The 116,160-nt window shown below is 42.8% G+C and overlaps 2 protein-coding genes across 6 annotated transcripts; one reads left to right on the top strand and one right to left on the bottom strand.

The window, feature by feature from the left end:
• Positions 1–13,157: 13,157 nt before the first annotated feature.
• PSMF1 (proteasome inhibitor subunit 1) lies at positions 13,158–65,420 on the bottom strand. Of its 2 annotated transcripts, none has more exons than XM_004272666.3 (7): positions 65,127–65,420; positions 58,726–58,878; positions 57,129–57,211; positions 45,204–45,386; positions 15,421–15,474; positions 14,124–14,282; positions 13,158–13,582 (listed from the first exon to the last, which is right to left on the bottom strand). In XM_004272666.3, the coding sequence occupies exons 1-7, from the start codon at positions 65,253–65,255 to the stop codon at positions 13,531–13,533; spliced, it is 813 nt and encodes a 270-aa protein (XP_004272714.1). In that variant the 5' UTR covers positions 65,256–65,420; the 3' UTR covers positions 13,158–13,530. The 2 variants fall into 2 exon arrangements, 1 of the variants encoding a protein (XP_004272714.1); XR_004484777.2 differs by lacking the exon at positions 13,158–13,582 and adding an exon at positions 19,093–20,486 and having other exon boundaries at positions 14,146–14,282; positions 65,127–65,392.
• LOC117202440 (uncharacterized) lies at positions 63,426–98,440 on the top strand. 4 transcript variants are annotated; one of them, XR_007472340.1, is made up of 5 exons: positions 63,426–63,620; positions 65,356–65,685; positions 66,038–66,128; positions 89,798–89,870; positions 92,787–93,595. XR_007472340.1 is itself a non-coding variant. In XM_033433417.2 (5 exons), the coding sequence occupies exons 1-5, from the start codon at positions 64,741–64,743 to the stop codon at positions 92,826–92,828; spliced, it is 606 nt and encodes a 201-aa protein (XP_033289308.1). In that variant the 5' UTR covers positions 64,705–64,740; the 3' UTR covers positions 92,829–93,595. The 4 variants fall into 4 exon arrangements, 3 of the variants coding, with proteins under 3 accessions (XP_033289308.1, XP_049555856.1, XP_049555855.1); XM_033433417.2 differs by lacking the exon at positions 63,426–63,620 and adding an exon at positions 64,705–64,810; XM_049699899.1 differs by lacking the exons at positions 63,426–63,620; positions 89,798–89,870; positions 92,787–93,595 and adding exons at positions 64,705–64,810; positions 97,563–98,440.
• Positions 98,441–116,160: the final 17,720 nt, after the last annotated feature.

The raw sequence follows: 116,160 nt of genomic DNA, 5'->3' as shown, positions 1-116,160 counted from the left end.
TGCTCTGCAACGGGAGAGGCCACAACAGTGAGAGGCCCGTGTACCGTAAAAAAAAAAACAACTACTGACAAAGAAAGGAAGTGGGCCCTAGCGGGCAAGGAGATAAAGGTGTTTGAGGACTGGGGGAGGGCATCGTCCATTCTGAAAGGCCCTAGAGGGCTTTGAGAGTACGTGCCTTCTAGGCCACTGGTGTGAAGACTCTAAAGGGGTCATTTCTGTGAGCCTCCGACCCATGCAGGTCCTACATACTCCATCTCAGTTGGCCATGTGGGACATTGATCCTAACTGACTCTTCAGGGTGGGAGGATAGGGTGGGCATGGGGTCTGTAGGCTAGAGCAGCCCTGATTATCCGTAACCTGAGCCTTCAGTCCGGTGAGTTGAACATCTGGGCAGTGTAACATCATAGCTTCTATGACGGATCAAATATCTGCTCCTGCTGGCAGGTTTTGCCTGGAGTAGGGGGCTGGGGGAAGGCTGGAGGGGACAAAGCCTATTCAGCTTGGCCTGTCAGTTTCTGTTCCTGGTGTTTAAGAGGTGTGGTTTGAAAAGGACAAAGCCTCAAGACGGTGAAAGACTCACAAGTCAAGGCTCCAAGCGAGGAGTGGAGGCAGAAAGTGGCATGAGCCATTCTAGGTAGTAGAATTGAACATCCCAAATGATGGGCCTTTCATATCCATAATGATAATAATAAAAATATCAATCCAAGCCATTGGATTATTGTGAGATATTGTCAGTTTAAATGCCATGGATTGTTTTCAGGGGCTAAATCTGTTAGAAGATTAAATCTAGATTAAACCAGGAATCCCAGGTTTTCTCTAAGTCAGAGAAGCCAGCTTTGCATCCTAATACAGAAACTCCTTTAGGAAATGTATAAAATGGAGGGAGGCAGTCATTACTTGGTCAATGTGTTAAGAAAACTTGAGCGATGCCGAAAACACTTCCCCAAGATTGCAGCTGAGACCTCCCAGCCAGTGGATCAGAAACAGGGTCAGGAGGGAGCACGGCGTAGGGTGCCGAGAGCTTTCTTTGCAGGTTTTTTGGGGGTAGGTGTGAAGTGGTCCGAGGGACCCTGTGGTAGCTGAATTGTGCCTCATCTGCAGGAACTCCCTCTCCCACCCGACAGTCTACTAGGGTCGCCGAACCTTGCTTTTCCTGGTGTATGAGAACAGATAACTGATTTTGGAGCTGGTAGAACCTGGGTTTGAGTCCAGGGTCTGCCATTTATTGGCTGTGTGGCCTTGGGCAAGGTGCTCTGTCTCTCTGAGTATCCTGAGTATTGTTTTCTTTGTGAAGTGGGAGGAATGAAACTTCGGCCTCAGCCTCCTTGCGGGGAGAGGGGGGTTGGTGAAAATCATAGAGAAGTTAGAGGCCTGAGTGTATGAGGTCCAGTTACCATGATGACGCTTCTTCCCCGCCCCAGTTGGAGATAACTGGATTAGGCCTAAAACCTCAGGGTCAACCCTTCTGACTTCTCTCGAGCCTCCCATTCTACCCATCAGAAGATCTTGTTGGTTCCGCCTTTGGAATCTAACCCCTGCCCGCCCCTCAGCCATAACCACCTGGTTCAGGTTGCTCATTAGTGTCCTAATTCCTCTACTCTGCCCCAGTTCATGTTCCACTTGGCAGCCAGGCAGATCCTATTCAAAGGTTAATTCGGTCAGGCAGCTCCTCTGCTCGAAACTGTCCTATGGCTCCCTCTCATTCCAGGCAAAAGCCACCTTTCTCACCAGTCAAGGGTAGATTTACCATCCAGGCCCCTCACTTGCCCAGGCTCCTTCCAAGGCCCTGAGTCAAACTTTTATTTGTAATTTTGATATTTTAAAAAAGGACAGCACCTTAAATTGCATAAGCTTCAGGTCCGTCCCTCACAGTGGCCTATAAAAGGCCTACACAATCTGGGCCCTGTGCCTCTCTGAACTTATCCCCCACCCTAGCCTCTGCTCACTCCATGGCAGCCATGCTTGCCTCCTTGCAGGCACACTCAACGTGCCAGGCACACTCCCACCTCAGGGCCTTTGCACTTGCTGCTCCTGGAAGGCACCCCTTCCCTGTGGGCCTTTGGGCAAACTATTCTACCTCTCTGGTCTTCCAGAGTGAGACTAGAAACCTTCCCACTCTGCCTTCTCTAGGGACTGAGGGGATCAGGAAACACAAGAAGAGGGCTTTCCAAAGTTAAGACCATGGTACCATGTCTGGAGAGCTTTGGAAGGGCAAGAGGAGGGGGAGGAAATGAGGCATTATGAAGAAGCCACAGGAGGCAGAGTTCTAAGGGTTCTGTCTGGGAGGAGAGGGGAGGGTCAGTGGCACTGACAAGAGTCAGGGAGATGCCCTCCAGTTGGGTCCGTTGGTTTCTCCCAAGAGAGTGGGCTCCTCTTGATGTCCCCAAGGAGGTGAGTTTCAGCTAAGGGAAGGAGAAGCTTGCTGAGGTCTTGCCTGGGTTGGGGTGATAGGGAGGTCCTTGTCAGTGGAGGTACGTTAGCATTTACTGGTCAGATGGTGGGTGTCTTCAGGGAGAAGGCATAGTGGAGTTGGGTAGGATTTAGTCACGAGGTTCCCCAGGGCCCCAACCTCCCCCCTTAGAGGAGAGCCTGTGCCCCAATGGCCAGAGCCTGGCTAAAGACAGTAGCAACCCTGGCCCTCGGTATCTTCTTTTCTTTGGCCCCAACACCCTCTTCCCAAGATCAAGCCTCTTCCTGGGTCGGGTTGTCCTTGAGCAAATGGGCAGGCCCAGGGGATCTGAATGGTGCAGAGGGCGGCAGGATTACTGCCTTCCTCCTCCAAGGGGACCAAGCGCTTCTGAGCTTTCTCCCTACTCCAGTCTCAGAGGGGTTGGGGGCAGAGCCCCTTACGGAGAGAGTCCAGTGAGGAGCGCCCACACGTAATAGTATAAGGGTACTGGCTCTGGGGTCAGATTGCCTGGATGCTTGGTGGATGTCCAATTCCTCTGAGCTGCTGTTTCTTCATCTGGTGAATGATAGCACCTTCCCCATAAGGCATAGTGAGCAGTAAATGAAATACCTGTAAAGCACTTAGCGTAGTGCCTGGCACTTCATAATTCACTCAATAATGTTAACTATTCATTTGTTCGTTCATTCACACCTATCTGTATTCTTCCCTGGGTGGGGCACTACAGGGACACATGGGCCCTGCCCCTGGGGAAACAGGACAGTGCCCAGAGGACTGTGTATGTGTGGCCAGGTGGGGGGGTGTTGGCACAGAGGGGTATCTGATTAAATTGGGGTCCGAAAAGGCTTTCCTAGAAGGGGTGATGTCTAATAGGATTCTTAAACAATGAGGCAGTATCCAGTGTGGGGTGAGAATGGGGAGCAGGAAAGGTATTCTGGGCAGAGAGGAAGAGCATGAGCAGAGGCTCAGAGGCATAAAACAGCCTGGTGTGTACTGGGGAGGGGCAGGGGTGGGCGGGAGGTCTGCAGGTTCTGGGCTGGAGTGTTGGGATGAGGCCTGCTAAAGAGCAGGGGCATCATAGTGGGGGCTTGCATTTCATCATCTACAGGCTGGGGGCAACCACAGCCCTTAACTCACAGGGTTGTTATGAGAACTCGGAGTTCACACTGGTATAGCGCATACCTAGGGGCCTGGTACATGGGAAGAACTCACTGTCAGCCATATGATTGCTTACAGATGTGTGTGGCAGGAAGACTCTTCTTTTTTTTAAAATTTATTTATTTTATTTATTTTTGGCTGCGTTGGGTCTTCGTTGCTGCGTGCGGGCTTCCTCTAGTTGCGGTGAGCAGGGGCTACTCTTTGTTGCGGTGAGAGGGCTTCTCATTGCGGTGGCTTCTCTTGTTGCGGAGCACGGGCTCTAGGCGCCTGGGCTTCAGTAGTTGTGGCACATGGGCTCAGTAGTTGTGGCTCGCGGGCTCTAGAGTGCAGGCTCAGTAGTTGCAGTGCGTGGGCTTAGTTACTCCACGGCATGTGGGATCTTCCTGGACCAGGGCTTGAATCTGTGTCCCCTGCATTGGCAGGCGGATTCTTAACTACTGCACCACCAGGGAAGCCCCAGGAAGACTCTTCTGAGGGCAGGTGCATTGTAGGGGTGATGCTGGCATTGGGGAGGCCAGTCCATGGGACTGTCCAACTGCAGCCGGAGGACATAACCTTGAACTCCAGGCCTCCATCTCTGCAGCCTGTCCCTTCTCAGCCTCTGAGCTGCCAAGGTCGAGGTGGAGGCTGCTGTTCTCCTGGGCCTGGGGGAAGGTTAGTGAGTGGAAGGATCTTCTGGCAGGAAAGCTGGCCCCAGGAGAGCAAGGAGGACAGCGGAACAAGGCGGCTGCCATGCCAACCTTTTCCCGGGTGGCAGGGCATCGGAGCCAACAATGACTTAGGGTAAAGGGCATTCAGAAAAGGCCATCTCTCTCCCTCTCCTAATTCTTCCCTTCAACCAGTCTCTCCCTAACCTCCTCTTTTTTATTTCTCTGTGTCTGCATCTCCTTTCACTAAAGCCACTCCTGGGGGTTAGGCACCCACAGGTGAGTTGCTACTATTGCTGACTCACCTGCCAGCCATCTGGTTCTCCTCCTGGGAGTCTCCACCCTCCCCCGCCAAAGGTGAAAGAAAGGGCCCAAATGCAAATGCCTGTACAGCTTGGCAGGTGACATTCCCGAGTGAAGCAGGTGGCGGTGAACAGCAGTGGCAGGATTAAAGGGGTGCTGCTTCAGCTGGCTGGCTGTTGCCCTGGTGGACGGGCTCAGGGTTGCCAGAGCTCCTGATTTTTCAAGAGCAGCTGGACATCTGGACCTTTGTGTGGGTAAAAGGATGCTGAAAGGGATTGTCCCACTGCCTGAGAGTTGCGACAGGCCAGAACTGAGGACAAGGGAGTGTCCAATGAGATGCCACCTGCTGGGGCCAGACATCCACCCCCTCCCTGGCCCAGGGCTTACTGAGTCACTCATAGAGATGGGGGCATCCTCAAGAAGTGGACTAGACTGCCTCCCAGCTGGAGGCTCACTGAGCTACAAGTGTCACTTGAGTGTTTCCCATCCAAGATCCTTCATTCTTTCAACGAAGACTTAAGCACCATTGTGTGCTAGGTTTTGAGGTATAGCACCAAACAGATGAAAAAGGTTAGGGAAGTATTCTTTTTTGTTTGTTTGGTTTCTTTTTTTTTTTTTGATCAGCAGCTAAATTTGCCATCAGTTTTATTTTCTTTTCCCCATCTTTGGCTTGATTGTGTCTTTTGGCTGGATACCCACCAAGAGGCAAACCCAGTTTACAGGTGACAAAATTAATTTCATATATATTTTTTTTACTGTTATAATGTGGCTACTAGAAAAAATTTAATTATATATGTGGTTGTCATTGTATGCCTATTGGACAGCACTGCTGTATATGTTTCAGCCAAGTATTATATGTATATACATGTATGTGCACATAATATATCTATAATATGGCTTATAATATATCATCGTTCCATAGCATCTATCACCCTCTTATTACCAAACACTTAGAGAGAACTGTTCAATGTCAAAATGAGTGCCAGCCTTTCAGCGTCAGCTGAAAGGGCTGCCTCCATCATCTGAAGTATCCACTTCCAAAGCAGAGAGTACCTGTTGACTCAGTCTGACTCATCTGCCTGACTGACCTTAGTCTGATGTTGCAGAGCCTTGGCAGAGACGACAAACCTCTTGGGAATGTTTTTATTTTTTTCTCTTAATCTTATTAGTTCAGAAAGGATTATAACCATCCTGCCGACGGGTATGCACTCCCAATGGCCACACATCCTGGATTAGGCGGGAAATGACTAGGAAAGTATTCTTGAGAGGCCTTGACAGGTATCTTCTGGAGCTCGTGAATCAGCGTGAACATGGAGATGAGGTCTATTTCTGACCTGGAGAATTTCTGACGTGGGAGGCCCGTGCAAACAGCCCACACTGGCTTGAAGGGATGACGGTGCTGGGAATCAGGGAGGAATAAGGGCAGTCCTGCATCCCCTCCCAGTGTTCTGAGGCCCTTGAAGGTAGGTGGAGGACCCCGGTGTTCCAGGGCTCCGAGTGTTGATGTAGGCAGGTGAGGGGAGGCTGGAGCTGTGGGGTGGCACAGGTGGCTATGCAGCCCAGCATACTACTTCAAGAAGCAGAGGGGCTAAGAACCTCTTATGGACTGACACAGACCCTCACTACTCTCTGAGAGTCCAGGATAAAGCTCTCAACACCCCCCCCCCCCAATTTGGCATGTTGTCTACTGAAGACTCCAGCATCAAAAGCAAAGAAAACCCCAGCATGAGTTAGAGTAAGAGTACCTCCCCCGGCCCATCATCACGGCTAGTGAAGAGACACTTCATTTTTCTCCCTTCTTCCTCCCCATCCCACCACAGTGGAGGAGCAAGGGTTCAAAAGGGGTCAGAGGAGACCTCTTGGAACTGGATATAAGTTGGAAAGTTTTAAACTGGACTGGACTGAATTTGAAAATCAAAGTGACCAGTTAGTTATTGGTTGGGCCCTAGATGCTGAGATGAGAAAGGGGGATTTGATAGAGGTTAGTTGGATAAAAGAAAACACTTCATGTTTCTACATTTCAATGAACCCGTTATGCATTATACACATTAGACCAAATATAGTGCTCTTTCTGTGCCAGGCAATCTTCTAAGTCTTTACATCTACTAGCTCAGTTAAACCTCACAACCATCTCGGAGAGTGGGTGCTCTCATTACTTCCATTTTACAGATGAGGAAGCTGAGGCACAGTCAGGCTACGTGACTTTCCCAAGGTCACACAGCTGGTAAATAGCAGAGTCAAGACTCAAATTTCATAGCATGCAGGCCAGTCAGAGCATGTTTGTGGATCTGGGCTGTGGGCTGCCACTTTGAGGCTCGTGGTTTAGACATGAATTGGGAAGCTCTGTAGGGGGGAGGAGAGGACAGTTGGGGGAGCACTGAACTCGAGCAGGCCCATGGCCTACTTAAATCATGGAAGCAGGAGCAGGATCTTGGAGGCAGTCAAGCCCACCTTTATCCCCATTTTACTACTGGGGAAAACCAAAAAGGGGGGTGGAACTTGCCCAGGGGCCCCATGGCTCAGGCCACCTCTCTTCTTCCTAGGCTTCTCATGTGAATTTATATCCTAGGAATCAAGAAGCCTACAGGATGAAACTGTGCTCCTGTGGCTCTAATTTGAAGGAGAGAGGGAAGGCGGGGCTCTGTCTTGGAGGCAGAATACCTAGGTTCAGGTCTCCTTCTCTTAGGGATGCCTGCCTGTCCCCAGGGGAGGGCCATCCTGGATTGGGGAGCAGCAGACACAAGCTTATCCTGGCCCAAAGGCCACCTCTTGCAGCTGTGCATAGTTGGGTGCTGACCAGGGTGCTGAACCTGTATGGCCCCTTCCTCTTACAGCCTCGCTGAGGGGAGAAAAGGGAGAGAGAGGGAAGGGGATTCTCACATTTTTGTCCCTCAGAGACCAACATGACTGTTTTGGGTAGTGTTTAGTAGGAAAGCCTTGGGCTAGGATTTCTGTGGTCTTTGTGGCATAGGGAAGGTCACTCAACTGCTCTGGACCTGCTTTTTAATATGTTCAATGGGGAGAGTAGCTCCCATCCTACCAAACTCAGAAGGCTGGGGCGAGCATCACTTGCGGTCAGAGCACAGAGTCCGAGGCCATTTCTGGGGCCCAGTGAAGCCTCTCAGGAGGTCACCCTTCCAGAGAGGCTTTGTGGGCCTGTTTCTTCCTCTGTGGGATAGGGGTTGGGCTGGGTGTTTTCAGATGCCCCTAACCTGGGTGCTTGGATGCTGTGGCTGTAGGTGGAAGTGCTCAGAAACATGAGATACACTTTGCAAACAGGACTGACTTAGGACTCTTAGACCATCTTGGGAATTATGCAGCATCGTTCCTTTTTCATATAAGACCTGACTTGTTTTCCAGCTTCAGGAGTGGGTTTTGCCCATACTCCTCGTCTGGACAAGATGTGAGGTCTAGGTACAGCAGTTTTACTAAAAAGAGCACTGGTTTTAGAACCAGCTGACTCAGGTCCCCATCATGGTTCTGCCACCCCTAAAAGAGCAAACCCAGCACCACTTCAACTAATGCTGCTAACAGTGTTTACTTTGGGAGTAGCCAGGTGTACTACATGAGACAAGGAAAAGCCTAGCACACTGGGGGCACCAGATACAAGCTTGTTGGATAGCAGCCTAAGACAGTCTTATCTACCCATGTGGCTTCAGTAATGAGAGCTGCTGGCCACTGAGCTCCTGCTATCTATTTATAAGACACATTATTTGGCTGGACCCTGCAACAATCCTGAAGGTAGACGTGACGCTCATTTTGCAGATAAAGCCACGTATCAGCAAAGGGAGGGCTGGAAGTCGCACCCACTCCTGCTTGATTCTGAGAGCCCTGCTTGGCTTTGAGCAAATTACTAGACCTTTCCAAACCCTCTTTTTCTGGCCTAGAAAATGGGCATAGTATTTCATTACAGTTGTTATGATTTGAAGATATAATGTATGCTATTTTACAAGGGTACATGCATATTTTAAAACATATATGAAACACATTTGAGTGATATGGGAGAAAAGAATAGAGAGGTTACAGGGGGTAAAACGGAAAAGACTTAAAATGAGGAGGTTCTTGCAAGCGTCAGTCATAGTATGCCATGAATCGAGAAGACTGACTTGATTCTTTTCACCTGATATCCAGGTAAAGGAAAAAGATATAAGGTTTGTACACTAGAGAGTTTCAAACTTTAAAGTGCACACGAATCATCTGGGCAACTTGTTAAAATGCAGATTCTCATTTAATAAGCCTGGGTGGGGCCTGAGATTCCACATTTCTAGCAAGTTTGTAGGTGATACTGTTGGTGCTGCTGGTTTGAGTAGCAAGGATGTAGCCTTCCCTTCTCAGGAATTCTCAAACTGGTCTCCTCACATGAATCACCTGAAGAACTTGTAAAAAATGGACTTAAAGGCCCTTGCCTAGTGATTTGGATCCAGGTCTGGGTTGGGGTCCAGGATGTACTGTGTCCTTCAAGCAAGCATCTTAGGAGACTGGTAGGCCTGGGCAAGCTGGAGAAGCATGGCTGTGGTGCTCATCTCTATCAAGGCCCATGTTGTAGACAGAAATGAGAGACTGGCTCATCAGACCTCTGTTCCAAATGTGCCTTCCTGAAGGGACAGGGAGGAAAAGGAAACAAGAACATTTTCCCAGGCTCCCTTGCAGCTATGGTTTGAGAGGTGATTTCGGTTCCAACTATCAGATGCATGCAGTTGAGCCTTGCACTTGGAACTGAGCTGAGAGTGAGGGCGGTCAAGGTGGCAGTATGAGGGGATTTACTTTCGGGCACAGATCTAGGCAGCTGCTGTGAGGCTCTGGAGTTTCCTGATCCCCAGATCAAGGCAATGATGATGTGATCTTGCTGATGTCTGCATCTGAATCTTCTTGTTTAAAAAAGCTAAAGTAGTTTGTCTCCTGCAGCCCTCCCACTGTCTCCTCTCTCAGAACCCGTCATACTCACAACACTCACCTTATGTGGCTAATAGGGAACACGGCCTATCCAATCTCCTCTATTAGACTGCACTATCAGCCTAAGCAGAGACAGGCCCTGCCACGAGTGAGGTGTTCCAACCTCGTGTCATTGCCGCTCTCTGCACTCTAGGCTCTATCTTTAGTCACCTGGGTCTTGCCACTCCTCTCTGGCCACTACACTCACCGCCTGCCACTTCTACTTGTGACACACCCTCTGGGTCAGGTTCAGGGTCCAGCACAGCTGGAGTGACTTAGTGTGTGCCTTGTGGTATCCCAAGGACAAACAAGAGTTGGGGGCTTGGATGCCTGCCTTTGCATCTCTCTTTTGGTGCAAAACGTCAATAGTGGTCCATAAGCATGTTAAGTTTTATAAAAGACAAAGCTGAGGATATGCATGTGAGGGGTCTTTCCTCTCCTTGGTGGTGGGACCTGTCTCATTGAAACTGCCCAAATTAGACAAGATTAGAAGGTGACAGATATTCACTGCTCCACAGATTCTAATTTTTCTTCTGTGAAGAGGCATGGATCAGTAACAGAATGTCATTAATGAGAGTAGAGGGAGGCCATGAAGGAAGCTGGATTCCAAAGAATGAGGTTGTTACGGGGCTTGCTACCCACTTTCTAACTACATGTCAACAGGTACTGACCATCCAGCACAGGAATATAAAATCTGTTTTGAACATAACGCATTCTTAGTCAGGGTCTTGAGACCAATGATTTCACCATGGAGGCTGGCAGAAGCTCATGACTAAGTAGATAGATGCAACGCAATGAAAAACACAGCCAGCTCTAACAATCAGGAAAGAGACAAGGCAAGGAAGAGAAGGTGGGAGGGTAGGGGCTGCCAGAGATGGTACACGTGGTCTATGGCACTTCACTGAAAGACAAAGATTTAGAACCAGACCTTTATTTTACTTGTAAGCCACTGGATCAACAAAGAAATTTCAAACCAAGCAAAAGTGATGCCATGAATCACGCTAGACCCAGAAAGGTCATGGCAACTTCCCTACAGACAGGACCTTTTCTATATCACATCCAGCCCTGAAAGTTCCCCAAAAGTCAAACCCAAACTCCTCTGTGGCTCACCAGCCGTGGTCATCCCAAGGCTATTACCAAAGCCATAGTCTGCTCCCCAGGGGTGACTGTCTCTGGTCTCTGTTTTGCGTGATCTAGGTCAAAATTCTTTGTTTAAAAAAGCTGAAGTAGTTTCTGTGGAGAAACCAGAACCCTCACACTCTGCTGGTGGGAATGTAAAATGGTACAGTCACTTTGGGAAACAGTCTGGCAGTTCCTCAAAACAATTAGTTATCATATGATCCGGCAACTCCACTCCTAGGTGATATACCCAAGAGAACCAAAAACATATGACCACACAAAAACTTGTACATAAATGTTCATAGAAGCCTTATTCATAATAGCCAAAAAGCGGGAACCACCTTAACTGTCCATCAGCTGACAAATGGATAAAGAAAATGTGGAATATTATTTAGCCATGAAAAGGAATGAATTACTGATACATGCTGCAACATGGATGAACCCTGAAAACATTAAGTGAAAGAAGCCAGACATGAACGACCACATATTGTGTGATTTCCACGTGTAAGAACTGTCCAAAATAGGCACATGTTTAGAGACAGAATGTAGACTAGTGGTTACCGGGGGCTGGGAGGAGGGAATGGGGGGTGACTGTTAATGGGTGGGTTTTCTCTTTGGGGTGATGAAAATGTTCAGGAATCAGATATGGTGATGGATGCACAACACTGTGAATATACTAAAAACACTGAATTGCACACTTTAAAAAACGTGAACTTTATGGGTATGTGAATTATATCTCAATAAAGCTGTATTTTTAAAAAAGAGGAACAGGTTATTAAGTGCTGATATTTATTGCTAAGGCTCCAACCTTTTGGGTTCCACAAAACATATACCTGAACCATTCCCTTTGGCTGCTTGGCTGGAAGGAGGGAAGTGGCCCAGACATACAACACATACCGACAGCCTGACTTGGAAGTTCCTGAAGGCGCCATTCACCTTCCCCCACATAACTAAGACATAGTCTGTGTTCCTCACTGTCCCTGATGCAAGGAGACCCACTCAAAAAACCTGCTGATTCTGCAGGTGGATCACTAAAGTTTCTACTTTCAGAAAACAGAATTATATTTATGGCTATCCTTTCCACTTTTGCTATTAGAAAATCTAAGTGGCAAATTTATTGTTTCAATCTTGTCCTTTCCTTGAATCAGGGTTCTAAAAGTTATCTACCTCTCCCACTTGTCTGATGTTCCTTTAAATGCTTCGTTTTATAATAAAAGATGCTTTTATGAGCATATTGCCCCAAGTCCTTCTGGTTGAAGGTATGATCCAGTTTCAAAACAAAAACGTTCCACCCATTAGCTGGCTCTTGAGGAAGACGACTATTAATGACTGCATTTGTAGCTCTGCCTGACCTCTGGGTCTTTCTCCAGAGCAGAGCTGTTCTAAAAGCTTCAAGGTGGTCTTTTACTAAATCAGTGCTTGAAATGGGGTCTGCCAGAAATGCCCAGGAAGCCAGCTCATGCGAGCCTCCCCTAGTCCCAGCCTCCATCTTGGATTGCCCCTGGGCACATATGCCTGTTTAGTTTACTCCTAACCCACTCTCAGACACAACAGACAGGCAATTCAGGCTACAGCATATTAGCAGATGCCTCAGGAAGGCTCTGGTGGCCCTCTGCCCACAGATAAATAATACATCCTAATTTAGGGGAAGGAATCCAAGGAGCTGAAAAGTTTAAGGACCCACCCGTGGCTGAAATGCTAGTTAGGGAGTGAAAGTGACTAGTGCCTTGATCTCTTGCCTCTGAGTCTGATGCTCTAGAGTGCTCTTTCCACTCCAGCACAGGGGTTCATCCCTGACCACATCTGTCAGGCCTCAGGCTGAAAAGACTTCCTGGGTTGTTTCTTGCATCACTAGCTCCTTCATTCACCCCTATCACACACTCCTCCCAACCCACCCCCTGCCACTGGCTTTCAGAGACCAGGCTCCCTGCTTGTCCTGAAGTTCAGCACCACGCTGCTATGCTTGTGTCTGAGCCGCAAGAGGGGTGAGAGGCACACAGTTGCGGACTCTGTAGGTAAGTACCATACAAAGCCTTGAACCTTTATTCTTTCCCTTTTGCCCCAGTTCCCAGGGGTCATCAGACATAGAAGCAGACACCAGAATGTTTTAGAGCAAGAAAGGCACACCTCAGATTTCGTAGGTAGACACGATGGCCCTGGGAGGAAGGGACCTGCTTAGGGTCACTCAGTAAGTTAGTGGCAAAAAGAGATTAGCCTTCAGGTCTGTTCTGTTTATTCCTCTGTTCATAGGCTGCCATTGCCCAGGCACAGAGGGACCCAGAGGACTGGCTCAGACAAGCAGAACTGGAAGATTTTGCCCTTTTCAGAATGATGCAATCTTTCCACAATCTGCCTGTCCTTGAGAAAGGCATCCTTGTGGCCTATGGGGTTTCCAGTCACTCATTTTCATCCATGAAGCCAGACTGGGACCCATTCTTAGTGGTGTCAGGAGCAAGAGCAATTTATGAAAGGAAGGTGCCTGAGAAGCAAGAACAGGCCCTGGGTAGGAAAAAAGAGTTATTTAGCCCCTCAAACATTCAAACTCTCAAGTCTCATAAATGGAAGGAACTGAGCAGCAAAGAAGAGTGGGATACTGGCAACATGATTTTTGTATTGACATTTGGTTCTTAATAATAACATCCAAAATGTGTTCTGTTCTTACAGTGCTGCAACTGGGACTGCATCGGGTCGAGGGTATATGTTGCCGGAGTCTTCCCTGGGAAGTGGGGAGGAGCTGGTGGTGAGAGATACTGATTTCTCTTTGGGACCTATATGCAGCCAGGTGGACAGCTACAGCAGGTACCTTGGCCCTGGCAGGGGGTGGGGAGGCAATCCCAGCTGGCCTGCAAACACATGGGCAGAGTCCCTTGCCCCCAGCCCACAAGAAAACGGTTGCTGATGGGGCTAGCAGTGGCAGCTCCAGGAGAGTAGAGTGAAGGATGGTATGTTACATTCTTGAGGCCTTCACAGGTACATGTCATCGTAGCCCGGCGGGCGGAGATGGTCTGGGTTAGGTCTGGAATGGAAAGAGGGGCTGGTGAGTTGGGGCGATGGAGAGCCAGCGGCGCACGGGCACACAGGGTCCTGAATGGAGAGAGCCTGCCTCAGAATGATGTGGTGGTTTGTGCAGTTCAAGAGCATGCACTCTAGAGTTGGGTCTGAATTCTTATTCTCCCACCTTGGATAAGTTACTCCACCTTTCAAGGCCTTGATTTCTGCATCTGTGAAATGTGGACAGTAATATCTACCCACAAGTGTTGACATAAGGATCCAGTGAGTTCCTGACACATACAAAAAGTCCATTAAGTGTGAGTAGCAACCCCTCCTCTGAGTCCTCCGTGACGGGAGCTGGGGAAGGGAGGCACTGAGGAATGGGAAGCTCCTGGAAGGCTCCAGGGAGGCATCAGGCAGGTGCCTGGAGGAGGCTCCACTCTCTTGGCAGCAGGGGACAGAGGTAGTGGTGACTCTGCGCCTGGCGTCAGACGCCTTCATCCCTGCAATGCTGAGCTAAGCTGCCATCACGTCCTACTTCTCAGCATACCTGAGTGAATACCTACCCAGGTGGGCTGGTCCCAATGGGTCCAAAGGGGTCAAAGCGTGCTCCTGGGGGCACAGCGCCTGGAGGAAGCCGGTTTGGGAGGCCCGATGATGGGTCAATAAGTGCTCTTGGGAAGCCGGATCTCAGGGGATCCACGATCATGCCACCTCTCCGACACCTGAGGCAAGAAGGAACGATGGGTAAGCAAATGTGGCAAGCAGCTGTTGGAGAAGGAGTGAAGGTGGTGAGAATGGACTAAAAATGACTGGGACATCAACGCTGGATGGTTCAAGCAGACACACACGGATGGCTGCCTGAGTGCCAACAGGAAGTGGGCAAGAGCAACAACACACAGAGCACACCTTCTCTGGCCATCATGGCCTGTACTTTCAGCTCTACAGGCTCCCTGAACCCACAAAACTGAGGTCCCTGCCATCTCCTGCACCCAAGGGGGAACAATTCGATAAAGAACGTGTGCCAGAACTTGTCAAGGTCAATGCAGAACCATCACAAGGCTCTGCAGGCTACTACTTTAGGTCTAAGGACTAATGAATTGAGATAATTCATGATGCTAGCTTTTTTGCTGTTTCCTTAAAGGTCTCAGGGCAGTCCATAATTTGGTTGTCCAAGTCTGGCTCTTGACAGCATCTGTCCCTCATTGAATTCCATGGATCCGACCTCATGGCTCAAACTAGGATGAATAAGCTGATGTTCCCCAAACTTTGAAGTCACTGTTCAAGCTTAACTGCAGACTTATATGATTTCCCCATGGTCTAAAGGTGAGACACTCAAGCTGGGGACACTTTGCAGCAGAGGTTAAAATCTAAAAGCATTCAGAGAAGACAGTGCCTAGCTGAGGCTGAAATAACTTTGTTGGGGACTTGACAAGAACCACACCAGAGTCTAATGGGGATCAGAGACTCCCCTTACCAAGTGAGGTGACCTCTGAATAGCCCTGAACTGCCCTCAGGTCTGTAGCCCACTGTGTGCTCTTCAGTCTGCACCTGATAGATCCCCATGGTATCCTTCCATCCAAGGGACAGCTGCTGTCTTCCACCAAAACAAGCAGGGCCAGAAAACAACAGAGGAGCTGCCCACCGGGCTTGCTCAGCCACTCCCCAACACTCAGAGCCCTCCTGCACTGCTCCAGGTACGGCAGAGCAGAGCAGCGGCAATGCTTTCTCAGCCACTCAGCAACAACTGCTTCCTTCACCCCAAAGGAAGACTGATGAAAAGCTCTAAAATTAGAAGATGAGCTTGGGCTGAAAGGCCATAAGAGCAAGTCGTGTTGCTGTCACCTCCCCAGCAGTACTCACCCAAAGGGGTCTAGGTCCTCTCCCCCGACAGCAAATGGGCCCAGGGGATCACACCTGAAACAAACAAGGGCCAATTACTGAAAGTCCCAGAGCAGCCTGGGCTCCCAGAGGTCCAAACCTGATGCCTCTGGGGACACAAATGTACTCCCAGGCATGGGGGACAGGGGAAGCCCCTGCGTGAGACCAGAACACAACGGATATTTCAAAGTGATCCTCGGCACAGACTAACACTGAAATTATTACAATGGCAATTACGTGAAAAGAGCTGAACATAAAACTAGAAACATGGAGGATCCCAATAATGTAGAAAGATAAAAATATGAACAGTGGCAACCAGATAAATTTTATTTTATTCATACCTTTCCCAGGCTCCTAAAGTTTGTACAAAGAACCAAGAACATTTAGATCAGAAAAATACTATTCTAAAACCCCAAACCAAAAGCTCAGATTTAAAAGCTTCGAAGGGTGGAGTGAGATGGGTGCTCATATACAACTAGAACTGTGCTTCTCAACCTTTTTCTCATTATGGCCCCTGCATGAAATGCTAATATCACAGATACTGCACTGGATAGCCACAAACCATTGTAATTTCTAAGATTTTTTTCACCCCCCAATCAAGAACCAATTTTTGCCCACACTGAGACTGCAGGAGCCAGGAGAATAAATCAGTGTGTGCTTTGTGGAGACCAAGTCTATACTAATATATATATACACGCAAAATATATCTCTCTCAAAAGCCTTCTGTATCTTTACATTCTGTGATCTGATACTTTTATGCCTAGGTATCCATCTTAAAAAAATAATACATAATTCAAATGAAAATATCATCATAAAGACTTTAACCAAAGGAACAGGATTGGCTGTAAATGGGGACCAGTTAGGCAGATCATGGTAATGCAGCCATGGAAACAATGTTCTTAGAATGTTTTAAAATGATGTGGAAAATGTTTATGCTCCATTGTTAACTGTGGGAGAAAAGGGGATTATCAATAGCCTAGGAAATCAACTATGAAAAATGTGTGTGTGTGTGTGTATATAAATAAAACTAGAAAGAAGCATAACTGAAAATATAAACAGTGACAGTTAAACCTGGGAGAAGTTTCTTCTTTATACTTTCCTATTTTTTCTATATAGGATATGGCTATGGATATAATAAAACAAAGAAGATTTGGTATTTGAAAAAGTGTGCTTTGGAATCTGCTTAGAGCCCCAGTGAGCAATACAAACCTGACAGTTCTGGGGCATGGGAGACCTCAGAAAAGCCTGGTAAATAGCAGCTAATCAAAGCTTACAGGTAAGAAGCCATTAATTAAGCAACTAGGAAAATAATCCAAAAGTAGGTGCTTCTCCAGGTAGTTCTACCTTATGAGCTGGAAAGGACACCATGATTTAGATGGACATGGCTTCCAAGGGAAGCAATTTTTCCCGACCTAGGTTATTGTTTCCAAGCCATGGTTCACGGAGCTGGCAGTTCAAACTTTCTGGTGGCCTCCCAACAACTGCCTCACTGGACAGACCAAGTGGTGCAGAGGGCAGCAAGCATTTTACACTTGTCTCCACAAACTGCCCCCTACAGAGCAGCAAGCAGGAGGAGCTTCTAGTGGCTATAAAAATGACTTGGAAAACAGAGCCCTGATGGCTCCTGAAACATGGAGCCATCTCTGTTTTTCTCTCCTAGGCCACAGAGCGTGGGGAGGAAAGAAGAGATAAAGAACAATGGAGGCTAGAAAGGCAGCTGCCAGGCCCACCCCAACAATCTGCTTTCTTGCAATTGTCACGGCATATCCTTTAGGCTCACACTCAACACAGTCTAACTGCAACACATGCACGCTTCTGTGAGCTCATTATATACACGCCCAGATCCAATTATAAAAGAGTCTCAGTACTGGATATGCTGAATGAGGCTCTCGGGATTAAAAAAAAAAAAGAAGCTAATTTTTGTAAATGGTCTCTAGAATCAAGCCCCTAAAACTTCATCTAGTAATCAGCTGAAAGAGAGTGCTGTACACTAAATGCTGTAGGCGCAACTGCCTAGCTGGGCCCACTGGACAGTAAGGCCTAGCTTTAAAACGGGCCCTTTGGGATTGGGGCCCTTTGAAGGCCCTTTGGGATTTGGGGGTGATCCTGACCGCACACAATTCCTCCTTATGTGCTCTCCTCTCCTCTTAGATAAAAACAACACGCCTCTCTTGGGCACACAAATCCTGTTGACGCCATTCTTATGGCTGAGGTGGTCTGGTGAACAGGAAAAACCTCAGGACTCTGGGTGGGGGACTGTCTGGCTGGTTGGCAGGGGTCTGGCTGGTTTGCACCTCAGTCTTCTACGATGGAAAATCTAAGTAGTAACACTCAGAGTCTGCTGTCATGGTGAAACATAGTATTGGACATGAACAGATTTGTTGACAGGAAAGGCCTGGAAGAATGGAATAATAGCAGCTGCCGATACTTACTGACAGCTTGCTTTGTGTCAGGCACCATGCTAAATTTAGTTTTTAAAATTTAATTTTCTGAATAGGTAATGCCTTCACCAGTTTCAAAATTCAAAACAATACACAGATTGAATTCAAAATTCAAAGGATACACAGATCCATAATCTTAGGCTGGATGTGTTTTGGAATTCACTATTTTTCATGTTTCAGAAAGGTCAGATGAATATACCTAACATATTATTGTGTAGTACCCTATAACCAATACCTTAATATTTCTGCAAAATGAATGAGAATTGACACAAAATGAACATATAAGGAGCTTAATGCCACTTCAGTTCAGGTTCTGCTACCAAACAAGGTGTGGCATCAATCTTATGAAAAAAACAAAACAAAACAAAAAAATCAACAACACCGGGTTTTCAGAGCTCTTCTGATTTCAGAGTTGTAAGATAAGAGATTGTGGACCCCTACAAGTAAAAAAAATCTCCCTCTTAGCCCTGTCCTCCAGGCTACCCACAGACAACTAATGACATCAGTTTCATGTATGTTCTTCCAAAGATACTCTGCATATATGAGCAAATATGCATTTCCCCTACTTTTTAAACAGACGGATATGCTGAGCTCCTTATAAATATTACCTTATTTTATATTTGCAATAGCCCTCTAAGGAAGTACAATTTTTTTCCTATTTTACAAGTGAGGAAACTGAGGCTCAGAAAAGCAAGTGTTCTTACACAAGGCCAGATGGGTAGTAAGTGGCCAAGAATGAATTCACACTAGGTTTACCCAACTTCAAAAGCCATGACCTTTTAATTGGTGTGTTGAGACCATTTACATTTAATGTGATATGTTTAGATTTAGATCTGCCATTTTACTATTGCTTTTCCAATTGTTCTTTTTCTTTCCTCTATTTTCTCTCTTTTTAATTCAACTTCAGAGTTTTTGACTAGATCTCTTTGTAGTTTTTTCAGTGGTTGCTTGAGGGATTACAATAAACAGATGTAACTTTTCACAGTCTACTGAGAAATAGTATATTACCCTTTCAAGTAGAAGGTAAAAACCTTATCAGCATAAGTAAGTCCTTTCATTCACCTTCCTTGTCTTATATAACATACAATATTGTCATATTATATGACATATATATTATAACTACAATGAATTTGTTCTAATTTTTGCTTTCAATTATAAAACATGTTTTAGAGAATTCAAGAGAACAGTCTATTATGTTTATCTAGGTATTTACCATTCTTATTGCTCTTCCTTTATTCCTGATGTTCCAAGTGTCTATCTGGTATCCCTTCCCTTCTGTCTGAGAACTTTCGTTAGCAATTCCTTCTGAGAAGATCTGTTGACTATGAATTCTCTTCGTATCCTTTTACTAAGAATATCTTAAAATCCTTCAGAAATAAAGATGATGTATTTGCTGGACATAGAATTCTGGGTCTGACAATCCTTTTTTCTCCATACTTTAAGAATGGTGGTCTACTTATTTCTGGTTTCCATGTATTCTGATGAGAAATCCATAATCATTCAAATTCTTATTCCTCTATAAGCAATGTGTTTTTTTCTCTAGTTGCTTTCATGACTTTCATTTTTAGCAATTTGATTATGTTTGAGCATGGACTTCTTTGGGTTTATCCTACTTAGGATTTGCTGAGCTTTTTAAATCTGTAGGTTTATGTCTTTTGCCAAATCTGAGAAGTTTTCAGCCATTATCTTCTTCAAATAATTTTTCTGTACTTCACTCTTTCTCCTCTCCTCCTAAGACTTTCATGACCGCAATGTCAGCTCTTTTATAATTGTCCCACAGGTTCCTGAAACTTTATTTTAAAATATTTTTTCTCTCTATTGTTCAGATGATTTCTACTGATTTATTTCAAGCATTTAATCTCTCCTCTGTTATCTCTATTCTGCTACTGATTCATCCAGTGAAATTATTTTGATTACTGCATTATTACTTTTCAGTTCTAAAATTTCCATTGGGTTCTTTTTTGTACCTTGTTTCTTTGCTGAGATTTTCTATCATTCCATTTGTTTCTAGACTGCCCTCACTTCTCTAAGCATTTTTATAATAGCTGCTTTATATCTCTGTCACATAATTATTCCAACATTTGCATCACATTGGCATATTGGCATCTGTTGATTGTCTTTTTGTGAGCTGAAATTTTCTTGATTCTTTGTATGCCCAATAATTTTGAACATTTTGTCATGAGGTTTGGGGAGAATCCTGGTATTTTTGTCTTAGCAGGCAATCGACCCAGCTGGGTTTGGGATCCAAGTTCAGGTTTCAATGTCAGTTCTGTTTGGAAAGCCTTTGCAGTGCTATCCAGTTGTGTACCACGTATGTGCTAACCAGTGGTCAGTCTGAGACCTGGCAGTGGGGTATCCTGTAGTTCTGTTCTCAAAGTCTTTGGTGTGCTATTTACAATCAGATCCACTTATGTACAGTTTGCAGGTAAGGCCTGGAGTCCATAAGTTTATGGAGTTGCTTTCTGAACTCTTCCGTTTCTGTGATCTATCTCCTTGATACCTTCCAGTTCCCTGGGGCTCCTCTTTTGGTCCTCTGGCCAGAAAGCTGGGACATTGCTTACCTTGCTCTGCCATGTACTTCCCCTGACAGTGCCTGTGTCCACATGCCTGTATCAAATGGAGGGAGAACAAAGAAAGAAAAAAAAGCAACAGTGGTTCACTCCATACTCTTGACACAAGTCTTATTGGAAAGGAAGGGTCTTCTCCCTCAGTTTTAAGTTTGTGGACTGTCACATGCTGGGGTATAAAACAATGGAGAAAAGGAAGAAGAAACACGGGAGATTTTCCTCATTCTCTCTTGAGCACTAGACCCCATTCCCACTCCTTTAGCCAGAATGGAGGTCTGTCCTGGAGTGCTCTCTTTCCATGCCAATATCTAATTCCTTGTTTTGGGCTTCCTTGAGTTCATACTGGAGGCCAGTATGGTGGTATTTCAACCTCTGGTCTTCTTTCCCAATCTATCTGCTACTACTTTTCAGCATCCTCAAATAATTGCTCTGTGCATTCTATATAGCTGCAGTCAATGGGAAAGTCAGGAAGGAGTGTGCTTATTCCAGAACCAGAGTCTTCCAAACCTAGGCTCTTAGCTGGTACAGAACATCAATATGGCTGCTTTCAACACAGCTGCTGGTCTGCACCCACTGGTGATCACCAGGCATGAACGCAAAGCTCTCCATATGCACATCAGAATTCTTTAGGAGTGCCGGCTGTGCTTTCACAGTGCATCCAGCAGCAATTACCTGAAGATTTCTAGACCCTGATCCCTGAGTCAGTTTTCATGGCATTGTTTGAACCACCTAGGCCAGTTCTGTTCAAGTTGTAATGTGCACATGAATCAGTGGGAGACTCTTGCTAAAATGTAGGTTTTAATTCAGAAGATCAGGGATGGGACCTGAGATCCTTCATTTTCTGAAAGCTCCCACATGATCTGGCATTGCTGGTCTGGAGACCACCAATGGCTAGGCTGCATCCCAGCGAGGGTACAAGCTGGGGAATTTTTGTGGTCTGGGTTTATTTGCTTTGTCCTGCCAAGTGTGGAAACTTAGGACTGGGAAAATGGAAATGCTGATAGCTATAGACAACAGTGTATGCACATAAACAAGGAGAGCACCAGTTATGTGCTCTGAGCAAGCAGGGCACTACACCTTTCCTTTTCCCCACCCCTCGATGAACTCATAGGATAGGATATCCTATGAGTTCAAAGGTGAACTGGGGACTGAGAATGGTTGGAAAATACTACATTTAGGCTAACTGAACAAAGATTTTCAAAAGAGAAAGAAAATATATGCATATACTAAAAAATTATAAGAAAAATGTCACCCATCATCTGACTCTAACACCATGACTATTTTTGCTATTCTTTCCTAGTCTTTTTAGAAGCATATTTTTAGACAATTATAATAAATATAATTTTAGATCTCACTGTTTTCCTCCACTTGTGTCCTATATTTCTCATGTTATTAACATTTTTTATGGCCAAATAATAGTCACTCAAGTGAAGCAAATTTTTTAAATTTACTTAATTTTCTACTGTAGGTATTGGGGTATTGCTTCTGGTGTGTGTTAACTATAAATAATGCTGTAATGAATAACTTTCATGCTCATATTTTTTTCCAGGTTAGAAATCGATAACTGTTATTCTTTGCCCATCCGACCACTGTATGATGGGAACAGACAACCTATTTCTCTGGTCAAGAGACAGAAAGCAGTTGTACTCAGGAGCTTCAACTGTACCTGATTTAGATGATTTACAAGGTTAGATTTAGGTCCTTTAAGCTGATGAGATTTAGATAAGATTTTAGGCTGAGCTGATACAGTAACGGCAAAAGCCTCCTCAGAACGCTGGGGGAGGGGAAATGTATTTTGCCTTTGGTAGAAATGTCCCCCTCTCAAGATTCCACACCCTTTAATCCCCAGAATCTGTGAGTGTGATGAGAAATCACTCCTGCATTTATGTTTTATGGCACAGTTGACCTCAAAAAGGGGGGATTGGGCTTCCCTGGTGGCGCAGTGGTTGAGAGTCCGCCTGCCGATGCAGGGGACATGGGTTCGTGCCCCGGTCTGGGAAGATCCCACATGCCGCGGAGCGGCTAGGCCCGTGAGCCATGGCCGCTGAGCCTGCTCGTCCAGAGCCTGTGCTCCACAACGGGAGAGGCCACAACAGTGACAGGCCTACGTACCGGGGAAAAAAAAAAAAAAAAGGGGGGGGGGTTATCTGGGTGAGCTAATCTAATCATATGGACCTTTAAAAGCAGAGAACTTTCTCTAGCTGATGGCAGAAGTAAAGGTGGAAGGGAAGATTTGAAGCATGAGAAGAACCTGACACACTGCTGTTGGCTTTAAATATGGAGGCAGCCACGTGAGAAGAAATGCAAGAGGTTTAAGGAGGTGAGAGAGAGGCCTCCAGCCAATAGCCAGTGAGGAATGGGGTAACAAGAAACTGAATTTGGGTTCAGTTAGCTTACAAATGTTATGTGGATGATGCCTTTCTAAATAATTTGAAAGAAAAAGACTAACTCCAGCAGTGAAAAGGATGTGGAAATGACACCAAAATATAGGGGGAATGCGAATTAATACTACTGTTTAGGGAGGCAACTGGGCAATACGTATCAAAATCTTTAAAAAGAGGCTTAGTCCTTAATATATTAATTCTACTGTCAGGAATGCATGCTAAGGAAATATTCAGATGTGTTCTAAGTTGCACGAAAAGTATGTTCCCTGAAGCATTACCTATGGTAGCCCCAAATTAGAAATGACTTGGGCTAAAAAAAAAAAAAAAAACTCCTTGCATCATCCTTGCTTTTTCTTCCCATCATCAGGCCAACCCATAAGCAAGTCCTGTATAGTGTACTTCCAAATATATCCCAGATCATCTACATATCTGCCACCACCTACCACCTACCACCTACCATCATTATTTCTTGCCTGGATGCCTGTGTCAGCCCCTTATCTGGTCTTTCTGTTTCTACTCTTGTCCCTCTCTAATCCATTCTCTACAAAGGAGCCAGAAGAATTTAAAAAAAAAAAAAGGTAAATAATATCAAGTCCCTCTCTTGCTAAATACACCTAGTGGCTTCCCTGCTCCTGACAATGACCCAGGCTCTACACAAACTGTCCTTTGCTTACCCCTACAGTGTCATCTCCCATCACTCTTCTGCACCATGCTCCAACCATACTAGCCTTCTCTTTGTTCTTGGAATAATCCAAGCCAAGACAGTTTCTTTTGAAGCAACTGCTGATATAGGTGCCAAAAGGAGAAAATATCCCTTTGAATCCCACACCAATGTTTGAGCTGTGTTTCTCTGGGCAAGTTGATTAACCTCTCTGTATCTCAGTTTTCTTTTCTATAAAATGGGGATAACACTAGCACCTATCTCTCATTCTCTTGTTAATGAAGGTTAAAAGAGATTATACTTTATACTTAACGTAATAGCTCAGCACACAGTAAAGGCTCAATAAATATTACCTATGTTAGTTGCCAGAATCTAAGTGGGATCCCTTAAAAAAAAAAAAAAAGTCAATGGTTAAAGGGGTCCCAAATGGATCACTTGCTAACCAAAACATTTTGATGGCTTCCATTACCCCAGGATCAAACCCAGCTCCTTAGCACATAAGGCCCCTTGTGATGTGGCCCCCATGTTTACCTATTCTCCCTTCACATGCCAGCACAAGTAATATATAACCCCCTGATCCCTCCCCTGCCTACAAACACACACACACACACACACACACACACACACACACACACACACACACACGATAAGATGATTTCATAGCCCCATTTGTCCCCACTGTTCCCTTGGCCACAAATGCCAATTACTCCCAATACTACAGATTTTTATTAGTCCTTTAAAATTTAGTTCATCATGCATTATCTCAGTGAAGCCCTTCCTTCTATATCCTATCTCAACTCAGTCCTTCATAATAATCAACCTCTTCTGAGCAGAAGACCTCAGACATACTTCTTTCACGATTTTAAAAAGAGTTAACGGTCTGGAATAAAAGGGGCAATCAGCCCTAATCGACTGTGAACTCCTTGAAAGTTAGGTCCATACCTCATCATGTATTCCCAGTGCCTAGCACAGTATCTGACACATAATTGACACTTAGACCCACTTGGGGCTAAGAAATTGTGTAAAGGATAAAAGCAAAGGTTTCAGAGTTTGACCCAAGTTCAAATTCTGGCTTCACCATTTAACAGCTGTCTGACCTAGGGCAAATCATGAAATCTCTAAGCCTTAGTTTTCTCCCCTGTAAAATACAGACAATAGTATCTATTTCTCAGTGTTGTTATAAGGATTAAATGAGAATGTTTATAAAAGCTTAGCACCTGGTATACAATAAAGAGTTTAATAAGCAGTATCCAATATTCTATTATTATAACACAACTTCTGCTCCTTAATGGTTGTGGTCAAGTTACTTACACATGAACCTCAGTTTCATGTAAACTGTAAAAGGGGGATAGCCCTTACTGATCTCATGGGGTTGAGAGGATTAAATAAAAGCATGAGGATGAAATGACTAGTATGTTGTCTGCAATAATTGGCATTCAATAAAAAGTAGCCATATTAAATATTACTGAACTAGCTTTGCCATCCATGGGAAAAAGATCAAAGGGATAAAGATTTCGTCCATTCTAAGGAAAAGAATGAGGGCAACTACTATTGTTTCACAAGTAATGAAAAATGAAAATTATTAAGGTGGCATAGGTAGAGGATAATTCTTTTCAAAATTTGGTGCTAGATCAAAGCTAAAATATGAATCTATCTCACAACACATAAAAATTAATTTCAAACGGATTATCTTAATATAAAAGGTGAAACAACAAAGCTTCTAGAAAATATGAGAAATTCTACATGACCTTGGGGTAGGGCAAAAATTTCTCAAACAGATCAAAAAAGCATCACATATAAAGGGAAAGTATTGATAAGCCAAACTACATAAAATATTAAGAATGTTTTAATTTAAAAAACACCATTAACAGAGTGAAAAGACAAACTACAAGAGGGAAAAAAAAAAAGATTCAAAATGTGGTCCATGGACCCCTGGGGGGTTCCTGAGACTCTCATTTCAGGGGGGGTCCATGAGGTCAAAACTATTTCATCTTAGAAGCTATCTGCTTTTTCACCGTGTTGATATTTGCACTGATGGTGCAAAAGCAATGGTGGGTAAAACAGCTGATGACTTAGCATGAATCAAAGCAGAAGCATTCAACTAGCAGTCACTGTAACCTCCCTCACCAGCCACTCCCACTCCCACCCCCATCCAGTTTTCCTTCAGAATGTCCTTAAAGAATCGTTGAAAATTACCAAGTATTCTAAACTCTCAATCTTTGAGTACACCTCTTTTTAATAGTCTGTGTGATGAAATGGGAAATATGCATAAAGTACTTCTGTGCATGTAGAAATACAACGGTTGTCTCAAAGAGAAGTACTCGTGCAGTTAAGTTGCTAGCTGAAGTAGCCGTTTTTTCCATGGAAAACCATTTTTATACAAAACAATGACAGACAAACAAAACATGGTTATTCAGACTGGGCTACACAGTTGATACTTTCTTGAAAACCATGTGAACCTGTTACTGCAAGGAAAATAACTGACAGTATATGTTGCCAATGATAAAATTCAAGCTTTCAAGTGAAAATTAGCAATTTGGAAATTTGTATTCACCACTAGCTTGACGGCTCTCCCATACTGATGCTGATCAGATCAGTAATATTGATGAATCTGATTTTTAAAATATTGTGTAATAAATGTGTCAACATTTAGCGAATCTGCACATCTCAGTGGACCAACAGTTTCCAAATAACCAATTCATGATCTCCCAATAGCATGCACTGGTAAAAGATCCATTAAAAGGGCATGATAGAGCAATGGATTTTAATGTAATAATGTACAAAAAGTTCACTGATATAGATTCAGATTCTACATTGCAACTAACCCTTTGTGAAAATTAATAAAGGGAAACTAACTAAAATGGAATCAAGAGGCCAGAAGGGAGAGCAGAGCCTTCATGCACGAATCACTTGACATCAACACAGACCCCAGAAGGAAAAGAGTACCTTACATCTCCCACAGGAAGTACTACTACTTTACTACTGCCAGGAAGAGGAAGAAAGATTTTCTCCTTGTCCGGCAACAGCTCAGCCAATGAAAGAATCTCACAACTCAGCCAATGAAAAGCCATTATACTGCAAACTCCCAGTTTTCTCCAATGGACTTTAGGTTTATAACAGCCCCTCCCAACTTCCCCTTATTCTCTATAAAAGAACTTCTCCTTTGCTTTACCAGACTTGCATGTGGTGAACCACAGCTGCATGCCCCAAACTGCAATTCTTTGCTGCTCCTGGATAAACCTGTTTTGTTGGTAATAACTGGCTATTTTATTGTTTTACCTTAACACCTTAAAGAAACTATCACTTATAAAGTTTTGGTGTAATGCAAAGAATATCCACAATTACTACTACTCTCTTTTCCAACAACCTATGTTAAGGCTTAAACAAAAACATTATCACCTACAGACTAAATGCAGAAGCAGAAATGAGAATCTAGCTGTCTTCTATGCCAGTATTAAAGATATCTGCAACAATGAAAACAATGTCACTCTTCTCATTAAGTTTTTGATTTGGAAAATAGTTATTTTCATAAAATTTGTTATTTAGGTTAACACACAACAGGTTTATTATTATGTTTAAATGAATGAATAAATGTATATTTAAATTTAAAATTTAATTTTTTAATTAAAAATTTCAGCTATAATTTATAATATGGTAAATATTGATAGATGCAACTCAAACAAACAAGAGCTCTTTTGGGGTCCTAAATAATTTGGGGGAATGCAAAAGAGTTCCTGAGACAAAAAAGCCTGAGATCTGCCAGCACAGAAAATATAACTCCAGGAAACAAAAGAAAAAATTTAAATACAGATGTTCACAGTGTACTGTTTAAAATGAAAAATTGGACATTCTTGAAATTCCATGTGGAGGTTAGGCAAACTACAGCATATATTAGTAGAATAAAATATCAGATACTAAAAAATATATGTTAAAGGAACATGTATATGTACAACTGATTCACTTTGTTATAAAGCAGAAACTAACACACCATTGTAAAGCAATTATACTCCAATAAAGATGTAAAAAAAAAATTATCTGGCGGACAAAGAAGCAGACAATATGACATGATTATAATAATAATAAATATATATATATATATATATATGTTTTCCACCTTAGTAAACAAAATACAAAATTTTAAAAAGAAAATGTGGAGGACTTCTGGGAAGATGGCGGAAGAGTAAGACGCGGAGATCACCTTCCTCCCCACACATACACCAGAAATACATCTACACGTGGAACAACTCCTACAGAACACCTACTGAACTCTGGCAGAAGACCTCAGACCTCCCAAAAGGCAAGAAACCCCCCACGTACCTGGTTAGGGCAAAAGAAAAAAAAAAACAGAGACAAAAGGATAGGGACGGGTCCTGCACCAGCGGGAGGGAGCTGTGAAGGAGGAAAAGTATCCACACACTAGGAAGCCCCTTCGCGGGCGGAGACTGCGGGTGGCGTAGTGGGGGAGCTTCGGAGCCGCGGAGGAGAGCACAGCAACAGGGGTGCGGGGGGCAAAGCAGAGAGATTCCTGCACAGAGGATCAGGACCGAATGGCACTCCCGCCGGGGCGGGCGGGGCTGGGAGATGAGGCTCCGGCCTCAGTCGGAGCGCTGGGAGAGGACTGGGGTTGGCGGTGTGAACACAGCCTGCAGGGCGTTAGTGCACCGCGGCTAGCCGGGAGGGAGTCCAGGGAAAAGTCTGGACCTGCCGAAGAGGCAAGAGACTTTTTCTTCCCTCTTTATTTCCTGGTGCGCGAGGAGAGGGGATTAAGAATGCTGCTTAAAGGAGCTCCAGAGACGGGCGCGAGCCACGGCTAAAAGTGCGGACCCCAGAGACAGACATGAGACACTAAGGCCGCTGCTGCCGCCACCAAGAAGCCTGTGTGCGAACACAGGTCACTATCCACACCCCCCTTCCGGGGAGCCTGTGCAGCCAGCCACTGCCAGGGTCCCGGGATCCAGGGACAACTCCCCCGGGAGAACGCACGGCGCACCTCAGGCTGGCAACGTCACGCCGGCCTCTGCCGCCGCAGGCCCACCCCGCACGCAGTGCCCCTCCCTACCCCCCCCGGCCTGAGTGAGCCAGAGCCTCCAAATCAGCGGCTCCTTTAACCCCGTCCTGTCTGAGCAAAGAACAGACGCCCTCCGGGGACCTACACGCACAGGCGGGGCCAAATCCAAAGCTGAGCCCCTGGGAGCTGTGAGAACAAAGAAGAGAAAGGGAAATCTCTCCCAGCAGCCTCAGAAACAGCAGATTAAAGCTCCACAATCAACTTGATGTACCCTGCATCTGTGGAATACCTGAATAGACAACAATCATCCCAAATTAAGGAGCCGTGTGGATGAAAGGCTCTTGGTTCTCCAGCCAGGAGTTAGTGCTGTGCCTCTGAGGTGGGAGAGCCAACTTCAGGACACTGGTCCACAAGAGGCCTCCCAGCTGCACATAATATCAAATGGCGAAAATCTCCCAGAGATCTCCATCTCAACGCCAGCACCTAGCTTCACTCAACGACCAGCAAGCTACAGTGCTGGACACCCTACGCCAAACAACTAGCAAGACAGGAACACAACCCCACCCATTAGCAGAGAGGCTGCCCCAAATCATAATAAGTCTACAGACACCCCAAAACACACCACCAGACGTGGACCTGCCCACCAGAAAGACAAGATCCAGCCTCATCCACCAGAACACAGGCACTAGTACCCTCCACCAGGAGGCCTACACAACCCACTGAACCAACCTTAGCCACTGGGGACAGACACTAAAAACAACAGGAACTACGAACCTTCAGCCTGCAAAAAGGAGACCCCAAACACGGTAAGATAAGTAAAATGAAAAGACAGAAAAACACACAGCAGATGAAGGAGCAAGATAAAAACCCACCAGACCTAACAAATGAAGAGGAAATAGGCAGTCTACCTGAAAAATAATTCAGAATAATGATAGTAAAGATGATTCAAAATCTTGGAAATAGAATAGACAAAATGCAAGAAACATTTAACAAGGACCTAGAAGAACTAAAGATGAAACAAACAATGATGAACAACACAACAAATGAAATGAAAAATACTCTAGATGGGATCAATAGCAGAATAACTGAGGCAGAAGAACGGATAAGTGACCTGGAAGATAAAATAGTGGAAATAACTACTGCAGAGCAGAATAAAGAAAAAAGAATGAAAAGAACTGAGGACAGTCTCAGAGACCTCTGGGACAACATTAAACGCACCAACATTCGAATTATAGGGGTTCCAGAAGAAGAAGAGAAAAAGAAAGGGACTGAGAAAATATTTGAAGAGATTATAGTTGAAAACTTCCCTAATATGGGAAAGGAAATAGTTAATCAAGTCCAGGAAGCACAGAGAGTCCCATACAGGATAAATCCAAGGAGAAATACGCCAAGACACATATTAATCAAACTGTCAAAAATTAAATACAAATAAAGCATATTAAAAGCAGCAAGGGAAAAACAACAAATAACACACAAGGGAATCCCCATAAGGTTAACAGCCGATCTTTCAGCAGAAACTCTGCAAGCCAGAAGGGAGTGGCAGGACATATTGAAAGTGATGAAGGAGAAAAACCTGCAACCAAGATTACTCTACCCAGCAAGGATCTCATTCAGATTTGATGGAGAAATTAAAACCTTTACAGACAAGCAAAAGCTGAGAAAGTTCAGCACCACCAAACCAGCTCTACAACAACTGCTAAAGGAACTTCTCTAGGGAAGAAACACAAAAGAAGGAAAAGACCTACAATAACGAACCCAAAACAATTAAGAAAATGGGAATGGGAACATACATATCAATAATTACCTTAAATGTAAATGGACTAAATACTCCCACCAAAAGACACAGATTGGCTGAATGGATACAAAAACAAGACGCATATAATTTGCTGTCTACAAGAGACCCACTTCAGACCTAGAGACACATACAGACTGAAAGTAAGGGGATGGAAAAAGGTATTTCATGCAAATGGAAACCAAAAGAAAGCTGGAGTAGCAATTCTCATTTCAGACAAAATAGACTTTAAAATAAAGACTATTAGAAGAGACAAAGAAGGCCACTACATAATGATCAAGGGATCGATCCAAGAAGAAGATATAACAATTGTAAATATTTATGCACCCAACATAGGAGCACCTCAATACATAAGGCAAATACTAACAGCCATAAAAGGGGAAATCAACAGTAACACATTCATAGTAGGGGACTTTAACATCCCACTTTCACCAATGGACAGATCATCCAAAATGAAAATAAATAAGGAAACACAAGCTTTAAATGATACATTAAACAAGATGGACTTAATTGATATTTATAGGACATTCCATCCAAAAACAACAGAATACACATTTTTCTCAAGTGCTCATGGAACATTCTCCAGGATAGATCATATCTTGGGTCACAAATCAAGCCTTGGTAAATTTAAGAAAATTTAAATTGTATCAAGTATCTTTTCCGACCACAACGCTATGAGACTAGATATCAATTACAGGAAAAGATCTGTAAAAAATACAAACACATGGAGGCTAAACAATACACTACTTAATAACGAAGTGATCACTGAAGAAATCAAAGAGGAAATCAAAAACTACCTAGAAACAAATGACAATGAAGACACGACGACTCAAAATCTATGGGATGCAGCAAAAGCAGTTCTAAGAGGGAAGTTTATAGCAATACAATCCTACCTTAAGAAACAGGAAACATCTCGAATAAACAACCTAACCTTGCACCTAAAGCAATTAGAGAAAGAAGAACAAAAAAACCCCAAAGTTAGCAGAAGGAAAGAAATCATAAAAATCAGATCAGAAATAAATGAAAAAGAAATGAAGGAAACAATAGCAAAGATCAATAAAACTAAAAGCTGGTTCTTTGAAAGGATAAACACAATTTATAAACCATTAGCCAGACTCATCAAGAAAAAAAGGGAGAAGACTGAAATCAATAGAATTAGAAATGAAAAAGGAGAAGTAACAACTGACACTGCAGAAATACAAAAGATCATGAGAGATTACTACAAGCAACTCTATGCCAATAAAATGGACAGCCTGTATGAAATGGACAAATTCTTAGAAAGGTATAACCTCCCAAGACTGAGCCAGGAAGAAATAGAAAATATGAACAGACCAATCACAAGCACTGAAATTGAAACTGTGATTAAAAATCTTCCAACAAGCAAAAGCCCAGGACCAGATGGCTTCACAGGTGAATTCTATCAAACATTTAGAGAAGAGGTAACACCTATCCTTCTCAAACTCTTCCAAAATATAGCAGAGGGAGGAACACTCCCCAACTCATTCTACGAAGCCACCATCACCCTGATACCAAAACCAGACAAGGATGTCACAAAGAAAGAAAACTACAGGCCAATATCACTGATGAACATAGATGCAAAAATCCTCAACAAAATACTAGCAAACAGAATCCAACAGCACATTAAACGGATCATACACCATGATCAAGTGGGGTTTATTCCAGGAATGCAAGGATTCTTCAATATACGCAAATCAATCAACGTGATACACCATATTAACAAATTGAAGGAGAAAAACCATATGATCATCTCAATAGATGCAGAGAAAGCTTTTGACAAAATTCAACACCCATTTATGATTAAAAAACCCTGCAGAAAGTAGGCATAGAGGGAACTTTCCTCAACATAATAAAGGCCATATATGACAAACCCACAGCCAATATCTTCCTCAATGGTGAAAAACTGAAAGCATTTCCACTAAGATCAGGAACAAGACAAGGTTGCCCACTCTCACCACTCTTATTCAACATAGCTTTGGAAGTTTTAGCCACAGCAATCAGAGAAGAAAAGGAAATAAAAGGAATCCAAATCGGAAAAGAAGAAGTAAAGCTGTCACTCTTTGCAGATGACATGATACTATACATAGAGAATCCTAAAGATGCTACCAGAAAACTACTAGAGCTAATCAATGAATTTGATAAAGTAGCAGGATACAAAATTAATGCACAGAAATCTCTGGCATTCCTATACACTAAGGATGAAAAATCTGAAAGTGAAATCAAGAAAACACTCCCATTTACCACTGCAACAAAAAGAATAAAATATCTAGGAAGAAACCTACCTAAGGAGACAAAAGACCTGTATGCAGAAAATTATAAGACACTGATGAAAGAAATTAAAGATGATACAAATAGATGGAGAGATATACCATGTTCTTGGATTGGAAGAATCAACATTGTGAAAATGATTTTACTACCCAAAGCAATCTACAGATTCAATGCAATCCCTATCAAACTACCACTGGCATTTTTCACAGAACTAGAACAAAAAATTTCACAATTTGTATGGAAACACAAAAGACCCCGAATAGCCAAAGCAATCTTGAGAATAAAAAACGGAGCTGGAGGAATCAGGCTTCCTGACTTCAGACTATACTACAAAGCTACAGTAATAAAGACAGTATGGTACTGGCACAAAAACAGAAAGATAGATCAATGGAACAGGATAGAAAGCCCAGAGATAAACCCACGCACGTATGGTCACCTTATCTTTGATAAAGGAGGCAAGAATGTACAGTGGAGAAAGGACAGCCTCTTCAATAAGTGGTGCTGGGAAAACTGGACAGCTATATGTAAAAGTATGAGATTAGATCACTCCCTAACACCATACACAAAAATAAGCTCAAAATGGATTAAAGACCTAAATGTAAGGCCAGACACTATAATACTCTTAGAGGAAATATAGGCAGAACACTCTATGACATAAATCACAGCAAGGTCCTTTTTGACCCACCTCCTAGAGAAATGGAAATAAAAACAAAAATAAACAAATGGGATCTAATGAAACTTAAAGGCTTTTGCGCAGCAAGGGAAACCATAAAGAAGACCAAAAGACAACCCTCAGAATGGGAGAAAATATTTGCAAATGAAGCAACTGACAAAGGATTAATCTCCAAAATTTATAAGCAGCTCATGCAGCTTAATAACAGAAAAACAAACAACCCAATCCAAAAATGGGCAGAAGACCTAAATAGACATTTCTCCAAAGAAGATATACAGACTGCCAACAAACACATGAAAGAATGCTCAACATCACTAATCATTAGAGAAATGCAAATCAAAACTACAATGAGATATCATCTCACACCAGTCAGAATGGCCATCATCAAAAAATCTAGAAACAATAAATGCTGGAGAGGGTGTGGAGAAAAGGGAACCCTCTTACACTGTTGGTGGCAATGTAAATTGATACAGCCACTGTGGAGAACAGTATGGAGGTTCCTTAAAAAACTACAAATAGAACTACCATATGACCCAGCAATCCCACTACTGGGCATATACCCTGAGAAAACCATAATTCAAAAAGAGTCATGTACCAAAATGTTCATTGCAGCTCTATTTACAATAGCCCAGAGATGGAAACAACCTAAGTGTCCATCATCGGATGAATGGATAAAGAAGATGTGGCACATATATACAATGGAATATTACTCAGCCATAAAAAGAAACGAAATTGAGCTATTTGTAATGAGGTGGATGGACCTAGAGTCTGTCATACAGAGTGAAGTAAGTCAGAAAGAGAGAGACAAATACCGTATGCTACCACATATATATGGAATTTAAGAAAAAAAAATGTCATGAAAAACCTAGGGGTGAAACAGGAATAAAGACACAGACTTACTAGAGAATGGACTTGAGGCTATGGGGAGGGGGAAGGGTAAACGGTGACAAAGCGAGAGAGAGGCATGGACATGTATACACTACCAAACGTAAGGTAGATAGCTAGTGGGAAGCAGCCGCATAGCACGGGGAGATCAGCTCGGTGCTTTGTGACCGCCTGGAGGGGTGGGATAGGGAGGGTGGGAGGAAGGGAGACGCAAGCGGGAAGAGATATGGGAACATATGTATATACATAACTGATTCATTTTGTTGTGAAGCTGAAACTAACATACCATTGTAAAGCAATTATACTCCAATAAAGATGTTAAAATGAAAAAAAAACAAAAACAAAAAAAAAAGAAAAAGAAAATGTGGAACACAAATATTGGGAACATTTAGAAAATATGTAAAGATAAAGAGTGAATGGGATTAAAAATAAATTCTGAATGACATAAATAAGAGCTTTATATTTAAGGATTAGTTTTAGCAAAGCTGGTTAAGCATAGGAAATTTTGATTTTTCAAAACAAAGAACAAGATTTGGGGCATACAGTCTCCTGACTGAGGACAGATGGAGCAAAGGGAAATGGGTTAGAATTGTAATGACAACAACAACAAAAAGTTAGGCTTAGATGAAAAAAACTTCCCTTAGAGATGGCTTGTTTTCAGTATTTCTTCCCTAGAGATCTCAGGAGTAGAACAGACCTAATTTTCACCCTCAATTCTCTATCACAATGGAATATCCTCTCCATCTATACCAGCATCACACCAGTAGCCTCTGACAAGGTCTGGACACACATCACCACACACTTAGTGAAGCAAGACATCCCAACTTCAGTTAGCATCTGGAGGTTTCCAGGTGTGGGATAGGCAATATGGTGTGGAAAGTGAGGGGTGAGACACAGAACTGTATCCTATGGGAAGGGGCAGAGGCTGTTGTTTCCTACTCAGAATATAAACTAAGGCTGTTCAGTGATAGGGTAATTAACAACCTGCAGCAGCCAGATGGGCCCTCTGCTCTCCTTTCCCTTCTTCCTGCCCTAAGGCCCCACCCTTAAATCTGGCATTTGTGGGAAAAACAAAAAGGTGAAAGTATGAGTGGCTGGTTGCCCAGCAACATGGTAGTGATGGGGCTCTCACAAAGAAGTCGTCATTATAGGCATCTGTGCTGACAGAGGAAGGAGGCTGGCAATGGGTGGGGGTGGAGAGTGAAGGGGACTACAGAGGCAAGACCTGTCAATTCGCTAGTGGCTGACAAAAAGCCTCCTAAACATTCCGCCTCATCTTCTAGTTCAGTGTTCCAGTCCCGGGAGATAAGCTTGCCTAAGACAGATCAAACTGAGGGGGGTTAGGGGATGGATTTTTCTCCATCATCAGTGTGCACTCACTACACTGAACTTGTACACAAATTGATTACATGAACTAACACTGAAGGGTGCAATGGGGAAAGCATAAGCTTCTGAGTCCCATGTAGGGGCAAACCCCAGTCTTCACCCCCTCAGTTAGATAATTCTGGGAAGTTATGCTACCTCCCTTATCCACTGTATACCCCTCTGTAAAAGTAGGGATGCTGCTGATTTCCGTGTAGGACCGCCTGGAAGATGAGCAACCATAAATGGAAACACTTGGTATGGTGGTCAACACATAGTGGACAGCCAAGAAATGGCAGTTTCTCCTATCCTCGATAAGTGGTGGCCAACGTGATGACAGAGGAAACAATGTCCATAAAGGTCCTGGGCCTAAATGTAGTTGCCCAGCACACCCTCTGGGTCGATACTCTCACATCTAAGTGGTTCCACAGCATCAAATCCTTTTCTAGGAGGAACAGACTATGTATTTTAAAAAATAAAAGAGGTTCTCTCTTTCGGGAAACCCTCTAGTCATTATACCTTCAGTCTTGTTCTCATCTCTGCTTGCTACCTGAATAGGATCCATGGAGTATTTCTTAAGCATCTACTATATTTTGAGCCATGAGCTCAATACGTGACATCATCATATTCCATGCGAAGAAACCTGAGACAGGTAGAATAATTCCCAAGGTGCAGATGAGAAAACCAAGGCTAACTGTGCTCACTGAGAGACAGGCAAAGCTACAAGGCCAGGGTTTGAACCCAGCTGATCAACCTCCAAAGCCTGTGCTGCTAACTGCCATATAATACTCTCTTCTTGACATGGGAGGTGGGTGAGGTAGCAGAAAGAAGGGAACAAGTCCCATCTGCTAAGAGTGGTATACAGGAGTGATGAGGCTTGGCCCTCTGCCTCACTCCCTCCAATCCACCAGGATCCTGAGCCAAAGACACTAACACCCTCTCTCATCAGCATCCTTCAATGGTTTCCAACTGCCCATGGGGGAAGATTCATGTACCTTCACAGCTGTTATATCCTAGGATTCTGACATGAATTCTTTCTCTAGACAAAATTCAGGGACAGTCCCACGCTTTCAGACCTTGATGCCTCTGGCCTGCTGGTCTCAACCTGGAACAACCTCCCCACGAAAGGAATCTTAGGAAATAATTCAGACACATGAAAAGGAAAAAAGAAAAGGAGCTTAAGGAATAGTTCTCCTCTTCCCCGTGAAGACACAGCTCAGGCAGCACCTCCCCCAAGAAGCCTTTCCTAGGTTACCTATGAAGGATCTCTGTGCTAACCTCTGCAATGGCACTCTTATTTACTCACCTGTCTCCCACGTCAGAGGGAGAGCACATGCCTCAAGAGTAGGAGCCCAGGCCCAGGGATCGCTGAACCCAGAGGCGAACAGTTGCTGAACACAGAATTCACCAAAAATGTGCAAGGCATAGGTCCGGGTGATGCAGATACAAAGAGGTGAAAAAGTAGAGCAAAGGGGATATGCACTTGGAAAAAGCCAATAATCTTGCAATTAGACAAAAAATAACTGAGTGGTAGTATTGTCAAAGATGGGATGAATGCCAGGGCTAGGGGGCCAGGAGTTTTAGCCAACCAAAGGAACACCACCACTGTACCCCTGCCCGGCTCTAACCACACCACCTGTCCTTCCAGGGCTCTGCACAGGACAGGCTTTCAGGCTGGAGCACCCATTCTACCCTACTCTTTGCCTGGCTAACATCTCCTCCTGCTTGGAGGTGAGTCCCTTCTTAGGGAAGCCTTCCCTGAACACCAAGTGTGGTTCAGGTTCCTCTTCCTACGCGCTCCCAAGTATCCTGTTCATCCCCATGAGATGAGGTAAGAGCAGGAGCATGAATGGCATCATTGGCCTTTGTGAAGCACCCAGCGGGAGATCTAGTGCCCGCATATAGTGAGCTCAGTAAATACGGTGGACTTAAGAACCTACGTGACTCCTCAGCATCTAAACTTTAAAATAAACTTTTTTACCTTGAAATAGAAGTTGGAAAAGTAGTACAGAGAAATCCTGTGTACCCTCACCCAGTTTTCCCCAATAGTTACACCACCACAAAGATCTCCCTCATGCTATCCCCTCTTATTAATACACCCACAGCCCTGTCCCATCCATAACCTCTGGTAACACTAGTCTGTTTAGTACCTCTATAATTTTGTTATTGCAAAAAATATTATATAAATGGAATCATACAGTGCGTGACCTTTTGGAATTGGCTTTTTTCACTCAGCCTGATGACCTTGAGATCCATGTAACTGTTTTGTGTATCAACAATTCATCCCTTTATATTGTTGAGTAGTATTCCATGGAATGGATGTGTGTTTAATCATTCACCAATTGAAGGACATCCAGGTTGTTTCCAGTTTTTGGCTATTACAAATAAAGCTATTTATGAACATTTGTGGATAGGTTTTTGTGTGGCATAATTTTCATATCTGATAAATGCCCAGGAGTGTGATTCCTGGGTCTTACCATTAAGTGTATGTTTAGTTTAAAAAACTGCCAAACAATTTTCCAGGGTAGCTGTACCATTTTATGTTCCACCAGCAATGTGTGAGAGATCCCAGTTCTCTGCACCCTCTCCAGCATTTGGTATCATTACTTTCATTTCAGCTTTTCTAATAGGTGTGAAGTATCTCACTGTGGTTTAATTTGCATTTCCCCAATGGCCAGTAATGCTGAACACATTTTCCTGTGCTTATTTGCCATCTGTATATCCTTTTCAGTGTAACATCTCTTCATATCCTTTGCTCATTTTCTAATTGGATTGTTCATTTTTTTAACCTGTTGAGTTTTAAGATTATCTTTCTAGATACAATTCCTTTGCCAGATATGTGGTTTGCAAACATTCTTTCCCAATCTGTAGGTTATGTTTTTATTCTAACAGGGTCTTTCACAGAACAAAAGTTTTTAATTTTGATGAAGTCCAATTTATTGATTTTTTTTCTGTTATAGTTTGTGCTTTTATAGTCATATCTAAGAACTCTTCACCAAGCCTTGGATCCTTAAGATTTTCTCCTTTGAGTTCTTCTAAAAGTGTTGTAATATTAAGTTTTACATTTAAATCTATGATCCAATTTGAGTTAAACTGGATTTAAGGTGTGAGGTTTAGGTCAAGGCTCTTATTTTTGCTTGTGACTATCCAATTGCTCCATTGATTTGCTTGTGCACCCCAGTCAAAAGTCAACTGGCTATATGTCTGTGGGCCTATTTCTGGGTTCTCTATTCTGTTCTATTGATCTATGAGTCCATCCATCTAATGTAGCTATATAATAAGCCTGAACATTGGGTAGAGTGATTTCTCCCTCTTTATTCATTTTCAAAATTGTTTTAGCTACTCCAAATCCCTTTGCCTTTCCAGATAACTTCTGGAATAATCTTGCTCTATCTACAGAAATTTTTGTTGGGTTTTTTATAGGAATTCAATTAAACTAGTAAGCTAATTTGTGGAGTATTTGACATCTTTACTATGTTGAGTCTTCCGTCCTTGAACATGTTATGTCTCTCCACTTATTTAGGTCTTCTTTGATTACAGTTTTCAGCATAAAAGTCTTAAACATGTTTTGTTAGATTTATACCCAAGTATTTTTTTCAGTGATTGTAAACGGTATTGTATCTTAAATGTCTGTTTCCACGTGTTTATTGAAATATAGTGAAATATAATTGACTTCTGAATGTTGAACTGGCATCCTGCAACTTTGCTATTATTTTTTGGGGTAGATTCCTTGAGATTTTCCATATAGAGCATTATGTCATCTGTGAATATAAACTTTTACTTTTTCCTTTCTTACCTATATGCCTTTTCATTTTCTTGCCTTAAGAAAGACAAATGCAAAACTTTCAGTACTATGCTTAATAAGACTGGTGAGAGTGGATATCCTTGCCTTGTTTCTTAGGGGGCAAGAATCCTTTTGCTAGTATAATGTTGGTCCCATAAAATATTTTTTAGGTATTACCAAACCACCCCCTAGTTGAAGGAAAAATACAAAAGTCTCAATCATGGGCGATTATTATCAGTTCTCTTATAGTTTGATCCTGAGAGCCTCATTTCTATTGTTATATATTCACATTTCCAATTAAGCCAAGGTTAGGACCTTTCAATTTTTTTTTTACATCTTTATTGGGATATTTCATGTATCATAAAATTCAGCCACTTAACAATGGTTTTTAGATGTTCACAGTGTTCTAATGTTCTAACTTTAGAACATTTTCTGCACCCTAAAAAAACACCTTGTACCCATTAGTCATTCCCCATTCATGCTCGCTAATCCTTCCACCTCAGCTCCTGGCAACCACTAATCTACTTTCTGTTTCTATGGATCTGCCTATTCTGGACATTTCACATAAATGGCTTTTTTCACTTAGCATAATGTTTCCAAGGTTCACACATGTTGTGACGTGTATCAGTATCGGTACTTCATCCTTTTTTATTGCTGAAATATTCCATCGTATGCATATATCACATTTCTTTATCCATTCATCAGTTGATGGACATTTAGGTTGTTTCCACTTTTCGGCTATTATGAATAATGCTGCTATGAACATTCATGTACAAAAGTTGTACATGAATATGTGCACAAACAAGTAGTATATCATTGTAGTTTGGATTTCCACTTCCTTAATGATTAATGATGAACATCTTTTCACATGTTTATGGGCCACCTGTACATATTAGTTGGAGAAATGTCTATTCAAATCCTTTAACCTTTTTAAAATTGGGTTGTCTTTTCATTACTGAGATGCAAGAGTTCTCTATGTATTCTGGATACAAGTCTCTTGTCAGATACATGATTTGTAAATGCTTGCTCCTATTCTGTGGGCCGTCTTTTCACTTTCTTGATACTGTTCTTTGATGCAACAAAAGGTTTTATTTTTGTTGAAGTCCAATTCATCTATATTTTCTTTTGTAGCTTGTGCTTTTGGTGTTGTATCTAAGAAACCACCTCTAATACAAGGTCATGAAGATTTATTCTTAAGTTTTCTTCTAGGAGTTTTATAGTCCTATCTAGCTCTTACACTTAGGTCTATGATCCATTTTGAGTCAATTTTTGTGTATAGTTTGAAGAATGGGTCCAACTTCATTCTTTTTCATGTGGATATCCAGTGTCCCAGCACCATTTGAAAAGACTACTGTTTCCCCTATGAACTGTCTTGGCACCCTTGTTGAAATCAATTGCCCATGAATGTACGGGTTATTTCTGGACTCTCAATTCTACTCCCTTGCTTTACATATCCTTAGGCCAATAGCACACTGTCTTAATTACTGTAGCTTTGTAATAAGTTTTGAAGTTGGGAACTGTGAGTCCTCCAACTTTGCTTTTTTAAGATTGTTTTAGTTATTTTGGTTCCCTTGCATTTCCATATGAATTTTGGGATCAGCCTGCCAATTTCTACCAGAAAAACCCACACGCACAAGCCTCCTCCAACCCCCCTACCCCATACCAAACAAAAAAACTCTGGGATTTTGATTGGGATTGCACTGAGTATGCAGATCAATTTGGGGAGTATTGCCAAATACTGTTTCCCTATCTATGAAACACTGGATATCTTTTTCTTTAAATCTTCCTACTTCTTTCAGCAACATTTTGTAGTTTTCAGTATATAAGTCTTGTACTTCTTTTGTTAAGTTTATTCTTAAGTGTTTTATACCTTTGGGGGTTATTACAAATGAGATTATTTCCTTAATTTCATTTTCAGATTGTTCACTACTGGTGTATAGAAAATGCAATTGATTTTTGTTTACTGATCTTACATCATGTCACGCTGCTGAACTCATTCATTAGCTCTAGAAGGTTTTTAAAAAGGATTCCTTAGGATTTTCTATATACAGGATCCCATGTCATTGGCAAATAAAGATTGCTTTCCTTCTAACTTTCTAATCAGGATACCTTTAATTTCTTTTTCTTGAGTGATTATGCTGGCTAGAATTTCAAGTACCATGTTGTAGAAAAGTAGCAATAGCAGATATCCTTATCCTGTTCCTGACCTTACGGGGAAAGAATTCCATCTTTCTCCATTAAGTAGGATGTTAGCTGTGTGCTTTGGGAGTTGAGAAAGTCTCCTTCTATTGTTGAATGCTTTTATTATGAAAGGGTGTTGGATTTTGTCAAATGCTTTTTCTCTATTGAGATGAACATGTGTTTTTTGTCTACTGTTATATTAATACGGTATATTACACTGATGTATTTTAAGATGTTAAACCAAACATTCCTGGAATAAGTTTCATTTGGTCATGGTGTATAACCCTTTTTATATGTTGCTGGATTTCTTTTGCTAGTATTTTGTTGAGGATTTTTACATTTATATTCATAAGGGCTACTTGTTTGTACTTTTCTTGTGATGTCTTTGGTTTTGGTATCAGGGTAATACTGGCCTCACAGAATGAGTTGGGAAGTGTTCCTCCCTCTTCTTTTTTTTTTTTTTTTTTTTTTCGGTATGCGGGCCTCTCACTGTTGGGGCCTCTCCCGTTGTGGAGCATAGGCTCCGGACACGCAGGCTCAGCGGCCATGGCTCACGGGCCTAGCCGCTCCACAGCATGTGGGATCTTCCCGGACCGGGGCATGAACCCGTGTCCCCTGCATCAGCAGGCGGACTCTCAACCACCGCGCCACCAGAGAAGCCCCCTCTTCTATTTTTTGGAAGAATTTTTGAAGGATTGGTATCAATAAAAGACTCATTATTAAGGAAATTTTCAAAGGGACCAAAAAATAGTACAAAGTCTAATTTATGAACACCAATGTACCTTTCCAATCAGTTTCAATAATTATCAGTATTCTACCATTCTGGGCTTCCCTGGTGGCACAGTGGTTAAGAATCCACCTGCCAATGCAGGGGACACAGGTTCGAGCCCTGGCCCAGGAAGATCCCACGTGCTGTGAAGCAACTAAGTCCATGCGCCACAACTACTGAGCCTGTGCTCCAGAGCCCGCGAGCCACAACTACTGAGCCCACGAGCCACAATTACTGAGCCTGTGTGCCAGAACTACTGAAGCCCACGTGCCTAGAGACTGTACTCCGCAACAACAGAAGCCACCATGATGAGAAGCCCATGCACCGCACCAAAGAGTAGCCCCCGCTCGCTGCAACTAGAGAAAGCTACGCACAGCAAAGAAGAACCAAAGCAGCCAAAAATAAATAAATAAAATAAATAAATTAAAAAACAAAATATTCTACCATTCTTATTTCCCCTACACTCATTTCCCAATGTCTCACTCTTTTAGGGGGTGAAATTATTTTAAAGCAAATCCCAGACACATCATTTCACCCTTAAATATTTCAGTTAATAAAATTATATATATACAATAGACAAAGACTTCTTTTTTTTTTTAACATAACCAGAATTTAATTATGTCACCTAAGAAAATTAGCAGTAACATTATCAAATACCTGGTCCCTGTTCAAATTTCCCCAAATATCTCAAAAATAATTTTAGAATTAGTTTATTTGAATCAAGATCAATACAAAGTCCAACACTGGATTTAGTTGATAAGACTCTAATTAACAAGCCCCCTCTCCCTTTTCTCCCCATGCCATTATTTGATGAAAAAAAACAAGATCAATTAATCCTGTAAAAATTTTTCATGTTCCATACATTGGCTGGAACCCATGTATCCTCATGTGTCTTTTTAACTCATTCTTCTACCTCTCATGCTTCTTTTAAACTGGGAGTTCAATCTAGATTCATGTTGTTGTGAACCTACTATTGCATTATATTAGAATTCACAAAGTCTGGCTGTCCCACTTTTAGTGTTAAGATTGACCTATGGGTTCAGGTGCTATCAGTCTGACTCATCCATTATAAAGTTGCTCATCAACCTTTTACCTAATGGTTTTAGCAACCATTGACAATTTGTGCCTAGTAACTACATTATTTCAGTAGAAGCTGCAATATGGTGATTTTCTCATTCTTTCTGTTCTTCCAAGGCTAGGATTTCTTACCTTCATAATTCCAGATTCAGGTCTATGATTCCCAATTAGGATGGCAGAGTCTCCAGGTGCCCTGGAGGTGTTTTTGTGTAAGCCCCGGGGGTGTTTTTGTTTGTCACAGTGATTGGAGAGTGCTTATAGCATTTATAGGCAAAGACCAAAGATGCTTCATGCTCTATAATCCACAGTAAAGCTCCACATAATGAATAATCTACATCCTACACAACTTGCCAAAGTCTTGTTAGACATTCATAGAGATGTAAAGCCTACATAAAATTACCTACCATAAGTTAGTCTAAGGCCATTTTATATGTGAACACAAAGTATTTTTATACTGTTTCAATAAAAATTTTTCCAGAAATGTAACTATAACATAGCATGTGCCTGCTTTTGTTACTGTCGAATTCAAAATAATTCCATATACAAGTGCAAATGCCTATCTTTTCCAGTGTAATCATGCTCAGGCATCTACACAATGAAACACACATTATCTTATTAATTACTCACTTTTTATTTCTCATTTATATTATAGTCAGGACTTTCTACTGATCCTTTTTGAAACTGTCCATTTGGTACAGTTTCATAGATCATCTATGAATTCCATTTTGAGACAGTGAAGGAGACTTCAGAGAATATTTGTTTTGAAATAGGAAGTGAATCTGAGAGACCTGAGAATTACTATCTACTTAAGGTCTAAAAGTCTCCCCCAATTTGATTGCTGTCCAGGGCTTACCCTTAAATCTTCCCACCATATTCTGGTTGCATCACAACAGAGCACTGTGCTGGAGTGAGGACACCTGGACCCCCAGCCCTGGCTCTGTCTCTTTATTAGTGGCTAGTGACCTTAGGCAGGTCATCTTAAATAAAGAGGTTAAATCAGACAAGCTGTTCCCAACCTTTCAACCACTTTTTATTATCCTCCACTCTCCCCACAGAACCCAATATTTCCAAAGGTTGCCAGAGACTTGCCAATTATTACTTATTATAGTAATTAAACAAATTTCCTATTTATTTAATTAACCAAAGGTATATAATTGCAAAACAGAGTCATTTTTAACAATGGCAGCTAACCCTTATTGAGTGCTTACTATGGCCGCACAGTGAGCCCTCCCCCACAACCCCACCATTACTACCACACTGTGGACTCCAAACTGGAACATGCCATCTCAACCAGAGACTAAGGTGTCCCTGGTCCTTGTCTTCTCCCTCAGAGCAGAAGTCTCCAGTCCTAAGTGCTGCCATCCTAATCTGCAAAGACCTTGTATATGACCTGCTCATACCTCATGCTGTTTTGGCAAAGTTTTCAAGTTGTAAAAGAGATCAGGGGACTATAATGAAGTGAAAGGCAAAGAAAGGGAACATTGGGAACATATTCTCTCCAGGAACTTCCAGTATTTCCACATTTTCCCCAAAAGCCTGGTCCAGGGTCCTGCACATACGAAGAGCTCTGGAATAAAAAACTGAACTACCTGGGCAGCAACTCTGGAGGACTGCACACACGCCTCAGAGGCGCTGACCCTTGGGCAGACTCAGAGGCTGTGTGTGGCCTCTAGAAAGGAGGCAGGCAGCCTTAGGATGCTGGGTTATTGGGGTGACTAGTAGCAGTACAAGAACTCACTGCTCCACTTACATCTCCACTTTCTATCTCCATATACCAAGACTCTGACAATTCTGTTGAAGACACATGGGGGCCAGAAGGGGGTCAAGTGGCAAGATGGTCATGGCTGGACTCCTTCTTCAGAGGCATGGGCTGCCACTGTGGGCTCTGTACTCACCAGGGAGGCTGCCGGCTGGTATGTGGGTGGTGTGGGTGAATCCGGAGTGGGTCAATCTCTCTGGCAGTGGCAGGGGGAAACTCCTGTTGGGGACTTTCGCTAGCCTTGACCCAATGTTCATGGATAGGTGTGATGATCCCAGACACAAGACGAGACCGAAGTTCCTCACTCTTCTTGTAGACCCTGCAGGAAGGACACGAGGTGTCAACTGCTTGCAGCTGGTTGGCAACCCTGCGTATAGTATTTCGGCGGCGGCGGCGGCGGCGCTGATAGCTCTTGGCGTAACGCTTGGACTGTTTGCAAGGGTGGGAACGGGCTGCCCGGCGGACCTGGGTGACGGGAGTAACAGCCTGGCGTTGTCTCCGAGATTTGGGCCTAAGCTTCTTAGGCATCTGAGTTGCCCCTTCTCGTTTACCACCCCATTAGAAAGCGGTGAGGGTGTAGGGGCACAGGGCCTAGACTGGCTACTCCTCTGTACCCTGCCCACCCCACCCCACCCCACCCTCAGCCTCATTGTGTGTTCATCACATGTCATGGGAGGGGTCATGGAAGGCAAGTCTCCATGGGGATGATGAACCAGGTTCCTAGTCCAAGTAGGCAGGGCTCTCAGGGCTTAATGTCCAATTCTGTCACTAACTCAGGGGCCCTTGGAAGGCTGCTCTAGGCCTTTTTTCTCTGCTGGTGAGAGACAAGCAATGTGAGCTATAGCTGAAGTGTTGAGGCAGACTGAGGTAACAGGGAGTGGGCAGGACTCCACAGAGTTCCTAAAAATCTGGTGTTTTAAAATGAGCCATATCCGGGGTCAAAAAGCAAACCGTATAAATCAGGGACATAGATTGGTGGTTGCCAAGGGGGAGGGGGGGTGGGAGAGGGTTGGATTGGGAGTTTGGATTAACAGATGCAAACTAGTATATATAAAATGAATAAACAAGGTCCTACTGTATAGCACAGGGAACTACGTTCAATATCCTGTGATAAACCATAATGGAAAAGAATATGACAAAGAATGTATATACATGTATAACTGAATCACTTTACTGTACAGCAGTAATTAACACAACATTGTAATTCAACTATATTTCAATAAAAAATAAGTTAAAAAAAGCAAACCTCATAAATGTCAAAAAAAAACTGAAATCATACAGAGTATGTTCCTCGACCACATGGAATCATACTAAGCATCAAAACTGGAAGGAAGTCTCTAAATACATGGTGTTAAGCAATACAATTCTAGATAATCCATGGATCAAAGAGGAAGTCTTGAAAAAAATACAAAGTACTGAATAATAATAAAAGTACAACATATTAAATTATGTGAGATTATAGCTAAATGAGATTATAGCTAAACAGTGTTGAGAGGAAACTTTATAGCACTAAATGTTTACATTGGAAAAGAGGAAAGAAATCAACAATTTAAATTCTAACCTCAAGAACCTAGAAAAAGAAGAGCAAATTAAACCAAAAGCAAGCAGAAATAAGGAAATAATAAAGAATAAAAATAAATAAATGAGAAAACAGAAAAACAAGAGAAAATTAAAAAGACAAAAAACTGGTTCTTCCAAAAAATGAACAAAACTGATAAACTTCCAGCAAGAGCAGCAAACATAAAAAGAGAGAAGACACAAATCACCAATATCAAGAATGCAATGGGATATTATAACAAATTTGTTGCCACTGATAGGATAAGAGAATACTAATAACAACATAATTGAACAACTTAGAATAGACTAATTCTTCAAAAACCACGAACTGTAACAACTTAGGCAAAATGAAATAGATAATCTGAATAGTTCTATTAAAGTAACACAATTCCTACTTAAGCACCCCCCAAAAGAAATATCCAGGTCCACATGATTTCAGTGGAGAAGCCTACCAAACATTTAAAGAATTAACACCAATTTACAGTCACTTCCAGAAAATACAAGAGAAGGGAACATTTCCCAATTCATTTTTATGAGGCCAGTATTGTGCTGATATCAAATCCAGACAAAGACAGTACAAAAAAAAGAAAACTACAGGGCTTCCCTGGTAGCGCAGTGGTTGAGAATCTGCCTGCCAATGCAGGGGACACGGGTTCGAGCCCTGGTCTGGGAAGATTCCACATGCCACGGAGCAACTAGGCCCGTGAGCCACAACTACTGAGCCTGCGCGCCTGGAGCTTGTGCTCCGCAACAAGAGAGGCCACGACAGCGAGAGGCCAGTGCACCGCAAAGAAGAGTGGCCCCCGCTTGCCCCAACTAGAGAAAGCCCTCGCACAGAAATGAAGACCCAACACAGCCAAAAATAAATAAATAAATAAAATTTAAAAAAAAACAAAAAACTACAGACCACTATTTCTCATGAACTTGGATGCAAAAATGCTCAACAAAATATTAACAAATTAAATTCAAAAATATATAAAACACTTAATACCATAGGATTTATTGTATGTACGCAAGGCTGGTTCAATAGTTACAAATCCCTACATATCAATAAGCTAAGAAAAATGATATGGTTATATCAATTGATACAGAAAAGGTATTTGACAAAATCCAACACGATAAATCCATTCATGATAAAAACTCTCAACAAACCAGGAATAGAAGAGAACTTCCTCAACATGATACAGAGCATCTACAAAAAAACTACAGCTAACAATATACTTAGTAATGAAAGACTGAGTACTTTGTCTTTAAGACTGGGAACAAGGTAAGGATGTTCTCTCTAACCACTCTTATTTAACATAATACTGGAAGTTCCAGCCACTTCAGTAAGGCAAGACAAAGAAAATGCACACAGATTAGAAAACAAGGAATGAAACTGCTCCTATTTGCAGATGACATGCCAGTCTACCTTGAAATTCCCAAGGAATTTACCAAAAAAACCCCTCCAAGAACACTACGAATTCAGCAAGGTGACAGGATAAAAGATCAACACACAAAAATAAACTGCATTTCTATATACTAACAGTGGACATTTGAAAATCAAAACCAAGGACAGAGCACCATTTATAATCACCTCTCACACCCGAAAAGAACAAAACACATGTCCAGGACCTATATGCTAAAAATTATAAAATGATGATGAAAGAAACAGAGCAAGACCTAAATAAATGGAGAGACATACCACATTCATAGTAAAAATGTCAACTTTTTCCATTTTAGGTTTAATGATCTGTAAGTTTAATGCAAATCCTATCAAAATCCCAGCAAGGCTTTTTATGGACAAATAGAAGTTTACTCTAAAGTTTATACAGAAAGGCACAGACTCAAGAATAGTGAAAACTATCTTGACAAAGAAGAATTGGGCGATCTTGAATGGCTCTACTCAATATTCAGGTATACTACTGATACACAGTTACAATAATAGATACTGTGTGACACTGGCAGAAGAACAGACACAAAGATCAATGGAAAAAAAAAGAGAACCCAGAAATAAACCAACACAAGTACAGACAACTGATTTTTGACACAGTTGCAAAAGCAATTCAATGACAAATGGTGTTGGAGCAACTGGATATCCACAGGCAAGAAAATGAACCTCTCCCTAAAGCACACAACTTATACAAAAATTACTTTAAAATAGACCACAGGCTTAAATGTAAAACATAAAACTATAAAATGTTTAGAAAAAGAAAACAGGAGAATAGCTTTGAGATCTAGAACAAGGCAAAGAGTTCTTACACTTGACGCCAAAAGCTTGATCCATAAAAGCAAAAATTTATCAAATAGCTATTATCAATTAAAAACTTATGCTTTGCAAAAGACCTTGTTAAGTGAATGAAAAAACAAACTACAGGCTGGGAGAAAACATTTATAAACCAACATCCAACAAAGGAATTGCATCTGAAATATACAAGGAACTGTCATTAGCTATCAGGGAAATGCAAATTTGAAACCACAATGCAATACTACTATACATCAGAATAACTAAAATGAAAAATAGCGATAACACCAGAAACTGGTGAAGATACAGAGAAACTAGCACTCATACAGACACTATGGAAAACTGTTTGGCAGTTTCTTAAAAAACTAAACATGCAATTACCTTTGAACTCTTGGCATTTATTGTAGAGAAATAAATATGTCCACACAAAAGCCTGTACATGTATGTTCATAGCACTTTTATTCGTAATAGCAAAAAATGAAACAACTCAGATGTCCTTCAACTAGTGAATGGTTAAACAAACTGTGAAATGCCATGCCTACCATACCATGAAATACTACTCAGCAAGACAAAGGGACAAACTATTGATGCATGCAACAACTCAGATGGATCACAAGGGTATTATGCTGAGTGAGAAAGGCCAATCCCGAAAGTTACATACTGTATGATTCCATTTATATAACATTTTTGAACACTCCCTAACACCATACATGAAAACAAACTCAAAATGGAATAAAGACCTAAATGTAAGGCCGGATACTATAAAACGCTTAGAGGAAAACACAGGCAGAACACATTCTGACATAAATTGCAGCAAGATCTTTTTTGATCCGTCTCCTAGTGTAATAAAAATAAAAACAAAAATAAACAAGTAGGACCTAATTAAACTTAAAAGCTTTTCCACAGCAAAGGAATCATAAACAAAACAAAAAGACAACCCTCAGAATGGGAGAAAATATTTGCAAATGACTAGACGACCAAGGGTTTAATCTCCAAAGTATACAAACAGCTCATGCAGTTCAATATCAAAAAAAAAACCTCAATCAAAAAACGGGTGGAAGATCTAAACAGACATTTCTTCAAAGAAGACATACAGATGGCTAAAAAGCACATGAAGAGATGCTCAACATCACTAATCATTACAGAAACAAAAATCAAAAGTACAATGAGGTTATCACCTCACACGGGTCAGAATGGCCATTATCAAAAAATCTACAAACAATAAATGCTGGAAAGGGTGTGGAGAAAAGGGAACCCTCCTACGCTGTTGGTGGGAATGTAAATTGGTTTAGCCACTATGGAGAACAGTATGGAACTTCCTTAAAAAACTAAAAATAGAGCTATATGATCCAGCAATCCCTCTGTGGGTATCTATCCAGAGAAAACCATAACTCAAAAAGATACATGCTCCCCTATGTTCACTGCAGCCCTATTTACAATAGCCAGGACATGGCAGCAACCTAAATGTCCATCGACAGAGGAATGGATAAAGAAGATGTGGCACACATATACAATAGAATATTACTCAGCTGTAAAAAAGAACGAAATAATGCCATTTGCAGCAACATGGATGGACCTAGAGATTGTCATACTGAGTGAAGTAAGTCAGACAAAGACAAATATCATATGATATCACTTAGATGTGGAATCTAAAAAAATGGTACAAATGAACTTATCTACAAAACAGAAGTAGAGTCACACATGTAGAAAACAAACATGGTTATCGGCGGGGTGAGGGATAAATTGGGAGACTGGGATTGACATACACACACTACTACATATAAAATAGATAACTAATAAGGACCTAATATATATAGCACAGGGACCTCTACTCAATACTCTGTAATGACCTATATGGAAAAGAATCTAAAAAAGAGTGGTATATATATATATATATGTATAACTGATTCACTTTGCTGTACACTTAAAACTAAAACAACACTGTAAATCAACTATACTCCAATAAAAATTAAAAAAAAAAAAGACAAAATTTTAGAAATGGAGAATAAATGATGGTTGCCAGGGGGTGAAGGGTGGGGAGGGGGAGTGGGTGTGGCTATAAAAAAGCATCAGGAAGGATACTTGTGGTGATGGAAATACTTACTGTCAGTGTATCAATGTCAATATCCTTACTATTAATATTTAAGGTAGTTTTATACAATGTTATAATTGAGGTGAAATGTATAAAGGTAAAATGTATAAAGGATACAAGTCTCTCTGTATTATACCTTACAACTTACAACTGCATGTAAGTCTACAGTTATCTCAAAATAAAAAGTTTAATTAAAAAATCACTTATTACATAACCATAAAATCACTGAGATTAGACTAGATCAGTGGTTTCAGGGCTTCTCTGGCATGGAAGGGGGCCCAGGAAGGGCAATGGAGAAAGCCAAGTGGATAGGGCACAAGGACCTCCATTTGCTGTCCCTACTCTTTCCTCCAGAATCCTAAAGAACATGAAGAGATAATTGTACACCCATGTTCAAAGAAGCATTATTCAAAGTAGCCAAAAGGTGGAAGCAATGTAAGTGGCCATGAATACCTAGGACAGATGAACGGATAAACAAAATATGGTCAATACAGACAATGGAATATTATGCGTGCTTGAATAAAGAGTTCCATGACTAAAAAGTGTAATACCTGCAATGGTTTAGAAGTTCTAAGGGCCTGTGGTCCATACATCCCTACAAAGATCAGGTTCCTACTTAGAACACAGAACTTTGTACACCATGCTGCTTCCCTGACCAAGTTGGGTAGCGGGGATATATCTAAGTCCTCTTTCCTTTCAGTCAGATGAACTGTGTGTGATACAGGTGGAAGCCCTCTGATCTCCCTATGCAAAAGGTTTACCTGTAGAACTCAGGTCTGATTAAAAAACTGCTAAGTCCTGAAGGAGAAGTTCTCGCATGATTTCTAAGCCTTAGGAGAACTGCCATTTTGGTAGTAGCAAAAGACAGCCTGTCATCCTAACATAGTAGAGGCATGACAGAAAGGAACAGGTTTATACTCCTTAGCAAATCAGTTTGCTCAACTAGGGGCACAGATTTCTACCTAGAACAGACATGACATGCCATGACGACCTAACAAGGAGGGCCAGATGGTGGAAGGGGGCCAGAAGCAGGCAGCTCAGTGCTGCTGCCAGAAAGGCAGAGGAGAGGGAGGGCCTTATGATCAGGAGAGAGATCTATACCCCAGCTCTCTGAGCCTCAGTTTCCACGGAGATGATTCCTTGTGATCAGATTTCTTTCCGTTTGCATATTCATGAAGGGCTGGGCCCAGCACTAAGCACTCTGTGCTGACATCTCATCTCATTCTCATAGTCCTACTATGTCATTTTACAGCAATCAAAACACACCCCCCCAAGCACACACAAAACAACAAATGTTAATTAAAAAAAAAAAAACGGAGATATTATCACCGTTTCTCTCTCAGTATTGCTGAGGGGACTAAATGCTCTCAGGAGCATGACCAGCCTGGTGTACAGGCCTGGGTTTTTCCAGAGGTTTTGTCAATTGCTCTCCCAATGGAATTCCAGAATGAAAAAGTCAAGAGAGAGACCACACTCTCAGTGTCCTTCCCTTTACCCTCTGAAGGGGTGAGGTAGGGTCATGGTGTGGACAGCACCCAGAAAAGCAGCTCTGCCAAGGCCAGGCCTGGCCTCACTTCACTCCTTCATTCCTTTGTCTACTGTGTGAAAAAGACCCAGATCCTGCCCTCAAGGAGATCACAGGCTAGTAGGCAGTTAATCATAAAATACCCACTTATTAAATGCTTAAAAGGTTCAAACATGGGGGGAGCAGGGGAGGCTTCTCTGAGGAGCTGATGTTTAAATGGAAACTGAAGGAAGAAGAGTAGTTGGCTGTGGGAAGAGGCTGGGGAGAGCACTCTCGGCCAAGGGGAGAGCGCTGAAGAGGGAGGAGGCACACAGCACCACAGCTGAGACACCGGAACTAAGTGGGAAGTGGCAAACGATGAGGTTAGAGGGGCTGGGCCCTAGGCTTTAGGCCTCATCAAGGATTTTGTTCTTCATCCCTGGAGAAATGAACACTCACTGAAGGGTTTGGGGTTTCCTTTTTAGATTTAATTTGTAAGAAATTTACCAACTCTGTAACCAGTTTAAGTGTACGGTTCAGTAGTATTAAGTATATTCACGTTGTTGTGCTATCACCACCACCACCTATCTTCAAAACACTTCCTCTTACAAAACTGAAACTCTGTACCCATTCAACAATAATTCCCTGTTCTCCCCTCTTCCAGTCCCTGGCAACCACTATTTCACTTTCTGTCTCTATGAGTCTGACTATTCTAGGTACTTCATATACATATTACCATATAGAATTTGTCTTATGATTGGCTTATTTTGTTTAGCACAATGTTCTCAAGGTTTATCCATGCTGAAGCATTTGTTAGCATTTCCTTCCTTTTTAAAGCTGAGTAATATTCCATTGTCTGTATATACCACATTTTGTTTATCCGTTCATCTGTCCTAGGTATTCATGGGCACTTACACTGCTTCCACCTTTTGGCTACTATGAAAAACGCTTCTATGAACGTGGGTGCACAATTATCTCTTTGAGACCCTGCTTTCAGTTCTATTGGGTTTATGTCTAGAAGCGGAATTGCTGGATCATATGGTAATTAATTTTCTGAGAAACCACCACACCATTTTTCATAGTTGCTGTACCATTTTACATTTTCACCAACAGTGTACAAGGGTTCCAATTTCTCCACATCCTTACTAATTGTTATTTTGTTTTTTTGATAGTAGCCTTCCTAACATGTGTGAGGTGGTATCACTGAGGGATTTCAAGCAAGACTTTTGTTTTGTTTTGTTTTGTTTTTTTGCGGTACGCGGGCCTCTCACTGTTGTGGCCTCTCCCGTTGCGGAGCACAGGCTCCGGACGCGCAGGCTCAGTGGCCATGGCTCACAGGCCCAGCCGCTCCGCAGCATGTGGGATCCTCCCGGACCGGGGCACAAACCCGCATCCCCTGCATCGGCAGGCAGACTCTCAACCACTGCGCCACCAGGGAAGCCCCCAAGCAAGACTTTTAATCATAACCTGATCTGTGTTTTAAAAACGCTGGTCCAACTGCTGTGTGGGAAACTGACTGGAGGGTGATGACCAGGAGTGGAAGTTGGGATCTCCTCACACAGAGGATGCATGAAAGAAGGATGGAGACAAAGAGGGGTGGCCAGAATGATGCGGGCAGGTTGTCCGAAGTCTGAGAGAAGTGGAGTGGGTTAAAGATGGTTATCGCTGATTAGATGCAATTAAATCCAACAGGGTTTCCAGGCAGTTCTCACGACTGAATTTATAGTGATGCCAGGCTTCCTCCAAAACCCTGAAGAGGTCAATGAGGATGGGGATAAAGTCCCCAAAATGGAATAAAGTGGAAACAAATGGGCCCAACTAGCTATCAAACAGATAATTTCATTACACTGATGGACCAACAAGCATTAAATCTAAATACATTTTGAACACAATACTCTGACAATATATATGCTCAGTGGGACACAGTCAAAGGACAAAAAGAACTGGAAAGAAATTGTATTTGTGACTTCACTTAGTAGATCTGTTCTTGGTCGGCACTGATGTAGCAGTTCAAAAACTATCTGTGTGTATTTTAGAATCAAACAAATGAGTTAAGTATTTTGAGGCTGTTGGGCATCAGGGTTCTCAACACAGAAGGGAGTTACAAGTACAGAATAAGAGAATACAAATTCTGCAGTGTTAGATTAAAAATAAAAGTATCAGTTTGAAATGTTAAGGAAAAAAAAAAAAAACTCCAGGAAAGTTTCCTAGCTCTGTTCTCTGAAAAAGCCTGAAAGCAATGACATCCTTCATATTAATGAGCACACTCAGGGCCCAGATTTTGGAAACTATTACCCACCAACAGAAATCATGTTTCCTTAGAAAAATCCCTGGTTTCAAGGCAGGGGCAAGTAAAGTACAAGGTGAGGGCAGAACACCTGATTGTGCCAGGAAGTGTGAAAACGCTCTGACATGGTGACATGTCAAAAAGACAGGTGAGGTAGCTTGAGGGAATTCCTACTGGTCAACTCTGGAACAAGCTGAGCATTCAAAGAATGACAGAAATGGAATGTAACTTTGAATAAAAAATAACCCAGGAGTCTATTTTGATATTTTAAAAATTAAAAATAGGGACTTCCCCAGTGGCGCAGTGGTTAAGAATCCACCTGCCAATGCAAGTGACGTGGGTTCGAGCTTGGTCCGGGAAGATCCCACGTGCCGCGGAGCAGCTAAGCCCGTGCGCCACAACTACAGAAGCCCGCGTGCCTAGAGCCTGTGCTCTGCAACAAGAGAAGCCACCACAATGAGAAGCCTGCACACCGCAACGAAGAGTAGCCCCTGCTCGCCTCAACTAGAGAAAGCTCACGTGCAGCAATGAAGACCCAACGCAGCCAAAAATCAATTTAAAAATTTAAAAAATTAAAAATAAGGGGGACAGAGAATAGAAAGCTTTTAATTAAAAAATCTAACTAATAAATGTAGAAAGAATTATAAACATAGAAAATTACTGTTTTATAATCATCACAGTAATAGCTGATTCATGCAAGAATCATCAACAGATGCTAAAACCACTGGGTAAAAGACTGTTGGGAGGCAGAAAATTCAGTCTGCTAATATAATACCACAGATCACTTATTAAACACAAAGGAAAACAGATGCCTTTACTGGAGAGAAAGGTGGCAGATACTGTCATAACCAAATGATCAAACTGAACAAAATCAACAATAAGACAGATGTCACGTGCCTGATGTAAAACACTTAGGAGAACACAGCTTCCCTTACATAGTGTTCTTGTTGAAAATGTTCAACCTGAATCAAATGATGAGGAAACAATCTGAATGTTCTACACAACAACTGACCTCAAGTCTTCAAAAATACCAATGCTAAGAACAACAAAAGTCTAGGAAACTGTTCTAGATGAAAGGTAATTGAAAAGACGTGAAAATAAATGCAATGTGTGGTATTTGGTTGGATAAGAAAAAAAATACCTCAAACCTAAAACCAAAAGCCTAGCTAAAAAGGACACTGCTGGGATGACTACAGAAATCTGAACATGGACTGTGTATTAAACGACATTAATGCATCAATCCTACATTTCCTAATTGTGGTAACAGGAGGATGTCTGTGTAAGAACAAGGAGATACATGATGAAATATTTAGGGGTTAAGGTTTATAAAGTCTGGAAATAATTCTCAGATGGTTCAAGAACAAAAAAGCATACAGAAAAACTAAGCAAAAGTGGCAAAATGTTAAAAATTGGTGAACCTAGGTGATGGGTATATGGCTGTTCATTGTAATATTTTTGCCAACCCTCTTTTCTGTGGGGTTGCAAATTTCAAAATAAAAAGTCAAGACAAGTCAGACTCGAAGAAAATACTTGCAAAACACATATATGATTAATGACTGTTACCCAAAATATACAAAGAACTCCTGAAACTCAACCATAAGAAAACTCGATTAAAAAATGGGCCAAACACCTGGATACCTCACCAAAGAAGATACATAGATGGCAAATAAGCATATGAAAAGATGCTCAACATCATATGTCATCAGGGAACTGCAAATTAAAACAAAAATGAGATACCACTACACACCTATTAGAATGGCCAAAATCTGAAACACTGACAAGGATGTGGAGCAACAGGGAATTCTCATTCACTGCCGGTGGGAAGGCAAAATGGTACAGCCACTTTGGAAGACAGTTTGGCAGTTTCTTACAAAAGTAAACACATTCCAACACCACCAAGAATGGAATCTGGGTGATAATGTGTGCCAGCGTAAGTTCATCAACTATAACAAATGCACTATTCTGGGCAGGACTGTGAGAGTGCGGGGCAGGGGGGAGGTTCAAGGAAACTCTCTGCACTTACCACTCAATTTTGCTGTGAACCTAAAACTGCTGTAAAAAATGAAGTCTATTTTAAAAATTGGGGGATGGAGTGTACCAGATTAGGTACACTTTTTCCTCCTAGGAACTCACTCTGACTGACTCCACTGGCTAGGCCCCATCTCTACCCTGTAGACTTGTGGACTCTTGACTGCATCATTTTATTTCAAGTGGCATTTCCCACGTGAATCTTCTCTTCAAATAAACAGAAAAGAGAAATGAGAAGTGACTGTGCCCAAGAGAGAAAGATCCTTCTGTTAACCCTCCTCCATTCTCTGACACCTCAAGTCCATTCCTTATATCTGACCACTGGTTCTCTCTTCTTTTTCCCAGGGAAAGGCCAACCCTTAGAAATACCTGTGGAAGTCAACCAGGTGATCTGAATCGATATAATCATTCAAGTTCAGGGTCAAGTCTGACACTTGCTGTGAGCCATGTTCCTAGAAAAATGAAAATAGAAAATGAGAGACTGGGGTATTTCTGGTCTAATGAGTAAGTGGCGGGGCGGTGGGGGGAGAGGAACAATTTAATACTCAACCTAAAGAAATACAAAGAGACATATATAAGGACTGTTCGTAATAGATGAAGTGCATGTCTCATGCTTGGGGACTTCTCTGATCTAGGAATAATGCCTTTCTGAGGCAGAGCCCAGAAAAACCTACTTCCCAGGCTCTTTTGCAGCTTGGACACAGGCATGTAACTGAGGTGCCAAATGGATGCACAACTTCAACTTGGAGGTGAGCACCATGGATAAACAGGCTGAGTAAGGGGCAGACGTCTTGCTATCAAGAGTAGCAGCAGAGGCAGCAGGGGTCACAACATCAGTGGCTCCTGAGAAGGGGCACCTGGGTTGGCAGTCAGCCAGTACCTAATGCCCTGGGGTGGTGGCAGCAGCAGTGGTTTCCATGGCATGGTTTGGAGCAATGCCCTGGAAGCCCAGCCTTGAAACTGTTTCTCCAGCCCTCCCAACAATTCAGTGAGTTATCCCAGTTCTTTTAATAAACCTGACTGTTTAAACAAACCTGAGGGGATTCTGTCGTTTATAACTAAGAACGCTGTGTGATACAAAATCTAAACGTTCATCAAAAGGGAGACGGATAAACAAATTATGGTATTATGGAATACTACATAGTGGCTAAAATGAATAAGATATAGCTATATGCATTCCCATGTAAAGACCTCCAAAACAGACTGAGGGGAAAAAAAGCAAAGTGCAGCACAATACAGACTGCATGATACTTTTGTACAAATACAGACAACCAGGCCAAACTTAAAAAAAGGGTCACTGCCCTCAGGGTGCTTATAGTCTATATTACATAGACTACAGAATATTCTGCTATAGTGGTAGAATACAAATATTACACCAAAGCATAAATAAGCACACTAATTACAAACTGTGTTAAGTACCAGGCAGGAAAATAAAATGATGAAGCAGAGGCATAATTTAGATTTTTCTGGCAGATGAGAGTAAGTAGTCAGGACTGAACTTCTTGAGTAAGTGAAAAACAAGAGGGAGTCAGTCAGGCTAAAGGAAGGGTGGAGGGTGTGTATCTGTGTGAGGCGGCAATGGTACAGAGGAAGAGCTTTCCAGCATAGGAAACATGAAGTATACAGGCTCCAAGGCGGCAGAAAGCTAAGCTTATCTAAAGAACTAAAAGTAGCCCCCGAGGCTACAATAAGCTTTTTTCTCCCAAGCTGTCCCTGAATGGATTTACCTTAATTTACTTAACTATTCCTCTGTGAAGGAAAGTCCCTCCTCTTACAGTAATAGGCAGGGAACATCTCTGAACACAAAGCATTTCTACATTTAGGGTCCTGGCCTCAGAATAAAGTTCTGGAAGTAGGATCACTGAGTAAAGTCTTCACGAACATTGAGGGTTCTTAAATGGGTTTCAAAAAGGCGATCCCAAGATCTACTCCCATCAGCAGAGCCCTCTGTGTCCTAGGGACTCACCAGCACATTGATGATCATGCTGTTCTCCACAGTGACAGCCTTCACAAGGAGCTTTCTGGACCCATCCTTTGACTCATACCGGAGGACATACAGGTCTTTATTGTTGTTCCATTCCGCTGGCAGCAGTTCTGATTTCTTATCATTGGGACCCGGCTGAGAAGACACCAGAGATGAGAGGTGAAAGATCATGACCTCAGATCTAAAAAGGACCTTACAGATAATCTAATCCCACTCCCTCACTTCACTGATGAAGACACGGAGGTCAGGAGAAGTAAAATGTCCAAGGTCCTACAGCAAGTCAGAGGTCTGGGGTCTCTGGACTCCTGCTCTAGTGATCCTCCCTCATATCTGACTGCCTTTGTGACAGAGCACTGGAACCTGTCAAGAATGTGTAGCCTTGGTTTAACAATCTCTTCTCTATCCCCCTGTCAAGAATAAGGCCAGTCACCTAAAGGGATACTGTGAAATTCTAAGACAGTGTTTCTCGAAGTTTGGAATTCAGGCCATCTGCAAAGGGATCACAAAAGTGTTGAGTAAAACTACAGATTCTAATGTACACCTCACCAGACTACTGTAGTGCCTTAATAAAAATTATGAACAACTTTCATACAAAATATAGCACACGTACAAGACAAAAAAAGAATTATAAAATGGACACCTATGTACGTACCTACAGCCAGCTTAAGAAACAGAACCTGGCCAATCCTGTTCAAGCCTTGAGTAGCCTATTCCCAATGAATCTCCCTCCTCCTTCCTCATGGGTAATCACTAAGCTGTTTTAAAAATTTCTTTACTTTTCCTTATAGTTGTGTTACTATACACAAACCCTAAAAATATACTGTTTCAAATGTTTTTGAATTTTATATAAACAGCATCACTTTTGTCTGCCGTTTTCAATCAATATTGTTTTGAGATTCATCCATGTGAATGCACTTAACTATAGCTGACTCACTGTACAGTTTTTGCTATATAGTTCACAGCCATATAGCCCATCATTGCATGAATATGCTGCAAGTTACAAACTCACTTGTTGATGGATATCTGGAGTGCTTCCAGTTTATTTGTTTTGCTATTATAAAAATGCTGCTATGAACATTCTTGTACACATCTTCTAGTACACATATGGATGAACTCCTACAGAGTATCTCTAGGGGAAGAACTTTTAATTTATAAGATAAAGTCAAATTGTTTTCAAAAGAAGTACAGATTTACACTCCCATGAGCAATGTATGTATGAGAATTCTTGTTCCACGAGGTCAGCAACATTGCTATTGTCCAATTTAAAAATTTTTGCCAACCTAATGGGAGTAAAAATGCATCACTGTGAGTTGTGATGGCCTCATCTCTTTAAAAAAAAAATCCTAGGACTTTCTTTTTACATACTAACGTTTGAGAAATAGTTCTGAAACTACCTTGATAGTAAAAACTAATACAGTGTTTCCAGGTGGGGAAAGATTTCTTAAATGAGTCCACAAAAAAAAAAGTGCTGTCTTTGACACTGCTCGTAATTTAAAGCTCCAGATAAACAACAGATACTACAGACAAAGTTAACAGGCAGTCACGGGCTAGGATGAGCTATGTCCTAGCCTAGCTGGCACAACACAAATTAATAACTAGTACAAAAAGGGAATGCCTGGAAAACGAACAATAAAAATTGGGAACCCACTTGAAAAAGGTATGAACAAGCAAAAGATAAGAGCAGCTAACAGTGTATAAAGGATCATTCAACTTTACTAGCACTCAGACACACATACGCTAAAATATGAGATACCAGGATCCACCCATCAGACTGCTGTTATCTATTTTTCTATTTTTTTGCCAGCGTTTGTGTGGGTGTGGGGAGAATGGTAACCTCCAGGCACTGCTGGTGGCCGTTCACACTCTTACAACCCTTTTGGAGAGCAATCTGGTAATATTCAGTGCAATTAGGTAAGCTGACACCCCGTGACCCAAAACCTTCACTCCTGGAAGAAATTCTGTGCACAGAGGCACAGGGAATATGACAAGGGATCTTCATCACAACCCTGTTGGAGGAACCAAATGGGAGTTAAAATGCAAAATATGTTCACAGTGGAATACTGTATAGCAGTTAGAAGGAACAAACTAGATCTAACTGCAGTATTATAGATAAAAGTAAACAATGTGACAAAGAAAAATTTTTTAAAAATGAGATTTATAGCCAGGTACCATTTATGTAAAAAATTTTAAAACACACAAAAAATCTATATATTGTTTTCATAGAAGCATAGTTCTACAGCTAAACACGCAGCAAGTGGACTGGGAAGATCTGTATTCGTGAGACTACAGCGGGAGGGAGTGCGACCAAAGATGAAAAACAACAACAAAAGACAAAGATCCAGCAACACAGACCTCACACCTCACCAAGGACAACAGAAGGCCAAGAACAGAGATCGTGGGCCGCTTTGGTCACCTCTGGGGCTCAGGAATCAAACTGGGAAAGTGGTCCCAAATAAAATTCAAGACATTGCAACTGGCATGGTTTCAAACCTGGCTAAATGACAAGGAAACTCAGGCCTGAAGCAGAGAAATGAGAGTGACAGAAAACAAAAGTGAAACTAATCAGCCCACTCTGCTAAAAGAAAGAGAAACTATCCCCTCTCCCTCAACTGGGTAAATTTCCTATAACCATGTTTAGTGTCCTGGATTTAAGGTTTACTTTGGAAGCCAAGAATTTGATGACATGCCTTGTCTTTGTTCTATCAAAGGCCTTTGAATTTATATTTATACCCTCCATTACAGCATTCAACCCACCAGAATTTCTTCTTGGAGTATAAATAATTCAGCCTGCTCGCTCTCCCATAACCTCAGGCTTCCAGAGCAAGAGAGAATCCTAGGGCCTAGTGAGACTGATACCTCTCACTGCAGTGGAACCAATGTTCCCCAGCTCAAGGGCTGCCCTGATATGGGGAAACAGGTGGGATTGAAAGAGACTGGCCTTGGTGATATCAAGCCAAACATGGCATTCAACTGCCCTCTAGAGCGGGACATCAAATATCAGACCTCCCAAAGAGCTACGATTGGAAAGCAGCCAAAGTACATGGTTGTGCTGTTTAACTCGTTCGGATGAAAAAAAATCTAAGGGGGGCTGAAAACTGCCTAAGGTCATGGTAAGTCAAGTGCAGAGCTCAGTTTGGCATTCAGAGCTCCTGATTGCCCACGCTATGGCTGGAGATCTTCCCAGCCAAGTCCCCCAGATGGGCCCCCCAAAAGTAAAGATAGTTGTCCCCTTAGGCAAAATCCTGGGGCTGGAAGCATTCTTTAATGGCCATGAGTTCATTCCAGTGTCCCTGGGCTAACATGCACCCAAAGAAGATCATTTGGGGCATCTTCTCTCTTTTGTCATAATCTTTAGATTCCTACAACAGAAAACAATATTCTCAAAATTAAGTCTACGGCCATCTCTATTCCCTTGCTACTTAAACCACCTGACACAGCTGTAAAGCTCTTATGAGGAGTGGTGCTGACTTCAAGAAAGAAATCGAAATTCAAATATTGAATTTTTTATTGAAGCTGTATTGCTCTTCTAATCAAGTTTTATGTACACAATTCCGCTGTACCAGAGGACACAAAACCAAAGAGAAAAGCAGACAATTTAGCTTTCTATTTAACTGTCAACATATTAAATGATCAAGTACACAATTTCAGGACCTTCCTCTCTCTCTTATCACCCCCAGAAGGGTGGGAAGCAGGAGGTGGCTGGAGAGGCAACATAAACATCCTCTGAACTTGGCAAATACTACTGGTCTCAGCTGAGACTGCTGGCCCCACACTGGAAAACTAAAACCTCTCTTAAATAAACTAATAGGAAAGATGCACCTCCAAAAGGTTTCTACTCTGAGTGAAAGTAAACTCAGCAGAAGTGAGAGGAGGACAAGTGCAACCTGAAGTCCAGTGGCACTTAAGGGGCAGAGAGAAGCAAAAACACACCATGCTCTAGTGTGCAGAACAAATGCCCATCCCCCACCATGGGGGAACATGCTTGATTCAGCACTGGGGTGGACAGATGGACAGTGTGCAATGCCTTCTAAACCACCATCCGCACTCCCCCGGGCCTCCCCTAGGATGTCTGGAGCCAGAATCTTTTTCTGGCTTGCATGAACTCGACATGTGGCATCATAAACAGAGTGGAATTAGATGGACCTTTGGGATTCAGTTAAGGATCTCTTATTCATTTTTTTAGACCAGTATTGAAATGAGATTGTGTTCTTTCTGAAAATTTGGAAGCCTGGAGTACATGGCAAGGGGATGGTGCCAGTTAGGAGGAGGCAATGACCTACATGAACTGATGTCCCTAAGCTGTCAAAGTGACTCAGACAGAGTTGCTGACAGGATTTGTGAGGGGACGAGTGGTGGGAGCAGATCTGCAGTGCTGAAGGGGAAGAAGAGAAGGGAGTCACACAGGCTCTCTGTAACAAGTTCCTGTTCCTGGGGGGAGAGATTCTAACAGTGTGTCAGGGCAGCAGTAGCTAGCTGAGAGTAAAATACAGAGAGTGAGGTATATGAGGAGGGGAGAAAGCAGGGCAAACCTGTTAGATCTGAAGGACAGGGCAAGGGGCAGGGAGGGGTGGGGGGGCAGCGCTGAGAGTCGAAAGGGGAGCCCGAAGGTCAGGAACAAGTCTTACCCCCTCTCCAATTCCACTGTCCCCTGCACCATCCTACACATCAGCTTTCTGGGAGAATGTCCCAGGAAAAGGTGAAATGAAATGCCTGGGGCAAGTGAAAGAGCTGATAAAGATTAGAAAGCTGGAATGAGGCAAGCGAGGAGACATAAGGTTTCTTTTGGGGTGATTACATACTGAAAGTGGAAACCTGACACTCAGGATTCTGGGCCCTGCCTCTACCTGATCCCAAGGTCTGAAATGTTGAAAGGCAAGGTAAGTGGAAGGAAGTAAAAGGTGAACAGAAAGGCCAGGAACAAAGGCATCTGGGAGGGAGAATGGTTCCTGCTTCCAGGGTGTGTGGGTGGGTGAGTGTGTGTGTCTGTGTGTCAGGCTGGTCCTTCTTTTCCCGTAAGCCTGGAGGTGGTGGTGGAGAAGTTTACTGTGTGTATCTGGGGTCCCACTGAGACACTCGAGGTCGGAGGGGGGGAAAAAAAGCGCCAGAAATCCATGACAGTTCTTGTGTTTCTTATTCCTGTTGGTGAGGGTAAAGCATGAGGGGGTGTGATAGTCTTGGTCACGAGTTTTAAGGGACAGAGAAATGGAGCAGTGGGGGTGGAGGGGCGAACCTGGCTCTAGGAGCCCAGGATGTGTAAACTCTGTCTGAGGAGGGATCCCTAAAGCTCTGTGTCAGAAGAGGAAAGATTAAGACGCTGGATGTATATCTGAGAAACTAAAAAAGGATTAGGGTATCTGAGAACTAAAGCAGTTAGAAATGAGAGTGAGGTTAAAATCTCACTGTAAGACGAAAGGAGTGAAGCGCCCTGCTCCCCAGAGCTGGTCTCGGTTCTGAGAGTGAGAAGAGAGTGACAGCGAGGGGCAGGCAGTGAGTCCTGAGCGTGTGTATGGGAGGATATTTCCTCGGATGGAGCAGAAGGGAAATGAAGGGGCAGTAAGGGGCCCAGGTCCCGTTCTCACAGGAAGCTGGTGTGTACAATGACGTACAGGGGGACAGTCACAGGGAAGCGGCAGGGAAGATGGGAGCATGCTACGGCAAAGAATCAGTGAGGTCGGCCGGGCCCGCCAGTCCTGGGGCTCTGTGGGGATGACCACAGGGCCCCCTGCTCTAAGAGGCAGAGCCTGAGGATGGGACAGCTGTTGGGGAGGAAACTTACTTGGCCCTACACGCAGGGTGCATGTCTGTACGTGTGTGGGAGGTGGCTGTTCCCCCGGAGCCTGAGTGAAGCCCGTAACGGTGAGTGGGCTGCACCAGGCCCTTCAGTAAAGCGTGAAGGGCTGTCTGAGCTCTAAGGGCCCTTGACTGGCGCTGAGTCGGCCCAACCTCCCCTCATACCTGTGCCTGGATCCAGATGTCTGGTGGGCGCTCGGCTACAGTATGAGGAGGGTAGTACTGGGCACAGCCCCACCCCACCCAGCAGCGTGGGAAGGAGCTTGGCGGAGTTCGGGTAGGTGAGGAGTACTCAGGAGAGGAACCCCTGTCTCGCTGCCAGACCCGCACAGTCCCGGCCTCGGAGGCTGCCAGCCTGTGCTGCAGCGAGTTTCGTCCTTGGCTTTTCAAATCGTGTTGTGCCAGCTAGGCTAGGACAACAGAGCGCCTCCCCGACCCGTAGACTACAGGTACCCACGGTGTCATGACTCCTAGGACCCAGACCTGGGAGGAGGGAAGGTCAGGCACTTTGGACCGAGCCTCCGGTCCTCTGGGTTTGGGCAGAAGACACCTTACCCCCTCCACACTGGCCCCGGGGCGGCTCCGTGGCGTACCTGGTCGCCGGCACCCAAGCCGTAGTAGCCATGCGTGACCACCTCCCAGTGCAGGAAGCAGACGAGCGCGTCCTGCGCGCAGGTGATGGCCGGCGCCGCCGACGCGAACAGTACCTCCAAGCCCGCCATGAGAGCCCCCGGCTTCTGCGGGCGGAGGAAGAAAGGGAGAAAGTGCGGTGAGCCGATTCGGCCCTCACAGTTCTGCTGACTCCACTCCCCTACTCCGCAGGTTCTCGTCGAGTCTCCCCCTGCGCGGCCAAAATGGAGACGCTCTGCGTTGGGGTGTGGCCGCCGGAAGTAGCTTCCCGCTCCGGCGCTGCTGCGCCAGCGCGCCCGGCTGGAAACAGAAGGGAGACGCTAAAGGGTTCCAACAGGCAGCGCGCGGGCGGGACAGGACCCTTGGGGACAAGGTCCCTCAAAGCTGGATTCTCCGTCTTCCCCGCAGCGGGCAGATCCGCTACACGTAGGTTGTGGCATCGTTTGAAGAGAGGTTACCTTGTTCTGAGCCACAGACCTCCCATCTGCACAATGGGGTGGACGTATGCTGGTGGGAGAAGAGGTCATGAAATAGGGCTATAATATATTCAGAATAATAATTGACACATGCGGTGCTTGCTCCATGGAACATTATTCTAAATGCTTTACTTGTATTCATTTATTTAATCCTCACCACCCAACCCCATAAAGTTGGTATTTGATAGCTCCATTTTACTGATGGGTAAACAGACACACAGAGGGGTAAATGTCACAAAGATGAGTGAGTGGCAGAGATGGTACTGCAATCTAGCAGTCTGGCTCCTTGGACAACATTTATTAAATGTTTCCTGTGTGCTAGATCCTGTGTCAAAACATTCACATCACCCTATCAAAAACTCTATGAGGTATGTTCCATTATCATTCCCATTTTGCAGATTTGTCACCAGCTTGGAGAATGGAAGCCGCTTCCCCCAAGAAGACGCAGCTGCTGACTGGAGAGCTGGCGCTCCTGATCCACTACCAAATGTCAGTCATTTATTTGTCTGTCTCCTTCATGATTTTTACCACTTACTGTTTTTACTCAAATAAATTTAGTTTTCCCATCCCAGTCAGCACCCTGCAAGCCATCATCATCTCTCACTTGGATGTCTGCACCAGCCTCTAAACTGCCATACTCCATCTCTGTCTCCCTAAAGTCTGTTCTACACTCTGCAACTAGAGATACTGTTAGAACACATGCCAGATCACATCGCTTCTCTACTCAAAACGCTCCCAGGGCTTCCATCACACTCAAAAGAAAAGTAAGTCCTTCCCATGGTCTGCAGGAACCTTCCTGTGGTCTGTGCTCCCCACCCCAATGTCTCTCTCTAACATTACTCCCTCCAATTTCCCTGCACTCTTGACTGCAATAACCTTGACTCCCCTCTTCTTTCACACCCACATCTGATCCAACAGCAAAGCTAGTCAACTTAACCCTCAAAATATATTCTGAATCGGACCACTTCCACCCACCTCCACTGCCTCCACCCTGGTCTGAGCCTCTGGCATCTCATACTTGGACTATTGCAGAAGCTTCCTAACCAGTCTCCCTCTTCCGCATGTTCTATTCTCTAGGCCTTTGCATATACTCCCTCTGCCTGGATTGCTCTTTCCCCAAACATCTGCATGGTTTGCTCTTTCATTTTAAATGACTCCTTCCCTCACCTCCTATCAGTCTCAGCAGAGGGCTTCCCTGACATCCCATCTAAAATAACCTTCTATTCTTAACCCCTTACCTTGCTTTCTTTCTTGCAAAGCATTACTCATAAGCTGACACTATATTAGATATTTATTTGCTTAATTATTTAATGACTGTCTTCCCACTAAACTGTGACAAGGGAGAAGGGACCATGTCTGTCTTGTGCACAGGTATATACCTGAATGCCTTCCTGGCTCAATATATACTTATTGAATGAATGAATGCTGAATGAATGAATTATTGGCCTGGGCTCAGGCCAACTGGGCCAGTCTCACCGCTTTGCAGTCCACCACTCACTTTGTTAGCTGGCCCTGTACTTTTCCAAATTTTGTGTTCTTGGGGTTCCCCTGGGGTGCCCAAATTCTTGAACCCCATCTGCAGAGATTCTGGCTGAGCATTTCTGAGGTGGAGTGCAGGTATGTTGACGACACTCTGGGTGATGCTAGAGCTGGTGGCTATTGAACTCCTGAGATGTACTGCCTGTGACATAAAGCTATTTGCCCTTTCCACTAAGAAGCTTTGCACTTACAAGCTTCCTACTTTTGCTTGCTCTGTCTCTTCCGCTTGCAGTATCTTTCCCCACTTATTGGAAGTTCTCACCAATTCATTCATTCATTCATTCATTCACTAATTCACTAAACCTCCATAGGCCGGGTTGCCATGGATAGTGATGCAGGCTGTGCACTGCACAAAAGTACCCCCCCAGTAGCAGCCCCATTCCTAAGTGTCTACTATGAGCAAGTCCCAGATGACCAAGCCGTAGTTCCTGCCTCTATGGAGCTCACTGTCTAGTGGTTAAAAAAATTACAGATAGAGGTAACCTAGTGAAAACTGCCATGGCAGAGGGGCACTTGGAGGACTGTACCAAGCAGCTGGTACTGGGTGATTAGAAGGTCACTGCTACAAACTGAGGCCTTCCCCCTTCTCCTCTGCCCACAGTGACTCTCTCCTCAGTGCAGCTGGCCTCAGTGGAGTGCCAAGGAGCAGGCATGGGACAGTGAGATCTATCAGCTTCAGTGGGGAGGGGAATTTTATCACTGAAGTTGGTTAGAATGACTGGTTCATGGTGATAATAAAAAGTAGACTGGCTGTTGGTCCATGTTATTACTGCTTTTAAGTTTTTAAAGACAATGTCCCCCCTACCACTATTGCCTGCCCTGGGCAGACAGTTCCCTTTGGTTCAGCCACTGCTTTGCGTGCAATCGGTTAGAGCTCGCATCTCACAGAACTTTGGTTCCTTGTTATACACCATCCCTGTTAGCTTGGGTTCCCTTAGAAGCTAATTTGAGATAAGGATTTGAGTGGTTTATTGGGGAGCTGATTCCAGGAGATAGCAATAAGGGAGTAGAGAAGTGACACGGGATGAAAGGCAGCCAATGTATGTTATGTGCTCAAGCCAGGAGCTCTGGGCACCTGGAGCTCAGTCCTGCCAGGCAACTCTGGCAAATGTCTCAGAGTTGTTTCAATTGAAGGCAAGGGAACTGGTGTGTTTTGTTCACTGACTCCCATCTGCCACAGGTCAAGGGCTGCTTCTGGGGGCATGAAAAGCCCTCAGGCAGAGAATTGCGAAGTTTAAAGAAAGAAGCCTGTGGTTCTTAGAGGTGCCTGCTGAGGAGTGAGTGGGGCACCATGGAGTCTGCTTTGTGCCTCATCCCCCGCACCCTAGTCTGTGGGTCAGCAGCCAGCATGGAGTAGGCACTAGCATCTGGGTACTGAAAGAATGAAGTGAGCTCTGTCTCTTGCACTAGGCTGTGAGTCCCTTGAGATCAGGACTGTGTTCCATTCACACTGGACCCCAGGGTCCTCCATGGATGGAAGCAAATGGGAGAATCCTGTGGGGCTGGAGGTTGTCTGTGTCCTGACCCCAGTCCATCTAGCATTTTCTGTGGACTCACCTCCATCAACAAGAGTCTCAGTTGTCCCTGTGAGGCCTGTGAGTGGCTGAGAGGAAAGCAGGTGGAAGGTGCCTCCCTAGCTGGGCCCCCAGTGCCTGGGCTGTACAGAGCCCATGCCGGAGATGAGGGCCCAGGATGATGGAAAGAACGTGGCAGGTTGCTGCAGCTACCAGTTCTTGGTTGCCAAGTGACAGCAACATGGGTATTCCAAGTTCTCTGGAAACTGTCTCCATGGAAACTGTGAAGCAGTGAGCTGAGAAGCAGGATCCAGGTGAACACTGAGGTGGAATCATTCACCACTGGAATCCTGCCCCTTTGGCCTAGCATCAGCCCAACCACTACACCTCCTCCGAGAAGCCCTCCGTGATTAATACTGTTCAATAGTATCTGAACTTCCCATTCCCCTTGTCGATGGGGTGCCCAGCATATTTGACACCTGGAGGAGATAACTCTTTAAAAAAATTATATATGTATATATATAATTTTAATATAACTTAGTTTTTTGAAAGTCTTTTATTGTGGTAAAATACACATGACAAAACTTAACTATCTTAATTATTTAGAAGTGTACAGTTCAGTGATATTAAGTACATACATATTGTTGTGCAGTCTCCAACATTCATCTTCAGAACTCATTTTATCTTGCAAAACTGAAACTTTGTATCCATTAAACCTTAACTCCCCATTCCCGTCTCTTCCCAATCCCTGACGATCATCATTCTGCTTTCTGTAGGATCGTGTCTCTAAAGATCTGACTACTCTAGATCCCTCATTTAAGTGGAATCATACAGTATTGTCTTTTTGTAACTGGCTTATTTCACAGCTTAATGTCTTCAAGTTTCATCCATGTTGTAGCGTGTCTCAGAATTTCTTTCCTTTTTAAGGCTGAATAATATTCCATGTATATATCTGTATCATAGATATATATCTATATATATATTTATCTATCTATCTATCTAATGGAATATCTATACCTATCACATTTTGCTTATCCACTCATCGGTTGGTGGACACTTAGGTTGCTTCCATCTTTTGGCTATTATGAATAATGCTTCTGTGAACATGTGTGTACAAATATTTCTTTAAGACTTTGATTTCAGGCGTTTTGAATGTATACCTAGGAGTAGAATTGCTGAACCAATGGTAATTCTATTTTTAATTTTATGAGGAATTGCCATACTGTTTTCCACTGAGGCTATAACATTTTGCATTCCCAACAGTGCACAACGGTTCACATTTCTCTACATCATTGCCAGCGCTTGTTGTTTTTGGTTTTATTTTTTGATAGTGGCCATCCTAATGGGTATGAGGCTGTATCTCATTGTGGTTTTGATTTGCGTTTCCCTAATGATTAGTGACGTTGAGCATCTATCCACGTGCTTATGGGCCATTTGTATATCTTCTTTGAAGAACTGTCTGTGCAAGTCCTTTGCCCATTTTTGAATTAGGTTGTTTTCAAATAGGCATTATTTTTAGAGCAGTTTCATATTCACAGCAAAAACTGGGAGGAAGGACAGAGATTTCCCACATACCCTCTCCCCCAACACATGCGCAGCCTCTCCCTTTATCAATATCCCCCACAGAGTACTACATTTTTTATAATTGGTGAACTTACATTGACACATCATTATTACCACAGTTCATAGTTTACATTAGGGTTCACTCTAGGTGTTGTACATTCTATGGGTTTGGACGAATGTATAATGACATGTTTCCACCATTATAGTTTCATACAGAGAAATTTAATTTCACTGCCCTAAAAATCCTCTGCTCTCCACCTATTCATCTCTTCCTTCCTCTTAATGCTTGGTAAGCACCGTTCTTTTTAATCTTCATAGTTTTGCCTTTTCCAAAGTATCATAGAGCTGGAATCATACAGTGTGTAGTCTTTTCAGACTGGCTTCTTTCACTTAGTAATACGCATTTACGATTCTTCCATATGTTTCATGGCTTGATAGCTTTTTTTTTTTGGTCTGTTTTTTTGTTTTTAAGCATTGCATAACATTCCACTATCTGGATGTACCACAGTTTACCCATTCACCTACTGAAGGACATTTTGGTTGTTTCCAAGTTTTAGCAATTATAAGTAAAGCTGTTATAAACATACATGGGCAGGCGTTCGTGTGAATATAAGTTTTTAGTTCCTTTGGATAAATACCAAGGAACATAATTCCTGAATAGTATGGTAAGAGTATGTTTAGTTTTGTAAGAAACTGCTTCCAAAGTTGCTGTACCATTTTGCATTCCCACAAGCAATGAGGTCCTCTTGCTTCATATTCTCACCAGCATTTCATGTTGTCAGTGTTCAGAATTTTGGCCATTCTAATAGGTGTATAGTGGTATCTCATTGCTTTCATTTGCATTTCCCTGATGCTATATGATGTGGGGCATCTTTTCGTATGCTTATTTGCCATCTGTGTATCTTCTTTGATGAGGTGTTTGTTCAGGTCTTTGGCCCAATTTTTAATCAGGTTATTTTCTTATTGTTGAACAACTCTTATTGTTGTAAGAATTCTTTGTACATTTTGGATTAAAGTCCTTTGTCAGATATGACTTTTGCAAATATTTTCTCCGAGTCTGTGGCTTGTCTTTTATACTCTTGACAGTGTCTTTAGCAGAGGAGACTTTTTAAATTTTAATGGAATCCAGCTTATTGATTCTTTCTTTCATGAATTGTGCCTTTGGTATTGTATCTAAAAAGTTATTGCCAGACTGTAGGTCATCTAGATCAGGGGTTCCCAACCCCCAGGCCACAAACCGGTACCTGTCCGTGGCCTGCTAGGAACAGGCCCACACAGAAGGAGGTGAGCGGCGGGTGAGCCAGCAAAGCTTCATCTGTATTTACAGCCGCTCCCCATTGCTCGCATTACTTCCCGAGCTCTGCCTCCTGTCAGATCAGCAGCAGCATTAGATTCTCATAGGAGCGCGAACTCTACTGTGAACTGCGCATGCGAGGGATCTAGGTTGCGTGTTCCTTGTGAGAATCTAATGCCTGATGATCTGAGGTGGAGCTGAGGCGGTGATGCTAGTGCTGGGGAGTGGCTGCAAATACAGATTATCATTAGCAGAGAGGTGTGACTGCACAGAGACCATAATAAATCAGTTGCTTGCAGACTCATATCAAAACCCTATCAGTAAGTGACAAGCTGCATCTGGTGGCAGGCTTTAAAGTGGCAAGTGAGTTGATGTACTTCAATCATACAGCTGCATCTGGTGGCAGGTTTTAAGACAGAATCCGACACTTATTTTAGTCTGCGTGTGACCCCCCGCCCATTATTTTATTTACCACTTCTGTCCGTGCCTCTTTCCCGCACTGCGCACTTGTCTCAGTCACAGTTTTGGTAAGCCCACAAGCTAACTCTAGCCAAAATGAGTAAAACACAAGCATCGCGGGAGAGCTTCTTTGAAAAGGAGGAAAGACCCAATGATGAGACAGCAGAAGACTCTAAGACTGCCAACAAAAAGAAAGCTGCGTTTAAAAGAAAATACCAAGAGTCCTACTTAAATTATGGGTTCATTGCAACAGGTGATTCACATTCTCCAAGCCCACTTTGTATAACATGTGGAGACCAGCTATCCAACGAAGCCATGAAACCTTCAGAACTGCTTCGCCACATGGAGACCAAGCACCCTGCGTTAAGTGACAAGCCTTTGGAGTTTTTCAAAAGAAAAAATGTGGACACGAGGAACAGAAGCAATTATTGAAGGCCACTCCTTCATCAAATGCGTCTGCACTGAGAGCATCATTCTTAGTGGCTAACTGCATTGCTAAAGCTAAGAAGCCCTTTACTATCGGTGAAGAGTTGATCCTGCCTGCTGCTAAGGACATTTGTCGTGACCTATTAGGAGAGGCTGCAGTTCAATAGTGGCACGTGTTCCTCTTTCGGCTACCACCATAACTAGACGAATTGTTGTAATAGCAGAGGATATTGAGGACAATTGTTAGAGAGGATTAATGAGTCACTGTGGTATGCAATCCAGGTTGATGAGTCTACCGATGTTGACAACAAGGCAACAATGCTTGTTTTTGTGAGATACATTTTTCAGGAGGATATGCATGAGGCTATGTTATGTGCACTTTTGTTGCCAGGGAACACCACAGCTGCATAATTATTCGAGTATTTGAATAATTACATATCAGGAAAACGGAATTGGTCATTTTGTGCTGGTATATGTGTGACGGAGCGGCTGCCACGACTGCACGGTTTTCTGGTTTCACTTCTCGGGTCAAAGAGGTCGCTTCTGAAGGTGAGTCTACGCACTGTGTCATCCAAAGAGAAATGCTGGCTAGCTGGAAAATGTCTCCTGAACTTAACGTTTTGCAGGATGTGATTAAAATTATCACCCACGTTAAAGTACATGCCCTTAACTCACGTCTGTTCGCACAGCTCTGTGAGGAGATGGACCCAGAGCACACGTCTTCTCTTATACACAGAAGTGAAATGGCTTTCTAAAGGTAGATCACTGACCAGAGTTTTTGAGTTAACGAGAGCCGCTCCAGAAATTTCTTTTAGAAAAACAGTCACCACTGGCAGCACATTTCAGTGACACAGAATAGGTCGCAAAACTTGCTTACTTGTGTGACATATTCAACCTGCTCAACGAACTCAGTCTGTCACTTCAGGGGGTAACGACAGCTGTGTTCAAGTCGGCAGATAAAGTGGCTGCATTCAAAGCCAAACTGGAATTATGGGAGCGATGAGTGAGCATTGGGACTTTGGACATGTTTCAAACATTAGCAGAGATTTGAAAGAGACTGAGCCAGGGCCTTCTTTCTCCCAGCTGGTGCATGATCACCTATCTCAGCTTTCAAAAGAGTTTGAGCATTACTTCCCAGCCACAAAGACCCCCGAAGTGGGAAGGAATGGATCCGCGACCCATTTGTGAATAAGCCAGGTGAATCAGTTGAAAGTTTTGTCTGTGCTAGAAGAGGATCAACTGCTTGAGATCTCAAATGACGGTGGCCTTAAAAGTATGCTTGAGACAACTTCAAATCTCCATATGTTCTGGATTAAAGGCAAGGCAGAATATCCTGAGATTGCCACAAAAGCGCTGAAAAGCCTGCTTCCATTTCCAGCATCCTATCTTTGTGAAGCAGGGTTTTCTGCAGCGACAGCAACCAAAATGAGAATACAGAGTAGACTGGACATAAGCAACACACTTCGGGTGTCACTGTCTCCCATCACCCCGAGATGGGACCGCCTAGTTGCAGGAAAACAAGCTCAGGGCTCCCACTGATTCTGCATTATGGTGAGTTGTATAATTATTTCATTATATATTACAATGTAATAATAATAGAAATAAAGTGCACAATAAATTTGATGCATTTGAATCATCCCCAAACCATCCCCCCCACCCCCAGTCCGTGGAAAGATTTTCTTCCACGAAACCGGTCCCTGGTGGTAAAAATAGGTTGGGGACCGCTGATCTAGATAACATCTCCTATGTTATCTTCTAGGAGTTTTATAGTTTTGCATTTTAGATTTAGGTCTGTGATTCATTTTGAGTTAATTTTTGTGAAGGATGTAAGGTCAGTGTCCAGATTCTTTTGTTTGTTTGCATGTAGATGTCCAGCTGTTCCAGGACCATTTGTTGAAAAGGCTATCATTTTTCCATTATATTGCCTTTACTCCTTTGTGAAAGATCGGTTGACTATATCTATTTGGGTCTATTTCTAAGCTCTCTGTTATGTTCCACTGATCTATTTATTTGTCTATTCTTTCACCAATACCACACTGTCTTGATTACTGTAGCTTTATAGTAAGTCTTGAAGTCAGGTAATTGTTCTCCTTCAATATAGTGTTTGCTATGCTGGGATTTTTGCCTCTCTACATAAACTTTAGAATAAGTTGATATCCACAAAGTAGCTTGTTGGGGTTTTGATTGGGACTGCATTGAATCTATAGATAAAGTTTGAAAGACCTGACGTCTTAATAATATTGAGTCTTCCTATCTGTGAACATGGAATATCTCTCTTTTAGTTCTTCTTTGATTTGTTTCATCAGAGTTGTTTGTAGTTTCCCTGATATAAATCTTGAATTGGGATTTTGTGTGTGTGGGGGGGTAGAATTTTAAAAACTCTTTATATATTCTGGATATTATCCCTTATCAGATATATAATTTGCAAATATCTTTCATTCTGTGGGTTGCTTTTTACTCTGTTGAGAGTGTCTTTGAATATACAAAAGTTTGAAATTTTCATGAAGTCCAGTTTGCTTATTTTTGTTGTTGTTGCCTGTGTTTTTGGTATCAGATCCAGGAAATCATTGCCAAATCCAATATCATGAAGCTTTTACCCTGTTCTCTTCTAAGAGTTTTATAGTCTTAGGTCTTACATTTAGGACTTTGATCCATTTTGATTTAATTTTTGTGTATAGTGTGAGGTAGGGATTCATCTTCATTCTTTTGCATATGGATATCCAGTTTTCCTAGCACCATTTGTTAGAAAGACTGTTCTTCCCCTGTGAATGGTCTTGGCACCCTTGCCAAAAATCATTTGACCATATATGCAAGGGTTTATTTCTGGGCTCTCTATTCTGTTCCATTGGGCTATATGTCTGTCTTTATGCCTGTACTAGACTCTTGATTACTGTAGATTTGTAGTAATTTTTGAAATCAGGAAGTGTGATTCCTCCAATGGAGCATCCCCCGCCCCATACATATCATCACTTGAGATAATCAGTAAAAATTATTTTCCTGATTCATTCTTTTTTCATGAAAGTATAACTCATACATAATACAAATCCTCCTTTTTAGTGTACAAGTCTCTGTTTTGACACGTGTGCACAGTCCTATAACTACCACGCACACTCTAGATATTTCTCGAAAGCAGAGATTTAAAAAAAAATCCTTATTGAAGTATAATTTGTATACAGTAAAATCACTGATTTAATTGTACACTTCAATGAGTTTTGACAAATGTATACACCAGTGTATCCACCATGATAATCAAGATATACAACATTTACATTACTCCAAAAAGTTTCCTCATGCCCCTCTGCAGTCCGTCTCTCCAACCTCTGGCTCAGGCAACTACCGATCTGCTTTCTGTCTCTACAGATTAATTTGGTCCCTCTTAAAATTTCATAAAAAAGAATGTCAGTTTGGGGTCCTGGGAAGCAGATGTCAGAATGGAGTCAGCGGTTCTAGAGATTTACTGCAGATAGCGCTTGTGAAAGAAAAAGGAGAACAGGGGCTTCCCTGGTGGCGCAGTGGTTGGGAGTCCGCCTGCCGATGCAGGGGACACGGGTTCGTGCCCCGGTCTGGGAAGATCCCACATGCCGCGGAGCGGCTGGGCCCGTGAGCCATGGCCGCTGAGCCTGCGCGTCCGGAGCCTGTGCTCCGCAACGGAAGAGGCCACAGCAGTTAGAGGCCCGCGTACCGCAGAAAAAAAAAAGAAAAAAGAAAAAGGAGAACAGGAAGGATTTTCATACTACGATGCAGGTCTAACACCTGTGAAAGAAGAGGGGGAAGAAATGAAAACTGGAGAGGAGGAGCCTCAGGCTTCAGTGCAGTTCTTAGAAAATCTCAACCAGCCCAGAACGAAGATTCCCATAGAGTCCCATGTTGGGCTGAAACAGCCGGGCATCCCTCTGTACTCCCTCTGTGACCTGTCACTGGGTGAGCTGCCATGAAGAGCGTGGCCTCAGCATTATCAAAGTTGCTACAGCCGTGGGCTATTGGAGACCTTCACTCACAGCTGATTGGCAGTTTCTTTCTTGAAGAGAGACTGGCACACGTCCATGGCTGACACATAAAATATACACTCTTTTGTGCCTGGCTTTTCTTCACTCGTCATGTCTGAGGTTCATCCATGTTGTTCTATGTATCAGTTCCTTCCTTTTTATTTCTGAATAATATTCTGCTCTATGGCTGTACCACAGTTTATCTTATTGATGGATGTTTTGATTATTTCCATGTTGGAGTAATTATGAATAATGCTACTATTAACATTCACGCACAGGTCTTGGTGTGGACATATGTTTTCGTTAGTCTGGGGTATATTCCTAGAGCGGGATTGCTGGGTCATGTGGTAGTAGTGTATGTTATAAGAAACCGTCAAATGGATTTCCACGGTGGGTGTGCCATGCTGTACTTCCAGAACAATGAGTGAGAGCCCTAGTTGCTCTGCATCCAGCAGGAATGGATTTAATATGAAAAACTGGGAGCTTACAAAACCATTAGATGGCTTAAAATATAAAGATTAGGCTGGAGACAGCTTTCAAAGAGTCTGGAAGTTGTAGGAACTGCAGGAAACCACTGGCAATGATCACAGCTGCCTCCTATCCTGAGGCCGTGTTCAGGGAAAAGCCTGCGGAGGTGTCTGTAAAACTGAATCCCGAAACTAGAGATTCTCCTACTGCTGTTGGAGAAGCAATAATGTGCCTTTGCTGCCTCCCATTGGCTGAATCTAACCTGGAACTCTGATGGCAAGTCAGGCTTCAGGCCCCTGCAATATAGGGGAGAGGCACAGCAGTTGTGTGTGTGTGTGTGTGTGTGTGTGTGTGTGTGTGTGTGTGTGTGTGTGTGTAGAACAGGAATGGTACTGTGGCTTTAACAGATAAATTGGCCAATGAGTATTATCGCATTTAATTCTCATAGCTCTTTAAGGTAGAAACTATTATGATCTTCATTTTTAAAATGAGAAAAGTAAGGCCCAGCAAGGCCTTACAATTGCTCCTAAGTGATGGATACAGTCAGGATTTGAACCAAATGGTGTGCCTATGTGCTACACCACCTCATGGCTGTGCCTGCTGATAGCATCAAAGGGCTCGCAGGCGCCCAATTTTGTGTTCCAAGGTCTACGCAGTAAAAGATGACAAAACTGAGTACGTTTTTCAGGCCTCAGCTGGAGGCAGGAAAAGCTGGGAATAGGGGAAAGGGTCCAGGCTGGAAACAGAGAAATGGTCTAGGCACAGGCAGCCCCTCCAACCACACGGACACATGAAGGGTCCATGCATAGACAAGGGAAGCCACAAGAGGGCGCCTGGGCCCACCCAAATATCCACCGAAGGCAGCCGTGCCGATTCTTTCTACCTGGAGGTTCGGGGAGCCCTAGATTGGGGGCCCCAAAGCAGGCTCTGTCCACAGTGTAGTCAGAGTCTTCATGCATGGAAATACCTGCTTTTAGCTCTGGGCATTGTTGACCTCAGAGAAAAAACAGTCCTCAGGGAATCCAAGTCCTAGGGGCACTGAGGTTGTGCTCTGTTGTTTCTGAGGCCATTCCCCACTTCTCTCAGCAGACAGCTTTGTATTCATCTTTTCACAGTTTTGGTCCTGATCCTTTCCCCTGCCCACTACCCTAGCCATGTCCAGCTCCAACTCCAATGTCCCATCAGGTACTTGCCCCGCCTTGGTCAAGCAGGTGGGATGGGTGACCAGCCTCACCTTGAAAGGCCAGAAGCTTTTCTTGATGCTCCTGTAACTAGAACGTCGGTTTCATGAGCACAGGGATTTGTGTCTGTTTGGTTCACTGCTGTATCTCTACCTCCTAGAACGGTGCCTTGCATACATAGTAGATGCCCAATAAATACTTGTTGAATCAAATGAATTAATGAATGCATAGAGTGGAAAAGTGTCTAGGTCTTGGAGTCAGGCAACCTGGTTTATATCGCAACCTTATTGCTTACTCTCTGTGTAACTTCGGGAAAATGGCATCAAATTGTCAAATAGGGATCGCCATAGTCTCTCCCGAAGGGTTGTTGGGACGATTCCTGGAGATGATGTCATCAAAGCACCTCCCACAGTGCCTGGCAGATGGCAGGGGTCCTAAGTGGTGGCTCATTATTTGAGATAATGAGGCCTTGGGAAATAGCACTATTTATTGAGGATTTACCATGTTTCTGGCACTTGGCTTACATGATCTAATTCAATTATCTTAACTACTTCATGAGAGGTTAAGTAGCTCAGAGAGGTTAAATAACTTGCCCAGGGTCACACACTGTTGAGAAGAAAAACCTTGGACTTAAGTCCAGGTCTTAAAGACTGCAACATGCAACGTTGGACTTCCTGGGTTCAAGTCTAGGCTCCAACATTTACAAACTGTTTGACCTTGGGCAACCTTCTCAGTGGGGAGATACAGGAAGGGACAGAGGGGGCCACCGCATAGGCCTGGACTATCCTTCAGGATTTGGAGGGGTCAAAGGCATGGCCAACTGTAACACTGCAGCCTCACTCCCTTGAGACTGAGCGACCTGCCAAGGCCTCTGGAAGCTGCTATTTAACGGTATCCCCTGACCCCCATCACACACCACACCATTTCCAAATGTATTCTTTGGACTCCACCTGGAGCTGGATTCACAATCTAGTCAAGGAGGCAGGACACACACGCACACACGCATACACACACACCCACACACAGCTCCAGAAGGAGAAATTGCTGGCTTTAGCTGTGTAACCTTGGCTAAGTTGCTTTGCCTCTCTGAGCCCTAATTTCCTCATTTGTAAACTGAAGGGTGATAAGTAGCATCCTATATGAGGATTATCTAGAAAATACACATGAAAGGGCTGAGTCTGGAGCACTGGAGGTGAGCAAGGGAGGACAGGAGAGTTGATTTCCAGGACTGTTGCCATAAGGATCAGGCCCTGATTTCTTAGGCCTTGTTAAAAGATAACCTTCAGAAAAAGGTAAAATCATGACTCTCATACAAATCTAAAAAGGATGTGTTGAAGGTTTTATTTTACTTGTTAAACAGTAAGAGAACCAGATAAATGTTATAACTGGCCCAAAGGAAAAGTCAAAAAAGCACAAACTTATATGGAGTAAAGGAATTGAGTTATAAATAGAGGCAATGCTAGTTTTTCCACAAAGGGGAGGGAAGTCAATTCTACCAGACAAGACAGAGTTTGCACATTCATCAGTTACCTACGGTTTACAAAGGTGCAAAATAGCTCAAAGCCAATGAACACGGCTAGAATCAGACAGCAAGGGTGTGCTGTGGTTTCCAAGATGGGGTACATCTTGGCAGGAACAATCCAGGCTTCTCATCCTGGGGAAGTGTAGCACATCTCAACTTTTTGGGTTTCAGTTTCCTCATCTGTAAAATGGGGTTACTAATTGTATTACGTCCCAGGACTGTTGTGAAGGTGAAATGAGCTGGTGGAGTAGTGCATTTAGGATGGGGCCTCCTCTTTTTGGGGCTCCAGAACTATTCTTAGGGGGGAGTCACCACCTGCTGATGGACTGTGGGGGTCAGGTCCCTGCTGTTTGTGTAGATGCCTCATTTCATCCTGCTCACAACCCAATACAAGAGAGACTGTTCTGACCTTTGATTAGGGAACCGAGGCTCACAAAGGTGGTGGAACTTGCCCAAAGCCACTCTGAAATTAAGCGAAGACTGGGTTAAAACCCAGGTTGGTCTGGTCTCACAAGCCCTGGGCTTTTGTTGAACGTCTGTGTGACCGTGGGCGGGTCTCCTCCCCTCACTGGCCTCAGTCTGCCCATCTCTCCAGGAGGGTTGCATCAGCTGGCTTCTGAATGACATCTCCCATTCCCTCCACTCTCTGAGGCACTCCACAGCTGCTGAGCTGGCCAGGCCAGAGCAACTCGGGAATGGCCTGGTGGGTAGGTGGCGTGGGTGTGCAGGGTCAGGGAGACTGGTTGTCAGGGACATGGCAGGGATCAGGTCCAGCCTCTAGCCACAAACCTCAGCCTGCCCAGAAGCACCATAGTTTCAACCTTGCTCACAAGGCCCGGTGGAAAGGGCTGGCCCTGGCTGGCCCTTAACAAGGAAAAAAGAAAAGGTATTTCCCAATCACTGGGTTAAACCCTAGGTTGGCAAGGATGGGAAAGATGGGGCACAGGCCAGCTCCATCTGAATGAATGTGTTTCCTCTGCCTTATCCATGGCCCAGCTGTCATCCTACACACATCTGTTATCTTAGAGCATCTTTGTGCCAACTGCAGCCACAAGGCAGGTTGTCCTGCTTTGGGTCATGGCCTCTGATGTACCCGACTCTATGCCAAGTGCTTTGGTGAGGCTAAGGGAGGGGCCCTTTTCTTTGGAGGGGTCAGCTGTCAAGTCTTCATCAAGGGCTGTAATGTTTAGGAATGCCTAGTTTGCACAGGAAGGAAAATTCAAATTAGTTGGGACAAAACCCACAATTTTTTGGCTTATGTAACAAAACTGTCTATCCCAAGGAAAAAATGAAATGGGGACGGGAAAGGGTGGATAAGAGTAAGGCGGGCATATTTTAACTAGGGAGGACAGGGAAGGGTCTCACTGACAAGGGACATTTGAGCACAGACCTGAAGGAGGTGGAAATCCCAGACAGATAGAACAGCAAGTACAAAGACCCTGAGGTCTTTGTGTCTGAGGCATGTGTGTCCAGAGCCCAGGGAGGGAGGGAGAGGTGGGAGATGAGGTCAGAGGCATCACCTAAAGCCAAATATTAGGAAAAGACTTGGAAAATTTTTTTTTGAAAAGCAAGTTCTTTATTCCATGGCCTAACAGAAGAGTCAGGTTCCTGTAGGCTTTGGTGGAGAGGGCAGTTGACATAGGGAGAAGTGGGGGGAAGATAAGATGAAGCAAGGACCACCCCTTCCAAGCTTGGCCCTCCTTGGTCTTCGGAGGACCAGACCAGGTACCAGAAGGGGAATCAGTGGCCTGGGCCCCATGGCACAGCTGATAAGGGACCCTGTCATTGGTGACAGCCCCATCAGGCAAAAACTTCCCCTAGAGTCACCTAAAGCCTCTGGACAACTAGGCTGGGCCAGAGAAGTCTGTGACAGCTGCCACCAACTCTCTATAGCAGGAGCATCCAGGCCTGCCCCCCATCTGTGGGTCATAACTTCATCTGAGTGTCTGGTGGGCACTCCAGGCTTGGGGAAAACCCAAAATCTTGGGGGAGAATAGGAGATAATCAGCCAACCACTTCATTTTATACATGGAGAAACTAAGACACACAGAGAGAAACTGGTGCATCCAGGGTCACACAATAGAATAGAAGCAAACTTAGGACTCGAATTCAGACTTCCTGACTCCAGAGCCAGTGCTCCTTTCTCAATCCTGGGGAAACAAAAGAGCCTAGTGAGGGCATATACTCTGAGAAAACCATAATTTTTTTTCCCTCCCTCCCTCTCTCTCTCTCTCTCTTTCTCTTCCTTCCTTCCTTCCTTCCTTCCTTCCTTTCCTTCTTTCTTTCTTTCTTTCTTTCTTTTTCTTTCTTTCTTTTTCACACACACACACACACACACACAGTATTTTATTTTTACAAGAGATAAATAAACTGACACCAAGCATTGTAAATGGATGACCACAACCAAAGCAACAATGATTGCAATTACCAAACACGAAACACACTCATACTATGTCATAATATTGACATTCAGTCCAGGAATCCTCCACTGTAACAGCTCCTTTACTTTGCAGTGAAAATCGATTTGTATATTTTTTACCTCTGAGTCCTTGTGGGATTTTTTTTTTTTATTCAAACAGAAAGTCACAAAAATTATAATCATCCTCATCAGTTCAAAAAGAGACATGTACCGCAATGTTCGTTGCAGCACTATTTCCAATAGGCAGGACATGGAAGCAATCTAAGTGTCCATTGACAGATAAATGGATAAAGAATATGTGGTACATATATACAATGGAATATTACTCAGCCATGAAAAGAAACGAAATTGAGTTATTTGTAGTGAGGTGGATGGACCTAGAGTCTGTCATACAGAGTGAAGTAAGTCAGAAAGAGAGAAACAAGTACCGTATGCTAACACATATATATGGAATCTAAAAAAAAAAGGTTTTGGCAAATCTAGGGGCAGGACAGGAATAAAGATGCAGAAGTAGAGAATGGACTTGAGGACACGGGGAGGGAGAAGGATAAGCTGAGACGAAGTGAGAGAGTGGCCTCGACATATATACACTACCAAATGTAAAATAGATAGCTAGTGGGAAGCAGCTGCATAGTACAGGGAGATCACCTCGGTGCTTTGTGACCACCTAGAGGTGTGGGAGGGAGACACAAGAGGGAGGGGATATGGGGATATATGTATATGTATAGCTGATTCACTTTGTTATACAGCAGAAACTAACACACCATTGTAAAGCAATTATACTCCAATAAAGATGTTAAAAAAAATAATAAGAGCCTAGTGAGGTTGCCAGCCCTAGAGTTAACCTCTGCATTTGAATCCTTGCTCCAGCAGTTGTTGTCTGTGTGGCCTGGGGCTGTTCACTTTACCTCTCTGCCTCAGATTCCTCATTTGTTAAATAGAGGTAATGACAATAACAATACCTACCTCATAGAGTTGTGACAAAAAATAAGGTGATATCTGTAAAACGTTTAGAAAAGTGAAAATGGTGGAGTGGGGCTTCCAAAAATTCTTTCTTCTATAAAAGCAATGACAAAATGGGCAAAAATTGTCAGAATCAATGGTTTTCAGAACTCTTGAAACTAAAGGCTTGCAGTAATCAAAGAAGTATTTATTTTACAAAGGGTTAAATCTTGGTAAGAACACTGACATTTGTGGCATTTTAACTTGCCCCTATTCCCATCTTCCCACCCCCAATTCCGTGGTAGACTTGAAATCCAGCAGCCTAGCAGCCACCAAAGGTGACAGAATAGGGGTGAACCTCTTTCAAAGCCTCATTCCCAGACTATTGTCATTAGTTGGCCTGTCTGGTGGTTCCCTGGAAGACCCCACTTGTAAGACTGTTTTTATTTGAACTGACTAGGAGCTTACCCAGCACAAAAAGCCTTTTCCCTGAGGGCATTTTTCAAAAATACTTAGAGGCAATTGTTTAACTTTGGGGATGCCTAGGCAGTGGATAATATTTGGGGAAAACAATCAGCTAACCAAAAGGCTTTAAAGGAAAAGCTGGAGAATGAGATGTCCATAGGGGCTGTGGAAAGCTCTGACATATTCCTGGGAATGTAGAAGGCCATGTGCAAGTGTAGGACTGTGTGTATGCCCAGAGCTGTGCAGGTGCACAGGAAAGATCTGAGAAGATCCTGAGCTTTTACCTCTGGCTAACCTTAAGGCTCTGCACAAGTAGGAAGTGAAGGCTAAGACAGAGTTATCAGCTGCCTGGCTGAGTGTTGAGAGTGCGACCCATCTTGCACAGAGAGCACCTCAGCAAAGACTGGGAGACCTACTAGTTCTAGGAATGTAAGGAAATCTCTGCCCAACCATTTGCTGACCAGTAAGGTAACTGAACAGAGATTTCAGTGCCACACACACAAAAAAGAGTACAAACTTTACAGAATTAGTTCAGAATCATTACTAAAACAAATAACAACAACAAACAGCAATAACAACAAACCCTGGAGATAAGGGAGAATCTGATTTACAGAGTCACTGCATTATATTATGTAAAATGTCCACTTTTCAACAACAAAAATTATGAGACATGAAAAGAAGTAAGAAACTATAGTCCCTGCACAAGAGAAAAGCAATCAATAGAAACTGTTCCTGAGGAAGTCCAGACATTAGACCCAGTAGAAAAAGACTTTAAATATTTTATTTTAAATACATTCAAAGAACTAAAGGAAACCATGTCTAAAGAAGTAAAGGAAAGTGAGGATGATGTCTCACACCAAATAGAGAATTACAGTAGAGACAGAAATTACATAAAAAGAACCAAATGGAAATTTCAAAGTTGAAGAGTACAACTAAAATGAAAAATTCACTAGAGGGACTCAGCAAATTGCAGCAAGCTGATAAAGAATCAGTGAACTTGAACTTAGGTCAAAGGCTTGTGGGACATCATCAAGCATAACACTGTTTACGTAATGAGAGCCCAAGAAAGAAAAGAGAAAATCAGAACATTTGAAGAAATGATTTGATGAAAAACTTTAATCTACACATCCAAGCAGCCAAATTAACTCTAGACAAAGAGTTCATTTGGCTGCTTGGATCCATACCTAGACACACCATAGTCAAACTGTTGAAAGTCAAAGACAAAGAAAGAATCCTGAAAACAGCAAGAGAGAAGTGACTCCTTGAATGCAAGTGATCCTCAGATTAATAGCTGATTTCTCACTAGAAACCATGAGGCCGGAAGGCAGTGAGATGACATAGTCAAAGCTCATAAAGAAAAAGACTGTCATTGAAAGAGTCTACATTCCACAAAACTATCTTTAAGAATGAAAGAGAGGGCTTCCCTGGTGGCGCAGTGATCGAGAGTCCGCCTGCCAATGCGGGGGACGCAGGTTCGTGCCCCGGTCTGGGAAGATCCCACATGCCGCGGAGCGGCTGGGCCCATGAGCCATGGCCGCTGAGGCTGCGCGTCCAGAGCTCTGCAACAGGAGAGGCCACAGCAGTGAGAGGCCCGCGTACTGCAAAAAAAAAAAAAAAGAAAGAAACTAAGACATTCTCAGATAAATAAAAACTGACATAATTTGTTGTTAGCAAACCTGCCCTTCAAGAAATATTTGTACACTGAAAACTATAAGACTTCATTGAAAGAAATTTAAAAAGATCTAAGTAAATGGAAGGACATCCTGTGTTAATATATAAGACATAATATTAGCAATACTGATCAAATTGATCTACAGATTAATTGTAATCCCTATCAAAATTCCAGCTGATGATTTTGAAGATATTGATAAGCTGATCCTAAATTTCATATGGAAATGCCAGGGACCCAAAATAATCTTAAAAAGAAGGACAATATTGGATGACCCACACTTTCCTATTTCAAAATCTACTACAATGCTACAACAATCAAGACTGTGGTACTAGCATAGGATAGATGTATAGATCATTGGAATAGAAAGTCCAGAAATAAATCCATGCATTTATGGACAAATGATTTTTTTTTTTTTTTTTTTTTTTTTGGCCACACTGTGCAGCCTAAGCACGGAGTCCTAACCACTGAACTGCCGGGGAATTACCATGGACAATTGATTTTTGACAAAGGTGCCAAGATAACTCAATGAGGGAAGGAATAGTCTTTTCAACAAATGGTTCTGGGACAATTGAATATCCACATGCAAAAGAATGAAGGTAGACCTCTATCTCAATATATATACATAAATTAACTAAAAATGAAAGACATATCTAAGAGCTGGCTTAGAATAAAACTTAGAAATAGTTGGATTAGGCAATGATTTCTTAGATATGACACCTAAAGCACAAGCAACCAAAGAAAAAAAATTAATACTTCTGTAATTCGAAGAACAGTCAAGAAAGTGAAGAAAACTCACAAAATAGGTGAAATATTTGCAAATCATTTATCTAGTAAGGGTATAGTATCCAGAACATATACAAGACTCTGACAATTCAACAATAAACAATAAAAAAATAGCCCAATTTTAAAATGGGCAAAGGATTTAAACATTTTTCAAAAGAAGATATACAAATGGCCAATAAAAACATGAAAATATTCCTAATATCATTAATCATCAAGGCATTGCAAATCAACACCACAATTAAGTGCTAACTTAACATCCACTAGAATGGGTAAAATAAAAAAAGATGTACGATAACAACTATTGGCAAGAATGTGGAGAAACTGGAACTCTCCTATGTTGCTGGTGGAAATGTAAAGTGATGCAGCTCCTTTGGAAAATGATTTGGCAGTTTTTCAAAAAGTTAAATTTAGAGTTACCATATAACACATGAATTCCTATCCTGGGTATGTTCTCAAAAGAACCAAACATATATTCGATTGAAAACTTGTACATGAATGTCCATAGCAACTGATAAATGGCTAAATAAATGTGTGATGTCTATACAATAGAATATTATTCAATCATCGCAGAATGAAGTGCTGATACATGCTGCAACATGGATGAACCTTGAAAACATTGAGCTAAGTGAAAGAAGCCAGTTTGAAAAAGCCACATACTGTGTGATTCTACTTATAAGACATACCCAAAGTAGTCAAAGCCTTAGAAACAGAAAGCAGGTTAGTGATTGCCAGGGGCTGAGAAGAGAGGGACTGGGGAATGACTGCTAATGAGTATGGAGTGTCTTTCTTTTTCCTTTTTTGAAATAGACTGTATTTTTAGAGCAGTTTTAGGTTCACAGCAAAATTGAACAGAAGGTACAGAGATTTCCCGTATACCACATGCCCCCACATACACACAGCCTCGCTCACCATCAAAATCCCACACTAGACTGGTACACGTGTTACGATTAAAGAACCTACACTGACATCATCATCACCCAAAGGCCATAGCTTACGTCAGGGTTCACCCTTGGTGGAGGGTTTCTTTTTAGGGTGATTTTCTGTAATTAGATAGTGGCAATGGTTGTATAAACCACAGAACTGTACACTTTAAAAAGGGTGAATTTTATGATATGTGAATTATCTGTTAACTAAAAAGTTTTAGAACAGTGCCAGACACAAGGTAAGCTCATTAAATATTAGCTGTAATTATTTTAAAAAATTGTACTAGGCTTAGTTGGATGGGGGAATAAATTAACTATAATTTGTCCTATATTGACTTCTACTTATTAGAGAAGAAAAAGCAGGGGAAAGCAGCAGAATAAAAATGACTCTCAAGTGTGTGCAGCCCTTTCACAAAGTATTCCCAAATCTTTTTCCAAAGAGGCTGTCCCACCCACCACAAGGCAGTCATGACCCTTGGCCATTACTGTGATTATTTATTCATCATCTCTTTATTTTTGTCTCTTTCCCTCTCTAGGTGAGCAGATACTTTGTCTAGTTCATCTGGTACTTACTGTCACACTCAATACCTGTTTGTTGTGTGAATGGATGAATGAATGAATGAATGAATGAATGAATGAAAGAATACCCCCAGGATCTCACTTGAAAGGGAAACCAACACTGTAAAGTTAGTCTAGGTTTATTAGCTCCACAGAGTTAGGAAACTGAGGCTCCGTGAGGGCAGGTGATGAGTCTAAAGCACTTCTGCTCTGCCGAGGTATAGGGACATGAAAAGTTCCTCTCCCTCCGCCCTCAGTGGTACTTCCTCTGGCCAAGGACATTTCTCTTCCCAAACTGACAGAGTGTAAGACTCCTTTTGCCTAGTTCTCAGCCCCTCCAGTGATCCCCAAGGAGTTAGTCCTGACAGTGTGTCCCCTCAGGTGTTTGTGATCCTCCTGTTTCAGAGACGACTGGGTCACACCTCTCCATTCTGGACCTGAAATTCCATTTTCTCACCTCTAAAATAGGTATAATACATGTTCATGTTTGTTCATTGCAATGATATCAATTCTCCCTGATTTGATCTACAAATTCGATGTAATCTCAATAAAAATTCCAGGAAAATTTTCTTTCTTTCTTCCTTTCATTCTCTCTCTCTCTCCCCTCCCCTTTCATTTCTGAAAAAATTCAAGCTGATTCTAAAATTTACATGAAAATCCAAAACAGCTGAGAGTTACCACTAAAATCTTGAAGAAAGTTAGGAAAATTTACCCTAGTAAATATCAGGATATATTATTAAACCAGTAATTAAGATGAGGTAGTATTAGCAAAAGACACAAATGGAATGGACAGAGAGGCTGGAATCAGACCCAAATGTTTGTGATACTTGATTTAGGACAGAATTGACAATGTAGTACAGTGAGGACAGGATACAGTTTCCCATAAATGGTGGTAGGACAATTGGATATCCAGTTGGGGGGAAAAAAATGAATCTTGATTCCCTACCTCACACACACAAAGAAAAAAATCCAAGTGGTTTGTGAAATTAAATTTGAAATTTAAATGTGAGAATTAAATGTGAAAATTAAAACTAAATACTAAAACAATAGGTAAATATCTTCATGGCCTTGGGTTAAGCAAAGATTCCTTAAACAGTTCAGCAAAACATTAACCATAAAGGAAAAGATTGATAAATTGAATTTACTAAAATTAGTAATGTCTGTTCATCCAAAGACACTACTCAGATAGTTAAAAGGTAAGCCACAGAGGAAGAGAAAATACCTGCTGTATGAAAAACCAATAACGGACTTGTTAACCAGAACATATAAAGAGCACCTCCACTCATTAAGAAAAATACAAATCAACTTAAAAAAAAGGAAAACACACACAGACAAGCATTTCACAAGAGAATATTCAAATGGTGAATAAGGCACATGCTCAAGCTCACTGGTTACCAGGGAAATGAAATTTTCAGCCTAAATGAGATACCTCTACACACTCATCAGAATGGCTAAAAAGAAGAAGTTTGACACTACCAAATGTAGACAAGAATGTGAAGCAACTCAAACTTTTTCATATCTTGGTTTAAAATCAGTACAGCCACTTTCGAAAACTGATGGTGTCTAGTAAGCCAATATATGCACACCCTATGGCCAGCAGTTTCACTCTCAGGTTTATACCCAATAGAAATTAGTCCAAATGAGCACCGGAAGATATACAAAATGGGTTTGTAGAATTATCTGTAATAGCCCCAGACTGGGAACAATTCAAATGTCCATTGCCAGGGGAGTGAATAAATAAATTATGGTATATTTATACAGTCGAAAACTAAAGAGCTATAGAAATGAATAGTTTTTACTTCATGTGACAAGATGGATGAATCTCACGATCATAATTTTGAGTGAAAGAAGACAGACACAATAGACACATTCATTATTCCATGTACAAGTTCAAAACCAGGCAAAACCAGTCCATGTTGTTAGAAGTTAGGAAGGGGGATACTCTTTGGAGCAGAGAAGGGGGAATGACTGAGACGGAGCATGAGGATGACAGTTAAACGGTATGTTCACTTTGTATGTGTCATACAAAGTATGTAAGTATGTAAGTATATAAGTTATACTTGAGTAAAATTGCTTATGTTCAGAAATGATTATAATGATAGTACCTGATATTATGGGGAATAAATGGTAATAATAATAAGTTGGCTAAGACTATTGAGCTCTATTTAAGTCAGGTGCTGAGTAAATGCCTCACGGAAGTATAATGAGGCTTAAAATATTTCCATGTACTTTTCTCCTTTCCCTTTCCTTGCACCTCACCTTCCCAGAGGCAGCCAGAGGCATCCATTTGCCTTCAGGGGGTCAGGATTGTTACAGCAGAAGCTCAAGGGAAAAAGTTGATATTCAGCTTTGGACTCTCAAAATAGGATTTCTGAGTCCCTCTCAAGGAAATAGTCTGGAAAGCCTGAATTATTCAGAGAGAAACAAGTTTTCTCAATTCCTAGGGTTTCATCAATATGTGAAAAGCCTGACCTTGACCTGATGGGCAGGAAGATGGACCTTGACCATAAACCACAGGTAGGAAAATATCTAAGTTGTTTAGGGATGTCCCTTCTGCCTAAGAAGGAAGACCAGGGACTAGAGAGAGAAGTCAGGGAAAAAGAAGTAGAGAGAAGAAGCAAGATTCCTGGGAGCTCCTTTGATTCACACACACACACACACACACACACACACACACACACACACACACACACACACACACACAGTGCAACGCAAGGTGGGCTGCTATCAAACATCCAGAGCGGCAAAGAGATCAGAGAAAGCAAAGACTCCATCATTTGTGCACATCTGCTTGCCATGGTAATGTCTAACCACACACAGACATGCTCTCGTGTCATCCTCATATCTAGCTGATGAGGTAGACACTATTATCGCCCCATTGATCACATGTGGACACTGAGATAGAGAGAGTGATGTGCTTGCTTGAGGCCATAGCTGGACTGCAGAATTTTGTTCTTTTCTCTGATGCTACACTATTCCTGAAGCACGGAATGTAGCACCTAGTATGTCAAAAGGTATTACTGTTACTATCTTCCCAGTCCTTCTTCCCAAATAAATTGTAGAGGATGCTACAATTAGAAATCAGAGGATTTGAGTTCTAGGAAAACCTAATTTAGCCACCAGTTAATTATAAGCCCTTGAGTGAAGGGACAACTGTTTTGCTGATCATCCAGCACTTCCTCCCCAGTTTCCTGTCTGCTGCTTGCAGCGGACCTTCGGATATGAAGGGTTGGGAGGTGTCAACACCATCCTGCCTTGTAGAAAAGGAAACTGAGGCACTCAAGTTGCTTGCCACAGGCTACTTAGCCCGTCAGTAAGAAGGTTTGTGATATAGTTGCCACTCCTCCCTGAGCCTCAATGTCTCCATCTGTAAAGAAACGACAGAAAGTCACTTAGATTGGACAATTTTGAAATTCTTACACCTGGCTTGAAGTTTCTGGAATGCAAGAGAAAAAGAGAAAGAGAAAGGGGAAAAGAAAGGGAGAGGAATAAAGGAAGACGAGATAAAGAGTGTTAAAGACGTGGCTTAGATTTCAGCTTGTATTTTTTTAGGTCATAAGGAGAAAAGATTCAAACTAGATGCTGTCCTGGTGACTTGCAGTAGCCGAGAGTGAAGCTGTGCTGTGATGACACCACATTAGCTTGAAGCAGTATGTCTATCAACAGCCCCAGTCTCAGTAAAGCAGTTGGCATTTGCAGGGACCATGTCCCCACACTGGAGTTCAGTGTGTGGAAGAGCCTCAGACCCCAACTGGGTGTCTAAACTCTTCCAGGAAGGGCCCGCTCTTCCTAGGTTGTCCAGCCCCCGTCTCCCACTCACACCTCTGGGGAGAGCCTCACTCATAGGGCAAGGCTGGGACCCCAGCCGCTCACTTGGCAGCACATTTGAGGCAGGCTGGGGACACAGGGCAGCGCAGGAGAGCCAGGCTCTGTGGGGGCCGATGGAGCATGGCCCAACAGCTCACAGGATCACAGGCCCCATTGTTCTCACTTTTTAATTAAAATGGCGTCTTTCCCCCTTATTACAAAAGCCATGTCTGTTTATTTTAGCAAAATTAGACAAGCCAGACCAGGAAAAAGAAAAACTTAAAAACGACCCATGACCCAGAGAGAGCCATTGTTAATGCCCTGGTGTATTCAGGGGTCACAAAATAAATGCACAGGGGGGCCAGGCAGTTAATGTAAATGTGAATTGGATGGTATTAAAATTAATAAATATGTGTGAATCAAGTGGTATTAAAATTAGTATAAATGTGTGAGGGTGAATTGATTTATATGAAAATTAATATAAATATGTGAATTGTGATATTAATGTCAGGATGTTTGAATTTTGGAGTAATTGAGAGTCTGTGGCTAGTATGGGGACATTCAAAAGTCAAAGAGATTTTAAATACTGACTGAGGCACCAGAGGTCACCAGTTTGAAACTCCTGCTGTGTATCTTTCTAGATCTCTCGCTCTCTCTCAAATATGTATATATGTATAAATATGTAGATAGGAGCGGAGAATCAAGATGGCAGAGTCTTCGGACGTGGAACTCGCCTCCTTTCATGAATAAACATGTAGATATATGAAGATATACAATATATACACATACACACATATATACAGAAAAACACACATACGTCCACATACATCCAGTGGAATTTCATGTGGATGCTCAAGATAATATTCAGACAAAAGTGGAAATGATTGGGTTGAAGCATGATTGGGGACTAGTACTTCCACCCTTCTCCCCACCTTCTCACCCTAACAGAAGCCCCTAAATAACTCTGGGCAACATAGGAATCTGGTTTGAAAACCAGTCATCTATTCCAGTGGTTCCTAGTCTTCAGCATTTCATGAACTAGTAAATTTCACCTTCAAAAAATTAGGGGAGACTGATCTCACGTTGCCAACTTTCTTTCCATCAAGTGTGGCAGGCATGGCTAGCTGCCCTCTCGATAGCCATTTCCTACCACCCTACCCCTTTCTTTCTTGGTTTTGTTTAAGGGGGCTGTGTACCCTGTCCTGGCAATTAATCATCAGTAGTAAACCCAACATGGAAATTCCATTTTCTTTTGCCAGATTCTTGATTTCCTAGACTCCCTTGCAGCTGAGGGTAGCCCTGTGACCTAATTTAGCCAATGAAACATAAGAGGAAGTCTGCTGGAGACTTCTAGGAAAGCTTTTGCTTTCCTGTAAAAGGGAAAACGTCATGACACCATCTCATCCCCACTCTTCCTACCTTGAATATACCTTGCCAAGAGCAGTGGCAGCCTTCTTGGGACCATGAGGGAAAGGGTAAGAGAATCACAGAGACCCCTACTTGCCCAGCGTTGGTAAGCACTGAAACTTCCCCAGTGGTTGCTACTTCCAGACTGCTCTTAATGTGAAAAAAAATATGCCCCTACATGTTTATGCCTCTGTTAATTGGATTTTTTATTATGTGCAGCCTAGAAAGAAGAAAAAAGTTAACAACTCTTCTCATCATTAAGCCAAAGAAGTAGAATGGAGATAATGTTACACACACACAAAAAGTTTTATGAACATCTTGTTGTTGTCTCTGTTTTTCTGATTTTGCCGTAGACTAGTAACAACTTTTTCACAGAGCAGCCTTGGCCCACGGACAAATGTCTGGTAATCGTTGATCTTTACCACAGCAGCAAGTCGAATGACTAAAGAAGAGTCCACCATCAGATTTCTAGTCATTAGACCAGCCTCCTGTTTTTGGATATTCAGTTCGTCTCCAGTTATTTCCTATATAAAGAGTGTGGCAATGAACATCCTTGAAGCTCAATCTTTTCTCTCACCTTTACTGATTTTCTTAGGATAAATTCCTAGACGTAGAACTTCTAGGTTGAAGAATATGCATGTTTTAGGCTTTAGCTCATTTTGCCCAGCTGTCTTCCAGAAAGAAAACACCAAGTTTCATGGTTATCTCCCCACAGATGTTTCACAAAACTTGAATTGCTAACACAAGTCACCCCAGGATCCTTCCTGAACTGCTCTTTTGGTCAAGGGGTTTGAGTTGGCAACCTTCTGCCCCCTACAACCTGTGCCACCTCCATCCCTCCCAAGATCAAAGTCACTTGCATATTTACAAGTGGTCACTGCCCGTCTTACATCCTCCCATGCCCTCCCTCAGCCCCCCCGAGCTAGAGAAATAAAGTCAGGGCTCTGGTCAGCTTCAGACATGAGGCTGGGCCATCAGGGCCTGCTGACACCCCAGCCTCAGTGCTTACCTTTCTCTGGCACATCCAGCATACGGAACTATTTACTGTTCTACAACCACATTGTGAGCTGTTGTACTTCTGTGCTTTTGTATATGATGTCCCATCATTGGGAAGGCCTTTTCTCTCCTTCTAGCTAACTTGTGCTCATCTTTAAAAATTCAGCTCAAACATCACTGCTCCCAGGAAGCCTCCTTGACCTCCTCCAGCTGGACAAAGGCCTGTGCCTGGGCCCCCACCCTCCTCTATAATGCTTTCTCCTATAAGGTCCTGGTCACACTCTGTAGCAACAGCTGGTCCCCCTGTCTTATTCTCCCACCAGATGGTTAGGTCCTCAGAGGAAGGGAGAGCCAGAGAGAGAGAACTCCCTTTGGGGGAAGCCCAGTCCTCCTCCCTGCCCTCCGTGCCTAGAAAATCTGCCCACCCTGCAAGCCCTTGCTCAAAGACCGTGACACCCCCTGCAACAATAAATCTTCCCGGCTGGCCTCAGACTCCACCGGCTCCCTTGGTTCCTGGATCATTTGACCTTGCCCCTGAGGAGAGAGTTGCCAGAGAGCAAGACCCAGAATCATGCCTGGGTTTTGTCACTGTCTCAGTCCACTTGGGATCTTGTAACAAAACACCATAGACTGGGTGGCTTACAAACAAACATTTTATTTCTCACAGCTCTGGAAGCTGGGAAATCCAAAATCAAGGTACTGGCAGATTTGCTGTCTGCTGAGGGCCCTCTTCTTGGTTTGCAGATGGCTACCTTCTTGCTGTACCCTCACATGGCAGGGAGGTTGGTGCCTCTGGTCTCTTCCTCTTCCTACATGAGCACTATTCCCATTATAGGGGCTCCACCATCATGACCTCATCTAAACCTAACTACCACCCAAAGGCCCCACCTCCAAACACCATCACAATGGGAATTAGGGCTTCAACATATGAATTTTGGAGGGACACAACCTTCAATGCAGAGCACTGACAAGCTGTGTGACCACAGGCACATCCTTCTCCTCTTGGAGTTTGATCTCCCCTTTTGTACAAGGAAGGGATTGGAAAGGAAATTTTCAATCAGCCAGTAAACTCTAAAGGAGGCATTTATGGTTTGTGACTCTATCCTGCCCTAACCCTAAACATTCCCCTTTCTTCTAGTAAACGCCCTGGTTTTCTCTTCTTCCAGTCCAGGAGGGATGGGTTGGAGCAGTGGACCCAAGCCAGTCTGACTTAGGCATTCCCTGGACACAGTGATTGGTTATAGCATGCGGGCATGTGACCTGTGTACATGTGGGCATGTGACCTGAGAGTCAACTAGAGTGTATCCCCAAAACTGCTGCTGGGATTGCTACTGTCACTTCTTTGTGCAGCTCTAGAATCCAAAAGCTGGAGCTACCTAGGTTGCTGGAGAATGGGATTCACACAGATGGATCAAGAGAGAGGCAAGATTCTGGCGACATTGTTTGAACCCTGTATCCAGCCTCTTCTGGATGATTTGATTCTCTCTTCCTGGACTTTTCCTCCTTTTTCTCCTCCCCTTTTTATTTCTCTGCACCCTGTCTCTCTTCCTCCACCTCCCCAGCTCCTGAGCACCTTGCTCCCGCTGCGGCCTCACCCACCACATATGCGGACATTTGTGTTTCAGGCTCAGGTCTGTCCCAGGTTGTGCTCTGGCCCAGCCGTAGCCTTGACCCCAGCAGGAGTGGGAACTGGGTCCTCAGAGGGGCTGTGAGGAACAGGCTGCAGAGGGCACATGGAAGGAGCAGAGACTGGGCAAGAGGCAGTGTTCCTAGAACCCTCCACAGGGAGTTTCTTTGTTCTGGGCTCAAGGCTTAAGGCTCAGCCTTGTTAACAGCTTAGGAGCTTTGCCCCTTGCTGGCTCTGCGTACTCTTCACAGCACTAGGGGAGGGAGAAGGCTTCCTCCTTATCTGTCCCATTTGCTCATTCTAGAGACAGTTCACGGTCAGCACCAGACTGTACAGGGAGAATTAGAAGAAATGGTCTCCATTATGGCAGTAAAATCATTCTTGTGATGTTGATTGGCAAGAAGAACAAAAGGCATCTATGTCATCACCTGGGTCCATACATCTCTTTGCCCAAGCCTGGGCTCATTGTCTCTTCCTGGGATCATCGTGCCTCGATGCTTGTAGTGCCAGCAGCATCTGATACGGCCTCCTAATCACCAACAGTGTGCTTTGTCGGAAATGTGAGGTATTCAGGTCACTCCACAAATTCAGGGACTGGGTTAGTTATATAATGCTACATAACAAATCACAAAACAAAGTGGCTTAAAGTAGAGATTTGCAAACTGGTCCCCAGGCCAAATCTGGCCCACCACTTGTTGTCAGTAAATAAAGTTTTATTGGTACACAGCCATACCCATTCATTTATGTATGAGCTATGGCTACTTTGATTTCAGAGTTGAATACTTTTAACATAGACTATATGGTCCACACAGACTGAAATATTCACTACCGGGCCCTTTATAGAAAAAGTTTGTCACCCTTGGATTGACACAACAGTAATCGTCTATTATCCCTCATAGTTTCTATGGGTCAGGAATTTGGGAGCAGTTCAGCCAGGCAGTTCTGGCTTAGGGTTTTTCATGAGGTTCCAGTTAGGTATTGGCAGGGACTGCGCTTACCTGAAGGCTTGACTGGGGCTGAAGGATTCTTATCCAAGAAGATTTACTCACATGGCTGTTCAGTTGATGGAGGCCTCAGTTCCTCTTCACATGGGTCTCAACACAGGATGGCTTGACTGTCCTCATGGCATGGCTGCTGTCCCCAGAGTGAGTGATTCAAGAGAACAAGGTAGAATCTCAATGCCTTTGTGAGCTAGAGTCAGAAGCCACGCACTGTCACTTCTGCCATATTCTATTGATCACACAGGCTGGCCCTGACTCAGTGTAGGAAAGGATGCCACAAGAGAATAAATACCAGGAGGTGGAATCATTGGGGCCATCTTAGAGGCTATCTATCATATGGAAGATGCAAACTCACGCTCCCATGAGTATTTTGATCTATAGATGTATTTTCTTAGACTTTCACCATGCTTTAAGTCATTATTTTTAAACTTGGAGATTTCACAAAATATCTAAAGTATCTAAAAATGTCCCACATTTCCACATGTAACAATAGGGTGGCAGTGACCAACAGCTGCCCTTTTTGCATGGGACATGATTCTTTCTAGTTTGCCACATTTGCCGCCGTTCTTTATTGATCCCTGACAGGGAAACTGAATTTTAGTGATCATTAATAATTATTCTTGGGCTGTGTCCTTACTTGAAAGAAATACTTCTCTTCAACCTCATCTATGTTAAAAGATGGTAAAGGAAAGATGCATAAAGAAGGCCTCCCAGTTTAAGAAGAATTAGAGGGACCACATTTCTTTTAGGAGAGGAGAATATCCCTGTATATGTAATATGCACATAAAGTATATGTATTTTAAACAACTACAACCACTACAGCTTGTAAATGTTACTGTCTGGCCTGTGGAGGCCAATATCCTTAGTTTGGCAGTGAGGATCTTTTGTAATCTGGCCCTTCCTTATCTTAAAGACAATGTGGCATAGAGATTTAGAGATCAGACATTGGGATCAGACCACATGGGTTCATATATCAGCCCCACCCCTCATCAGTTGTGCCCTCAATTTTCTCATCTCAAAAATGGAGATAATAATGGTACCCATCACATAGGGTTTTGTGACTACATTTCCAGCTCTATTTCCTGTCCTACCAGCACTCTAACTACCTGAACGTTCCAGACTGTTTTAGGCCTCCATGCCTTTGCACATTCTTCTCCCTCTGTCTGCAATTTACATGTCCTGCTTCTCTGTTGCAAGGCTCAGTTCACAGTCACCCGCTAAGGTTGTCCTTAACACTGTTCACCAAACACATCTTGTTCTCCTGGGCGTGTTGTGGGGTAGTACTTCTTGGTCCCCTCGTGGTTGGGTTGGGACCTTGTGACAAGATCTGGCCAATGAGTTGTGGTTACAAATAACACATATCTCTTCCAGGCTGGAGCACTGAAGAGCAGGATCAAGCCTCTCTAGAATTCTCTCTTCCTTCTGCCAGAGCAACTGGGTCCTGGACTGAGGATGATGGTGTGAGCAGGGCCACAGCCATGCCACGCTAAATGTGTTGAGCAAAAAACCCACCTTTGTGGTTTAAGATTCCAGGGTTTTTTACAACAGCATTACCTAGCCTGTGTTGACTCCTTTTCTAAGAAAGCATCCTTAAGCTTTCCTCAAACAGAGCTGATCATGACCCATGGGTTTCCATGGCAACCAGTACAACCCTCCATCAATCCCTTATCCCCTACAGCCCTGTTTTAAATAACTGGCTTATATATATCATGGTGCCTCCTGGTGCCTCCTGGTACCGTTCTCTCCTCAGAGTGGCCTTCCCTAACTCCCTATTGTGAAGACGCTCCTTCATTCTTCGCTGAAGGAACATTATTTAGTTCTTGGTACTTTATTCTCAAAGCAATTATTTTTATTTATTTACCTGTTTATTGTGTGCCTGCTCCACTAAACAACAAGCTTAGGGCTGTGGGGCCTAGCTTGGTGTCTGACACAGAGATATTAAAAATGAATGAGTGATCAGTGAAAACTGCACATCAATGAAAACTGCTTAGCATGGTGCCTGGCACAGAGCATGAGCCTGAATGAATGAATGAATGAACAAACAGCTCCTCAACAACTCATCCACCCTTGACCACGTTCGCAAGCGTCCTCTCTCAGGCCACAGCGCAACTTGACAGGCAGCAGAAGGCCCAGTGGAAGCAGCTCTTGCTGCTGCCTTTCTGTTTTCCCCCTTGCTGCAAAATCTCCTGTGACCATTTAAAGACAGGAAGCAAAATCAAGGGGCCCTGGATTCAAAGGACACTAATTACCTTTCAAAGAGTTCCCGTTGGCTTTAGCCACACGATTCCCGTCAGAGGCCGTAGGAGTTCATGGTTCCTGTGCTGGGCTTTGAAACTTGGAGGGATTAATGGGGCTTGATTAAACCACAAATGTCAGGAAATGCGGAGGGTAGCTCAGAATGCCGGCCACCTCCGTCCTGGGAGGGGGACAGTCACTGAGCTCCCCTCCCCCCACTAGGCTTGAGCTACTGATAAAGGGGCTAAGGGGGTTGGCATCTTCTTCCCCCTCCATTCAAGGTACCACTTTCATGCTTAGGATGACACTCATTTACACAGAAATGACTGATGTGCTAATAAGAATTTCGTTCTGTATTTCATTAAGGCAGTCCTCAAAGGAGGTATAATAAGAATCCTGCCCACTAATTTTCCGTGGCCTGATGTCTAAACAGCAACATCTTCAACTCCACCATAGCAGGATTGTGCTAAAATAATTGATAATAGTGACAATAGATACCAGCTCACTGGGCGCTTACCTTAGTACTAGGCACAGAGCTCGTTGCTTTATGTAGCTGATCTCATTTTATCCTCATACCTCCCTGAGGGGAGACAGGGGCTCTCATTAGCTCCATTTCACAGATGAAGAAACTGACACTCAGAGAGGTGGAGCCACTTGCCCAAAGTCACACAGCATGGAAGTGACAGACCAGAAGTTAGCCCTGGGTCTCTCCCACCTCAGATCCCGAACTGCTCTACCCTATCCACATCTTTTGGTAAATTCTGAGGGCCCATTCCTCTGATATTCCAGGAGGAATGCTTATGTGGAAAACAGTAAGATAGGAGAAGCAGAAAGGCATGTTGGAGAAATCTGTACCTACTGTGGTGGAGCATCATTAGTTTGCACACCGACCCTGGGCCTGACTTCTGCACCATTTTACTGATCCCTCCACCTACTGGTACCACTTCCTGTCAGGAACTTTTTCAGCTGTGAGTAGCTAGACCTTAACTCAGCGAGGAAGACACTGTGGATTTGCTCACCCCACATCATTCCCAACCCTTCTTTGCCTGCCTTCATTATAGAGGTTGGAAAACCCAAATACCCACTTAACCAGTCTCCCTTGCTGCCAGAGGTGCCCCCATGGCCAATTCTGGCCAGTGAGACATACATGGAAGTCTCCTGGGGGCTTCTGGGAAGCCTCTACTTTCCCCTATAAGAGGGACAGACGTGGCTTGCAGCAGCCTTCCTCACTCATTCCCTCTGCCTAGAATATGATGTTGCACTTGATCTGTGGCAGCCATTCTGTGTTCAGAGGGAAAAGCCAAGAGAATCACAGATATTGCTGAACCATCAAGCCAACACTAGCCACTGCTTAGCTCTAGATTCTTTGAAAGTGAGAAGAATAAAACCCCTATTCATTTAAGCTCCTGTTAGCTGGATTTTCTACGGTTTGAAACAAAAGGATCTTAATGAGTAGAGTCATTCTATTTCTCTTATTAAGAATGAGGAAATTACCCATAAGCCCCCTCCCTACAGACTCATCTCACATGTCCAGAATTTTGTCCAATGTCTCCTACACTAACTGCTGGTCAGGGGAAAGGAGCCAAAGTTGTCGACTTAGACTGGTGGTTCTCAAACTTGAAGTGCATTGGTATCTTACCAGGAGGACTTGTTAAAACCCAGACGGCTGGGCTCTATCCCTGGAGTTTTTTTGTTTTTTTGTTTTTTGCGGTACGCGGGCCTCTCACTGTTGTGGCCTCTCCCGTTGCGGAGCACAGGCTCCAGATGCGCAGGCTCAGCGGCCATGGCTCACGGGCCCAGCCGCTCCGCAGCATGTGGGATCCTCCCGGACCGGGGCACGAACCCGTGTCCCCTGCATCGGCAGGCGGACTCTCAACCACTGCGTCACCAGGGAAGCCCTCCCTGGGGTTTTTGATTCAGTAGGTCTAAGGGGGTGTCTGAGAATTTACATCTCAGGGAAATGTTCTGCTCCACTATCTATTTGTATAAAGTCAGAGAGAGTTCACTGTGGAGAGAAGTAGTCACAGAAGGCTTCTTGGAGGAGGGGTCATGAACTAAGCCTCAAAGAAGGCTTAAGGTTGGAGAAGAAGTGTAAGGATGGTAGCAGGAAGGAAGCCCAGAGTGAGAAGGGGATGGTCATGAAGGTGGTATGAGGAGCCTGAGGAGGTGTGGTCAGGCGTAAATTGGAGAGGACTGGATTCAGTGGATACTGAGCTTGTGTGCCTCAACGAGAGAGCTCGCATGCCACAAACTACAGAGCCCACATGCCCTGGAGCCTGCGCACCACAACTAGAGAAGAGAAAACCCGCACGCCACAACTACAGAGAAGGCTGCGTGCCACAACGAGAAGACCCAACGCAGCCAAAAATAAATAAAACTAAAATAAGAGGTTGTTATAATATTTAAATGATATAATACATGTAAAGCACCTAGTGCTTACCACCTAATAGCAAAGGAAAAAAATCATTTTGAGAAAAACCTGTGTCCCAAACTCTCATGATACATTAAATGGCAGATTCTGTCACCAGGTGATTTTGGGAAACACTGAGTTAATGAAGTTTTCCTTATTGCAGGACTTTGCAGTCTTTAATATCCTAAAATGAAGGATGGATTTCATTGTGGAAGACAGTGGCATTTCCTCAAACTTGTTTAAAAATATAAATCCTTGTAAATATTTGGGGGGAATGCTTCTGTTTATTAGAACGACCAGAAACCAATGTAAAGTATCAATGTACTACTTATAAAAGGTTGCCATTTATACTCTAACAAAGAACAAAACTTTTATCAATTCATTGGTTATATTTCTGTATCAGTCAGCTTCTCTAAGTTATGCAGAGGTAACAAATGTCAAATCTCACTGGTTTAAAACAACAAATGTTTATTTCTTGCTCACCCTACACCAGGATTGGCTGCAGCTCTCTCCAAAGAATCTTCCTTCTAGGACCCAGCTGGTTCCTTCTGGGACCCAGTGACCCTATTTGGGATATGCTGCTCTGGTGGAAGGGGGGAAAAACCATGGTAGAATGTGATGGTTCTTAAAACGTCTGCTCAGAAGTGGCATTACATCATTCAACCTCATAGATCTTTGGCCAAAGTAAGTCACGTGGCCAGACCTGATGTCAATGTCACAGAAAGTATAATCCTCTTACAGGAGAGAGAGCTCTGTGAATAAAAAATACTGTCCATTCTGTCATTTTGAAAGTAACCACACTGTTTTAAAATACTTCCTAATTTGGATTGTTAACTAATCCAAAAAGGCATTCCTTAACAGTGGGACATAACAAATCTGTATTTTGTATTTCATGGTTTCATCACTACAACCTTAGAGTGAGTGGATTTTGATGTCTTATAGGATAAATCCTCCTTTTTTAGGGTTTGTATTTCTGATCATTTATTCTCCAACATAAATTTTAGGATTCAAATGTTCAAGTTCAATGAAAAACCCTATTGGGACTTTGACAAAAATTGTATTATATCTATAAAGTAAATTGGGGGAACACCTGCCATATTTATAATATTGGGCCTTCCCATCTGTGAATTTGGCATATTCCACCATTTATTTAGGCCCTCTTTCATGTCCTTCAATATAGACTTACAGGTTTCTCCATAGAGGTTTTGCACATCTCCTGTTAGATTTATTCCTGGGAATCTTATAGATTTTGTGGCTAGAGTGAACGAGTTGTTTTAAAAAATTATATTTTAAAATTTGTCATTGCTGGAATATAGAAACACTATTAGATTCTGAATTTGGATTATCGAGTTCTATTATAATGTCTGCAGGTTAAAATTTCTTTGAGGATAATTATATTACTTGCAAATGGCAGTAACTTTTATTCATTCCTATTATACTTTTCCCTTATGCCTTTCTCTCCTTCTGTTTTCTTTTCTTTTCTTTTTGTAACCTGATAGTTTATGAAGTATATTTAATTCTCCAGGAAGTCTGTTTGTTTGATTATTCCTATTTTACAGATGGAGAAAATGAGGTTCAGAGAGAACCCAAGTCTGTCTTACCCCTAAATCTGTGTGTCAGGGCTGCTTCAGGTACAAGTGAAAGAAAAGCAGTCAGAGTAGCTCTGACAGTTGAGAGGCCAGGCATGGCTGAACCTGGGGGCTCTCTCTGGTGTCACTGGGGCCATCTCCAGCCCTCTACCTCTTAGCCCAGCTGTCCTCTCTGCTCTCTTCCTTCTCAAGCAGGCATTCCCCAGATGACAGTAAAGACACTTGCCAGAGACTCCTGACTTTTGTGATCCTTACTGTTGCCAGCCCTAGAGAAAACAGAGACTATCCCTCCCTTAGCATCTATGCTAATCCTTGGGAAGGATTCTGATTGGTCAGCCTGGCCTTGTGCCCACCCACTATAGGACCACACGATTGACAGCCCCACTAGAATCACTTGGAGTGAGAGGTGGAAGGGAGAGATTCCAAAAGGGAAGGAGGGGCTAAGGGGAAGTGATGCTAGGTGGCCAGAATGGCAGATGTTCCACAGTACAACGCAGTTCCCACTGCCCCTCACTGACTAGCGTATGGAGACAGGAGACCTACATTCTGGTTTTGGCTTTGCCACTAGCACTTTTGGCATATTATAATTTCTAGGACTCTTACTTTGCTTATATGGCAAATGGGGAGCCCAACCACATGGGTGGGAATCAAATGAGGAAATGCACAGAAAAAAGATCTGCAAAATAAAACACTTTGTAAGGAATTGCTTGCATCATCACTGGCCTTAATTAGTAGAGTCACCCCTCAGCTCAAGAACTTTGAATGGTTCCCTGCTGCCTGATTCATCAAGTTGAGGATTCTTTGTGGAGCTTACAAGGCTCTTCATAGTCTGGTCCCACCTGGCCTACCTGATTCCTCCCTAACCCACCTCCTCCATTCTAAATAGGCTGGTCTTCTCTTGTCCTGCATTCCTGTGCTTCAGAGTCAATCCCATGGTTCCAACTGGTATGAACCCACCCACTTGCCTAGGTGACCCTGGACAAGTTATGTACTGTCTGTGAAACTTGGTTTGCTCATCTCTTAAATGGGAACAATTTCTTCACAAGGTCATTGTGAGTATTACAAGAAAGGACGGGTGTAAAGAGGCCAGCACAGTGCTTGGCAGAAAGTCCATGCTCACTCCTCCCTTGCACACCCACTTCCGTGCATTCCTCTGGGGATCGCCTTTGAGAGGATGGTAATGAAGGCATTTCCCCTTGGGAGAACTTGGGCCCACAGCAAGCACTTAAGTCAGATTGCTCAGGAAAAGGGTAGGATCAGTTTTTAATGTCCAAGGGCTTAAAGAAAGATTCTCCTAGAGAGGAAGAGGAAGGGGAAGGGTTTGGGGTTCTGGGTCCATGAGGAAGTGGATGCCTTGGCCATGCCGAGGGTGCATTCTGGGGTCAGGCAGTGGCTTGAGATCAGCCCAAGTCTGTGGACAGGGGAAAGGGTGGCCGTAAGCAGACACTATGATGGTGCATGGATTGGGGTCTGGACCAGAGGTCTCAGGTGGCTGTGCTTTGCAGGGGAAGCCCACCCAGGCAGACACCCGTCTGCTCTTGACTCCACGCTCATATCTGTGCTCTGGGATGTCACTGCTGGTCTTCACCTCACTGTATGAGCTGGATCTTTTATTCACTTCTGCCCTTTGGCTGCCCAAACCCAGCCTGCAGACCCATTTGGCAAGACCACAGGTGTATGGTGTTTTTATAAATGGCTGCAAATTCTTTGATACTCCTTCCCTCAAGAGGTAGGGTCTGTATACCCCCTCCCTTGAATCCAGGTGGGTCTGTGGCTGCTTTGACCAGTAGAGTATCTTGGAATAACACTATGGGACCAGAGGCTAAATCATACAAGGTCATGCAGCTTCCACCTGGCTCTCTTGCAGTGCACACTCTCTGGATACTCTGTCTTGGAACCCAGCCACATGCTGTGAGAAGGCCAGGCCACATGGAGAAGCCACATGTAGGCACTCGCTCCAACGAACAGTCCCAGCCTTTGAGTCATCCCAGCCCAGGCACCAGCAGAGAAGCCTCCAGATGATTCTAGCCCCAACCATTTGAATCTTCCTAGCTGAAACCCCAGACACCATGGAGCAAAGTCAAGTTGTCCCCACAGTGCCCTGTCCAGACTTTTGACGCAAAGGATACATGGACGTAATGAAATGGTTGCTTTACGTCACTGAATTCGGAGTTACTTGTTAGGTGGAAATATTAACTAGAAAATCGTGCTTTTAAAATTTTTGATTCTGTTACCAACATTTAAAATTGGGAGATTCCATGTACAAAATTGGGTTTTTGGCTTTTAAAGAGAAATCAGAAAATCTGGCCACACTGGCATGCCTGATTGGTAAAAATTAGTCAGAGTTGCCCTCTTGAGAAGTGATACAGATGTCCTGTCTACCTTGGCCTCCATCTGGCTGTCTTTGCTTGTTTAGGTCACCTGCCTTGTCTCAGTGGGCATGTGGGAGTGCTGGCCCTGGGACTGAGCCATCCTATTGCCTTGTGGCGTGCCCATTGTCTCAGGACCTTTTCCTTTCCCATGATGGCTGGGACATCCCTGATGTCTGTGGGCACCCTGTTTTTGTCCCATAAACCCACCAAATCATGCAGGGTTCTACCCTTTTGTCTGCTCAGAAAACCATTTATGTGAAATTAAAACCAGGCAGGGGCTGGAGGTGGTGATGGCTGTGTCTGGAGTTTGCTTGTCCTGTAAACAATTTCCTGGTGATAATCTTTCCAATTATCCCTCCAAGCTGGAAATGCTATGTGAAATCAAGCTGGGTGCCCTTGGCTTATCCTGTACATCTTGGAGTCATTAAGATACGGCTCTATATTTCAGGGTGAGCTGTCCGGAGCCACTGAGGCCAGGATTTCCAAGATCCTTGACAGAGACACAGAGAATCACAGTATTATAGAAACTCAGAAACAAAAACAGGGCAGATTATAGAATCTTATACCCAACAAGACTCTTAAAAGTCAATCTATCTTAGCACCAAGCATAGATGGGCCAGGTACAAATTCCAGGAACTATAACTTTAATTTTCCTTGCACAAACTGAATTTATTAGCTTCCATTCACACAGGTAGGAGACACTTAATTAATTTATTCAACAAGTGTTCATCAAAGCCCTCTATGTACTAGGTATTTTCCTTTTATTAGGGAGTAGGAATATTACCATGATATGTCGGATAAAAACTTCTGCCACCATTAAGTTTAATTTGCATTCCAGTGGAAGAGATGGATTAAAAACAAAAAAAAACAAATATATGATAGAATGTCATAAGTGGTGATAAGTGCTCTGATGAAAAATGCAGCAGAGGGAAGGGATAGGTAGTGATGGAGAAGGAGTGTTATTTTATAGAGGGTGATCACAGAAGGTGTCCTGATGAGGTAACCTTCATTCAGAGACCTAGAAGATGTGAGGGAGTGAGGCCCATGAAGACTCAGATGGAAGGGTCCATCTGAGTGAGGGAATGGGAAGTCCAAAGGCCCTGAGGCTGGGCTGGAGTGTGCTTGGCCTGTCCTGGGAGAAACAGTAGGGAGACCTGGATGGCTGGGCAGAGATGGGAGAAGGGAGGAGGAGCAGAGACTGAGGTTGAAATCTCAGTTTAATATTCTTCTTCCCTGCTGGGTTATGTTTAAATCTAGAGGGCATCACACAATCCCAAGATGTAGGGAGCATCTAGTCGTACATCTCACATATCTAGTCCTGCAGCCACACTGGCTGCTCCTGCTATGCCCTCCTCATTTTGATTTTCAGCTGACACTGTTGGCTTTTGATGCCTCACCTGTGCCAGCGTCAGGTGTCTGTCTCACCTTGATTCTCTGACCTGCAGAAATCTGCAGGAGGCTACTCAGAGCTGTCTGCCTAGGCACCTCCTGAAGAATTTTTCAGTTCCCGAACTGGGCCAAGAAGGAGGAATCTAGCTGGGACTCAGCCAGTGCCTTTTGTTCACCTTGACATCTCCTTGAAGGGATCGAGGGCAAAGGTGGAGGGTGGAAGCACGACAGTATCTAGTTTTTGTGAAGTCTAAAGTTTATACCATCTTGGATGACCCTCTTTAAGAAAAATAAAAGAAAATTATGAATATAAATTTAGGCATAAATGTGAATATTTATTTAGAATGAGAGAAGAAAATGAAAATAAACCACAAATTTTTAAAAGCTGACAAATACCATAAGCAATACAAGATCCAGAAAAATAAAACACTATTTTTATTAACTGACACCCCCTATAATACTTTTCCCCTACATTTTGGCTGAAGATTTGACAGCAGAAGCCATGAAGATGAGAAGGACGTGGGGTAACATATTTAAAATGCTGAAAGAAAAGAACTGTCAACTCAGAATTCTGTATGTAGCAAAAATACACTTCAGGAATGAAGGTGAAATAAAGTCAGTCTCAAGTGAAAGAAAACTAAGAGGACTTGTAGCCAGCAAACCTGTTCTAAGAGAATTGCTAAAGGACATTCTCCAAATAGAAGGAAACAGAAGGGAACTTGGAAGATCAGAAATGAAGAAAGAGCAACATAAATCGTAATAATGGGTCATAAAATGATAAATATCTGAGTAAAAAATAATGGACTATTCTTTTTCTCTTGCATTCTTTAAAATATATTTGAAAGCTATAAGTGAAAATTTGTCTGAACATTATCTAGATAATGGAAATTTTAATGTATGTAGATGTAATACATAAGACAACTGTAACATAAAGAGAGGAGGGTGAACAGACATATCTGATGGTAAGATGTCTACATTCCACTTGAGGTCATAAAATATTAACTCTAAATGACTGTGACAAGTATGTACATCTATTGCAATCAATGGAGCAGCCTCTAAGCATAACTATATAAAGAGATATAGTAAAAAACACAATAGATAAATTAAAGTGGAATACTAAAACATGTTCAAATAACCCCCAAAAACAGTCAGGAAAGGAAAAACAGTGGAATGAAAAATAGAGTGAACAAACAGAAAACAAATAATAAAATGGTAGACTTAAATCCAAACGTATCGATAATAAGTACATTAAATGTAAATGGTCTAAACATACTAATCAAAAGTTATAGACAGCCTAAATGGATTTTTTAAAATGACCCAACTATATGTTGTCTATAAGAAATTCAGTTTAAATATGATTATATAGGCAGGTTAAAATTGAAAGGATGAAAATTATATACTGTGCTAGCACTAGTTGCAAGAAAGCCAGAGTGACTACATTAATATCAAAGTGAATTTCAGAGCCAAGAGATTACTAGGGGTAAAATGAAACGTTTAAATAATGATAAGTGGATCTATTCACTAAGAAGACAAAACAATCCTAAAGTGTGTATGCATGCATCCCCCCCAAAGCTTTAAAATACAGGAAGCAAATAGAACTAAAAGGTGAAATAGACAAATCCACAATTATTGTTGAAGACTTCAATACAGCTCTCTCAGTAATCAATAGAATTACTAAACATAAAATCAGCAAGAATATAGGATGAACAACACCATTAAACAACTATATTTAACTGGCATTTATAGACTACCTAAAAACGGCAGAATTCTTTTCAAGTGCACATGGAACTTTCACTAAAACAGACTTTATCCTGCATGAGGAAACAGGACAAAAGACATTTAAAAATGAAAGGGAAAACACTTCAGTTAATATTTTAAGTTGTGCTAGCACATAAAGTCTTTGAATCTTAGAAGAAAATCAGAGAATCTTAAAAATACATACACAGACTCTCTGGAAATGAAGTTTCATTGCCTAGTTTTTGAATCCTGGAAGTATATAACAAAAAAATACTAGATTCTTGAATATTTTAAAAGCAAAGAATCATAGAATAATTGCTTAATAGTTTTGTAGAATCTTGGAATAAATGGAATGTTAGATATGTAAAGGGAATCTAATCTAGTGGTTTCAAAATTGAGGTCCCAGAAGACAGTACTATTTCAAAAACCTAAAAGATATTGCACCTTTATAAATGCAGTTTACTTAAGACATATAAACCTTTCAGAATTTGGACCTGTGGAGAAGAAATTTTAAAACGCCTTCAGGGTGAAAAGGCTGAAATGCTGATAACTATAGTATGATGTCACTATCTTACAAGTGGCAAAATTGGTAAAAATAATGCAAACAATTGCATTATTGTGGGAAGTTGTATCATTGGCCCCAGTTCTTTACTTTATATCTCTGTATCTATGCCATTTGCAGTTCCTCCTACAAAAGAGGTGACTCTACACTAAGCCATGTAATTGTTTTGGCCAATAAGATGAAGCAGAAATGAGAGTGTGCCTAGGTCTTACAAAGCCTCTCATGTTTTCACCTGCTGCCTTGTGTTTTTGCCATCACTATGAGAAGAATGTGTCTGGGCTCCCACAGGACAAAAGTGAGAAACACTGAGCAGAGCTGCCCCAGCCAAGCAGCTGGCCAAGTCCAGCCTTGAGCAAACTCCCAACCAATCCACAGTCACATGATCAAGCCCAGTCAAAATGAACAGAGTTCCAGCTGACCCACAAATGCATGAGCTACAGTAATAAATGATTCAAGCAACTGAGCTTTGGGGTGGTTGTCATACACCAACTGCTGATTGATATAGGGAAGAGAGTTAATGGCACCAATGAATTCTTCCTCCAGTTCTTTCTCCACTGTGTCAGCTCCCATTCAAGTGTGGATGGAGCACCATGGGTGTACCCAAGGGGACCTAGGCAGGACTCTGAAAAGTACTGAATTACACTGAGGGAGTGTTATTCCATTTCTAAGTCTTCATTAGTCCTTCTGATATCGTTAAAAAGAAAGTCTCAGGAGGTAGTATGTCTTCAGCACCTCTCTGACACTAATCATTTTTTAAACAGAGAACATTCCTCAGGTTCAAATTTTTCAGGTAGGCAAGAGTATCTAGCGAGAATTTAATAACATTATTTACTTGTTAGATACCTTCTAGTCATAACAAGAGATAGATGTTGCTTTTCCATTTATAGTTGTGATGTGATTTTTTTAAAATTTAAGTATATCTTCTTAAATGTATTTTAAAATATTTATTTACATACAGAAAAAAGGAATCTAAAAAATATGGAGTCAATGAAAATGCAGTTTTTGGTGGATCTGGCCAAAACCATACCATGGTGATACAGTACCTCAGAATTGTGTCCAACTGTGGCAGAGGGCACATCTGGGTAGTTCAGCTGGATGATGAACTTGGGGAAGTAGGGATTGTTTGAAACAAACATCATCAAGGTCACAGATCTGTCTAGGATGGCCCTGCCAAAGCTCTCTTCTAGAATTCATACTTTGAGGCTGATTCGTATTATGTGATGACTCTGGAGTGTGTGGATCCAGGGGGGTCCATCTCCCCTCACTGCTCTCTGTGACCCTGGCTGGATCCCTTGCCCTTTCTGGGTTTGATTCAATGGGCTATTCCCTGTATGTAAGAAAAGTAAGTGACGTGAGACTAATTTCAGTGTGGGCTCAGACTTCACTGGAAAAGAAAGCTGCTCATATCAGCCTGCTCTCTCTCCCTTACCAGTTTCATTTGGAGATTTCTCCCCATTTGGTTTTGAAGCAGGCTGATTAGGGGCCCTCAAAACAGTCTTGGAGAAACACAGATAGTGTCTAACCACTCTCAATGGGAACCTGTTCCCCTGCAAATACTCAGAGAGACGTGGGCTTGGGTTTGAATTTTTCTGGGGCCTCTAGGGATCTTGGGGCCCATGGATTTTTCTCCCAAAGAGAAACTGTAGAAACCCAGTATTTTGGGTTGAACTGTGTCCCCCCCCACTCCGCCACTCCAAACTCACATTTTGAAATCTTAACCCTAAATACTTCAGAATATGACCTTATTTGGGTGAGATTATACTAGAGTAGTGTGGGCCCCTATCCAATATGTAAGTATTCTTACAAAAATGGCAGTTTGGACAAAGGTAGAACATGCACACAGGTAGAACACCATGTGAAGACTGGAGTTTGCTGCCACAAGCCAAGGAACTGCCAGAACCTAGGAGAGAAGACTAGAACAGGTTTTTCCCTAGCACCTTCAAAGGGAGCATGACTCTGCTGACACCTTGCTTTCAGACCTCTGGTCTCCAGAATGTGAGACAATAAACTTCTGTTGTTCTAAGCCACCCAGTTTGTAGTACTTTGTTACAAGCAGCTGTAAGAAATGAATACACCCAGAGTCCCCATAGTACAGAGGTTGTAAACTCAAAAGCCTATGGGGCCAAACACATAACATAAGTAAGTGAAGCAAGCTGGAATGGGGCTGCAGCAAGCTGGAGAGCACACGTACCCTCTGAATGGGGTCAGCATTGTGCCGTCCAGTCCAGTGCTGCCATATTGAAATGTAGGCCCACTGTATCCAGAACTTCGGTTTTTCTAGAGAAGTCAGAAATCTGAATGTGTAGTTGAAATCTTGCCATTGTTAAATGTTGACAACTTGAAAACATTTAAAATTCTATATTTAAAAACAATAGCAACAACAGCAGCAATAGCAAACACCACCACCACCACCTCCTCCGCCTCCTGTTTTTTGTGCTTACCTTACAGCCTAGTGAATTCGATCCAATCTAAATTGAAAGTTTTTGGGAAAATTCTGGGAAGATGGCAGTAATGATAGAAGCACAGTTCATCTTTGGATCTTCCTAAACTCCCACATGAAAATAGAGCAGATAGATAGCAAGCCAAAACCCATGGACAACATTTATAGCAAAACTAAGTAACAGAGTGTTCCCTTTAACTCTAAGTACACTGTGGGGAAACCATCAACAGTCACAAAATTTATGGATATCAAGTCTGTGCCAGAGGAAGCCAAGTTAGGCAGCCTGTGTCTGACAGACCTGAAAAGGGGATAAGCCCCAGAGCCAACAGGTATTCAAAATTGAGCAGGACAGAGATGATTGAGATGAAGGAAAAAGCAGGCCCTGACTAAAGCAGGAAAGAGCAATAGAGCCAGAATATCTCAGAAAGCAACCATGTTTCTGGACATTAAAAACAACAAAAAAGGGAGCTCTAAGAATTTAGAAAATTGCCCCTGAACTGTGAGTATATTCTAAATGGCCTCCTTCCAAATGTTCAGGTAAACTAATTTAACATAAAAATGAGCCTCAGAAAACTATCAAGGTCAAGGTCAAATCCCATAGAAAATTATTGTTTAGAAAAAAAAAATAATAAACTTTTTAAAATGAAAAGGAATATGGACAATAACATCCCTACAGTTAATGAAAGCATTCCAGAGAAACATATTTATAAAGTAGACTAGAAATGCAATGTACTATTTCCAAATGACCTAAAAAAATTAGGAAAAACTCAGAAATTATATTTAGAAATAAAAGAAACACCATTAAAAATAAAGTCTTAACCAGAAGGAATAGAGTGAATCAACACAATATATAATACCTTGAAAGAAGGGAGAAAGTTCCTAAACAATCAAAAAGATATGAAAGCCCGGAGATGGAAACAACCTAAGTGCCCATCATCGGATGAATGGATAAAGAAGCTGTGGCACATATATACAATGGAATATTACTCAGCCATAAAAAGAAACGAAATTGAGCTATTTGTAATGAGGTGGATAGACCTAGAGTCTGTCATACAGAGTGAAGTAAGTCAGAAAGAAAAAGACAAATACAGTATGCTAACACATATATATGGAATTTAAGAAAAAAAAAATGTCATGAAGAACCTAGGGGTAAGGCAGGAATAAAGACGCAGACCTCCTAGAGAACAGACTTGAGGTTATGGGGAGGGGGAAGGGTGAGCTGTGACAGGGTGAGAGAGAGTCATGGACATATACACACTAACAAACGTAGTAAGGTAAATAGCTAGTTGGAAGCAGCCGCATGGCACAGGGATATTGGCTTGGTGCTTTGTGACAGCCTGGAGGGGTGGGATAGGGAGGGTGGGAGGGAGGGAGACGCAAGAGGGAAGAAATATGGGAACATATGTATATGTATAACTGATTCACTTTGTTATAAAGCAGAAACTAACCCACCATTGTAAAGCAATTATACCCCAATAAAGATGTTAAAAAAAAAAAAAAGATATGAAGAAAAGCATAAAACATTTCAAGAGAAAATGACATATATTGGTAGGCAAAGAAGATACATCATATGGATAACAGAAGTATCTAAAAGAGAAAATCAAGTGAAAAAAAAAAAAACCTAAAGAGAATAAATACTAAAAACTACAATTCAAGAAAACTTTCTTGAAGCAAAAAAATGTTTTTTTGAAATTATATACTGAAAGAGAACATTACATACTTGACAATATTGACCTCAACTGACCAAGACATGTTGCAGTAAAATTCCTAGACTTTAAAGAAAAATAAAGAAAAATTGGGTATCAGGCAAAAAGAGTCCTTACATAAAGAAAAAATATAAGGTTGTCATCATATTTTTTTTTGAAAGCACTACTTTATGGTCAAATGAAATAGAGCAACATATTTAAAATACTGGAGGAAAGAAAGTGATAACCAAGGATTTTGTATCCGTCAAAACTGACTTTCAAATGCAAAGGACACAAACTATTATCCACACACAGGAACTTAGAGAATATTGTTTCCATGAGTCTTTCCTGAAGAATCTATTAGAAAATGAGCTTCAGACAACAAAAATGAACATGGTATATCTTTGTATGCCTAAAGGCCCCTTCCCCTTTGATTCCGGAGGGAGAATTGCTGAGTCAAGAGGTATGCAAGTTCAAATACACTAATAATGTATTGCCACATTTTTCTTCAGAGATGCTGTAATAATTTTCATTCCTATTAACAAGTTATGAAACTGCCCATTTTCTACACCATTGCCAGACTTGGATGGTTAACCATTTCTGAAATGATTATTTAAGTTTTCTTTTCAACTTTTATTGGTAGCCAATTTCCCTAAGGCCTTGTCTTTGCAATCCTGGTTTTCTTTTTTTAAACAAAGGAAACTTTAATATGGAAAAAAAAAGAACATGGTGGAGAGATGTCAAAATAAAGACTGGTGGTGAACATTAATATATACTTACTTATAGAACCAAGATAGGTGATGGTTGAAAAGAAGAGAACATAGTATTAAAACATTTATTATCTAATAATGTAAAGTTAAAAATGGGGACGGGAATGGGATCACCTATGCAAAAATTTTAAATCTCTTCTCAGTAATTATAATTAATGGTAATAGTGTTAGTATTATTAATCTAAGATTGTTGTGTGTATAGCATGGGATCAAGAAAATGACTAATTACGGACTATTGCTATCATCCTCTGTGACATTAAGAACTAGAATTCTCAGTCCATAAGAAAAAAGATACAAATATAAAGAAGTTGAATAAACAACCTGAGTTCTAAGTTAGAATTGAAAGTACCAGTATGAACTCATGAGCTATTACAGCTCTGTCCACTGACAAGGTCTAGAAATAATGACAAGCCCAGTAGCAATGAACATTCCCAGCATTCAGATTGTGGTCTTGAACTACCATTTCCCATTGAAAGAAACCAGGACTCCTTGGAGAAATGGCTGTTCTGGGTCTGAGGTAAGAAGTGAGGACAACAAAAGCCTGGAATATTTTGTCATTCTACATAGATGTTTTACTACATATAAAACCAATGGAGATATGTCAAAAGGACTCAGGAGCCAAGAGGTTCCTACTGGCCAAAGATGAGACAATTTGAGGGTCAATTAAGATTAAAATGCAATGGATTGAAAAGCATAAACCATACTTAAATCCATGATTTAAGTATAAATCATAAATGCAAAGGCCCTGTGGCAGGAGCATATTTAGCATATTGTATCTTGAGCCCCAGTGACTCATTTGGTTCCAATTTTGATGATTTGTAGCACCCGGTGCTGGGACAGGGCTGCCTCTGGAGTTGTTAACACCTTGTAAATCTGTCCCTTTTAAGCAGCACCATGTGCATATGCTTTAGCACAGCTATAATTGTGGCTTTGGTTTTAATTAGAGGAAGCCCCCTGGGGGATTAACTATGTGCTAGCAAGGGCAGTTAGACATCTTCCTGCAGAGTGCTCATAACTAAGGATATGCTCCAGCTGCTGGGAGAGGCCAGTCCACTGGGGTCACCTAGGAAGGGCAGGGCTGCAGGTGTAGCCAGGGCAGCTGAGAATCCCCATCAACTGGAAGTGACTGCCAGTCCTTTCTTCCAGGGTGAATTTCTAAGGTTGGCAGCAGTCCTGTGGAAGTGGATATCAGAACTGCTTGCCTCATTTAATGGGGAAACCAAGACAAGACTATCTTAGAGTTCCTTCAGGTAAAAGCCATTCAAATCATTCATGGAACATGTATTGAACACCCACTCAAGGTCAGGGTCTGTGCACACACCAGCACACCAGTGAAAAGAGTAAACAAACTGTGGTCACTGCTTTCAAAGAACTTACAGGCATTTACACATTTCGCTTCTGCTACCTATATATTCTGTTTCTCTAGTAAAAGCAGTTCTGAGCTACCAAGTTGGAGATTTGAGATCTAATCTCTGATCTGAACCATCTCTTGGGTGGAAGCAAGGGAGGGGTAGTGGGTAGTTCATGTGCTCTGAGAATTGCCAGACCTTCCTTTCTCCTTCCCCCCATTTCTCTCTCTCTCTCTCCCCTCCCTTTTTTCCCCTCCCTTCCCCCCTCTCCAAATATTTTTTGAGCACCCACTAAGTCTCATTCCCTCTTCTGGGTACTGAGGCTCTAGCCTTGAACAAGACAGACATGGTTCCTGCCCTCAAGGAGCTCATAGTCTAGTTGGAAAGACAATGAACAAGTAAATTTACAAAGCAAATAATTGCAGACTCTTAGGGGCTGAGAAGGATATAAAGTGTGATGATAAAGAATAACAGGTGGCCAAGATGGTGGAGTAGGAAGAAGCTGAGCTCACCTCCTCCAACAGGTGCTCCAATATTACAACTGTTTACAGACCAACTATTGATGAGAATGACCCGAAGACTAACAGAAAAGATTTTCCACAACTAAAGACATAAAGAAGGAACCACAACAAGACAGGTAAGAGAGGCAGAGATGTGGTATATATAGTAAATACCCACGATTCTGGGTAGGCAACACAAAACTGGGAGGATAATCACAACTGTAGGGGTTTTCCTGAGGAGCAAGCGGTCCAAGCCCCTCATTGGGCTCCCCAGCCTGGGGATCCTATACTGGGAAGGTGAGCCCCCCGTAATGTCTTGATTTGAATGCCATCAGGGATTGTGTACAGGAAAGCCAGAGGGTTGTAGGAAACAGAGACTCCATCCTTAGAGTGTGCATGCAAAATCTCATTTGCTCTGAGACCCAGTGCAGAGGCAAGTAATTTGAAAGGAGCCTAGGTCAGACCCACTAGCTGATCTTGGAGAGCCTCCTGGAGAGGCAGGAGGCATCTTAGACTCCCCTGGGGACATAGACACTGGTGGCAGTCATTTTGGGGAGCCCATTCTACCATGAGGACACTGGTGCTTAGAAGCACCATTTTGGAGTCCTCCCTCTAGCTGATTAGTACCAGCGGCTTACCTGCCCACCCCCCCCCAGAGTGACCATCCAGCCATTCAGGAGCACTGACCTGCTCATAAGCACCTGGCAACAGCCCCAAGGCCCCCATGGGTAACCCAGCCAGCTACCCCGGGACTTGGCCCTGCCCACCAGTAAGCCAGTAGCCTCCACATGAGGCAGGAACTGGCAGCCAAACAGGCCAATGGATAGCCCCACCTACCAGCATGACCACAGTAGTTGGCCCTGCCACAATAGAAGGGCCCACACAGCCCACATAGGGGGGCACCTCTAGAGCATATAACTCTGGTGAGCAG

Source organism: Orcinus orca, chromosome 16, assembly GCF_937001465.1.
Source record: "Orcinus orca chromosome 16, mOrcOrc1.1, whole genome shotgun sequence".
Lineage (NCBI taxonomy): Eukaryota > Metazoa > Chordata > Mammalia > Artiodactyla > Delphinidae > Orcinus > Orcinus orca.
The sequence above is the reverse complement of the archived record's forward strand: the minus strand, read 5'-3'. Positions and strand labels throughout refer to the sequence as shown.

Bases quoted from the DNA above. Each gene is read 5' to 3' on its own strand.
- PSMF1 (XM_004272666.3), bottom strand. From the start codon at position 65,255: ATGGCGGGCTTGGAGGTACTGTTCGCGTCGGCGGCGCCGGCCATCACC. The intron at 57,212-58,725 runs GTGAGTCCCTAG...TCATTTTTCTAG, and splicing joins GCATGATCATCAATGTGCTG to GAACATGGCTCACAGCAAGT. The intron at 45,387-57,128 runs GTATTTCTAAGG...TCCTTCCTGCAG, and splicing joins CACCTGGTTGACTTCCACAG to GGTCTACAAGAAGAGTGAGG.
- LOC117202440 (XM_033433417.2), top strand. From the start codon at position 64,741: ATGAGGAGGGTAGTACTGGGCACAGCCCCACCCCACCCAGCAGCGTGG. The intron at 64,811-65,355 runs GTAGGTGAGGAG...CCTACTCCGCAG, and splicing joins AGGAGCTTGGCGGAGTTCGG to GTTCTCGTCGAGTCTCCCCC. The intron at 89,871-92,786 runs GTAGGAAAATAT...TATTATGTGCAG, and splicing joins ACCTTGACCATAAACCACAG to CCTAGAAAGAAGAAAAAAGT.